This window comes from Peromyscus eremicus, chromosome 9 (assembly GCF_949786415.1).
Source record: "Peromyscus eremicus chromosome 9, PerEre_H2_v1, whole genome shotgun sequence".
Lineage (NCBI taxonomy): Eukaryota > Metazoa > Chordata > Mammalia > Rodentia > Cricetidae > Peromyscus > Peromyscus eremicus.
In genome coordinates this window covers 1,689,378-1,833,556 of record NC_081425.1, presented here as the reverse complement: position 1 = coordinate 1,833,556, position 144,179 = coordinate 1,689,378, and the positions used below count along the sequence as shown (strand labels likewise).

The 144,179-nt window shown below is 42.9% G+C and overlaps 2 protein-coding genes and 1 pseudogene across 4 annotated transcripts in view; 1 reads left to right on the top strand and 2 right to left on the bottom strand.

Moving 5' to 3' along the window:
- Nucleotides 1–9,438, bottom strand: part of Ggact (gamma-glutamylamine cyclotransferase) — a 30,316-nt gene extending 20,878 nt beyond the window's left edge. The window contains exon 1 of one of the 2 annotated variants that reach the window (XM_059273168.1): nucleotides 9,355–9,438. The gene's annotated coding sequence lies outside the window, so the exon portion shown is untranslated. Of the gene's footprint in view, nucleotides 1–9,092; nucleotides 9,328–9,354 lie in introns of those variants that run through there. The other variant, XM_059273167.1, reaches the window with a different exon arrangement.
- A 1,819-nt stretch (nucleotides 9,439–11,257) lies between these two features.
- LOC131919803 (POU domain, class 5, transcription factor 1-like) lies at nucleotides 11,258–16,140 on the top strand (annotated as a pseudogene).
- Nucleotides 16,141–25,750: 9,610 nt separating this feature from the next.
- Nucleotides 25,751–88,604, bottom strand: Tmtc4 (transmembrane O-mannosyltransferase targeting cadherins 4). 2 transcript variants are annotated; one of them, XM_059273161.1, is made up of 18 exons: nucleotides 88,521–88,604; nucleotides 83,232–83,444; nucleotides 78,774–78,889; nucleotides 77,483–77,699; nucleotides 70,741–70,828; nucleotides 58,504–58,604; nucleotides 53,889–53,981; nucleotides 53,282–53,446; nucleotides 51,714–51,916; nucleotides 50,337–50,508; nucleotides 49,801–49,932; nucleotides 41,505–41,584; nucleotides 41,254–41,361; nucleotides 40,962–41,103; nucleotides 35,412–35,526; nucleotides 34,351–34,463; nucleotides 28,092–28,161; nucleotides 25,751–26,950 (listed from the first exon to the last, which is right to left on the bottom strand). In XM_059273161.1, exons 2-18 carry the CDS (start codon nucleotides 83,391–83,393, stop codon nucleotides 26,802–26,804), a joined length of 2,226 nt encoding a protein of 741 aa, XP_059129144.1. In that variant the 5' UTR covers nucleotides 83,394–83,444; nucleotides 88,521–88,604; the 3' UTR covers nucleotides 25,751–26,801. The 2 variants fall into 2 exon arrangements, with proteins under 2 accessions (XP_059129144.1, XP_059129146.1); XM_059273163.1 differs by lacking the exon at nucleotides 49,801–49,932.
- Nucleotides 88,605–144,179: the final 55,575 nt, after the last annotated feature.

Here is a 144,179-nt window from a genome sequence, read left to right as displayed (position 1 = left end):
TCTAAAAGCCAGAAGGGCCTGGTCCGATGTCCTGCAGACTCTAAGAAATGTCAGCTCAAACTACTATATCCAGTAAAACTTTCAATCACTTTAAATGGAAAAAATAAGATATTCTCTGATAAGGCCAAATTTAAACAATATCTATCTACAAATCCATCCCTACAGAAGATGCAAAAAGGAAAACTCCAACCCAAGGAGGTAAACTATACCCATGAAAACACAGGGAATAAACACTCTCAGGCAGAAAAATCAAAAAAAGAGAAGCCTGTGTGTGCATGTGCACATATGTGCACACACACACGCACACACACACACACACACAACCCCCCACCCCCACCAATCAACAATCATTGGTCATTTATATCTCTCAATATCAGTGGTCTCAATTCCCCAATAAAAAGACATACACTAACAGAATGGATGCAAAAACAAAATCCATCCTTCTACTACATCCAAGAAACACACCTCAACATTACAGATAGACATTACCTCAGGATCAAGGGTTGGAAAGAGAAATTCCAAGCAAATGGACCTAAGAAGCAAGCTGGTGTAGCCATTTTTAATATCTAACCAAATCAACTTCAAACCAAAACTAACCAAAATAGATAGGACACTTCACATTCATCAAAGGAAAAGTCCACAATGATGACATTTCAGTTCTTAACATCTATGCCCCAAACACAAGGGCACCCACATTTGTAAAAGAAATGCTAATACAGCTTAAATCACATATTGACCCTCACACACTGATAGTGGGAGACTTCAATACTGGACTCTCACCAATAGACAGATCATCCAAACAAAAACTAAACAGAAAAATACTGGAGCTAAACAGACATTATAAACCAAATGGACCTAACATATATTTACAAAACATCTTACCCAAACACAAAGGAATATACCGTCTTCTCTGCACTTTGTAGAACTTCCTCCAAAACTGGCCACATACTTGGACATAAGGCAAGTCTCAACAGATACAAGAAAATTGAAATAACTCCCTGTATTCTATCAGACCACTACAGAGTAAAGGTAGGTATCAACAACAACAGAAAGCTTACAAACTGACGGAAACTGAACAACTCTCTACTGAATGAAAAATGAGTCAAGACAGATAAGAAAGAAATTAAAGACTTTCTAGAATTCAATAAAAATGAATATACAGCAAACCCAAACTTATGGGACACAAAAGAGTTCTAAGAGGCAAGTTCACAGTACTAAGTGCCTACATAAAAAAAAAAAAAAAAAAAAAAAAACAACCAAAAAACTAGAGAGATCTCATACTAGCAAATTACCTGAAAGCTCTGTAACAAAAAGAAGTCATCACACCCAAGAGGAGTAGGTGGCAAGAAATAATCAAACTCGGGGCTGAAATCAATAAATAGAAACAGAACAATACAAAGAATCAATGAAACAAAGAGTTGGTTCTGTTGTAGAATATTATTTTAAGATGTGCTATATTTGTTTACACTGTGGAACATGTTTAATGATGCAAAGATGTGTTGCATTCTTTTGTGTTGCCTTTGTTTAACTCTGTGAAGCTGTGTTCCTTTGCCTGTCTAAAACACCTGATGGTCTAATAAAGAGCTGAATGGCCAATAGTGAGGCAGGGGAGAGGAATAGGTGGGACTGGCAGGCAGAGAGAATAAATAGAAGGAGAAATCTTGGAGGAAAAGAAGGGGCCAGCTACCCAGCCAATCATGGAGTAAGATGGAAAGAAAAGATATACAGAAATAAAGAAAGGGAAAAGCCCAGAGACAAAAGATAGACGGGATGATTTAAGAAAACCTGGCAAACATTCCTGGGCACAAACTGTATCATTTCAAAATGAAGATGTTGGAGCAATGGAGGAAGGAATGGATGGACCAGGATGAGATATACTGCATCACTTAGTAAATTAAAGCTACAACTGCCAAAGAAAGAGTGAGAGTGAGAGAGAGAAAGAGAGAGAAAGAAAGAAAGAAAGAAAGAAAGAAAGAAAGAAAGAAAGAAAGAAAGAAAGAAAGAAAACCTGGCAAGAAACAAGCCAAGCTAAGGCTGGGCATTCATAAGTAATAATAAGACTCTGTGTGATTTATCTGGGAGCTGGGTGGCGGGCCCCTCAAAAGAGCAAAAATAACCAACTACATGGTTCTTTGAGAAAATGAACAAGATAGATAAACCCTTAACCAAACTAACTAAATGGTGGAAAGAGAATATTAAAATTAACAAAATCACAAACAAAAAGGGGAATATAATAACCATTACTGATGCTTGAAATCTAGAGAATCACAAAGACATGCTTTAAAAACCTGTACTCCACCAAATTGGAAAATCTAAAAGAAATGGATATTTTTCTTGATAGGTGCCACTTACAAAAGTTAAAATCAAATAAACAATTTTAAAAGACCTGTAGCCAGAAGATTTCCTGGTCCCACCTGGTTCCCGTGGTCCCAAAGTCCCACAGATGCTCAGACCCAAATGAACACACAGAAGCTTAATATTAATTAAAACTGCTCTACCATTAGCTCAGGCTTACTACTGACTAGCTCTTACACTTAAACTCAGCCCATTTCTGTTAATCTATATGTCACTACGTTTTCTGTGGCTTTATCTGTATGCCATTACATGCTGCTCCCTGGACAGTGGGCTGGCATCTCCTCACTCTCAGCCTTCCTCTTCCCAGAATTCTGTCTGTTTATTCCACCTATACTTCCTGCCTGGCTACTGGCCAATCAGCTTTTTATCAATCAATCAGAGCAACACATTCACAGCATACAGAACATCCCACAGCATAGACCTATAGCCCCTAATGAAATAGAGGCAGTCACTAAAAGTCTCCCAACCAAAAAGGCCCAGGGCCAAATGGTTTTACTGAAGAATTCTACCAGATTTTCAAAGAAGGGTTAACCAATACTCCTCAAATTATTTCACAAAATGGAAACAGAAGGAACATTGCCCAATTCATTTTATGAGGCTACACTCTCCCTGATACCCAAACCACATAATGACACAACAAAGAAAGAGAATTACAGAAAGTGATAAGACACCAGTACCAAGACAACTCATAGAAAAACATTTGATGCTTACAGTTCCAGGATGAGTCTCTGATCATCAGGGCAGGAAAGTATAGACCACTAACTCTCATTGTTATTTACTATTAAGAAAACTGGTTTATAAAGCCAGGTGTGGTGGTGCATTCCTCCAATCCCAGCACTCAGGAGGCAGGGGCAGGAGGATCTCTGTGAGTGTGAAGCCATCCTGGTCTGCACAGCAAGCTCCAGGACAGCCAAGACTACATAGAAATAATCTTGTCTTAAAAAAAAAAAAAAAAAAAGGCAGGGCGGTGGTGGTGCACACTTTAATCCCAGCCAGCACTCAGGAGGCAGAGCCAGGCAGATTTCTGTGAGTTCGAGACCAGCTTGGTCTACAGAGCAAGATCCAGGACAGGCACCAAAACTACATAGAGAAACCCTGTCTCCCCCATCTCGAAAAAAGAAAAGAAAAGAAATTAAGAAAAGAAAAATGGCTTATTGCCCGTGTCCAGCCTCGCCTAAGATTCAGGTCCTGAGACGAGAAAGGGGCATTGGCACAAGGAAAACTTCTGACCACCAAATGATTGCACTAAATGCCCTGAATAGCTGAGGCCATCTTTATTTATACTTAAGCAGTGGTTTTTTTTGTTTGTTTGTTTGTTTTTTACCAGGGTTCCATGACATTTTGAGTTAGGTCTGAATGAGAGTTGGAGTTCCAGACATTGTCCATTTGTTCAAATCATTACATCTGTTTTTAAAAGTTAATGACCCCTCTGCCATTTCTGATACAAGAACAGAAAATGTGTGTGTAGTTGTCTTGGTTTCTCAAAATGTCACCTTTTCCTACTCTTTGCTATGTGAAAGGTACTAGGGCCAACAGGAATGAAGAAAGTGTGGCTGTTTTTACCTACCTAGAATCTAAAGTCCAGCAGAGGGTCAGCAGTATATAAAAATGGCCAGTTCAAGGCCAAATAATGTGGAATTCAAAAGAGTGTAGGAGTCAGAGGGGTTGGAGGGCACCAGAACAAGGCCCTCTGAATCAATTAAGGAGCATCTGAACTCACAGAGACTGAAGCAGCAAGTACAGGGCCTACAAGGGCCTGCACCAGGTCCTCTGTGTAATGTTTTCATGAGACTCTTGAGTGGGTGAATAAGTGGGTCTCTGATCCTTGTGGCTGCTATTAGGATTCTTTTTCCTCTGTTGGGTTGCTCTGTCCAGCTTCAATGTGACAGTTTTTGCTTTATCTTATCATTTTTATTTTGACATGTTTGGTTGTTATCTCTTAGAAGTCTCTTTTCTAATGAGAGACACAAAAGGAGTGGATCCAGAGGGGAGGGAGGTAGGGAGGAACTGAGAAGAGTAAAGGGAGGAGAAATTGTAATCAGGATATATTGTACCAGAAAAAAAAAAAAGACTATTTTCAATAAAAGGAAAAAAAAATAAAAAAAAAAAGAAACTAAACTAAAAGCACAGAACTCAAAATTAAGCCTGTTTTTTCCTACTTTCCCCAAAGCATTCACATTCTACCAGTGCTTGTATTATCCCAAGTTGAATTCAATTAAAACAGTTGAGAGATAATTCAAAACTCTAATCACAGAAGATTTTCAAGTTTAGTATATATTTGCCCTTTAAATTTACCATTATTTTTATCATCATGGGATTAATCAAACAATAATGCTGAGCAGAAATGTTAAGAAAATTAAAACCTCAAATCCCTATGAAAATGACATTCTTTAAAATAATTGTTCTCTGTTGTTTTTTTCTCTTTAGGAGGCCCACCACCTAGCTCCCAAATAATTCGCACATTATTCTTATTCTTAATTATGAATGCCCAGCCTTAGCTTGGCTTAGTTTCTAGCCAGCTTTGCTTAACTTAAATTGTCCTGTCTATCTTCGGCCTCAGGGTTTTTCCCTTTCTCTTGCTTCTGTAAATCTTACTCTTACTCTGTGGCTTGCTGTGTAGCTGGGTAGATGACCCCTGGAGTCCTCTTCCTTCTCTGGCTACTTCTCTCTCCTCCCAGATTTCTCCTTCTATATATCCTCTCTGCCTGCCAGTCCTGCCTATCCTTTCTCCTGCCTTGCTATTGGCTGTTCAGTTCTTTATTAGACCATCAGGTGTTCTCAACAAGCAAAGTAACACAGCTTCACAGAGTTAAACAAATGCAACATAAACAAAAGCAACACACCTTAAAATAATTTTCTACAATAGTTCTCAAGTCAGACTTGAGAAAAGAGGGTGATATCAAAAGGTAGAATCAGTCTGTGAGTATCATTACTTAAGAGCCATAGATTTCTAGCAAAATCGCCAGTACCCAGCATGGGAAAGCCCCTTTTGAGTCAAGGGAGTCCAAGAGACTTCCAAAACAATACAGGCTGTTTCTGTTGCCCTTGGTGGCCTCCCGGAGGTTGGAGGCAAGTCCCTATTGCTAAAGACACCACTTACTTTGGACATAGGATTCAGAGGATCTGAGCTGGATGTGACCTGAAAGCCTCCTCTCTGAGGACTAGCTTTCAGAGTACCTGAAGGTACTATACAGGGTACTGTGCCAAGGGAGGGAAGCAACCAAAAATCATACCTAGCTGTGACACCTATGAACCATAATACTATGACCAACAGGGCAAGTGATTCCTAAGGGTGCAGTAGTAGCACTCAGATCTTGGCAGTAACCAAGCTATCTAATTGGACTCAAGCAAAAACAACCCCCAAGCTCATGATGTGGTACCAGCCAAGTGATATCAATATATCACCAACATTAAAGAAACCCATGAAACCAGAGAAACAGCTCAGTGGGTAGAGGCACTTGCCACCAGGCATGACAACCTGAGTTCAAGCCCTAGAACCATGTTGTGGAAGGGAGAACTGACTCCCATAAGCTGTCCTGTCTTTCACACACATGTACATAATAAGCAAATTTTTGTTGTTGTTTGTTTTTTGTTTAAGAAAAAAGGAAAGAACTCATGAGCTGCTCCAGATCAAAGTTAGCCAGCCATAGCCTGTGTGTAAGATGAACCTTGCAAGGAATTTTAAACAACAGCACACACACACACACACACACACACACACACACACACACCCCAAAACAACCAACCCAGAAAATTAAACATTATTTGAGCAAATTTATGCACATTTAATACGTATCAGCCATGGCTACTTTAATATGGCAACTTCAGAGCTAGGCATTTGTTTAAAGACTTTAGGCCTGCAAAGCCCAAGTTTGTATTTGACCCTTTACAGGGAAAGGTTGCTAAATCCTTGCCCTAGCCTGAAAGGGTCAAAGAACAGATACCACTTATTTGCACAATATTTTACACAACAAACCCACATAAAAATTTGAACATTTTGAGGTAATCTGCTAAGAGGTGATGATGACATTGTGGTCCCAGAAGAAAATGTTCCTTCTTTGAAGGTACAAACTAATTAAAGGAGAACTGTTATACCATCTAGAATAAACTGTTTTAAATCAATCACTTTTTTTCTTGCAGTGTTGAGGGTAAAACCTAGGTCCTTGCAAACTCGAGGCAGGTGCTCTACCACTGAGCTATATTTCCAGTCTTAAATGTAGAGGCAATGGGAAAGAATGCATATCAGGCTGAACAGAATCATGAGATCTATTTAGTGACTATCTGGAAGTTCATTAGATTATTTCTATGCTTCTACCTTTGGTTAAAAATTTTCCAACTAAGGTGCTTGAGAGATAGCTCAGTGGTTAAGAGCTCTAACTGCTCTTCCAGAGGATCTGGTGTAGCTAGAGTTATTCTGCCTGGCCCACAGTCAGGACAAATCTCTCTCACCTGCCAGTCCCACAGCCGCTCAGACCCAACCAAGTAAACACAGAGACTTATATTGCTTACAAACTGCATGGCCGTACCAGGCTTCTTGCTAACTGTTCTTATATCTTAAATTAATCCATTTTTATAAATCTATACCTTGCCACATGGCTCGTGGCTTACCGGCATCTTCACATGCTGTTTGTCTTGGTGGTGGCTGGCAGTGTCTCTGACTCGGCCTTCCACTTCCCAGAATTCTTCTCTTCCTTGTCCTGCCTATACTTCCTCCTGCCTGACTACTGGCCAATCAGTATTTTATTTACTAACTAATCAGAGCAACACATTTCCCATAAAGAACATCCCACAGCACCTGGGTTCAATTCCCAGCACCAACATGGCAGCTCACAACTGTCTCTAACTCCATGATCTGACACCTACACAGGCGAAATACCAATGTAAATGAAATAAAAGTAAATAAATTTTAAAAATTTCCAACTAAAAAGGAAAAATCAGAACCTTGATAAGAAACAGAACTTATCATCAGAGAGTCTTTCCTTCCTTGGTCCAATCTGGTTCAGCTCTCCCTATGCCCAGGCAATCTCAACACACCTGTTGGCTCCCTTGCTCTTCCTAAACATAGTTTGATATATCCATCCTGTCTTTTGCTCATGGTGTCTAAAACCAGGAATGTCACTGTCCCATTCCTCCATAAAAAGTCACCCTCTGCTCAAAGTTTAGCCCCAACAGACCTTTGCTGTGTCCCCTGCTAAGAGCATTCACTCCAATAGCATATGACATTGTACCTCATCCTTCTCAATTAGTGATATTGACTCATAATGCCATATAAACTCAGAACTAGCCTTTTCTGTGAACTCAGTTGAGGGAGCATAATAATACCTCACAAAGTAACCAGAGCCTACCTACATAGCTCTGGGTTCCAGGGGTTGGGCCTGCAACCTAAGCAAGGCTGTCCTTCCCAGAGAAGTTTCATCAACAATACAGAGAAGCGTTTGACTGAAGGATGGATCTGTTAGTCAAGACCCTGGGTAGTCATGGTTAGCTCAGGCTCTCTGAATAAAATGTCTAATATCTATTGGCTCCAGATGGGGAATGTTCTAGAGAAGACTGCTAAGATCATTTGATGTTGTCCTCCTATTGCTAACCCTTCCTATGGGCCATATCCCTCTTCAAACATGACGGCACCAGTTTGTAGGGTAGAGGGTACAATAAAGTTACACAATGACTCCTTTTCAAACACCGACATAACTGGAGCTCTCACTAGACAAAGAGAAAACAACACAGGGTGTTATTTTTTTTTGATGTAAGGTCTTTCATAGCCCAGGATGGCCTCCTTCAGTCTTGAGTGCTAGGATTACAGGCACCACACCTTGCTTGACCATATCATTTTAAAAATTAACTATTGCAGGGTTTTGGTTCTGTACTACATACTGCCATCCACTATCCAAGATCACCACAGTCATTAATAGGATTCTACCTCACCACCTCATACATAATAAAGTGGTATTTGACCAGTGAGCTACATACCCAATCCCAACTTTGTTTTCCAGATCTAATCTTGGGCTTGTTGTATGCTAAGGTCATGGTTAGTAAAGTTTACTAGTTTAAAAAAAAAAAAAAGTTCAGTACAAAAAGCCACCAATTAACTTTGCACACTAAGCTTTTAAAGACGAATGTTCTCCATTAGGGAAGACTGGTCTGCTTACTCAGGGACTTCTGATTTCTCCTGGGAGTGGGTTCAGAAAAATGAGTGCAAACTTCAGTTAGCACTTCAATTACAGGAACCAGGCCAGGAGAAAGCCTTCAACTAGAGGGAAATAAGCACACGTGTGCACAAGACTTACCTCTCAAATAATTCCAATTGATTCAAAGATAGCTTTTATTTTAACTCATGAGTTCTTACTGGGACCTTCAGCTTACTCTTAAAAAAAAAAATGGCTCCTACTTTAACGTGTTTCCTTATTCCTCCACATGAATAAACCGATCTTGGAGTTAAGAAGCTAAGTTAAAACACACGTACACCTCTGATGGGTTTTGAGTGAGGCTATCCTGTTATAACTGGTTAACAGAATGAAACAGCAATGAAAACAAAGAATAGAATTCAAAGGCAAGGATCTCCAAAGATCCAGATGTGTTATTAACGACTCCAAAAGGATCTAAGATCAGAAACTGATCAACAGAAATCGGTTTTGGATTCTTTTGCAAGTTTTGATTTCCTTACACTTAAGAAACACCTAAAATTAAAAGGCAGAACTTTTGAAAACAGCTTCATTCCACTTAGTATCTTCAACTACCTGCTGGAGCCATCCGTCCCACAAGGAGCGAGCAGCGGCTCCGCGTGGGCCAGCGGCTCGGTCTGCGTCTCCCGCGGTGGCCATCCGGTCCACAGCGTGGGCCGTCCCCGGCGGTTTTCCGGGGTCAAATGTGCGCCCCGCCCCGAGGGTTCCGCCCGCCGGTCCCGCATCTGCAGGGACGCTAGCGGCAGACATCCGCTGGCTGGTGACTGAGTCCCTAAACCGCCCCAGGCTCCCAGTCCCAGCGGGTTCAGCGCCTCACCTGCACGGGTCAAGAGGATCGCGGGGAGCGCGCCGGGCGCGGAGCGGAAATGCCCTGCTGGGCAGGCGCCGCAACCAAACCGCCCCGGGCGGCGCCCCCTGCAGGCCGCATGCGGCTCCTCCCGTTCCTGAGGCGCCCTCGCCTTGATGGCCCGCGGCGCGCACACCTGGCACACTTTTTTTCTAGAACCACGCACTTACCTATCCGAGACCACCTTCCTCTGAACTGAACGAAAGCGCCCTACATCCCCCCTCCCCCAGACAGACAGACAGGCACACACGCACGCGCGGGCGCCTGCACACACACACACACACACACACACACACACACACACACACACACACACGAACGCGCACACACAAAGGGCTGCCCTACACTAGACACAGGAACAACCACTTTTATGGGAGTAGGCTCTACATTACACACGCCTGTGTTGGACCCAAACACACCTGAGACCCCACTACTTAAGAAAGACTCATAAACTCAAAATTGGAGACACACCTCCTTACAAAAACCCTAAGGTGACACTAAACTCAGAGTTGAGGAAGACTCCACAGGACAGATTCATGCATCACCGAGGCCTCACACCTGCTCATACACACTCCTGCTGGATACAGGTAATATAGCCATTCTGCCCACTTACCAACTCCTTTTAAAATAAAACTTGTTTAGGAGCTAGTGGAAGGACTAACTTTCATCTGTATCCTATCCACTAGCACTAAGTGAGAGCCAGAATAGGTGGGTGAGGAATAAAAGCTGAGGGCAACTTTTTTTCCAGAGATTTTCCTCATGGAGGGTGTAGTGCTTTTAGAGTCCAGAGGAAAGCGGTATCAGCAATGGTGAGAGATCTCTCTCCTCCAAGAGACACAAGTTAAGTATAAGACTATTGATTTCCTTTCATCATGTCCTGTCCCTTTGACGTGTGTGTGTGTGTGTGTGTGTGTGTGTGTGTGTGTGTGTGTGTGTAGTACTTGAAATCGTTTTGTGAAGAACCAAAGCAACCCCATTTCAAGCAAGTCCCTCACCCCAGCTTGAAACAGGCCTGAGTTTCAAAATTCTCAGAGCTGCTGACATAGGTCCCAGGACAAAGTCAGGATGTTTGAAGAGCCATCTGGTAGCAACTGATTAACCATAGAATGCCCCAGTGCCGGAGATGGTCAAAGTACAAAGTCAGAATGTTTGAAGGACTATCAGGTAACAACTGATTAACCATAGAATGCCCCAATGCCGGAGGTAGTCTATAAAGTTTGATAAACAACAGGTTAAAACTACAAAGTAAGATAACACAGAAATTCTGGAAAGCCCCTAAAACTTGAGCCAATCAGAATTGTACCCGTACTATCACCCTTAAATGATGCAACCTTGTGGTTTTTGCCTTTAAAAACTGAGCTTGCAGAGGGGCGGGCACCTCTTCTAGCCTCCGATGTGTTGGGGTGCTTAACCGAGGTCCCTGCTTCGCGGCTTGAACAGCTTCAATAAACCTTGCTTTTGCATTTTGGTGAGTTCGTATCTGGTGCTCTCTTTAGGGGTCTTGCGCCCAGGGCACAACATTTGTATTTTTGGTTTTTGTGTACACATAGCCAATGTTGAAGTGGTTGTATTTTAAATAGATGTCCAAGTCTAAAAGAAATCTAACTGATCATATTCATAAACCAATAACTCTTTCTACAGAGGATCATGAGAGGGAAAAAGTGTTGGTTTTGTTTGTTTTGAGACAGGGTTTCTCTGTGTAGCTTTGGAACCTGTCCTGGAAATCACTCTGTAGACAGGCTGGCTTTGAACTCACAGAGATCTGCCTGCCTCTGCCTCCTGAGTGCTGTATTAAAAATGTGCGCCACCACCACCTGACGAAAAGGGGGTCTTCAGGGAGGACCCCAGAAGGGGAGAAAAGGGAATTAATAGGATGGATACACATGACATGAAAGAAGATGGGTATGGGAGGGAGGACTGGAGAAGAGGATCAATAAAAACATAGTATATATGTAAGTCTCATAAGGAAGCCTATTATGTGGTATGGTAATTTACAAAACAAATTTTAAAAAGTTGTTAAAAGTTAAGGGTCTAAGTATGCTTGAAGGCACTGGTTTACTGCAATCTCCTCATTTCACAGTGGAGAAATTAATAAAACCAGTAATGATCACATTGCATTTATTGGCAGCTACAGGGGCACAGAGTAATTAGGCAACTAACCAGGTTCCAGGTAAACATGGTGAGCTGGGACTCATCTGTCTTTAGAGTCACTGAACCTTGAAAATAATGACTCACAGCAGGAAAACTGACCATGAGACCCATGGTCTTGTTCCCAAATTCTTCCAACTTTATCATGTTATTTGCTGAGGAGTAAAAGCTACCATGCAAATACTTTATCAGGATTTTTTTAAAATGTGTATGAGTGTTTTGTTTGTATATCTATACCTCCTCATATGTCTGTGAAAACTATTATTTCCCATTTTACTGCTGAAGCTTGGTAGAAACAAAGAATAACCTCAGCATCTCACAAAGAAACACGTTCACCAAGTTCAAATAGCTCAGCAAGGCAATTCTTTTAGTAAAAATGGTGCACCAAAACCAAAGTAGGGTAGCAAGCACACCAGGGCCAAGATGGCTCCTGTCTTTTATTCCAAACATAGGTGGTGACTGAGTCTCATCCCATTGGCAGGAGGGAAGTCTCACTCTGACACAAATGGCCAATCTGCTTGAAGGGAAAGGTTCAAAAAATGAATCCTTTGATTTAAAAATATCTGCCCCCCAAAAAAACTAACTACATTTGACAGGGGAAAAAAAGGTTCTCACGGCAGTTACTAAGAGATTAAATTACTTACTACACACTATCTTCATAGAGCGGCTATTACAAGGTGGAAATTTAGACCTTTAAAGCTGGAGGTAACCAGAACATAAACTGTAAAATTGGAGGTCTGTGATACCATTGCAAAAGTTTAGTGCTGTGTATGCAACCAAGTGGAGAAATGTCTCCTGATGTCATCACAGAGTTGGTGCGAGCGTAGCAGTGAGGGAATGTTCCAGTGGTATAAACAATAATGGGCAGAATGTTTGGCAGAGCCTTGTGAAGATTCTGACAATTTCAATTCCCAAAGTGTGGTCTAGAAGTAGGTAAACACTATTGCTGGTGAGTATGGCAAACTGCATTTCTAAAGGTATACCTAACAAGCGTTCTCATTCCACCCCATAACCAGACTTTGTCTTCCACCCTCACCAGGTGGAGGTGATGGAACAGGAGGGCAGGAGCCAGGCTGGGTGAACCCTTGGAGCTGGCTAAGTTCCCAAGGATCTCCAGCTGGGCCTGGAATTGGGCCAGCACTTGGGCCAGGCTCAGAGCTGTTGGGGGTATCCCCATGTCTGCTACCATCTGAGCTCTGTGGAGGGATGGCATACTGTGGATCTCAGGTTGGAATGGGCCTAATGCTCCAAGTTGGCCTGGAGACTTTGTAGCCTGAGGGCCATACAGGGTCAGAGTGGAGAGCAACTTGTAGAGGGCCTCTCATGATCCATGTACTGTCCACACCAATGCTATGAACCAAGTCCTGGGGAGTCACAGGACATGAAGGCCCTGAAGAAATAGATCATTTTGCAAAGCAGCTGAAGCAGAAGAGGGTCACCCTGGGGTACACTCAGGCTGACATGGTGCTCACCCTGGGTGTCCTCTTTAGAAAGGTGTTCAGCTAGACAACCATTTGCTGCTTTGGGGACCTGCAGCTCAGCTTCAAGAACACATATATGGAGTTTGCTTTCATTGTGGCAAGGTTAACCACTGGGCAAAGAAACTGCCCTTGCCTTTGACTGCTGACAATGTGCTATGCAGACTGGACATGCAGGACACACAGGAAAAAGACTGTTGAACTTTGCCAAAACAAGTCAGGACAGTCCTTCAAAATTCCTGCTTCACAGAAGAGTCTGCCAGATATTCTGTGAGACCCAGAAGAAAGCAACTAACGAACTTTGCCAATTCAAGGCAGGACAGTCCTTCAAATTTTCTGCTTCACTGAAAAGTTTGCCAGATATTCTGGGCCTGTAGGTTGTCCCTTTTTTTTAGTTGTTGCTGCCTTTTAAGCCACAGTTGTCCAAATCAGCAGCTGCAACTCCACTGCTACCAGCAGCAGGTGGGCTGCAAGAGCCACAGCTGGAGGGAATTCTGTTTGCTCAGGCACTCTTTCAAAACTATGAAAAGAACTTAACTAAATCTCTGTCCCTCTAAAGAACTCAAGATTCAAAATTTAGGGTGGAATTCTGCTCCTCCTAGAGGCTGAATAGCAAGTAGCTCACCTCTTCTCCTTGCTCACCTCCTCCAAAAAGCCCCCATGCTTCTTCTTGCCCCTACTTAAAAAAAAAAAAAAAAACAACCCATCTGGCTCCTCCCTATTACTTCCTGTTAGCTAGTTGTTGACTCAGCCTTCTGACCACAATTGAATTTTATTTAATCAAACATATCTTTGCATCATTAAACAAACGTTCCAAAACATAAAAAAAGGTAACACACCTTAAAATAATATTCTACAACACCTGTAGGCTGAAGATGGATGCCCCAATGTTGCAGAGGAACTTTGGGTGACTGTCCAGGCAGCCAAATGTCTGTTGTTAGATAATATTACAGCCTTCTGGGTCTTTGATGGAGTTGAAGACTAGATAGTTATAGTTGCAGTTTTTCTTAGTTATGATGGAAAGTAAATTGTTGGAACCAGCCAACGAGTTAACCAGGTAGCTGGGTGGAGGTGTGCAGTTTGTAGAGACAACAAAGAAGGCAGAGCAGAGGTGAGAGGACTGCCAGTCAATACCGAACAGTGCCTAAGTTTATTTCAGAGCCAGCTTATATACAAACTTGAAGGGCAGAAGTAGAACAGCCTGTGTATAGCTAGATAGTATGTTCCTTTTAATGAGCTAATCATGACTTTCTCACAGCCCTCAAGGAGAGTCTAACATCTAATCAGGACTTTCTCACAGCCCTGGAGCAAGCAAGCCTGAACTCTATTGACTCAGAATAGACAAATTGCTAAATGGTCTTATTAAATAAAAAACATGGAGCCAGATATTGGGTTGAAAACCTGAGACATCAGAGGAATAGGAAAATGTACAAGCCAACCTCACCTCACTGACACCTCAGCTTCCAAAGAGAGACGCTACTTCATGTATACCCAAACCTAAATGTCTTTCTGTTCTGCTATCTCATTTGCTCTCCCTGTCCAGCTACATCACTTCCTCTTCCTGCCCAGTTCTGTCACTTCCTGTCTGTCTGTACAGACCTCCAAACACTTATGGTTAACTAGTGTTGGAATTTAAGGTGTGTGCCACCACGCCTGCTCTGTTCCCAGTGTTGAACTCACAAAGATCCAGACAGATCTCTGTCTCCCAAATGATAGGATTAAAGGCATGTGCTACCATTGCCTGACTTCTATGTTTAATATAGTGGCTGACTTTTCCCTCTGATCTTCAGATAAACTTTATTGGGTTGCACAAATAAAATATCACTATAATAGACTTCAGATTCCAACTGGGAAACTGTCACTTGTGGGCTCCCACAGTAAATTAGGTGTAAAACTTTGGACTCACTAAGATAGGATAGCTAATGCATTATTTTCTCTGAATATGCTAACTACAAATGGACTGAATATTGTAAATGTAGTTCTTACTTGATAACTGTTTTTGTTGTATATAGTTTTACTTATATTTTTATTTAGACAAAAAGGGGGAAATGTACAATATTATTTTAAGATGTTTTAGGTTTGTTTGTGCTGTGGAACATTTGTTTAATGATGCAAAGATGTGTTGCATTCCTTTATGTTGCATTTGTTTAACTCTGTGAAGCTGTGGGTGTAGTGGTGTGGCAGACCAGCCTCCACACTTATTTACCCCAGGACTCCTGAGGAATGAGAAATAAGAGACTTAGTTAGAAGTAGGGGGGAGAGAAACAGAGAAAACACAGGATAGACTCAGGTGGGCCTGGACCCTTATCCAATAGGCCCAGAACTTTATTCCAAAGATCCAGAACCTGTGTCAATTCTGTTCTGTACAGCGAGTTTTTTCCCTTAATAAATCCTTTGCCCTTTAAACAGACTCTGTAGATTTCTTGTTATATGCGATTCTTTGCCTGTCTAAAACACCCCATAGTCTAATAAAGAGCTGAACAGCCAATAGCAAGACAAGAAAAAGGATAGGTGGAGTTGGCATGCAGAGAGAATAAATAGAAGAAATCTGGGAGGAGCAAGAAGAGAGAAGAAGGAAAGAGAGAAGGAGCAAGAAAACAAGAGGCCAGTCACCCAGCCACACAGCCAGCCATGGAGTAAGAGTAGAAGTAAGATATATAGAAGTAAGAAAAGGAAAAAGCCCAGAGGCAAAAGGTAGATGGGATAATTTAAAGTTAAGAAAAGTTGGCAAGAAACAAGCCAAGCTAGGGCTGGGAATTTATAATTAAGAATAAGCCTTCGTGTATTTATTTGTGAGCTGGGTGGCAAGCTCCTCAAAGAGAAAAGAACAAAAACAACAAACAAAAGGAAGCCAACAAGAACATTCAGAAGATATGCAAAGCAGAGCCCCTGCTGCAGGTGGGCAAGAGAAATTGGATGAGCATTGTGGGGGGAACCTAAAGAACATTTCTGTGATGCCTAAAGCCCACCTTGCAGATTGACATCATCATCATCAAGCTTCTTGGGCTAGAAAAGAATGTGGTCCTATTTGGTTCTGTAAGTGTTCTGTAACCTGCACTAGGAGCACGAACAATCAGGCACTGACTATTCCCAACCAGAGGAGTATGAGGCTGCAGGTTCTACTTTTTGAGGGGTCCTGTATCCTTTTCTCTGCCCGCAAGGCCCCATTTTGGTGTCTCCACTCTTTGACGGCTCTGGGATTAAAGTCTTCATTTACTGAGGAGGGACTGAAAGCACAAAGGGTTGGGGGACACAAAGTGTGGGAGGAGGTGATGGAGGGAAGCTTGGATCATGAGCCCATCACTCATCATTTTGTTCTTAAAGAAGCCTGGAACACAATTTAAAAAAAAGTGATGCCAACACACTCCTCCCTTTGAACCTGGATGGAGCTGCAACAGTGGCAGGTAACACTAGGTCTAAAAGGGGACACAGCATTTGCTTGACCAGCTCCACCTAGCACTCAGCTACCATGGTTAGGGAAATTCTAGCAGCTACATGGAGAGGTCAGGTCTGTTATTCCAGGTCTCAACTCCTGATGAGGTCACAACCATTACCCAGTATCACCTGCCAGACCTGTGAGTGAATAAGATTTCAGGTGATTCTAGGCTCCAGCCTTTTTACCACCCTGGCTCGTGATGACCAGAGTAAGACAGGAACTGCCAGGGACTATCCAGCCCTGTTTACAGAATGTCAGAGTAATGAAGTTTGACTACTGTAATGGGAACTCTTATTGGCTTGATGGGAGTTAGACTTACAATGGAAACACATCTCTGGGCATATCTGTCAGCGGTTTTCTAAATTAGATGAACTGAGGTGGGAAGACATACCTTAAATGTTGGTGGCACCAACCCATGGGATGGGATCCTGTAGTGAACAGAAAAGGGGCTGAACAGTGGCATTCGTTATTCTTTGCGTCCTGACTGCAGACTTGGTGTAACCAGATGCTTCCTCAAGCTCCTGCTGCCATAACACCCACCATGATGAATCTGCATCTTGAACTGTAACCCCAGACAAATAATTCCTCGTGGTGTTTTGTCAGGGGTTTGTTGCAGCAACAGGAAAATCAACCAATACAACCACCGACTTGAGTGCTCCGTCCTGGACAATCTGGTAAGAGATAAAGGAATTATTAACCATCAAAATTAGCAAGTCATTACATTAGTTAAAGCATTGCATTTTGAAGTAACAGGTAACTAAAACAACCTACTTCTAATCAACATGATTTTAATTGTTGCAAGCACAACTGGATTTAGACTGAAATATTTAAGAAAGCTTACTTCTTTTATTTTATTTTATTATTTTTTTTAATTAAGAGATTTTCTATTCGTTTTATATACCAACCACAGATTCCCCTGTCTTCCCTCCTCCCACCCCACAGCCTTCCCCTCCAACCCACCTCCCATTCCCACCTCCTCCAAGGCAAGGAAGGGCTCCCATGAGGAGTCAGCAGAGCCTGGTACATTCAGTTGAGGCAGGTCCAAGCCCCTCCTCCCTGCACCAAGGCTGTGCAAAGTGTCTAACCATAGGCACTAGGTTCCAAAAAGCCGGCTCTTGCACTAGGGACAGGTCCTGATCCCACTGCGTGGGGGCCCCCTAAACAGTTCAAGCTAAACAACTGTCTCACTTATCCAGAGGGCCTACTCCAGTACCATGGGGGCTCCTCAGCTATTGGTCCACAGTTCATGTGTTTCCACTAGTTTGGCTAGTTGTCTCTGTGCTCTTTCCAATCATGGTCTCGATATCTCTTGCTCATATGATCCCTCCTCTCTCTCATAGATTAAACTCCTGGAGCTCTGCCTGGGACCCGGCCGTGGATCTCTGCATCTGCTTCCATCAGTCACTGAATGAGGGGTCTATGATGACAGTTAGGGTGTTCGGCCATCCGATCACCAGAGTAGGTCAGCTCAGGCACCCTCTCGACCATTGCCAGTAGTCTATGGTAAGTCATCCTTGTGGATTCCTGGGAACCTCCCTAGCACTCTGCTTCTCCCTATTCTCATGGTGTCTTCATTTATCATGGTATCTCTTTCCTTGCTCTCCCACTCTGTCCCTGTTCCAGCTTAAACCTCCCACTCCCCTAAGCTCTTATTCCCCATCCCTTGCCCTCCATTACCCCTCCACCCCCCAGTTTGCTCATGTAGATCTCATCCATTTCTCCATTGCTGGGCAATCCATGAGTCCTTCCTAGGGTCCTCCTTACTAGCTAGCCTCCCTGGAGTTGTGAGTTGCAGTTTGGTTATCCTTTGCTTTACATCTAGTATCCACTTATGAGTGAGTACATACCATGTTTATCCTTCTGAGTCTGGGTTACCTCACTCAGGATGATATTTTCTAGTTCCATCCATTTGTATGCAAACCTCATGATGTCATTGTTTTTCTCTGCTGAGTAGTACTCCATTGTACATTGTTTACATACCACACTTTCTTTATCCATTCTTCAGTTGAGGGGCATCTGGGTTGTTTCCAGGTTCTGGCTATTACAAATAATGCTGCTATGAACATAGTTGAGCATGTGTCCTTGTGGTATGATTGAGCATTCCTTGGGTATATGCTCAAGAGTGGTATAGCCGGGTCTTGAGGAAGATTGATTCCCAATTTTCTGAGAAACCACATATTGATTTCCAAAGTGGCTGTACAAGCTTGCACTCCCACCAACAGTGGAGGAGTGTTCCCCTTGCTCCACATCCTCTCCAACATAAGCTGTCTTCAGTGTTTTTGATCCTAGCCACTGACAGGTGTAAGATGGTATCTCAGAGTCGTTTTGATTTGCATTTCCCTGTTGACTAAGAATGTTGAGCAATTCCTTAAATGTCTTTCAGCCAGTTGAGCTTCTTCTGTTGAGAATTCTCTATAGCCCATTTTTTAATTGGACTGTTATGTATTTTGATGTCTAGTTTCTTGAGTTCTTTATATATTCTGAAGGTCAGCCCTCTGTCAGATGTGGCGTTGGTGAAGATCTTTTCCCATTCTGTAGGCTGTTGTTTTGTTTTATTGACCGTGTCCTTTGCCCTACAAAAGCTTCTCAGTTTCAAGAGGTCTCATTTATTAATTGTTGCTCTCAGTGTCTGTGCTACTGGTGTTATATTTAGGAAGTGATCTCCTGTGCCAATGTGTTCAAGACTGCTTCCTACTTTCTCTTCTATCAGGTTCAGAGTAACTGGATTTATGTTGAGATCTTTGATCCACTTGGACTTAAGTTTTGTGCATGGTGACAAATAGGGATGTATTTGCAATCTTCTACATGTTGACTTTCAGTTATGCCAGCATCATTTGTTGAAGATGCAAGAAAGCTTACTTCTAATAAGCAAACAGCTCAAATGGATAAGGAGGCTTTCAGTTTTTAAATATGTAACTTGGATTGTGGTTCCAGGGAAAGAAAAGCTGTGGAGGCACATAAAGCTTGCACTAAGACCAGGAAGTGCACTAAACAGTGAGCTCAAAGCACAAAAATGTGACTTACCTCAGGACAGTATTAAAGTCACTTTAAAAAGTTTTTAAATTATGTGTGTGTGTCTGTGTGCGTGCGCGCACGCCATAGCACACATGTGGAGGGCAGAGGACAACTTGTGGAGGTCAGTTCTCTCCTCCTACCTGAAGGGTTCCCAGGATCAAACTCAGGTTGTCAAACTTGGCAGCAAGTGCCTGTTGTAGAATATTACTTTAACTAAACAAAGTGCGTTATATTTGTTTATGCTGTGGAATATTATTTTGTGTAAAGGTATGTTACATTTTTTATGATACATTTAATTATGTAAAGGTGTGTTACTTTTGCTTATGCTGTATTTGTTTAATTCTGTAAAGATGTGTTGCTGTTTCACCTTGCCTGCCTAAGGTACCTGATTGGTCTAATAAAAAGATGAACGGGCAATAGCTAGGCAGTAGAGGGATAGGCAGGGCTGGTGGGCAGAGAGAATAAATAGGAGAGAATGAGAGGAGGAGAGAATGAGGGAGAAAGAGAGGGACATACCTGGGGCCAGAAGCCAGCAGCCAGCCAGCCATGGAGATAGCAGCAAAGTAAGATATACAGAAAGAAAGAAAGAAAGGTAAAAAGCCCCGGGGGTAAAACATAGATAAAGAGAAGCAGGTTAAGTTATAAGAGCTAGCAAGAAATGAGCCTAAGCTAAGGCTGAGTATTCATAACTAATAATAAGCCTCCGTGTCATGATTTGGGAGCTGGTTAGTGGTCCCAAAGAAAAAGCCTGCTACAAGTGCTTTTACCTGATGAGCCTTCTTATTGGCCCCCAAATGATTATTTTGAAAGATTTGTTCCAATAAAGGCAAGTATGGGTCTTTCCTGCCTCCTGTTCTTACTCCCTCCCCCCTTCTCTCTTCCCTGTGTGTGCCTGTGAAGACCAAAGACTGATGCTGGGTATCTTCCTCCATCATTCTCCACCTTTGAGACAGGGTCTCTCAATGAACTTGGAGCTTGCCTGATTGCTAGATGAGTTGGCTAGCAAGCCTACAAGATCCTTCTGTCTCCACCTCTCCAGCACAGGGATTATAAGTATGGGTGGGTGCTTCTAGCTTTTTAAAAAAATATATGAGTACTGGGGATTGAACTCAGGTCCTCATGCTTGTCTGCAAACACTTTACTGACTGAGCCATCGTTCCCAGGACCACTGTCTTTTTGTTGCTGTAAAACATAGACTTACTATCATTTCACATCTAAAGGCATGGTTCAAATTCTCCTTTCCTTCCCTTTGACAGGGTGCCACTAAATAGCTTAGGCTGGCTTGGAACTAGCTCTGTAGTCCAGCATGACCTCAAACATATCATCCTCCTGCCTCAGTCTCCCAAGTGCTGGTATTACAGCTGTGTGTCTCCACACCCAGCTTTGTATGTACCTTAAAAAGCTACATGTTTTCACATAGTATCACAAAAACTTACCATTTGTAGTTTTTAAATTTAAAATTGTGGCTCAAGATAACATGCTCAGATTCAGGTGGAACCCTATTTTAGAATTCCTGCTAGGTGACTCTATGTCACTCACATGGCCTCACAGTGGAAGAGTCACTCATTGACGATGTCATCAGGGAGTTCAGCTTTTGGGACTCCATGGTCTCCACTGTAGCCCCAAGCGGTTGCACGCAGTTGGAGCTACTTGAGCTCAGTCGGTAGAGCATGAGACTCTTAATTCTTACCTGCCTGCTGCAACTAGCCTCTTCAGCCAAGAGACCTCTCCGAAAGAGACCTACTTTCTGTCTGTCTTTATATAGACTTTCTGTTCTGCCTTCTCATTGGTTGTAAACCCAACCACATGACTGCCTCGTCACTGCCTGTCTGTACAAACTTCCAGACACACATTAGAGCGTGTGTCTCCAATGCTGGCTGTATCCTTGAACACACAGAGATCTACCTAGCTTTGCCTACCAAGGGCTGGAATTAAAGGCATGCACCATGAAAGCCCAGCTCTGCTATGGCTTGCTATTAGCTCTGACCCCCAGGCAACTTTATTTATTAACATACAAATAAAATCACATTTCAGTACAAATAAAATATCACCATACTCCACTGCCCAAGTTCCCTGTCACCTCCCAGTTAATGGCTTTATCCATTGCTGATCTTTCCTTGAATTGATTGATTCATTTGAGACAAAACTCAAAGGACGATTTTCTAATCAACACTCTTCCAACATATATAATGAATAGCTCTGATTGATCCATCAAGAAGACTCATCTGCCCTGGTTGTTTGCTAATCCTGAGATCTTGAGAGGCACCTGGTTTTCAGACAGGTACCTGAGTTGTCCACTCAGGAAAGCCTTAGGAGAGCAGTGACAAATACAGCCCCATGGTATCCAACAGTGTTAAAAATTAATGCAATAATTAGATGCAACAAATAATTTTTAAAAACAGGCTAAATTTCTAGGTTGGCACATATATTCATGTCTCGTTGTACCCATAAGAAATGTTAAAATGTTAGTTCTTACGGTACTAGGTCTCCATCCTAGTGCCCTGTGCATGCTAGGTTGGCACTCTGCCACTGAGGCATAGCCACAGTCCACACAGATACAAAAATTTTGAAGCCACAATTGAAAAGTAAAAATGGGAAATTAATCACTGTGAGTTTGTTAACCTCAAGCAGCCATCTTTTGATATCCATGGGAAACTGATCCAAGGACTACCAGAATTTATGAATGCTAAAGTAAAAGGACTTTGGCCACTTCCTTTCATCTTATACTTCCAAGGTCTAAGAGGTCTCTGGCACATAGTAGGTATGGCAGTTTAAATGAGAATGTTCCCAATAGGCTCAGATGTTTGAATGCTTGTTCCCTTGTGGTGATACTGTGTTCCCCAATATATGGTGAACACTAATAAACTTATCTGGGGTCAGAGAACAGAACAGCCACTAGCTAGAGGCCAGAAAATGGTGGCACTCACACCTTTAATCCTAGCATTCCAGAGGCAAAGATCCATGCGGATCTCTGTGAGTTCAAAGCTACACTGGAAACAGCCAGGCATGGTGACACATGCCTTTAATCCCGGGAAGTGATGGCAGGAAGCAGAAAGGTATTTAAGGCGTGAGGACCAAGAACTAGAGCTGGTTAAGCTTTTAGGCTTTTGAGCAGTAGTTCAGCTGAGATTCATACTGCATGAGGACTCAGAGGCTTCCAGTCTGAGGAAACAGGATCAGCTGAGGAACTGTCGAGGTGAGGAAGCTGTGGCTTGTTCTGCTTCTCTGATCTTCCAGCATTCACCCCAATACCTGGCTCTGGGTTTGTTTTTATTAATAAGATCTTTTAAGATTTGTGCTACATTCCCTGGTTGGTAGCACTGTCTGGGTAGGTTTAGGGGGCATGGCCTTGCTCAAGGAGGCTACTGCTGGCAGGCTAAGGTGTCAGCGCTTTGCACTGTTCCCGGTGTACTTTCTGCTTCATGCTTGCCATTGAAGCTGTGAGCCCTCCGCCTCTGCTCCGCCACCATGGACTTTGTCTGGAACCATAAACACAAACTTTCTTCTGTAAGTTGCCTTGGCTATAGCATTTTATCACAGCAATATAAAAGTGACTAATACAGTAGGCACTTACTTTTTACCGAGTAAATGAGGGAATAGATGTATTTAATGCTAGCTCTGTCCCTTTTTTCAAAAACCCACTCTGCCACTTAGCATTTATCTCAGGGTCCACTGAGCTTCTCATCTTTTTATAAAGCAAATCTTACAGTCCACTTTAAATCTGAGAAGTGGGTAGAATAATGTAAATGAATTGCCTAGGATGCTACATTGGGAGAACCAAGACATATATCTGGGTCTGTCACCTCCAGATCCAAGCAGGTTGAACAGGAATATGGACACAGATGTCTATCTAATGCTTTCATACTGGGCCCGGTCTTCTCTAGGATATTTCAAGTGAGTAACTTGAAATCATATGCAATGAACACGCTAGATAACATCAGACTCAGAGGCAGAGGGCTTTGTAAGGGTTATGGATGTGAGACTGTGCCTAATACGATGAAATTTAAAAGAACAAATCTAAGTCTGCATCAAAGCTGAAACAAGTCGTAATGAGTGAAAGACCAGGCAGAAACTCTGCAGTAACATATGCTGAACTGAGAAACAAGTATACCCAAGGAAGTGAAGGACTGTGATCAGATTTCCTCATGTTTAAATGCTGCCCCCATCTGTCATTAACGATCAAAACATTAAAATAAAAAAGCTATTATTCAGGTGTGGTGGTGCATGTCTGTAATTCCAGCTACTTGGGAAGCTGAGGCAGAGGATCATGAGTTTGAGGCCAGCTGGGCTGTGTAGCAAGACCCTGTCTTAAAATACACTCACATATATAAGTACTACAGGTTAAGTAGAGAAGTCACAGGAAGCCAGCCCTCTACTTCAGTCTTAGGATAATCAAGAAACATACCACAGCTCTCTTAAGACAGGAAGAAAAGGAAAAGAGCCTACATAATGGATTTCCAAAATCTGCAGCCATGAAATGTTTCCTGAAGTACTATTCAACCAAATGACAATTTTCTCTGAAAACAGCTACATAGGGAATCCTGACAGACAAAGCAACAAGAGTTTAGGGGATTTGTTCTATAGGCAGGGGACCAGATGCACACATCTTTATTGGACGTGGGAGTTTATTAGTAGGAAGAAAAAAAAAAAGGCTCCTAAAGGAGCTTTTAGAAGAAAATTCTTTGCTCTCAAACAAATAAACACCAAAAAAAAACCAAGTAGCATTAAAATTTTTTTTAAAAAGCTACATAGCATACATTTTTTTTTCCTGCCAAGCTAGGCCCTATAGAAAGATAAATAATATACTCCCAATCCTAAACGATCTATAAACTATTAGTGTTGTTTTGGTGCCATTTAAACCAATGTTTGAAACACTTTCTTTGCTGATGTATTTCAACTACTACAAAGTCCAACTTCTGTTCTTAAACTCTACACAGCTGTCCCTAGAAGATGAGTACAGACATTCCATCCCTTCTGGTTGCGGTCTACAACATACAGACATCACTGTAACTTTAGGACTCGCATTTGGTCATCAACTTGACTGGCAAACTGCTGAGCACACCCATGAGGGATCTCCTTGATTAGGCTACATGAAGCGGGAAGACCCGCCCTCAAGGTGAGCCAAGTGGTTCTGCAGCAGCACAGGCCCAAGGAAAAACTTTCTGTTTGCTTGTGTTTGCATCTGGCGAGTGAGTCCATCTGCTCTGTGGCTGCCACTGCCGCTGCCTTCCTTCACTGACACTAGAACCCTTTCTTTAGTTTTTTAATGTGAGCTTTAGACCAATGGCTCTCTAGGAATTCTCCTGGCCTTCAGTGTCAGATTGCCACTGCTGAGGACCAGCTTTGTGGAACAAATAGCAACAGTTCTGAGCCTCTCTGTTGTGAAGACAGCCATTCTTGGGCAACATAAAAAGTACTTTGTAAACCAATCTAACAACAATTTTCACACACACACACACACACACACACACCTTCATTCTATTGGGTCTGTTCCTCTAGAGACCCCTTGACTAACAGACCTATCATTTTTACTTTTAAACTTTGAGATAGGATCTCACTAAGTTGCCTAATGTGGTATTAAATTCATTCTGTAACCTAGGCAGGCCTTGCATTTGTGATCCTCCTGAGTAGATGGGATTATAGGTACACATCAGCAGGCCTGGCTCCTGTCTGCACACTGATTCTTCCACTTGCTTTTAATTAAAAATGAAAATTCTATTTTAAAAGTGAGTATAGAGAATAAAATCTATCAATATGGATCTATGCATCCCATTATCTGAACTTCAGTAACTTCATAATATAAATCTATAAAATAGGCCTGTGGTTAATTTTAATTGTAAACTTGACTGAATTTTGAGCCGTCTAGGAACAAAACTTGTGTAGCAGGAAGGTGTTTTCAGAGGTTTAATGGTAGACCCAGTATGGATGTGAGCAGCGGCACCCCACAGGTGCAGCACCTCAGGGTTAGGGTTAGGGTAGCAAATAAAGAAGAAGGAAACAGAGCAGCAACATGACATGCATCACTCTGCTCCCTGACTGTAATGCATCATGACAGCTGCCTCGAGGTCCTGCCATGCCTTTCTTGCCACAGTGGACTGTACCTTGAAACTGTGAGCTAAAATAAGCACTTCCACCCTTACACTGTTAGGTGTCACAGAGGTGGGAAAGGAATGAACAGTGGTCCCTAAAACTATATACAAGTCATGTACTAGAAAAGAACTGACTCCACTGTAAAGAGAGGGAGAACAAAGACATTCACTACTAAGAAGAAACTATGACAGCTTCATGCAAGTTTGTGTGATAGTTTTACTGCAATAGAAATTACAGAGATTGCATAAATTATTAGGTCAACAGTATATAAAGAAAAAACTAAGTAAACAAATTGTTGTAATCTAAGACAAGGAAAAGCAACGCAGTTTTTAAGAACACCACACAATCCAGAATTTTGATTTCTTCTGTAAAAAAAATTTACCTTTTTGCATTTTCTGGATAGACTAATGTCAGCAGGTACACTATGTGAAATGGAAACCCACTTCACAACAAAAAACATGAAAATACAAGGTACACAGACACGTAGCCCTCTGAACACTGGACAGGACAGAAACCAAGATGTCAGGTGCCTGCTTTTGCCTAGGCACAGCAGGGTACTCTACCAACAATGGCAGTACTTTGTAAATATTATCCTGTGTACTAACATCATCCATGTTGGAACACACACACACACACCCAAAAAGCATAGGAGTCAAAACCTTCCTATGAAAGAAAAAAATATATAGATATACCAGATGTTAAAATTTCCCTTCTTCTTCAATTATTTATCCTGTTCAACACAAAGAAGTAAATAATTTCTTACAAACTTCAATTTATACTGTTGCAAAGAGACTTAAAAAACACCCAAATCTTAATTTACTCTTTCTTGTCATTAAATAAACATGCTAATATACAGACACATTTAGTGCTATGTAAGTTGTAGGAGTCAGCCATGTCTAGGTCACTCTACCTCATCATGACAATTATACCCCAAATGCAGGTTTAACATAAGCAAAAGTTGCTCAAGGTAATTTTTTCTCCTTTATCTGTTTAGTTAAAAAAAGGCTTCATTTTTGGAATTTTAGAATTACATTTGGGTAGTCTGAAAAAATACAATTTCAATGAAAAAATCCTATCACATGCAAGAGTGTATTGCTGGTGCTATAATCGTTTTGCAGGTCTTTGTTTTCCATAGAAAAAAATAACAGTAGAATAAACAAAATGTCTGAAAACTTGAAATGGCTAAGCACAAACGCACAATCTGAACCGAGGCCTCATGTACACACGCACAAACTCAAACACGAGGAAGATCAGACATCTTTCTTCTGCATTTGTTCGAGCTTTCTTCTCAGAAGACGGTAATTCTCCTTGGTGCCTGCTGCCACGGGGTCAAGCTGCAAGGAGATCTCATAGTGTTTCTTGGCCGAGTCGAGATGTCCCCAGCGATGATAAAGCACAGCTGAAATAGCAGGAGATGAATTTGGTTGGAAGAGCTTCTGACTAACTTGCAGGATTCCCAAACACATGCACAAAGAACTATTGTGAAGCCTTTACAGAAATCACTGTTTAAAAAATATTGTTTGTACTGTAAGCTTTATTTATTGTAATCGCACACCCTGGGGAGCAGCCCCTGAATCCCTGCCTGTTACTCATGGGTTATTCTTATTGTTAGATGGCATTCACGTGCTTCCAGAAATGTTATTACAAAAAAGGGCCGTGATTGTTTCAATGCTGCTGTGGAACTTCTAGCTAGTCAGCATGGCACTGAGCTTGGGCTATGTCAAAGTCTACTCTGTTATTATTTCATCCTTTATAAAAAACCTGCAATTTATTTTATTTTTTAAATTTACTTATTTTTATTTTATGTGTATGAGTATTTTGCCTGCTTGTATATATGGTACCACATGCACTTGGTGCCTGATACCTATGGAGGCCAGAAGACATCAGATCCTCTGAAACTGGAGTTACAGATGTTTGTGAGCCTCCACATGGATGCTGAGAACCAAATCTGGGTCCTCTGCAAGAGTAGCCAATATACTTAACTGCTGAGCTGTCTCTATATTCCCAACCTTTCATTTACTTATTTTTTGTTTTTCGAGACAGGGTTTCTCTGTGTAGCTTTGGAGCCTGTCCTGGAACTTGCTCTGTAGACCAGGCTGGCCTCGAACTCACAGAGATCCGCCTGCCTCTGCTTCCCTAGTACTGGGATTAAAGGTGCCTGGCTCCAACCTTTTATTTTAAGTGAAGATTTCCATATACCTTTTGGTGAAATAATAGCTGTGTTTCTAGGTTGAAATCAGGGCTCTCACATTAGAATCAGACTGTAAAATGATGTTACCATAAAGCGCATCTTCAGCACCCTAAATCTGATTGGGGTACGGAATGGTTCTCGCGAGATACTAGAGTGTGAATGTGGCCCCACACGCTGGCAAGCACGCTACACTAAGCTGCCTCATCAGCCCATTTAATAAAAATTCATTTTGAGACAGGATCAATTCAGGTTACCTTTCAAAAATTGCTTTTGCAAAAAAGATTTTATAGACATATACACATAAAATAACACAGAATTTCAATACAATTCAAATGGAAAACTTTCTTACCCAGATTACCATGGTAACTCGCAACATTTGGATTTGCTTTAATTGCCTTGAGGAATAAGGCTTCAGACTCCTAAAAATGAATTACATACAGAAGGTATTATGCACGAAGCAAAAACAATCATCTTATCTTCTAGCATTACTGTTTTGTATCACCATATCCTTTCCAGAAACAGCCTTGCTGAGAAGGGGCTAGAAGAGCTACCAAGAAAGGTGACGGGGCAGCAGACCACAGTGGTGACCAGAGAGAGGGGATGACGAAGCCTGTGAGCTTGCAACCTAGTTCAAATGACTTAATTCAGGGAAGGGAGAAAGGGACAGAGAGGAGAGGATCAAGTTGTTTCAAGACACCCATGAAAGCAGCATGCCCAACCCAAACTGATGACCTCAGTGCAGAGACAAAACACTCAAGGTAGGAGTATGAGCCTGTTTAATCTCCCACAGAAACCCAGAATACCCTTGGCATCCCAGATGAAGCTGCATCCTTCATTCAGCAGCAATTAGCATAGATAATGAGGAAAAAATGGCCACCTATGAAGGGAGCTATCCATTACTCTATAGGACTGTAACCAAACACCCCTGGTGAGCATGGCCTGATTTTCGTACTTCTCCTTACTTGCAGTGGGGTCACTATGAAGCAGAGTGGTGGTTTTCTGAGTGAGCCCAGATGGTCTTTCTGCCTGTAGATAGATGCCAAACCTGTCTACTAGCATTAAGTCTAGGCGTGTCTCCCACACACCTGTTTTGAAAGAGCCAACCTCACTATAACTAGCATCAAAAGCTGAGCTTATACTAACAACCCATGCTGTTGGACTCTTCTGAGTGGACTTCCTGCCCCTCTGAAGTGCAGGAACAGCAGCTTCTTTGCCATGGGATAGCCAATGAGAGTCATGGGAAGCAGGCTGGGGGTTCCAGGTGCAAAACTCTGAACCCACAGAGCTCAGAGAAAACCCAGTCATGTAGAAATATCGTTCAAAAGCAAGTGAATGAAGACATCAGTCTGACAATTAGGATGCCAGTGGTGAGTCAGGGTCCACAACCCAGCTCCAGCAGCTGAACTGCCTTTGCAGAGACCCCCGATGTGTCTGACATTTTAGATAAGCTGTAGAACACCCAAACCAAATGGAAGGTATGGTTTGTTGTGGTTTTTAAGCAGCTATGCTTTTTGGGGTGATTTTTAAACACTTTCATCTAACCCTGAAACTACAGGAGATAAGAGAGACAGACAATGAGATGCTACTTTAAGATGCTCTGAACACTCACACGAGAGTTTGCCGGGGTGGACTGCTGCAGGGGTGAATGGCCCACTTTCTAGGGGTTCCTAGAATGTCCCATTTCCTAACTGCTCAAATGTCAAGCCCATGGCTGTCCCTGGTAATGAGTTGGCGAGCCCAGAGGAGACAGTGATACTGATGGGTGTAGGCGCTTGAGGTGCACACATCCTCAAGTGGCGACTCCTACATGGCAAAGTTGAACGCTGCAAGGGAACCAGAAGATGAAGGAGGAAGCTTGAACCATGTTTCCGAGGCTGGAAACACTGCAGCATGTAAACACAGGGGCATTCCAGAAAGGGCAGGTCTGGGGGCAAGTGAGTATAGGTAGGATCTGCTGCCTCAGGGGTGCTGGGGCTGCTTGAGTGTATGCTTCCACAGCCTTGGACTGTACCTCAGCCTGAGGATGAGCACAGGCCTAGAGGTGTTCAAAGCTCATAACGTGCTCATCCATCCCATCAGCTTTTAATGGCCATGTTCAAGAAAGACTTTATAAACTGGTCCATGGAGAGATCTGGATGCTTCTAAACACAGGCAATGTGTTGGTTTGTATTACCAAATAGATTCAACCCTCATTCAACTGGAGATTTTGTTTATTAACACACAGAAAAAGTAATGTACTCTTCTGAAGTACATTATACACTGCATTTAACAAAGGTTTGGAGCTGGGAATGGCTCTAATTTGGGTCTTTAAGAACAAGTGGAGATCTGGGTGGAGAGATCTGGAAGGCAAACATCTCAAGAGCAACAGGTCCTTAAACCTGAGCCAGAGCCCTCCTAAGGGCCATCTTGTATCCTGTATGACTCAGGGAGGGGAAGGGGGGCAGTGTGACGTGAAGATCACCTTCCTTCAGATTCACTCAGGCAAAAGTCAGTACAACTGGTAGCTTGTGGCTCACACCCCTACCACGGGGTAGTCTGCCTTTGAACTAACAGAGTATGACCCCCAGGCTCAGAGCCTGTGCCTGTAATAGTTAAGTAGCTGAGACCGAGTAAAACTTTCACTTTTTAGTACCTATATTTCTAGAAATGACATATTACCTTTTAAACACATTTATCTGTATTTAAAATATATTCAAGGGCTGGAAAGATGGCTCAGCAGTTGAACACACTAGTTGCTTTTGCAGAAAACCCAGGTTAGATTCTAAGCACTCACATGGCCTCTCACAACCATCTGTAACTCTAACCCCTAGGGGATAGGATATCTTCTGGTTTCCATGGGCACTGCACACGTGTGGAGCACAGAGACACAAGCATTGCACACGTGTGGTGCACAGAGACACAAGCATTGCACACGTGTGGTGCACAGAGACACAAACATTGCTCACACGTGGTGCACAGAGACACAAGCAGGTAGAACACTCACACATAAAACAAAAAGGTTACATTTTTTAAATTTTTTTTGTTTTTTTGAGACAGAGTTTCTTTGTAGTTTTGGTGCCTGTCTCGATCTCGCTCTGTAGCCCAGGCTGGCCTCGAACTCACAGAGATCTGTATGGCTCTGCCTCCCGAATGCTGGGATTAAAGGCATGAGCCACTGCCGCCCGGCTAAAAGGTTAAAAATTTAAAATATCTTTTAAAAAGAAGCATCAGCTGGGATGAGGTGCACACCTGTACTTGGGGGACTGCGACAAGAGGAGGGCAGAATGCCAACCTGAGCTACACAACAAAATATAGCCAAGACTCAGTCTGGTAAATAAACAGATATAAATAAATAAACAAAAAACATCAAACAAATCAGGTAGAACCTACATGAGAAAAACCGAAGAATTCTTAACAGTGTGACACACATGACTGCTGTGGGATGGTCTGTATGTCAAATCTATTGCTCTGATTGGTCAATAAATAAAACACTGATTGGCCAGTGGCCAGGCAGGAAGTATAGGCGAAACTAACAGAGAGAATTGAGAGAACAGGAAGGCGGAAGGAGACACTGCCAGCCGCCGCCATGACAAGCAGCATGTGAAGACATTGGTAAGCCATGAGCCACGTGGCAAAGTATAGATTTATAAAAATGGATTAATTTAAGATATAAGAACAGTTAGCAAGAAGCCTGCCATGGCCATACAGTTTGTTAGCAATATAAGTCTCTGTGTTTACTTGGTTGGGTCTGAGCGGCTGTGGGACTGGCGGGTGACAGAGATTTGTCCTGACTGTGGGCCAGGCAGGAAAACTCTAGCTACACATGACCACTCTCTCACTGTGGTGTGCTCTTAAACCCTAGGGCAGAGGAATGAGCAATGCAGAAAAAGAATGGCTGGGAAGTATCACAGTAAGCTCTGAACATCACTTCTGCCCTTCTCCACTAGCCCAGAATTGGAGATTAACATGAATTTCAATAGGTTTAAAATGATTCATAGAGAGTCACTTAGTGATCATTCAACTCATCATTTTGTATGCATGTATTTACCATCCAATAGGTACAAATTCCACCCTCGTGCGTGTTCTCCTATCGCGAGGCCAGAAGTCGAGCAGACTGCTGTCTTCACTTTACACAAGAACAGACTGAGGCACGGACAGGGGAGTGTCTGCTGTCAGGCTCAAGGGCTCCTGCACAAGCACTAGAACCATTCAACACATTAGACACCCTTTCTGCATACCCAAGCTGCTAGCAGGCTGAGGAAACCTGCATCCTGATGCTGATGAGAAACTCATCTGGTCATTTTATGACTACAAGCCTGAGGACCTGAATCTGTATCCCGGGACCCACGCAAAAGCGGGTACTGTGCTGGGGAGGCCGAGACGGGTCCTGGAATTTCTCTGGATTCAGCTCAGACTCTCAAAAAAATAAGGTAGACAGTGACTGCAGAAGATCTTACATCAGCCTCTGACTCCGGCCACATACATATGTGCAAACACACATACATGCACACACACACACACACACACACACACACACACACACACACACACAACAAGTAAGAGAAAACCAGCAAGGTTCATAAGTGACAAATAAGTTGTCTAGGATGCAGACTCCCAATCCCTGGGCTGCAAGATGAGCCTACTCCAACCCTGTGAGTCTCCACTACACCGCACCCCGCTTTTCCTACTGTGTCTGCCCAGGGTTCTGTCAGGAGACAGCCAACATCAAGCAGGACAGGGCATCCTGTAGCCCAAGAACAAAAGATTCTCTTCCTATTGTGACAGAAAAGCTACACAAATGTTTACATTCCAAATCCTTAACTTAAAAGAAAAAAAAAATATCAACTGCTGGCCCATGGCTGGACTTGGCTGGCTGACCCCTGGCTGGAAAACTCCCATTATGCTCCCTGCTGGTAGCTGCCCAAGAGCTCAAAATGAACTCCTTATTTCAGATTTCATCTCGTTTCCTTATCATAGGCTCAGAACTCTGGCCTTGACCATTACCATGAAAAACGTGTAAAGATAAGGTGACTGACAGCTCCATTGTGCTATATGGAGTATTTTCTACTATGGTGGTTGGGGGATGTGAACAGGAAGCCAAATGAACCCTAGGTTCAATTCCTATAATAGAACTCGCACTTTACAGACTGTAGGATGATAGAAAAGAAATCAATACAATGTTACAGAATTGGCGTCCTGAAGAAGGCTGTTGCTGGGCCAATGGAGAACCAAGTCCCCCGACTTGTCCTTGCTGACAACCACACCCTTTCCCCCATGTTGAGGTACAAAAAATTAAAACAGAGCATTTCCAAAGCCACTTTTTAGTACAAAAGCTAGAACTAAAAATGTATAGTGAAACCTAAATTCACCAACACTCAAAAATGATAGAAACATGAGAGACAGTTTACAGAAAATTAAACCAATAATGATGTGTAATGAACACAAGGAAATGACAATAGAGTTATTAATTAATGCATGAGTAGTGTTCTCTAAAGGAAAAAATTAATTGCTACGGTTATGCCTTGAATCATATCCATGGCCTCAGGGTGTTCAAAATAACACATAGCTGCTATAATTTTGAAATAAAATTATTCAGAATAAAATGTTAACATGAAATATTAATAAAATATTAATTAGTATTTTAAGTAGTAACTCAAATATCTATCAGCCCCCAATCCTAAAATATTTCTTCCACCAAAGGTCATGGGATTGTTTCTCAAAGTACCTCCAAGGATTTCTGTGTGGGGTGCCCAGGATGCCAGTTAGAAACAAATATCCCCTGACTTAACCCACTCCAGGCTGATTCTCCTGGGGAGGAATCGGTGTTAACAAGCTCCCTCAACAGTTCTGATGCATAAAATCCAAGTGTGGGGTCAGCAGTCCCATGGACCCACAGTTCCCTGAAGTACACAGGGAGTGAGGCCAGCTAACCACTTGTCACTCTTCAAAACCTGAGTGGAAGAGGTGTGTGTGTGTGTGTGTGTGTGTGTGTGTGTGTGTGTGTGTGTGTGTGCATTCGTGCATGCAAGCACGCAAGTGAGTGTGTATGTGTTTGTGGGGCTGGAGGTCAAGTCCAGAACCTCAGACATCCTAGGCAAGCCCTCTATCACGGAGCTACATCTCAGTGCCAGAGTAACCTTGTGGTTTTCATTGGTCAAAAACCTCTAGGGCCTTGCTGATGACATGTAATTCAGAAGAGGAGAAACCTTGGCAGCAGTGGGAACTAGCTACATAAAATACAAAAGATAGTACCCACAGACAACCCTAGTACTCCTGACCTACTGCAAGGGACAGGGTCAGACTCTTCATGCAGAGGGGGAGGGGGACACCCTGGGAGGGATGATACCAGCCATGTAGCACAGCACAGACCAGCAGCTCATCCTAGTTACGCTCCCTGCCTGGGTTTCTGTTCCCTCTCCACAAGAACAGGCCTGTTTCTGATGAGAAAGAGCACTGGGTTTGACCCCCATGTCCCTCTGTTAGGCAACTTCTTCAGGAAACAATCTGACCAAGAACTCCCCTGGTGTTCCTCTGGCTTAGCTCTTGATTGAACTGGGTATAAGAAACCCTGCCGGCTCCTGTCAGCTGCTGGACTAACTGCAGGATATCAAGTCCTGTGGTTTACGCACCTTGTATTTCTGAGATTTTCCCAGCACATTTGCCAAGGAGAACATAAGAGAGTGATCATTAGGAATTAATTCCAGTGCTTCTCTTCCGACCGCTTCAGCCTGGGCTAAATTACCTGGGAGGAGAAATAAAAACCACATCAATATCGTACTTGTGCCTTCAGGTCTCTAGAGAAGGACTTACATGCATTATACATGATCATGAAGACACTTCTCGAAAAGACCCAACCAGAACATGTGAGGACACACCACAACCTGGTGAGTGGAAGAGCCGTGGTAACTCAGCTCAATTCTGACAGAAGAGGTAAATACCTTTCCATGACATTCTAGAAAGCCACGTTTAAATTTTCTCCCAGATACCAGTTATACAGTGATTTTCATCACATTATGTTCAGATATGTCAGAGGAAACTTCATTTTCTAGAAAGACGGACATTAGTATTATTGTGTGTGTCAGGGTATTGCATGTGCATGTGGTGAGAAGTCAGTATCCTCAAGCTCTCCACCTTACTTTTTGAGACAGGGACAGGGTCTCTCACTGAGCTTGGAGCTTTCTAATTAGGTTAGTCTAGCTCGTTAGTGAACCGCAGGGATCCTCCTGTCTCTACCTCCCCAGTGCTGGGGTTATAGGTATTTGCCATCATGCCTAGGCTTTTCATGTGGGTACATAGGGTAGACCTCAGGTCCTTATGCTTGCACATATTCTACTGATTGAGCATCTTACCTGCCCCTATAAAAAAGACATTTTTGTAACACCGAGTAACACCATATTAATTTTCTTCCTCCCTTCTTCCCTTCTTCCCCTGCTTACAATCTCACTATGTCATCCTGACTGTCCTTAAACTCAGAGATCTGCCTGCCTCTGCCTCCCAAGTGCTGGGATTAAAGGTGTGCACCACCACACCCATCTTATTTATTTTTTAAACTGAAGCAATAGCACTAGTCTCTGTGCCCTGTTAGCCTGTGGAGATGACCCTGGTTTACATGCCCCGAGTGCCCTGTGTGAATGACATTGGCCCACAGAACTGGATGGTGGGACACTCGTCATCTCGTTCTCCTTTGCACCTGTGTTGTCCAGGAGTATGATCATGTTGTTCCATGCCAGGCTGTGCTCCGGCTTCAGTACGGTGGCATTTCTCCATGCATTCAATGCATCCACATGGCGATTTAGATCTGCATACTGAAAACAAAATACCCCCCAAAGTCAATAGTCCAACTCTTCTGTCTTTTTCTCTTTCTACAATATTACTAACAAAGATAGACAAAGTCCCACAAAACAAACAGGAACCACCACCTTACTTGCACTACGGAGCTTCTAGTTTTTCCTATCAACCCATGTACTTGAAAAAACTGCCCCAATGAAGTAGATGCCGTCACAACCCCCTTTTATAGATGTAACAACTGAGGTGACAGGGACACGTGTGACCTGCTTAGCCACACATCTAGAGATGGAAGGTCGGGGATTAGAACCAGGTGGCCTGGGTCCTGATCTAAGAAGCATAACTGTACAACCTGTTATTTGCTGATCACTGTTATGAAATCACATTTCAAGCTACTGAGAAATACTATTTTTCTTCCTTTCCAGAAAGGCGCCTATAGTCCGTATATAAAGTATTATTTACAAGAGTAAATGAGTATTTTATGTAACTAGAAAGTTGTAGTGAGATGGGGAGATGGCTCCATGGGTCAAGTGCTTACTCATCCTCAGCACTCACACAAAATCCAGCCTGTTGGCACACACATGCAACCCCAGAACAGAGCAGGGGACAGAGATTGGTGGACCCCAGGAGGTGACTCGCCAGCTAGTCTAGTTGGAATGGCAAGGCCTGAAACGGTCAGAGACCTACCCTGCCTCAAAAGATGAGGAGGAGAGCCAGAGAGGAAGATACCCAAAATTGAGTTTTGGCCTCCATATGTGGACACACAGGTTCATCTCTCTCCTCTCCTCTCCCGCCTCCACCTTCACTCTTCCTCCCTCCTCCCTCCTTTCCTCTCCCTCCTCTCCCCTTCCACACACCACAGAAGTGGGAGATGGGGGCAGGCTAGAGCACATACGCATGCTCTATGCCTAATTTGCTTGTGAGGAATGGTTTGGAAACCTCTTATGAATATGTAAACTCAAGATAAAAATATGAGCCATTCAGATATATTTTGGAAACTCCTTGGAAAAGACCCACACAGTCATGTAAAATCCCTCAGCAGTTTGGATACTCTTTGCTGTTCAGGAAGGAGAGAATTGACTTTGCACATGTGACCACCTGCATGTGGGGCCCAAGTACATCTCATCTGAATGGACACCTTCCTGGGAACTCTGCACAAAGTTCAAATGAAGAAGTCTATAGCAGCTTAGGTGATTACTTTCCTGCTAACTAAGCACATTTTCCACTGGACAACAGAAATATGTTGACTTGTCCTATGGTCCACACAACAAATAGGCGACATAAGGTTTAACGAATTATGAAAACATTTACAAATACCTTTTCGTTAAAGATGTCAGAATTTCTCAAATTTCCCATGAGGCTTAGAACAGCAGGTTGCAATATTTTATCCTTTAAAACCATTAGGAAATGGTATAAAAATCAAATAAATAGGGCTGCTTAAATACACTAAATGTTAAACTTGGTCTCTGCATTGGATGTGTCTTCAGTTCTCCAGTGTGTAACACACCTGTGAGTCACCTGGACAGTCAGTGGTTTACATTCTAAACTCCTCCCACAACACAAGTCTTCATGTTTCCAACACTTGGGAGAGTGGACCCTTGCCTCGACTAGGGAACACAATAGAGCTGGCCCTAATGGTGCACGTGTGGGAGAGCTGACCCCGAGGATGTAAAAGCAGAACTGGCTCCACCTCTAGCTCCACAACACAGGGCAGTAACAGGATATCCAGGAAGAGTCCTGGTGAGGGCCCAGCGTCAATAGTGTAATAGAAACCAGAGGCTCGAACCAGACCAATGACTGCAGTGAACACTTGCAAGCAAAGACAAAGAGCTTTACTGCGTGACTCACTGTGCCACACTGCAGCTTCCATGGTGAGAATTTTAATTTTTTCCCTTTTTATTTTTTTATTTTTTTCTCTTAAATTTTGTCTTATTTGGGGGGAGGACGTTGGATGTAAAGGGACAGAGAAATGAATGGGATAAAGAAACATGATGCAAAAGGCACACAATAAATAAAAAGAAAAACAAAACTAAAACAGAGAGCCGTGGTGATTTAGTACTCAGCAGGGAGTAGAGGTGTTATTCACCTACCAGTCCTTCATGCATCCCCTTTACCACTGACCCCTTGACACACTTTTGCCAGCCTCAGAAGGACAAGGACAGAGAAGCACGCTTTTCACCCAACTCTCATCCTGCCCTTCTCCTCCTCCCCACCTCCCCTCCACTGTCCCAGGCCTGGAAGCAGTGGTCTTTCCTCCATATCTTAGCTTCTTCTGAGTTCAGTTCTCCTTCTATCCACATGCTTCCCCAAACCTATGGGTTTCTTTTAATTATTAATCTCTGCATCAATATATTTTGTTCTTCCCACAACTGTCTGACCAAGTCCTTCTAAGGCTTAGCATATTTTCTCTTTTCTAAAGCCCATGACTGACAGAGATGACCAACTTCTGCACAGTGAACAGTCCCCAGCACTCCTCCAAGCCACTATGACCACCACCCTCAAGGATCAGCACCATGTCCTAAATAACCCAGCTCTTCCTATTTCCTCTATAATTGCACAGTATCCTCTTCTTATCAGAGTCCACAAATCAAAGCAAGTATCTGTCTCCCATTATAAAAAACATGACTTCTAAAACAGACACCTTGAAGTTATTAAATTCCTCTTACTTGCAGATATATAAATGGGCTGGTTGAGCTGTTAAAGATTAAGCCTTAATGCTTTTAAGCTGTCAAGAGCAAAAGCTGGATAATCAAACCACAATGGAGAGTAAGAACCTTATGCAACAGGCCCTGTGGTAACACCATTTCAGGGCAGCACAAGAGGTAAACAACACTGAGGTATCCATTGTTTCAGGGCTATGATGGATCATCCCAGAGAAAGCATCATGAAGTCCAAGACTAGAGTTCACCATCCAAGCTTGTATTTTATGTTCTGTGTTCTTGGATGCTATTCCTACTGGGGCTCATTTAGCATAAATTCTGTTTTCCAAATTCCAAGGAATAACAGTGACAGGCAGTGAGTAGGGAGGAAATGTAGAGTAGAACTTTAATGTGGAAGTTGCAGGTGGATATACTTGCTTTGCAAGCAATAACCTAAAAGGAGCTACCTCTAGAAGAGAGGAAATACCAAAGACCTCACAAGGACCAAATCTAATGTCATTTAAGTACTAGTTTAACTGACCCAGCAAACAGACAGTAACTCCACCTCCATGCACAGATTTAGGTGAACACATCTGCTCCCTCCAAGCAGCACTTTCTCCCTTTGTCAATTCTGAGGACTTGCCTTGCTTTGTATGTGATTGAGGTTTGGGTCTCTACTCACATTATCATGAGGTTTCTAAAGTGCCCTCCACCCCTGCATATCCCTAGATGAGCTTCAGTACTTCTCAGCAAAGAAGTTTGTATCATTATAAAGCATGCACTTTGAAATGTGAAAGCACACAGGGCCCAGTAGTCATGGAGACAGCTGATGAGGACAAGAGAACATCATGCTCGATCTTTGCTCAAATCTCTTGTTCCCTGGGGTCAGTCATGCTGCTGTCACCCCCTAGGGTGCCCTGGAGGAAGTAACTCCTGTTTTTAAACACTGGAGTAGACTTTAGAGATGGTGTCTTCCTACTGTACTTAACAACTATAACAAGGCTAGTGTTTTTTAAATAAAAATATGCAAGCCACGTCATTCTAAAATTTATGATATAAGCATTATCTGCCCACTTAAAGCGACTTGTCAGTGTCAGGGGCACAGAGGTCCTTGTGCCCACAGGTCACTAGAGAAACCTGGTATGTAAAGCGCAAAGGGGCCTCTTCTCAATGGAGGACATAAAATACATGTTCTCCTCCTACCCAGAAGGCTGCGAGTGGATTTTTGTTAATGACCTGGTGACCTTTTTGCTATCTGTGAAGGCAAACCTCACCCACCTTTTGCTAGAGTCAGACCTCATTCAAATTCCCCAGAATGATTAACCCAGACTCTTCCCTCCCTAGACCATTACCCATGCTTAGGGTAGATGTCACGTGCACTTTATGGCCTGCTGACCTCTATGCTATCAGTCAGAGACCACACTAGATTCTAGGCCTTTCAGCTATGGAACATACCCTCAAGGTCACATACTCTTTGTAAAGGAGTTTCTATGTAGTCATTCCTTAAGCTTTATTGTGCGCCTGGAATTGGACTGATTGTTGCCTGCAAACCTTTTCCCAAATACGCTGACAGTGAACCGGCTGGCATTAGACTCCTGGAAGTCTGATCCAGGTTGACATCTCTTGCCCAGGTTTGCTTCCCTGTATGATGCCTGCAGGGACCCCCTCAGTCTATCATGAGAAAGTCAGTCCTACTGCTCATTGCCATGTGTCTCACCATTTTATTTCCTCTGTTCATTCTACCTGTGCAGTTCACAAAATCCTGGCACATCATTCCAGAAACAAACACATTAAAGGCCAAAGTTATTTATATCATGGTAAAAATGCAACTTCCTATTAAAAAAAACCCAAATGTCCAATGTTTTTTGGGTTGCCCTTCTGCTTTGACATGGTCTTCAAGTCAAAGTTCAGAGTTCAGGGAGGTCTGCTTCCCAGAGACAGGGGGATATTTATTATCTTTGATAGAAAATACAAATGTTATATGGAACTTCTGAATTATCAAATATGAGTTGAGGTGGTTATTTGGATGAGTAAATAATGTGGGGCAACTACTGGTTTTGTTTACCAAGGACGGCATAAAATGAAAATGCTTCAGGGATTTCAAATGAAGATAAACAAACTTTTTTTTTTTAAGAGCCTGTGGATGCTACCTACTTGTGAAGCTGTACACTCTTTTTTAAATGTCCCATCACTGTGCATACAATCCAGTTTGACTCAGATGGACAAAAAGTATTTCCCTTATCAATTTCACCTAGTAAATCTAATGACTCCTGTTTAAAGAATTATGCTATTTGGGTCATTATTTTCTTTGTCAAGAAAATTAAGAGCAATCAGATTGCCTTAAATATTCTGTCAACAACCAGAAATATAGATTAATTCAAACATCTTACTTTTTATTTCCACTAAGTAACTGCAAGGCCCTTTCAGATAAATGCTCTAACCAGAATGTCCCCTTGCAAAAGAAGAGACCTGCTCCCTTGGGGAAAGAGAACAAGGAAGCTCAGAAATCAGTTACAGGCTTGTTTTTAAATATTAAGTTTCTATTCAATTCTTGTTTTAAAAACAAAACAAAACAGAAAAAAAACAATGTTTATCAGGAAGTGAGCCCTTGGAGTATGTTTCCCAGGGCAGAGGGATGTACAGAATTTTCATTTAATCTATTGTCTTTGTGATACTTTAGCAGTACATACAAGGAAATCAGATCACTACTTTGAAATGAGATAAACACATATGGAGGACTTTTATAATGTGGAACGTCCTGGAGGGGTGTAAGAGGGCTGTTTCAGGTGATGGAAACTGGGGCAGCCTGCCCTTACCAGCCGCCCAAGGTTGTAGTAGCAGTCTGGGTATTTCCGCCTGTGTTTAATTGCTGTCCGGTAGCTTTGCTCTGCCGCCTCGAACCGTTTCAGGCTATTCTGAACTATGCCCAAATTCATCCACGCAGCTGCAAAGTCTGGCCTGGAAAAGCATATTTTACAAAAGATAAAAAAGAAAAAGAGAAGATTAGATGACTGCCCAAATCCAGAGATGCACTCTTTGTCCTTGGCAGAAAGCTAAGAAAAACAAAAAAAACAAAAAAAACAAAACAAAACAAAAAAAAACGCTTACTGAATTTGAACAGCCAATGACAGCAGCGCTTCAGCTTCCTGGAGCTCATTCCTTTCTTTTAAGATATTCCCGAGGTTATTCATGGCATGAACGTACTTGGGATTTAGTCTGGAAATGGAGGGAAAAGCCAAACAGACTGTTACTGCTCATCTGTTTTCACCCAACACTTAGAAATCAGCCAAGATCAAACAGTCTTTCAGGGAAGAGTCAGGCATCTCGGAAAGTGAAGATCCACGCACACATGTGTGTACCTGACTGCTTCCCGGTAATATCTGATGGCCGCTGTTTGGTTGCCTTGGTCAGCCAGGTTTTTGCCAATGTTGTAGTGAACCTGAAAACACAGATGACAATTTGGCTATCAGCACACAGACTTCTTTGTTCAGAGCCGGACATATAATGAATCTTCTAACTGAAGACAGAAGGGAAAGGAATTTAAAACAAAACAAAACAAAAAATATCCGCAAGAACTAAAAGGCCCTGTGTGTGTGGGGGGGGTGGTCACAGGCTCATGTAAGAAGCTGTAAGAACAGACCACAAGTCAGGGGGCAGTAAGCAGACACAGCTGTGAATGTGACAGGAAGGAAAATGGCTGTATCACCCCCAGAGAAAACCAGAAAGTCCCAAAACTAAGCTGTCTGCGAAGCCCCATGTCCTCCTCTCTCACAAGCCAGTCATCTACAGACCTGAGACAGAAGTAATAGTTCTATCATTTCCCCAAATCCAGTCCTTTCTGGTCCCACGTATTCTTCAGGGAGCACTGCAAGCATTTTACCCCCTGCATCGTGAGTGGGGTGTTTTTGTTCCCATCCCCAAATTCATACAAAGGCATCCTAACTCCTGACCTGAGGAGTTAGATGGTGGGGACTTTGGAAGGTGAATAAGTCATAAAGTTGGGTCTCCCTCACATTCCTAATCATGTTAGGGTCTCATTGAAAAGATGGCTGTCCCTGAACCAGAAGAGGATCCTTCCCAGGCACCACTACTCACAGGTGCCTTCACTGTGGGCTCCCTAGCCTCCACAGTGTTGAGAAGTAAAAATCTACTATTAAAACCCAGCCCACAGTGTTCTCTTATGGCAGCCTAAACTAAGAAGGTACTAAATAACATCGACCATCCCTCATCCTTCAGGCAGTGACTGATGATGACTGAGTAAGGCACTGTACCAGCAGCTGGGGACAACATGGGGGCAAAAGCCCAAAGTCCTGTCTCACAGCACCCCTGGCTAATCACTACACTACTACCTCGGTGCCCATGTCACTGCTGCCAGGGCTGCGCAGGAAAGGGTAAGTCCTAGTTTCAGAGAGCCCGTGGAAAAGTCCTAGCTACTAGGGAAAGGTTTGCCATGGAGGATGCCCTGGGAAGAAGAGGCAACCCACGCAGAGTGCAGAGATGAAAGGAAGCCGATGTTGGGACAGGAGGCTGAGGGTTGCTGGAGTGCTGAGGGCAGGGATTCACGTTGGCCAGGAGCAGCTAGGCAACAACAGGTTGTTGAGGCACTGCTTGAGAGCAAGGTCAGTGTACTTGGGCTGTCATGGCAAGATGCCACCAATTGGGTGTCACAAAGCGCTGCTGGTCTCAGTTCTAAAGTCTAAGCCTGAAGGAGAGGCTCTTCTAGCCTGGCTTCGGTCTGTGGGTGTTTGTTGGTGATCAGACACCTGCTGCTGTTCACACACCATCCCACTTCCCTGTCTCCATGTCTTTTCTCTACCCTGATGTAAGTCCTGTCTTCCTGCTTCCCTTTGGTATAACAAAATGCTACAGGCTGCCAATTTTTAATACAGAAATGTATTTTGCTCAGTTTAAGAGAGAGACTGTGAAGTCTAAGGGCTGTCCCTGATGATTAACTCAGAACACAGTAGAAGCTATCATATGATAAGACAGTGGGTGTATGTTATGTGTTCTGGCATTTCCTTCGGAGAAGGTCACTTCTGGTTTATTATAACAGTGTGCAGGACAAGTCTCTCTCCTTATGAAGCCACATCCTCATGTCTTCATCAAGCCTCAATTGAGGGCTGGCAGCAAACACCTTTACCTACTAACTCACCTTGTTGGTCTTAAAAAGGTTAATTTATATGATGAGAGTTTTATGTACATTAAGAATGAAAGAGAAGTCAGGCAGTGGTGGCACACACCTTTAATCCCAGCACTCAGGAGGCAGAGGCAGGCAGATCTCTGTGAGTTTGAGGCTAGCCTGGTTTACAAAGTGAGTTCTAGGACATCCAGGGCTATGCAGAGAAACCCAGTCTTGAAAAACCAATAAACAAACAAGAATGAAAGAGAACATGAGATAATCTGTGGTGGTATTGTGTTCCCCAAAATATTGTGCACCCTAATAAACTTACCTGGAGTCAGAGACAGAACAGCCACTAGATACAGAGGCTAGAAAATGGTGGCACTCACAACTTTAATCCTAGCATTCCAGAGGCAGAAATCCCTCTGGATCTCTGTGAGTTCAAGGCCACATTGGAAACAGCCAGGCATGGTGACTCACGCCTTTAATCCCAAGAAGTGAGCCTTTAATCCCAGGGAGTGATGGCAGAAAGCAGAAAGGTATATAAGGCATGCAGACCAGGAACTAGAAGCATGTGGCTGGTTAAGCATTTGGCTGGTTAAGCTTTCAGGCTTTCGAGAAGCACAGTTCAACTGAGATCCATTCTGAATGAGAGGACTCAGAGGCTTCCAGTCTGAGGAAACAGGACCAGCTGAGGAACTGGTGAGGTGAGGTAGCTGTGGCTTGTTCTGCTTCTCTGATCTTCCAGCATTCACCCCAATAACTGGCCTCAGGTTTGATTTTATTAATAAGTACCTTTAAGATTCATGCTACAATAATCATTAATGAGTAAAGAAGGCATTTGCAAAGAAGATTGAAGAAACAGGACTCATGGTTGAAAATCAACGAGAAATTCTTAACCATTTTTGAATGAGGACATCTGGAGGGGGGGGTGATGCAGAGTATTTTCTGTTATGCATGGTCTCAGAATATATTGCAGAGAAATGTCAGGTGTGGTGGTGCATGCCTGCAATGCTAGCACTTGGTAAGCACTGGCAGAAGGATCAGATTAAGGTCATCTTTGGCTACACAGAAAGTTCAAAGCCAGTTAGGGCTACTTGAGACCTCATCTCAAAAACACCATTAAAACAAAAACAAAAAAAAGGGGAGCTGGGACCTAGACTTGAAAAACAGGATGGCCTTGGCCCGAGAACATCATCCGAGGTCTCAACTGACAATCAAAAGCTCTTCCCAGAACCATAAAAACCAGAGGTAATCCCAGGACGGGATGAACACCACCATACATCACCTTATACTGAGGGCCACCAAGATCTGACATGCTCCTGGCCAATACCTTCTCCCCACAGCAGTTCTGAGCTGAGGGAGTTGCCTCCCCTTCTGAGCTGATAAGCTGCTTTGGTGTTAAGCATCTTATTAGAAACCATGAGGCTGCATCTGAACCCCATTTCCTAAGCCCAGTTCTTACCACAGTACACCTGCTTCCCAGGTGCTGGGTGAAGATGGCTGATTGTTTTAGGCCACTTGGATGCCTCACCACACTGTCTACTTTTCTTCTTGACACCAACTGCTGTCTTCTGCGATGTGTCACTGACAGAATATAGTTCCCTCAGTGTTTATACAATGAGCCCAGGACCTTTTAATGTGACTGTGGAGACCTGGCCTTTAAGGTGTAATCAGAAGAAGTAAGGTCACACAGGGAGCCCCAATCCATTCTGACTGGATACAGACAGAGAAGAAGGCTGTGTACAGGAACAGCCACATGAGGACACATGGAGGGAGAGACCTCCACAGAAAGCAGCCCTGCTGGCACCTTCGTCTTGGAGGTCTAGCCTTTAGAACTGATCTCGGTTGTTGCAGGCTCATGGTCTCAGACATTAGGCAGTGGTGACCCAAGCAAATGGATGAATTCAAGCAGGGATGGAGCGCTGCGCTCTGAAAATGAACCCATCCTACACTGTTAGTTTCAACCCAGTATACAGCACTGCCTCAGATATGCTTGGATTTCTGGAAGGGTTCAGGGCAGTGTGCCATTCTATAAGCTCCTGTGTCGAAGTCAGTTCTAAAATAATTACATTTGTATTTACCTAGTTCAATGAAAGAAATCCGAAGCAGAGAAATGTTAGGTTGATGTAATACTCCTGAGCACCACCTTCCTCAACACACACACACACACACACACACACACACACACACACACACACACACACACATTCCTGGACCACAGTACTATCCATTCATAGGTATTTTCATGTTTACATTACAGCTTGGAAGCAGTTCAGTATACACTATTGCCAGAGCAGGCCATAGTATTTGTGGCCTCATCCATTCCATGCACGAAAAAATGGGAAGCTAGAGGGTGCCGCCCAGAGGAATGTCCTCCTGGTCACCAGGACACAGATACAGCTTCGACTCAGACATCAGTATGGCTCCCGCCTCTTCTGCCCACAGCTCCTGCTGCTTTCCTTTGTTCTCTCCATAAACCGCCCTCAAAAAGAGTTCAGCTGCCCTCTGCAGCATGGTCAGGGTTCTGCCAGACACTCAGAATGCCAGGCCAGAATCCCAGGGGAGGGGACAGGCCACTGTGAAAAGCTGGATAGCAGTTATTTAAACAGAACGAGTCAGAAATCTGATTCAGGCCTAGAAGGCAGTCCCAAGTTAAGAAGACATTCTCACTCTATGGATTCAACAGGGAATTCTGTGAAAAGAAAACATCTGTCTGGATTGGGCCAAACACTGCAGAAAACAGATCTGACACCCACGTACTGTGGGTGGTGTTTAAAAATGAGAGATTTTCGTTATCGTGGAATATGAAAGACTGAGAGAGGCCATTTATCCAGCTTTCCCTCCAGCTTTTGTACCTCACACACTGAGACAATGAAGCCAGATTAAAACAGCCACAGCCCACCAAATGACAGATGCATGGGAAAAAAGTAACAGCACCCACAATGAAAGGCACTTTTAATACTGTTGCTTTAGAAACTGGCTATTTCAAATATTCTGCCGACGTTCAGGACTGCTAAACCTAAAATGTTTAAACACAGAAAAATTCAGTAATCATCCTTAAGGAAATACCTTGGGGTAGTATACGGTCCTTTCATTGTTAAAGTAATTTATAACTGTATCATGGGGTTGATATTAAATGCAACATATGTTTAAGCCTTAAAAACTAAAATGACTGCCAATAAATTCAGTGCTTGGAATCTCACGCACGGTACGCTTGATGAACACAATTTCCATTTGGCCCAATTCAATAACTAATATTAGGCACTTACCACATGCAAGGCACTGTGGGTAATTTCAATGCAGGCCAGGGACCAGTACTACCTATACTGATATCTCAAGCTTTCAAAGTTAAAAAAAAAAAGAGAATCTCAGTTTATAAATCTGGGTCTGAACAACAGCCAGGTGCCAACTGCTTACTTAATACTCAGAGGCAGAAAATGAATCCCCTGGAAAAGGATGGAAAGGACACAGCAGTTTCCAAAGGGAGCATTCTTCCCTGAGATCAACACAGCTTTTTGAAAAAAAGACCATTTGACACTTCAGTGTATAAAGGAACATTTAAAACAGAACAGAAACTCTATCTTGCTTACATTAAATGGCACTGAGAAAAGCTCTGGAGAAGAATGATTATCACGGTATACTGGCTTGAAGCTGAGGTCTTTATGCACACCCTAGTTAAAAAGAGAAACAGACATACTCGTGACCATGTGATGCCCATGTGTATACTGTCTGGTTTCCAGTCTATTATGGCTGAATTCACATGCTGATAAGATTTTCAGGCCAAGACAGCAAATATATGCCATGTCCCTTGTTTACTACCGTCACCTGGGCACAGCAAAACACCAAGCTGGATCTCTACCCAGCCACTCAAATTACCAACCTAAATAGTGCCAGCTACCCCTTTCTATGCCTCAGTTTCTCTCATCTGGGAAAATGAAGCAATACCCTCTATCTATGTCCTTAGCAGGAGGATAATGGGATTAATTATAACGCCTTGTGTAGAGACTGGAGTTCCCCACAGTGAGGAACTATATAAACAGAATGGGCAATTACTGCTGTCCATGCAGGGAAGTAAATGTAAAGAGAATCTTACATCTATGAAATTAAACTGCTAATAAGGTTCATTTACAAAAGATAGTGATTGCTCAGCAAAACAAAGATAAAAGCTTGAAGTAAATCACTTTTTCTAAGACTCTTAACTATGAAACATGAGTGGCAAAAACAAACAAATAAACAAACAAACAAACAAACCCCAAAAGGACAAGCAAGGAGTCACAGCTTTCATAGACTTGTCTTCACTTTGGGATCATAGTAAGATGTGACGTGCTCACTAGTTTTCTTTATATAACTTTGTTCGAAATTACTGCTTTCCTTAATATAGAATATAGAATTGAGAACTTGAGAAAACTCCCTTGTGGTTGATATATTGTGTATCCTAATAAACTTATCTGCTGTGGGATGTTCTGTATGGCAAATGTGTTGCTGATTAGTCAATAAATAAAACACTGATTGGCCATTGGCTAGGCAGGAAGTGTAGGCGGGACAAGGAGGAGAATAAAGCTGGGAAGTGGAAGGCTGAGTCAGAGAGACACTGCCAGCCGCCACAATGACAAACAGCATGTGAAGGTGCCGGTAAGCCACGAGCCATGTGGCAAGGTATAGATTAATGGAAATGGATTAATTTAAGCTGTAAGGACAGTTAGCAAGAAGCCTGCCACGGCCATACAGTTTGTAACCAATATAAGTCTCTGTGTTTACTTGGTCGGGTTTGAGCGGCTGTGGGACTGGCAGGTGAGAGAGATTTGTCCTGACTGTGGGCCAGGCAGGAAAACTTTAGCTACACTTATCTGAGGGTCAGAGAACAGAACAGCCACTAGGTAGACATAGAGGCCAGAAAATGGTGCACACGCCTTTAATCCTATCACTTGGGAGGCAGAGTTCCATCTGGATCTCTGTGAGTTCAAGGCCACACTGGAAACAGCCAGGCATGGTGACACACACCTTTAATCCTAGCACTTGAGATCTCATGTCTTTGCTTGGGAAAGACTCACACCTTTAATTCCAGGAAGTGATGGCAGGAAGCAGAAAGGTATATAAGGCATGAAAACCAGGAACTAAGGCCCTTTAAGCTTTGAGGTTTTTAGCAGCAGTTCAGCTGAGATCCATTTCGGATAGACTCAAAGGCTTCCAGTTTGAGGAAATAGGATCGGCTGAAGAGTTGGTGAGGTGAGGTTAGCTGTGGCTTGTTCTGCTTCTCTGATCTTTCAACATTCACCCCAATAGAAGACCGTTCAGCAATTCATCTACACTCCCCCATTCAGGATCCATTCACACACTCCAGGCAATTCCAATCAAATGAGCTAAGGCAGCTATCAGTATGACACAATAATCTGTATACTAACAGGAGACTTCTACCCTAGAGTCTTGGCCCAACTTCAGCCAATGGAACTCTCTTCTTACTGTTCAGTGAAGCCAAATGAACATGAAATCTCAAATGCTAACATTTCCAGAGCACCTACTATGTGCTGACCACTGTGTTATGGTGTCATTATTCACTCCACAAGAAACCTAGCAGGAAGGCGTTATTCCTTACAAAAAAGAACACTGGGAGTTCGCACAGCTGGGTAAGTAAAAAGCTTAGATTTAACCAAAAATACAAGTGACATAAATTCCCTCTAGATCTCTCCAACAAAAACACTGCCAATTTTAAAAGCACATACATCCATGCTTATCTAATCTGGCAAGAGGCCTCACCAAGCAGAGAACTCATGGTGATATGCATGGGGACTAGTGTGCAACCATCTATTTTAAAGTTCCAAGCCTATTCACAGGTATTGCCATCTTCATATTGTAGCTAGAAGGAGGCCAGCTCCTGTAGTGGGTAGCCATTCCAGCTTTGATCTGGAAGTTCCAACCCCCATTGAGGCTTCGGTAACTATCACACTTACAAGGCAGGGCCAAGAGAGGGCCCTGAAGACCTGAGATCCGGATGTGGCGCCCTCTCTTGATTCCCGGACCCTGGACGATAGACGTAGACTGAACAGAGTTCTCTAGAGAACACCGCCGGACTGCGCTACATCTTCCCCAGACCCTGTAGCCTATCCCTTCATTTTTGAGTTACCCCACAAAATAAACCTCCCTTTTAACTACGTGGAGTGGCCTGAATAATTTCACCAATAAGCTCCTATCACCAGAGTGTGGATTCTGAAAGGTTAGGATAGGAGCTGCATGCAGCCCTAGCCTGGGGATGAGACACCCCTCCCACTCCCAGTCTCTTCAAAGTGATGAGACACCAGGAATTGGAGGTTGGGCACAACTTTAAATACTGCTTGGTTTTAATGATTTCTTTTGAATATATTGATTTCTTTTAGCTAAATATAAGCAATCATAACAAGTTCACTAAAAAAAAAAAAACCCAAATATCTGATGATGGTTAACACTATTGACTGCTCCATGGTAAATGTTCTTACTCTGCTGGAGGACTTACATCTTCCAGTGAAGTGTTCTCAGGAGGAATCTAGTGGGCAAGGTACCTTAGCATTGAGGGGACACACAGACAGGGCACTTCGAAAGAGCCGGTCTTCGCTCCGCCACTCGCCACTGCGAATCACACATCTCAGTGCATTGATGAGTAGAATGCCCAGGATAACAGCGGCAACTGGTTTCTGAATAGAGTTGGCAGATGTCATAGTAAGCAACATGTGGTGGTTATGGTAATGGCGGCAGCATTCTGGGTCGGTATATTTTTCTTTTCTTTTTGGTGTATACATATCTGTGGTGCATACATGGGTACACAGGTGTGAGCATCCACCTGTGCCCATGTAGAGGCCACAAGGGGATATCAAGTGTCTTCCTTCATCACTCTTCACCTTACTTCTTCAAGATGGGGTCACTGAACCCGAAGCTGGCTATTTCTGCTAGGCTGCTGGATAGTGAGTTCCCAGGATTTGCCTGGCTTAGAGCTCTCAAGCTTGGGGTTACAGGCATGCAAAACCATGGCAGGCATTTTACATTAGTGCTGTGGTTCAAGCTCCTTACCCACAGAATCATCTCCCCAGCCCCATGGTACCTTTTTCTTAGTGTGTCTGCTTAGGGTTCCAAATCCAAAGGTCAGCAGCATGCAGTACCCAGCGCTGGGGAGGTAGAGGACACGCTCTGCGACCACGAAGCCCACTCGGAAAAACAAGTTGCTTGCAGGAAGAAAGGGAATCACAAGAAATCCCAGACCCAGAGTAAGGATTCTGGAAGATGAAAAGTATTTACATAAACAACTAGTTTTGGACTTTTCAAGAAAAGTTCCTCACAAGACATAAGCAACAATAAAGACTGTTCTTTGTTTCTTGCCATCAGTTTAGAAAAGACATTAGCAAGGAAGAAGACATCAGTAGAGGGATTTAGCTGACAGCACAGAGCAAGGTACTCAGGAGCCAGTACATGGGAGAAACATCCAAATCATACGCTTGTATCAATAAAGTCAGAAAGATTACATTTAATCTATTCCTTGATTAGTGAACACTGGTCCCCAATAAATCCATGTAGTTTTTAATATGACTCCCCTCCACCAACCAGAACAATACAGAAATAGATTAAACTTTGTAAAATTTCAAAGAAATAATTATTTTTTTGTTACTATGTCACAACCAGTAAAGCACAAACACAGTATCTGTGAAACATATCTAACATCTGCAGACCATGTTTATGGACAGACTATGTCTCTCTGTCTCACATGCAAAGGAGCAAATGAAGAAATGAGGTCACATTTGGTGGCTTCTCTGGGACCCCGTGCTTTACAGTATTTTGTTTTAAATTCTATTTCACATGTATAAATGAACCAATTGGGACTAAAGTTTATTGCTCTTTAGAATCGACCTATTTAAGGACACACATAAGTAGAAAACATTCATTTATTTTGAGAAATTACTCATTTAATATCATGTGCACTTAGGCTTTGTGGAAATCACCTTAAACAGTTTTCATTTTCATGGAACATGTTTGTTTTCTCCAATTATTTCCTCAATAACCCTTTGCAAAAGACCTTTTTATCTGTTGAAAAAGTCTAATATCTCTTTGGGGCTACAACTTATTTTGAGCCCGACAACAGAAAGGATCAGCACAGAATTTGCAAGGGCTTCTTTGAAGAAGAACTGTGACATAATGGACCCAACACACGTCAATTACACTCTCTGTTCTGACCATAAATTACACTTTACCTCCTACAGCGAGATCTCCAAGTGCTACTTGGGGGGCGGGGGGCACATAGCCATCAGTCTGCTGCTCCTCCAACTTCCTTTCCTACTAGTGAAGCCAGTCATTATTCCCACCTTGTAGTCATACATTCAGAACAAATGTCCTTAGACATCCTATGCACAGAGCTATTAAAAGTGATGGGCACTGGACTTAGCAAAATGCTTCTGGGTAGAAGTGAAAATTCCACACTGCCTCTTACCTTCTCTTGCAGCTATCTTCAGAGCACAGAGCTTGGAATATGAGGCCAATTAGGCAGAGCCAAAGTGCCGCTAGAGCAATTACCCTATAGTCACCAACTGATTTAATGAGGGGGATGCAGCCCATTGACCAATCAAAACACAGCCACCAGGGACACAGCAGCAGCCAGGCATTCAATGAATAGTAGTAATTATAGTTTATGGCCTGTCAATCAAAAGGAAAACAAACACTTACTTGACGCTGAACTTGAAAGAACACATCTATCCTAACCTCACTTCCGAGGTATTCATAAGCTCCTGTTCCAGGAAGCAGTTGTGTAAAATGAAATACTGGCCATTTGTATTCTGAGTAGAGGACTGTAATCTGTAATTTATTAAATGCATACAGATTTTAATACTTTAAAAATACAGCCAAGCCACTGGGCCAGGCAATGCAGATGTTGTATTTCTGGCCAGGCTATGGCTCATTTACACAGTATTACCTAATGCCTCTGACATGGTTAGGCCCTGGTGTTAACAGTGCACCCAACAATTTAAAAATGGAGCTCAGCCCTGAGTAGTCTCTTGATTTCTCTCTGTAAAGTGCACAGCTAGGAATCTGGCTTGAGATCTTTGGAAAAACAGGCGAAACTAAGTGAATAATCTTGATATTGTCAGACTCCTGTAATACCACTGTGCTATTACATTTTGTCCTGATTCAGGCATGCCAGTTTCCCTGCCGCAACAGAAATGGGGTCAGAAAGCACGTTAGTAAGATGGGCATCATCATAGAAGGGGCTGCTTTTCCTTCTTTTCATGAAAGGAATCATGGTTGGTCCTCTCTTCTCTGTGGGCCTGAATCCACAGATTCCACAAACCCAGAATTTAACCACAGATTGAAAATATTTGGAAGAAAAAATTTTCAGAAAGTTCCAAAGTCCAAAGCCTAAATCTGCTGAGCAGTGAGGGCTTCACTGAATCATGCAAGAACAGAGACCAGGCATTGTGTTAGCTACAGTGTAGAAGCTGGGAACAGTTTTGAGCATAGGGGAGATGGGTATAGGTTATATGTAAACACTCTTACCTTATTAAAGAGACTCCAGCACCACTGGTTTTTGGAATTATGGTGAGCTCTTGAAACTAATTCCCCACGGACACCAGGAGATAACTATATAAAGACCCAACACATATCCTTCCCAACAGCATAATAAAAAGTTGGCTTTATCTTGATAACAGTAAAACAGGATGTATCCATTTATTAGGGACTTGGGAATGTGGTGGTGGGCAGACATGAAGACGGGGAAGGATGAAGGATCTAATGGCAGTGGTACTCAATCTTCCTAACACTGAAACCATTAATACAGTTCCTCATGTTGTGGTGATCCCCAACCATAAAATTATTTTCATTGCTACTTCATAACTGTAATTTTGCTACTGTTATGAATCATAATGTAAATATCTGATTGCAGGATATCTGATATATGACTCTTGTGAAAGGGCTGGTCACCACCACAGGGGTTGAGAACCACTGGTTCTCTACAGATGATGGGGAAAGAAAATAATCAAAAAGAAGTCAAGGCTTAATACTTACCCTGACCAACATGCTGTCTGCAAAGGAGGCTGGATTGTCCACCTCAGTAAATGCCGGTGGACCTGTACCCATGATTTTCCAGCGTACATAGAGCATGCCGGTGCCTCCGAAGGTAAGCAGGGTCATTCGGAAGAGGAAGCCTCCATTCCTGAGTGCGCCAATGTTCTGAAAGGACACCACAAAGTTCCTGTTGTTGAAGACTTTCAACTAAAGCATAGCATGTAATCCCAAGTATTTAGGAGGCTGAGACAGGAGTGTGGACACCTTGGGCCATATAGTCTGCCTGGAGGCTATACAGAGTTCAAGTCCAGCCTAGGCAATTTAGTAAGACTGGTTCAAAATAAAAAGTAGAAAAAGGGCTGGAGACATAGGTTAATCACAGGGCACTTACCTAGAATGATGGAGGCCCTGGGTTTAATCCCCAGTGTTGCAAAATAAACATACCAACCCCAAGTATGATTACTCTACCTAAACCATTTGACACTGCATTAAAAAGCTGCCTACTTTAGAATTCAAACCATAAAAAATACTTGGAAAACAGCATTTTAAAATGGCTGGTACTTGACATTTTCCACGTCTGGGCTCAGGGTGAAAGCATGTAACTCACCTCTAATGACTTGTCCTTATGTAGTACCTTCTGGACAGTTTCCAGAATGTTGAATTTGCCTATCACCAGGATATCAAACACAGCATTCAAGCCCTAAGAATCAAAGTCTCAGTTAGTCCAGAGAGCCTGGCTCCGATGGGCCAGAAATTATAGTCACATTTTCATTATTTAACCCAGACAAGAAATGTGAGGACGACCATGGACAAACTCCCACGTATTTAAGAACAGCTACATGTTTGGATAAACCTAACCCACAGTGTGAACTCCACCAGTGATAACCTAGCGAGTCCCTGGCAGTAATGATCCCATGGCCTACATGTAGGAGCACTGTAAGATTCAGGATAGCTGAAGCTTGGGGGCTCCTGTGAGAAGTTCCTGTCTTTGTTCCCTCCCTCCTTGTCTATAACTGAAAGAGTGGTCAGCTACCTGGGCAATAACTCAGCATAAACAGAGAACATCAACCATCAATCTCACCAACCCAGCCTTGTACATAAACTCCAACTGGCTGACTGAGGCCTGATGAACAGGGCAGACACACATCACTCTCTGAAGGACAGCTCTAACTGTCCACTCATGTTTTCTGTTCCCTGGGCACAGGGCTGGATTCCATCCCCAAGTCTGCCCTGCAGAGAAGAGAATCCAAGGACAGGTCAGGTCATGTGGGTGGCATATGGAGCTCCGGAAGAAGTGAACCACTCCTCTGCAGCTTTAGTTTAAAAGCTGGACTCTCTCTTCTCTGTGTCCCCTTCCTTCTGGCTGTGGCACAGCTGCTAAAGCGACTCTAGATGCTGCACATAAATGATGCTAATGCGTGCACAAGCAAGCCTCCTTAGATACTGTGTAGAACTGCTCACTGTTGTTAGGTGAACAACGAACGACCTGTGTAAAACCACTGGGTGGCTCCCATGGCTCTGCCTACACTAATGGCTCCCGCAACACCATGATGGTCAGGCTGTTTTGACAGCCATTCAGAGTATACTACGCCTTGGATCTAGTCTTTACTCTGTGGATGACTTCAGATGGCAGTATCATCTATTAGAATCTACTGCCCAATCTGCCTACTGGGGTCGGAACATCCAGTGTGTCTGGTGAAAGCCGCCCTTGCGTGACTGGCCTCTTTTTAATATGGGGTTTTGTGGCAAAGAAGATCAGGGATCATCAAAGCCAGTGGAAATTTGTGGTTTTCAGAGCAAGGATGGCCCTGCTGCTGAACCCTCCCCCACAAATGCTGGGAGCCACTAATTATCCAATCTGCAGGCCACTGCCGGGTTAAACATTTCAAAGAATACTGATTTTATTCACTCATGTGACACGCGATCATCATGGGTCACGGAAGACCATCTCTGCTTGACTGTAAACTGTTTTCCAGAAGACAGGAACTCCCTGTCTGCTGCTACTACCTTCTCACATTGTTTACTTCTCCGCCTGGAGCTGTGGGACTGCCACTGAAGGGTAACAGAATCATGTGATCAGGAGGGCTGAGCCAAACACAAGATTGGTACTCACTTCTCTGTCCAAGTTAGAGGCAGCGTCAAAATGCTCAGAGTCTATTTAAATCCAACCTAATCTTCAGCGCTTCTAATGTGTTAATAATTCTGGACTAACCTGCAGACCTAGCTAAATGGGATTCCTACTCAGCAGGTCTGAGGAGGGGGCAGAGACCCTGAACTAGCCAGCTCTGGGATGCTGCCGTTGCTGTGGATACCACTAGTCCTCAAGCACACTTGATATTAGTATCAGGTTTCAGAGCAGCAGGCTCCACTAGGATATCTCTGTCAGAGGAGTGCCTAGCAACCTCCACAGGCATTTTAGGACAACTAAGGGATTCTTATTGGCTTCTACTGGCTACAGGTAGGGATGCTGCTAAATGACTTCCAATGCATAGGACTCCCCTGCCACAAGAATCAGCTGGCTTATTAAAATACCCACAGAGATAAGGTTAAGAAAAACAATTGAAGGCTAGAACTCATGCTGTAGCCCAGGCTGATCTGGAACTTACTATGTAGCCCAGGCTAGCTCCAGACAGGCAATCATCCCAACTCAGTCTCCTGAGAACTGAGATGACAGGTTTGAGTCACTATGGCTAGTTTCTAAAGTAAACATTAAATAAAAAACTAACTCAGGAGACTTAAGCATCTTTAAAAAACTAAACCAAACCAAAACTGCTGGGCGGTGGTGGTGCACACCTTCAATTCCAGCACTCGCAATCTCTGAGTTCAAGGCTAGCTTGGTCTACAGAGCGAGTTCCAGGACAGCCAGGGCTACACAGAGAAACCCTGTCTCAAAAAACCAAAACCAAACCAACCCCTTCCCCCCAAAAAAAACCCAAACCAAAATAAATAAATAAATAAATAAAACCACACAACTTATTTATTTTATGTATATAAGTATTTGCCTATGTGTGTAAATGTACCACACTCATGCTTGGTGCCCACAGAAGTTCTCTTGGAACTAAAGCAAGCAGTTGTGAGGTGCCAGACATAGGTGCTGGGAGCTGAACCTGAATCTTCTGTAAGAAGTGCTTTTAATCACTGAGCTATCTCTAACTCGAGACTTAGGTATCTTTACACAGTAATTCTTCATCACATCCGTGCTTGCTAAACTCTGCCTTATAGACAGAGCTCGATAAAACCACTAATCTTTGCTTTGACTTGTATCAAGCCTCATATTCTGACTGTTCTTTCTCTCCCAATCTATTCCTGTGCGGTCACTCAACTACCACGTTTTACTTTTCATTTCTTGGCTCATATCCTTGGTTTCTAAGCTTTCCTGTAATGATACAAGGCCAAAAAAGGCTATATGGGAGGAGGGAGTGGGCTTTTTAATGTGTCTCTGTTCCTCAGACTTAATCCCAGCTTCTATTCATATGAGATCTAGAAGTGTGTGCCCACCAGCTTAGGGGAGCCCTGTCCTGCCTGCTTTAGTGTTGGCAGTTGAGGCTGGACAGAATAACACATTCAACACTTAGCTCACTAGCATCCATATGAGGTGTCATTTAATGACTGGTTTTCTCTCCCAATAATAGACTCACTGAGAATTTGCTCTATGAACATGGCTTTTCTTGTATTTTACTAAATAGAATGTATCCCACAATTTAAAAACAGTGAAGATGATACATATACTATATATACCCACAGAAACTTCAATTCTCAGAACTGTAAATGTGTAACGAGGCACATCCTGCATGGAAGGAGCCTTCTAAGAAATTTATTTGGGGTGGATGGGCATGTAGTCCATGGTGTGTGTGTGTAGGTTAGAGGACAACTTGTAAAAGTCAGTTCTCTCCTCCCACCATGTGGGTCCCACGGATCAAACTCAGATCATCAGGTTTGGCAGCAGTCACCTTTACCTGCTGAGCCATCCCACTCGCTCTACACACCTCTTTAAATACTAGACTAACTAGGCCAAAGCTTCTTAAACTGTGGGTCATGATCCTACGTGAGGCCATATAATTAACCACAAAAAACCTGGCAACGTCAAAAAGTTTCTGAATACATAATAACCAAAAATCAAATCAAAATCAAAACACATAATGAATCCAATGTGTTTGCGGAGCCCCTACCCAGGGCCCATTGTGCAACTTCACTAAAGCCTGGGTTCTGAACACACAAAACACACTCTCCACTCTGTGCACTCCATCATACCACACAATGCCCAAACTACCATGGCTCAGATTCTGTACTACTTCATGCCATGAATTATAGGCTCTTTACATACCAAGTTCTCTGCTCTTACAGAAACATAATGGTTTAATGATGGAAAATAAACACTTTTAATCTTTTGCTATCATCATTCAAAAGCATTAAAGTATCAAATTAGTGTTTCGTTAGATTGGATTTTGTTAGACCAATATATCTACCTCATGGCATGCAAATATACCCTGCTTAATAGATGGTAATATTGTAATATACCAAAGAATTGCTTTAAAATAAATTTATGATTTGATACTAGTAAATGTTTGATTTGTAAGCTTATCTTACATACCTGTATTATATACCTGGGGTTGTGTAAAAATATCCTTGGTGGAAATGGGCTGTGAATGCACAATGTTAAAGAAGCCGGGACTGAGGATTCAGTTTAGTGGTGTAGTGCTTGCCCAGCCGGCACAAGGTATGAGTTTGTTCGCTGGAACCACAAAAGCAAAACAAGCCCTGAAATGGGCTCAACAGGTCAAGGTGTCTCCAGCGTTGACTCAAGTCTCACTTTTGGGTGAGGAGAAGAGCCAAGGGTGTAGATGCCTACAAGGTTTTCGTGGCTGGCAAAGTTCCTTGTATACAGGATTGCTAAGTATGAGAGTGTCCCAGGAAATGCAAACCATTCTTTTATCTTTTTCTAAGGGACCACTCTACAAGTAGGAACTAAACCCCTTCCCTAAGAACTTCCCACAGATCAATTCCCACCATTCACTAGTCACAGTCAGAAGAACCAGTCAATTCCCCATCTGAAATGCTGGCATTGTGGCAGCCAAGACTGTTAGTACAGAAAGGGCTAAAACCTCAGGCTGTCGATGACATACAGAAGCGGAGGAGGCCACAGGAGAGGAATGGCCCAGTGTCTCTCTCGGAGGGAATGGATGTGTACAAAAGACAGGCTCTGCCTGTGTCTGAACTCTTACCAGCACAGTGATCCCTTGTTCTTTGCACAGCATAGCCATTGCTCCCAGAAAGATACTCAGCAATACCCAGAAGGTGGAAGAATGTGTTCCCTCCTTGTTACCTGCCAGTAACAGACAAACACATAAGTCATGTAATAATATGTTCCGTTTTGTCAGCACCAGGAAGTAAAATTCCAAGCATGCACCTCACAGAGTCACTAACCTGAGTTTGGTCCCATGGTGGGCCAACGTGCATTTCTGCACTCTAACTGGACAACACTCTCTAAATAGGACACATGTCCCATCTTAAGGCATTGAGAAGCATTGTAAGTAAGCTCTGGCCACAAAAATGCCACAACCCAGAGTCTCCATAGAGCAAGTTTCTTCTTCCCTACTTGCTCAGCACTACAGGACCATTCTAACAAGTGGCACTGAGAACTCTGACACTGCAAGCAATCCACCTGACTGCAGAATGACTCCAGTGGTCCCCACTGCTATCACAAAAAGGAGCTCGGACTGCCCACAAACCTCCCAGTCTCCTACGCCAGTGATGAGGACTGGGCTCTGCTCCTCTTTGTACGCAATGGCTCTGATTCCATCACCGAAGGGTGCGTGGCTACTGATGGACAGCTTGTTGTCCTAGCACTCTGGACCAGTAAAGGTCATGGGTCTGTTTGGGCTGCAACCCTTATGGGGGCTTAGCATTCAAGAGCAAGTCCAAAGAACACTCAACATGTAAACTGACGAGAAACCTGGAGGTCAGGGGTGGCGGCCAGTGGCCACCAAGTTGCTTTCTGAGGAGGCAGGTATACACCCATTGCTGTATGTGGTCATCAGAAAATACAATCTAGTGGCCAGAGATGAACAGCTGGAAGGAGACAGGGTCACAGGCAGGTCTCACCCCTGCCCACTCTTTGAAGCCCTAGGTCCTCATCTAAGTGAACAAACACTGCATCTTCTTGGGAGAACCAGTCATTAGCACGTCTGGGTACTACCACAAGGACTGTGCTCTGCCATTCATTACTAACACACAGCATCTAACAAGTTACTTCCATTTACTCCCCTCATCTATAAGATGGGGTAACAAACCTACCTTAGGAAATGAGAGGGAAAACCTATAGTGGAATAATTTGCCACTATGTTATAAATTACATGGAAGCAAAACACACCTCTAGAAATACATATGAAACTGACTGTAGTCATTAGTGAGTGAAGAAAAAATGGAGTAGGGAAGGAAGTCTCACTTTCCACTGTAGAACCAAGTTCTTAGCCGTATGTACATACGAAAACCAGATCAAACACTAAACACTTGAAAAAACTCACTTGATCTAGTGTGGAAACGACAGGGGCAGCTGATAAATGCTGCATGCAAACCACTGCAACTTCCTGAGGATGCAACAAAGAGTGATGCAATAGTCAAGGCGAGTGGCTGGTGAATCATCCTGGCATAAAATGTGTGAAGCATGCAGTGGAGTTTCTAGGGTACACCATGGTTCTCATTAAACTGCTCACTCCAGAAGCCAGCAATACATGCTTGTGTGTTTGTGTATGCATGCGCGCGCACGCACACACATGCGTGTGCAAACACTGGCTGGATATAAATCCTGTGATTTATTAAGGACTGATTGGCAAAGCCCCATGATGGAAGTCTTTCATGTCCTGCCAATAATCACTGGGACCTGGAGTGCACCAGAGGTGATCTCAACCTAATGCCCTCTGTGTGTGGGCTAAGATACCTTTCAAGGTGATGAAGCCCATAGCTAGCTGAACCCCTTGGAAGCTCACAAAAGCGTGAGCAGCACCATTTTCTGCCAGGACTGACACCTGCTGTTGCCTTCAGGCTAAGGGTAACCCTTGTGAGTGTGGCTTTCATTAGTGGCCTTGCTACTGTGACCACCTGGCACCCCTCTAGCTTCCCTGGTCTATATTCAATCCCAGACATAGTAGCCAACTCAACAGATTCCCATTTTGCTTCGCCTGCCCCATTCCCCTGGGCTAGCATGCCTCTGGCAAAATCCTGCCCTTCTTATGAAGCTGTCAAATGTCACTTAAGCTGTGAAGCCACATCCCCACTCTCCCAGGCAGTCTCCCTTCCAAATTCACTTGCTTTACTGCAGTTACAACAGCAAGTGGCCTGCCTGCCTGATTGCCTGTAGATAGGTGTCCCTAACTGACACCCCAGATCAAGTTAGGAGAGCCATGGTCTATAAACTGCATAATCATAACCCACAATCCATCAGGACATTCTTCAGTATATTATAGAGACTGGATTTTCTCTCATTGCCCCACATGAGAATTTCTCAAAATTAGACATTTGGTTGGTTGATGCTTTGCTGTGGGGACAATGCTACATATCACAGAAAATTTAGGTGCACGTCTACTCATTAGAAAACAGAAGCATCTCTAACCAACTGCGTTACAGATATTGCTAAATGACCTTGGTGGGCGGAACCATGACTATTGGGAAACCATTGGCCTAAACCAGTGCTACTCAGGTTGAGGGCCTGTAGCCTGAGCTTAGGTATTGCTAAAAATGCAGAATTACAACCCATCCAGGTCTACTGAGTCAGAAATCCTAAGGATGGCAACTAGCATCCTTAAGCTTTTTTACCATGCTTCCCAGATCTTCTGGACACTATAGACCCCCAACATCACCTTGGCACCCTGCCTAGCTAAGAGCCACTGAGAACTGTAGTGACCAGACAGCAGCAGTACCGACTGACTCTAAGTGGATGAAGGAGAATCCTTTCCAGGATGCTTCCAGCAGGGGGCCACCTGGCCTAGACTTGAGTAACTTCAGCACAGGCGTGAGCATCTCATAACACAGCCCATTTCATTTAAGTTCTGGTCCATTAGGAATATTATTCTTTATGCTGAGCATAAGCTTGCCTTTCTGAATTTTATGGCTTAAGCTCCATGCTGTTCAGGTGGCTGAAGGCCTAGAAGTCTCAATGTTTCTCCAGTAAGAACCATTACACATTTATCTAGTTCTATCAAACAAATGAAGGATGGTTTTACTTACAAAAATGACTCATATACATGTAATACCAAAAGATCACAATTAGAACCACCACCATTACCAAAAGCTACCATACTAAGCAGGATTCCGATTTGAGGCTTTGTATGTACCAGACCCTGCACGTGGTGCTGCAGTCCAACCTCATTCCACTGTAATTATGTCCACTAAACTCTAAGCCTAACTGTTCTATACAGTTATAACTGCCAACACACTTTATTCTGTTCTACCTCAACATGTGACCTGGACTTGATTTTTTTTAATTATTAAAACTTCTTGTAAAGAACTTGCAAATAAAAAACATTATACAGAGATTAGCCAGACCCGAAGTCTACGCTTCTCAATGACCTTATATAGTTAGTATAGCCATCCTGGAACTGTGGAGCTTTGCCTTTCACCACCAATTCTGTTTTATTTATATTTTTATGGATTTGATTTATAAATCATTCTCACTTCATACTTCTCACCAAAACATAATGATTTCCCAAATTCATAATTTTAAAAGCACATCCCTATGGTATTGTGTTCCCCAAAATATTGTGCACCCTAATAAACTTATCTAGGGTCAGAGACAGAACAGCCACTAGATACAAAGGCTAGAAAATAGTGGCACTCACAACTTTAATCCTAGCATTCCAGAGGCAGAAATCCCTCTGGATCTCTGTGAGTTCAAGGCCACATTGGAAACAGCCAGGCATGGTGACACACGCCTTTAATCCTAGGGAGTGGTGGTAGAAAGCAGAAAGGTATATAAGGCGTGAGGACCAGAAACTAGAAGCATTTGGCTGGTTAAGCTTTCAGGCTTCTAGCAGCACAGTTCAGCTGAGAGCCATTCGGATATGAGGACACAGAGGCTTCCAGTCTGAGGAACCAAGACCAGCTGAGAAGTTGGCCAGGTGAGGTTAACTGTGGCTTGTTCTGTCTCTCTGACCATCAGCATTTCACCTAATAACTGGCCCCAGGTTTGATTTTATTAATAAGACTCTAAGATTCATGCTACACATCCCCAAATCATTTTACATATCTTCCTAGAAAAATGGAATTACTTCATGTTTTACTTAAATACAACATGAGGAATTTTCCCCCATTGGGATGTAATAGGAAACAAAGTCCCAGTTCCCCCTTTAAAACATGCAAAGGATGACTCTTGGAGGCACCCTGTTAGCACAAAGCTAAAGTCTATGTGGTTGTGAAATTGAAGGACTCATGACCCATTTATCTAGTCTAGAATTCAAAACAGACATCTTCATGGATGGCTAACATAGACTTAACGGAATGTATAAAAACAAGACAGAAAACATAGCCTGTGGCTTTATCAAGCTTTTTCCCCAGGGTCACTTCACAACTGTACTGTACCCCTCATGCCCTGTGCTGGATTTTTTTTTTTTTGTCAGTTTGGCACAAACCTGACATATCTGGGAACAGGGACTCTTGAGAGAATGCCTCCATCAGATCGGTCTAAAGAAAGTCTGCTGTGTATTGCCTTGATTGATGACCAATGAGGGAGGGTTGGCGCATTATAAACAGTGTCATCATGACTGTCGGACAAAAAAGCAGGCTGAGGAACACAGGGGTAACAAGCCACTGCGCAGCATCTTTCCCTGCTTCTGCGTCAGCTCCTGCCTCCAGTTCCTGCCTCCAGTTCCTGCCCTGGCTTCCTACAAGGAGGGGCTGTGATGTGGAAGTGTAAATTGAAATAAACCCCTTCCTCTCCAGCTTGCTTTTGTCATGCTTTATCCCGGCATCAGAAAGCACTGAAATGTCGCCCAGTCTCACTTTCTTCACCGCATTCTCCTTTTGGTTTCTGACATAACACACCCAGGTTTCTACTACATGGCAATGTCTACAGACCTCATGATCAGAGTCTCAGCTCACAAATGAAATGACCTGCACAGTGCTATGTCTGTATTCCAGTCATACCTCTGAAATCTTGCAAAGTATGAGACGAGTCTGCTGATTTAAATCCAACTTTTTCCCATCTATTCTTTGCTACAGAGTTACCAGTATTTTACCTGGAGCCATACGATCAAGCAAGCACATGTGCAAGGGTGTCTTCCAGAATCTACACTAGAAAGCTTCATCTTTAAAACCCCATTGTCTGGGGCTGGAGAGATGGTTAAGAACACTTGCTGCTCTTCCAGAGGACCCAGGTTTCATTTCCAGCACCCATATGAGACATCTCACAACCACCTGTAACTCCAGTTCTAGAAGATCCCACACCCTCTGGCTTTTGCACACAGGTGCCTGCCTACATGTGGCACATAATACACTCAGACTGTACACAAAATAATAAACAAATAAATCTCTAAAATCTTATCATTTAAGTCAAGGGGGTCTTCTTTACAAACACATAGTATGTCTGTGCATTATAAGCCAAGGTCAACCAACCTACACAACATCAGCAAAATGCTTCTATTTACCCACCAAGGGTGGGTAAAAACTTAAACTGGGAAACTGGCTCTGAGTTCTGGGACAACCCCGTTTAGTGTAGTTTTATCCATGCAATTCCCCTAAATTAAGAATTACTTTTAATCTTGGTTTATCAAAGCAACTACTGCTAATCATGGCCAATAGGCAACATAACTTAGGTGAATTTAGACTTCATGTTTTTGTGGCAGTTTTTAACCAGTCAACCAATGCTAGCAACTCTCATTCCAAGTATGAACATCTCAGTACAGTGACAGAAACACTGGGCCACTTTGCACATAATACTGAGTTAACTGTTCCTTTTAGTTCCATGTTTATTAGTCTTTTATATCTCCACATTTCATATGCAATTGTAAAATACCACCAGAAAGTTAGTAATTTTCTCAGTGTAAACAAATACAGTTAGAACTCAAGTCTTTTCATTTTTAATTTAGCCTTCAAACCTCTTCAGGATGGAAGTATCCCTAACATGTAAGAGGCCATTTAATTTTTAAAAAATATGTAATATAAAAAGCATAAGGAAAATGGATTAATTTTAAACTTAGAAGCAACTGTAAGAGACAGTAAAAATAAACCCTGGAGGAAATGTTGCTTCTAATACATTTGCATTTATGAATATCTTTGGGCAGAAATAAGGTCTCCCTAAGATAGGTAATTCTAACTTGTACACAGCTCTATACAAGTACTTTTGCTGGAGTTCACGGCTCCGATACTGTCCAGACTGCGATTTTAAGCTCAGAAGACTGCAGGAGAGCATGACAAAACCATTTGTGGCCATCCCATCTTTCACCTCGAGGAAGATCACTTTCCAGGACAATTACCCAGCACAACCAACACCGACAGCTTAAGATCCAGAACGCAGGAGATGTGCCTCCATCACGCCCTCCCTGCCTCAGTCCGTGTCTCTATCATCTAAGATGATGCAGTCCCTTAGGTCAATGGAGGCAAATGCTGAAGGAGTGGAGGGAAAAGACACTTGTCAGCACTAATGCACACAAGTGCCAACAGATGTGACCAATTTAATGAAGCATGTGCCTCCAACTTGGCACTCCTTCCAGAGGGAGGCTCTCCTTTCAGCAAAAGCAGCACATTGTACAAGCTAGCCCTCTTCACCACCCTCTGCCTGGCAGCTCCGCCGAGCGAAACTGGCACATCATGGTGTGTGTGGGAACCGCGCCACCACGACAGGTGGTCACAGCTCTGTAGCTGCCAGAGCTACACAATGAGCATCAGACTTGTGTTCCAAGTGCTGGAACCAACAAGCCTGCTTCCATGCATAGAATGAGAGTCGGACTTGCTGTCCTCAGACAGGGAGGAGAAATTCAAGCGAGGGAGGAACCGAGGGAAATGAAGGCAGAGAAGAAAGATACATATAGAACACCACGCTCAACAGTCTACTGGCAATGACCTCAGGCCTAAAAACAGGCTTCCATATTTCCATATGACACAGTTAGGCAGTTAACTATTTTTATGGCAATTTTTTATACTGTAGTAGTCTCGGCTCGCCTCAAACTTGCAATCCCCCTGCCTCTGCCTCCAGAGTATAAGGTGACAGGTATAAGTAACCCCATTGGGTACACTTATTTTTTAAGCATCATGATTTCTAAGTCAAAGAAAAAAACGCATCTTAAATGAAATGAAAGGGAATGAAAACTCTGGATTCCTGGCTGAATTACAACAAGTCAGCAGCAGAGTTAAAAAGGCTTAAGAATTAAAAGCAAATGAGCTCTGAGATCCTGTTGGCATCTGGCTGAGCTGAGACTTAAAGTGTGTGTTAGAGCAATGTAGCAAGACCATCCCTCTCTGGAAGATCCCTCCTCCCAAAGCGAGGGAGACTTTCAGTCCTAGTTTAAGGCAACATTCTAGCAAGCTTACTGTACAGGGCTTACCTGTCTCCAGTCTGAAACAGCGGGCTTTGAAGGAGCTTTTGGTATTAACAAAACATCTCATGAGAATAGCACATTTTTAGTTTGGGCATTAAAAAAAAAATTCCATGTACCTTCAATTCATCTGATTTAACGATTTTTTTAAAGTAAATGTCTGATGCCTTTATAAGGACAGTTTCATTTAAAAAAAAATTCTGTTCCAAAAGAGCTTATATGATGACAGCACAAGAAAGAAAAGAAAAGAAAAAGCAAACCAGGCAGAGCCCTGGAAACGACAGTGAGCAGATTTCCCTCCATTCTCTGAAAATGCCAGGGCGTCAGAGCTTAGCAGAGTTGCCTCCTAATAAACTCAGGCCTAAAGATTGTTTAGACTTTATAATCATACAGACTGCGCCTATAAAGAAAGCTAATGAGGTTACCAAAAAGGAGCTATATAGCCTCTCAGAGAGCCCTCTAACAGGTTAAGTCAATTCAGAGCACTTAATTTCTGTTCCCTTATAAAATAGTATTAACTCAGTTCCCATGTAAAAACCTCTCTCAAATATCAAATTTACATGTAACTAAAACCGGACCTCCTTTTTATTGACTTTATATATTCAAATTCTCAAAGTACAAAGACCAGGTCTTTGAGCTGGTTGCTTTAAACATTAAGCCTCCACATTAAACAGCATGATTATTTTCATTCCAGTAAAAACTGCACTCCTACTACAAAAGAGTTTTAATTCTCTGCTGTACTTACAAACACAGGCAAAACATTATGCTATGGTGTGAAGCCATAAGGACTGCCTGGCCTACGTTCATCTGAATTGACAAGCTAGGGAAAAGAAAACTGATGATTTAAGACACATGGAAACATAGACACTCAAATGCCTCTTAATATGAAAAGCTGTGTTCTGCTGGACCGATGGAAACCTGATAGGGTGTCAAAGGTATTCGTGGTGCAAAGGCCACCCCCATCTATTCCGCAAATGCCATGAAAAGGTATCTTTTCTTGAGCACATGCAGAGAGGTAGGGAAAGGAAGGACCAGTTCAGGAGGAAGAGTGGAGAAGGGGATCACTCAGCAACTTGGGCATTCTAAATAATGCAAGCTGTATTTTAATCAGAACATCCTGGACTGGGGCTAGAGATGTAAGTCAGTGGTAGAACATTTGACTGGCACATGTAAATCCCTAGGTGTGATGTTGATCATGTGAAAAAAAGTATTTTTACATACTTAAATATGATGTGTGTGTATACACATATATGTTGTTAGGGGTTTTTGGTCTTTTGGGGGGCCCTCCACCCAGCTCCCAAATAAATTCACTCACGGAGACTTATTATTAGTTACAAACACCCGGCCTTTGCTTGTCTTAGTTTCTAACCAGCTGTCCTTAACTTAACTTATCCCATCTACCTTTTGCCTCTGGGCTTTTTCTGTTCTCTTACTTCTGTAAACCTTACTCTTACTCCGTGGCTTGCTGTGTAGCTGGGTGGCTGCCCCCGGGTCCTCCTCCTTCTCTGGCTCCTAGATCTCTCACCCCAGTTTCCTGATTCTATATATACTCTCTGCCTGCCAGCCCTGCCTATCCTTTCTCCTGCCTTGTTATGGGCCAGTTTTTTATTAGACCATTAGGTGTTTTACACAGACACAGTAACAGCTTCAGAGTTAAACAAATGCAACATAAGCAACAGTAACACCCCCTAAGATACTATTCCCTAACAGACACACATATAATACACGTGGGACTGTAACCCCCTGGGGTCCTGTGGACTTTGTCTTTTTAGGTTTGTAATCCCAGCACTAGACACAGGGCCAGCCCAAGAAACGCTTTTAAAATGTGACTGATTGGTGAGGGGATGAATGATCTAAATTGACGAGTCCCTGTGGTACTTTGATACCTTTGATACTTGAACAGTATCAGAGACCACAAGCACGTTTCACTAACATCTTTCATGCAGAGGGAACTTTCTGTTCTTCCTCTCTGAAGGTTTATGGACTTTGCATGCAGCCGGGTAGTGTGGCGCACACCTTTAATCCCAGCACTCGGGAGGCAAAGGCAGGCAGATCTCTGTGAGTTCGAGGCCAGCCTGGGCTACAGAGCGAGATCCAGGACAGGTACCAAAGCTACACAGAGAAACCCTGTCTCGAATCCCCGCCCCCCAAAAAAAAGAAGAGATAAGTCTTAGGTAATATATATGCTAAGCTGAACATCAACATGGTGCTTAAGGGTGTTTCCACGGAGGCGGTACTTACTCCAACAGAACATTCTACTCTTGACATGTTTGGAAAAGTCAAGAAAACCACAAATATAGAAAAGTTCTTGGAGACATGGTACCTCTGTCAAGAGACAAGGGAACACTTGGTGGTGCACAGGGGACAGGATGGGAGGTGATGAGGAGACCGGGTGGCTGGTTTATGCCCTGGTCCGGAGGAGCAAGGCAGGCTGCTCATCAGGACACAAAGTCCTTAGGTAACTACAGTGGGGGTCAGGCCTATGACCCTGCTCAAGAGAGAGAAGGGCTTCCCTGCAAGGAAACTAATCAGTGTATGTAAGACCCCCTCAGACGACTTGGAACCTCTGGACATGCCACGGAAATGCAAGGCAGAATTCCATCTTTCCACAGACAGAAAAACCAGGAGCGCTGACAAACAGCAGTGAAATTAATTCACAATGATGAAGACTCTAGAGATGGCGATTTCAACCACCCACTTTAAACTCTGCAGTAACTAAGGTATCTCCAACTCAAGCACGCCAGGGCAAGTGAACAGTTAGGGGGCAGAAAGGATGCAGAGATCCAAGGCTGAGAGTAACTTCCAGGATCAAGGCACTAAGGACTGAAACTACCAACTACCACAGCTTCATACTTCCCAAAGACCACGTAACCACAAAGTGTCAGAGACCAAGCGGAACAACTCTGCAGGCTCCATTTGATCTACTCTTTCCCATCTTAAAATGAGTTCAAGTTAATCAGTAACCAGAATTCCAGGGAGATGAGGTGACTACAGACAAGAGGTAGACAGAGGGCTTCTGTGAAGGCTCCCACATCCACTGCTCTGTCTTCTCACGTATTCCACATGAGCCCATGCCACCACTGCTACTGAGCTACAGACAGGAAACATGTCCAAGTTAACTTTACTGGAGATATTTACGAACTTAAGGCCTAATCATCTCTTTCTCATGCTAAAGTAAATGCAGTATAAATGATAAAATAGCATCACTGGACCAAAAAAGAAAAGTATATGACTAACAGTTTTTCACTGACTTCCCAGGAATCGACGTATGAATAAACTGAAAAACTATCACACACTGAAGTACCTTCACCCTCACCATCGTTTCTAAAGACTCCATGTGTATTCATTTTGCCTTTACAGCACTAGGAATAGAACCTGGGGCCTCTCTATGCCAGGAAAATGATCCACTACCAAGCTAAACTCGCAGTCCCAAAGGCTTCATAAACCAATTACTTTTTGTATGGATGGCCCTTAGAAACAATTTTATAATTATAAAGGAACTCAAAAACAGATATACATATACTATATAAATATTAATGCACAAATTCATGAATTGGAACACAGAATAAAGAATCCAGGAAGGGAATACAAAGTAGCTTTAGTTTTTTTTCACCATCTGAAAGAACACTCCTTTCAAAATCCTAACAAATTTATCAGTTCACTCATTAGAAGGACTGTTTAGTGTTGTGATTTTCCCTATGACTTCGCAAGAGCAATCTTTAAAAGCAGTGGGAGGTTTTATATGATGCAACCTACATGTTAAATCTATTGATATTTAATATTTAATATAAATACTTTCTTCAAAAAGCACTTCTGATGACTCAAATCCATTCTTAATTGCAAGTAGTTGTTTTAATAAGTCTATGTTAAGATTAATAAATTATGACTTAAAGAGACATTTCTGAAAAAAAAAACTACAAGTCTGAAGTTTTAATTTTCTTGGAGAAAAAGTCTGAAGCTGAGAAGCTCCTATGTTTCTGTAGATTGCGACTGAACTGCCAATGTTAGAACATGAAGTGACATTAGCTGTAATAACCATGTCCATGAGGGGGGAGACTCCCTCTGGTTCCTGATTCATAATCTTACAGAAAACATGTCTGGTGCTGCCACCTCTACAGCTGTGCTGTGAGACTGTGGCAGGTACAACCTCCCCGGATCATCAGGAGTGGCCACGAGTGGCAAGACCCTGCCCAAGGAACTGATGGAGGTGTGCCTTTCTGCCGTGTTCACCTTTGGTCTCGGGAAGAGGAGTGGCTCCTTGCTTTTCTCTACACTTGAAGCTATTCCACTCACTTGTCCCCAGACTCCTCCTAGGTATCAACTGATATGAAGTGTTTCTTTGTCTGGGCATGATTTTAAAAAAATGACACAAGGGTGTGGGGTATGGTCACGCCTACCCAAAGTAGACATCATCGGCACGGGACAGAGTCCCCCTTCTCTTATGTTGCAATGGAGCTGCATGTCTGAGAGAATGAGAGACACAACCAGAGCTCAGGTTTAGCCTACATGCCAGGAAGGGGGAGGGACAATGGAGCGAAGACTCTCACAGGCTGTTTCAATCCACCCCTGGAAATTATGATGGGGCAGCGTGGCCATAAACACATATGATGTCTACAGAGTCCCAAGCTAGTGTGCAACTGTGTAATTTTGCTGGAAATAAAACAGCCCCCTCCCTAACACAAGTGCTTCTGTAGTTCTGCTCAGCTTCGCTGCTCACCAGGACACTGGTGTGGGAACTCTCTGTCATTGACTTAGAATACTGCATTGTGAAAAGGGTAGTGAAATAAACACGTGTGTGAAGAGTCTAACCCTGTGACCTACTGCGCCTCAAACAATAACCTTACATGAACAGACTAATCCACTGTCTGTTAAAACACTGTTCCAAAGGACAGAAATATGAAGAAGGAGGCAAATGAAGGCAAACATAATGCTTACTTTCTTTAAATGCTTGACAGTAGCCAAGGAAAGATAACAAAAAGAACAGGGCACACAGGAGGTCTGCGCGGCCAACAACACCAGCGACCTTAAAAGAAGGGGGGAGAAAGATTTACATAAAAAACATTTAAGCATTCCTAAATTTTGGATATACAAAATGTTCCTTAGACACAAAGCAAGCAACTCACTAGACCCACCCCTATGACATCATGTTGGCAGTGCTGTTCAAACCCGATGGTGTTATCTTACAGCTGGTTCGTTCTCTTCACCCTCACTGGTACAGAACTTCACTTCATTGCTTTAAGAGAACCCGGGCTGTTTGAACAGACTGTTCTGGGCACGGCACATGTCTAGCAAAGCAATGTTATTTAACACACTACACCCAAGAACACCAGTGACCCAGGTTTCTCATGTCCCATAGGAGATTTTCAATTGAAAGTGTTACCAGCTCATAGTGCACAGTACTAAAAAAATAAGTCCTGGGACCAGTAAGATGGAACAGTGGCTAAAGGTACTTGCTGCCCAAGCCTGGAGGACCTGAGTTCAATCCTCAAAACCCACAAAAAGGGGGAGAACAAACTTCAGGGAGTCCTCTAGCAAGCATATGGATCATGGATGGCATGCATGTCCTACCCCCCCCATCATAAGGCATGCACATACATCAAGCATGCATGTATGTGCACACACAAATAATAATAATAGTAATAATAATAATAATAAATTAATAAAAATTTAAATCTGATTGTAAACACAAAGGATATAAAAGTAGGAACTATGTTAAAAGTTTAGGCGGCAAAAGATAGGTTAATGCCTCTGAGCCGCCTCTGCCATCTCTTCCCTGACTCAAACTGGTTTAGAGGGTTAACCTGTGAGGTGAAGATGCTTCTGAAGTGACCAATGAGGTAAAACAGATCACAGTTCCCATCCTTTCTCTCTCCTCATTCCCAACATTGACAACTCTACCTTTTTTATCCGTCTTTCCCCTAGTGACAAAGATGCTGTATAAAGTTTGTGTTCATTTCTTCCAGGCTGATTACCCCAATAACTGCTTTCCAAATGTAAGGAAAAACACAGAATTCTGCTCATGAGTACTGCTCTAGTTTGTGGGGTGTCCTTTACTAACTGGCACCCAAATGTCGCATATATCAAATCACTTTAAAGGATGGCAGATTAATCGCTTCTCAAAGGACAGATAAAATTCCATGCCTGTGGAAATTAGTACACATACATATGTTTCATAGGGTGTGTATGGTCAGCAGCTGAACAAGAATGCTTTAAGTTTTCCTTCTACACATGAAAGGCTGAAGTGTACCGTCTACCGTAGTTGTAGTCCCCCATTACATGCACTGGGAAATCCACAGGGTCATGCAGAGATAAGAGGACAGAATGAGTAGATGAGTCCATCCTAGCAAGAGCATGTGTGAGAGGAAACCTAGAGAGGCAAGTGTGATGGTTAGTCCTGGCAACTTGACAGGATCTAAAGTCAGCCAGGAGACAATCTTCTTAACTGAGGTAAACTCCCTCTAATGTGGGCAGCACCATTCCAGGGTCTTTCATTAATAAAGAGGAGGAAGTGAGCTAAGCACTAGCATTCACTTCTCTCTGCTTCCGGATTGGATATGCCCAGCTAGCTCATGCTGTACTGCCACGCCTTCCATACCAGGATGAGCCGCAGTCCACCCTTCCTTCTGAAATTGTCAGGGACTTTGTCACGAAAATGGTATCAACCAGGACAGGAAGCAAGGGGCAAAACAAGCTTCATGAACCTGGAGAGAACATGGTGGATCACTGGCGGGTTAAATGAATACATAATGAGTTATAGACACTCAGAGGTAAGTTCAGTCAATCAAGGGCACGCTGAGTAATGAGAGATGCAGCTAGAGACAAAGCCTGGCACATGGTAAGTGTGGCTCCCTGTTAGGTCCCTTCATGAATCCCAGAGTGCTTCTAGAAATAGGACAAGGTGACAGACAGGAAAAGGACCAAGGACACCTTGGGGGTGGGGCACTGCTTCTGAGGCCCGGTGGCAAATAAGGAAGTGATCAGAGCATCCAGGCTTTGTGGGCCTCCCACTGGGAAAAGGAGAGGAGCTTTTTAGAGCTGTGGCTTTGGACAGAGTGAACCCCAAACCCTCTTAGAATAGAAGCAACCAAAGCCAATGCAGACCAGCAAGCTACGAAGAGGCAGGGAAAGAGAACCAGGACTTCTTGGAGGGGCTGAAGGGGAAGGAACAGTTCGGACAAGAGCCAAGGACGAAGCCAAAAGGACCAGGCTGTTGAAGCCCCTTCTATCAGGGTGGGTAAGGTGCATGCACAGAACTGCCAGGAAATGAACTTTAAACAAGTGAACTCATTTTCTAAAGCAAAGCTTTTCTTTTGGTAAACTGCTGTCTTTCTGGTTGGGAGCTCAGTGTTTAACAGCTGAGCTGTCTCTCCACCCCTATTTTGGAAAACTATTAAAGACAATCTCAAGTCTTTAAGTGATGAAGATTATACTGCCTGACATAAAAAGAAATGAAAAATAAACCTATGGCAAGTGTTTTAAAGAAGCATTTAGCACTTCAATAACATTTGTCAAGAGTAATTAGAGAGAGCTCACAGAATAGAATCTCAAAGGCTATCCAAGAGCAGGTCTATCTAACCATTGGAGACTGGACATAAGGAAGACAGGGCTTGCATTCTCTTCTTCCTTCCTTCCTTCCTTTCCTTTCTCTTTCTCTCTCCCTCCCTTCATCCCCTCTCTCTCTTTTTCTCTCTCTTTTTTTTGATATTTGCAAAATATGTATTTTCAGGCAAACTTCTCTCCAGCAGTTGTATTTTTCTTTCAGATTACCTCAACACTTCTGTCAAGGTTTTCTGGAAAACAACAACACATCCTCCCTCCAACAGATGGCATCTGAGTTTCCTTACTAGGGACAAGAATTAAGAATTCAGGGGATGGGAAGGAGGTGGGCAAGCATACCTCTACTAATCCCTTTCGTGTTTCAGTGTTCAAATCTGGGTATGATGGTTCGTGCCTACAATCCCAGCACTTGAAAGGCGGAGGCAGGAGGACAAGAGTTCAAAGCCAGCCTCATCTAAATAGCTACTAGTGAATTTGAGACCAGTCTGGGATGGAAAGACCGCATCTTGTTCCCTCCCTGGCAAAACATCTGGCTCAGTAGTGGATGGGTAGAAGTCCTGAAGAGGCCTGAGTTTTCCTGGTACCAGAAGCCAGGCACTTGTCCTTTAGCCATGCTTTGAGCACAACGGTACTCATGTCCTCAAGGAGTCCTTGCGGGTATCTCATCCTGATGGGTAAGCCAAAACCAGATCAGGGCCTAAGCAGTATCTGCTCATGCTTCTCCTCCCTCACAGGGAACCAGTACCCTGCCAGAGGCCTCATGTGCCTACTAACAATCCACAATGATTTGGGATGGCTTACCTGGGGGGTAGGGGGTGTTGATTAATTTTGATTTATATCATCTGAGGAACAAATCAATTTGGTTGTAATGATCTCCCTACCAATCAGAGCACAGATGGGGATCGGGCTGAAGGGTGATCATTTCATCCCACTTTGCCTAGGGCCATCTTGGGTCAGAGGTCAGAACCCTGTATGTCAGAAGCACTGGACGGCTTGATGTTAGGTGCTAAGTTGGTTATGGTGGAACACCTCTACAATTCCAGCACTGGCTATGAGACACCCTGTCTCCAAACAACAACAATAACAACAACAAAGATCAAGACAAAACAAAAACCCCAATAATAACATAAAAGAGAAAATAGAAGTGTTTATTTGCAGTGGGCAAAAATATCTTCAGTATTAACACTGGGGGGGGGGACGTTCTTATTAATTACAAAGACATGCATGTCATTAAAACCTGGTAGGGCTCCTGCTGATACTCCATCCTCCTAACACACAGATACAGACACACATTTACTCCAATCTGCCCTGTCCTCCTGCCACAGGGAGCCACATGCAGGGTGGAACTGTCATAGCCACATCACAGCAGAGACCCAGCTGTCTCTCCCATCCTGGTAGGACACCTGTGAGGCATTCCTCTGCCACCTGAAGATAAGCTCCAGGTGTCTTGCTCTTTGCACATGTTTAAAGCGGGCATAAAAAAATGTAGAGTGGGAGATAACAAGGAAAAGCTGATAAGAGGAAATTGGATAATGTGTCAAAATAATGAAAGGCAAACATGCAAAGTATCTGTCTGTGAATGCTAATTTGTAATTATCCCTTATTTTCCAAAATTCAAGTTTAAATGGCTGTCATGGATTGGCTGAGAGATGAAGAGAATTTTCAAATATTCCTTTCTCCCCACAGGTAGCTACCGTATGTGTGTGTGTGTGTGTGTGTGTGTGTGTGTGTGTGTGTATACATGTGTGTTCCTGCACCTGTGTGTGTGTATGTGTGTGTATATGCATGCGTCTCCTGCATGTGTGTGTGTGTGTGTGTGTGTGTATGCATGCATGCTCCTGCACCTGTGTGTGTGTACACGTGCGCACTCCTGCACCTGTGTGTGTACGCATGTGCTCATGCACATGTTTGGTTGTGCATGTAGAAGCCAGAGGTCAACCTTGGGTATCACTCCCCAGTGGCAGGTCACCTTGGTTGAGATAGGGTCTCTCATGGCCCCATAACTAGATAATGAGGCTAGGCTGGCTGGTCCTAAGTACAATCTCTTTCTCCTTCCCCATATCACTACAACCAAATTGATTTGTTCCTCAGATGATATAAATCAAAATCAATCAACACCATCCTCCCCCCAAGTAAGGAGGAGGAGGAGGAGGAGGAGGAAGATAGAGAGACTTCAAGAGCAGTTCCTGGGACTATAGAAGCACACCCCTATGCCAGGAATTCTATGTGGGTGCTGGAGATCAAACTCGGGTTACCACACTGCACAGCAAGCACAGTACTTCTCTAGCTGAGCTTCCTCTCCACTCCCCCCAATTCCTTCCAAAGATATGAAATATGGCCTTTTAAGAATAGCAGATAACTGCATTTATCTACAAAGTGTGTGTGTGTGTGTCTTGTGTATGCACAAACATGTGTAAGCATACCCAGGCCTTGAAACTTTTCATAAATCAATTTTTCAATACTTAAAAATCAGAATTTTGGAAAACCTTTGGTTAATTACTCAATTTTATTTTGGTTTTATGATTATGTCCAATTAGACAAGAAGCAAATAGTCCATCAGGGTTTTTCCATAAGCCTGTGTCAGATGCATGCACGGCATCTGAGAGGACACTGCAGCCAGTTCTGACTTGGTCACGGTTGTGCACAGATAAGATAGAGGTTTAGAGTGGACTCCTGCAGCATCGGCCACAGTCTTTCACAAAAGATACAGAAGACCACAATAAAAACTCCACGGTATTCTCAAAACCAAAGAACAGACATTATGAGAAATCAGATGCCAAAAACAAGAATTCTGCTTAACATTTTAGAACTGACTTTAAGACCCTCAACAGAATAATCAGTTAAACGTAGGCATTTTAATGTCTGTTAGAAGTTAAAGTGCCGGGCGGCGGCAGCGCACGCCTTTAATCCCAGCACTTGGGAGGCAGAGGCAGGCGGATCTTTGTGAGTTCGAGGCCAGCCTGGTCTACAGAGTGAGATCCAGGAAAAGGCGCAAAGCTACACAGAGAAACCCTGTCTCGAAAAACCAAAAAAAAAAAAAAAAAAAAAAAAAAGAAGTTAAAGTCCACTGTGAGAGAAACAGCATATGTAGCATTCTAATCCAGGTGTTTTGTGCTACCAGAATGACTACATCCAATCTCACTTCAGCAACATGCCACTTCACATCTTCCAAGTGCTCAGGTGTGCATATGGGGGTTTGCTGGCAACCTCGAACATGTCCAGTTAAATTTCAGCAGTCTATGTCTAAAGCGTACTCTTCATGTCCTAGGCACAGAGACAAGGCTACAGGGTAGCAGGCTAGGCTCCTGTCACTGCTGTTCATCACCTGGCCAAGGGGAAGATACCCAGGGAGGGAGGAGGAGGAGGAAGGCAGAGAGACTTCAAGAGCAGTTCCTCTGTGCCAGCATGGGAACCTCAGAGTTTCAGTATACCCTACACTCACTTTCTTAGCCTCTTGGGAAACTTACTGCCTGTAAAGTTGTACCAGATCATCTGATGTTATAGTGCTTTTATGCCGATTATATTAAGAAAGTTATTTTGTAAATCATACATTTAGCTACCACAGAAAAACTGTCCCAGGCCAGGCGTGCTAATGCATACTTTTAATCCCAGCACTGGAGGCAGAAGCAGATGGATCTCTGTGATTTAGAGTCCAGTAGGGTATACCTAGGGAGTTCCAAGCCAGCCAAGGCCTACATAGTAAGACCCTATCAACCTCCAAAAATAAATAAAATAAATGAAAACTGCCCCACCCAGTCTCTGCACTGAGGAAGGGTTCTTAACTGCTGGCCTTTAGGCTGCAAAGTCAGGCAACATCAGCACTCATGCCCTTGAAGTTTATTTTATCACACAGGCTAAAGACAGTGCCACCCAAGATCACGGCACACTCTGAGGAGAAAGTCTCTCAGTATGGTAGCTGTTACTTGTCCATAAAGAGATGTCTCTGACCTAGAACTCACTGTTTCAAACATCTCACAGGGAAAGCATTTCCTGAAGACAGTATGATGTGTACTCTGTAACCAAGAGGAACACATGCAGAGCCCATTTCAGAAAACCAGACAGCACACAGATGTCTTACTTCTCATACACATGCAGACTGTCACACGTGGGTGATACTTACACACTCAGTGTGCACTGGATGGACAGCAAACAGCAGTGCCGCCAGCAGGGACGCTCTGGGGGCAAGGTGTACCCTCCGGCCTTTACTGGTGTACTGTAGGCCACCGAACAGTACCGAGAAGACGTCTAGCATGAGGATGGAGATGCCACCATGCAGGAGGATGTTGACCACATGGAAACCCATGGGGTAGAAGCCTCCTGACAGATAGTAGTTGATCCTGCAACAAACAGTGGTTGTTCACAGTGGATGCAGAAGCACACACAACAGAATGGCAGCTGTTGAAAGATCGTAGTGCCTCCTTCATGAAAACAGCACCAAGGTAATAATCCTGTCCAGCTAAGAAGCCTGAAGAAACTGTGAACACAATTAGCCATAGAGGAGAGCAGGAGAAATGGCCATGTCACAGGGGAAGGCACTGAAAATACAGGGAAAGGAAAATCAAAAGGAAAGCTAGACCTTTTTATTTTTATTTTTTTAAGTTTCCCCAAGAGACTATTTTCCAAGGACATGATAAACCACAAACCCCTCCAGGCTACCTCACAGGCGCCTAGATTTAAGCTAGCCACATAACCTACATATCTGCGCAAAAAGGTGCTTTAACAATGTGTACCCCAGCCTTCTTCCGCAGGATATCTTCCTATTGTTAGTGGGAGTCTTTCTTTTGACTACTTCTCAATTGCTGGTGGTTCTAATTGTTTTTAAATGTTTCTCTGCAAGATCTATACACAAGAATTTAAATGTATCCCAGGATCATCTATAAGAACTGTCATGTGACTAGTAACTGGTTAACAGGGACCAGAAGTCATCTTTAAACTTCATTTTCACTTTATATAGTGAGTTGGTAATAGTAGGACGATTCAGAGCTTCTTTTTGTCATGAAAAAAAAAAAAAAAAAACCCACAATTTTATTGGATGCCTGTGTTGCTTTGATACATATCCATTGTTCCCCTGGTGCTTTGCTAACCAAACAGTAAAGGGTAAGCTCTCTGAGAACCAGAGAGACAGATGCTTTGCTGGTCTGAGCATCATCCTTGCAGAGGCCAGGCTAATCTCTGCATAATTCCAGTTTTAGTTTGTGCAGCTGATATGGAGATTCCTCAGGCACATCGTCCCTGTGGCATACCTCCTAAGACCTGAAATAAGCACAGACACCTTACAATACATATGTGCTCCACCTACCAAAGAACTAATGACTGGACCACGCCTCCTCGCCCCCCCCCCCCCACATACACACATACAATGTCACATAGAAACCTCGAATGATGCTTCTGTTTCCACTGTTACACCTTACCTGAAAGTCAGGACAGTAAGTGGCCGGTAGGACTTGTGGCTGGTATTGCTGCTCAGTCTACTGCCCCAGAAGTCATGATGCCACAGGTCCCCCAAGGGTGTGTCTGATTGGAGGTCCTGCAAGAACACAATGGGACATTCTGGACAAGGAGTCATGAGCCCCCCCCCAGTCTTGTACCAAAGCCTTGAAAACTCCCCCAAGCTATCAACTCTGCTCACTTGGTCCTTCCTACTAGCCCTAGGCCCAGTTCCCCCCCCCCCCCCCCATCATCTCTTCTCCAGGATATGGGCAAGCTTCTTCAAAGGGCCACCTTATCTTCATATTTTCTACACATAGTACTTCTAAATGCACATTATCTAGCTAATTACAATCTTTTTAATAGCTTTTTACCTTCCTGGGTCAAAGCTGATGTCCTCTTACGGGTGCCATAGCATGGCCTCCGCACCCATCTGTCTGACTCCATGACTTCCCTCCCCAGAGGCTTTGCACAGGTAAGTCTGCCCTAGGCGGTCATCTTCAACCCTCTGACATCCCAAGTAGATCTCAAGCCATTTCTGTAGATTCCAGGGCATCTCATATCTGTCCCCATAGCACCTGGCACACTAGTTACTAGTTACTCTAGTTACTCTGTCACTAGACTGGAGCTCCACAAGGCCTGGGCTGAAGTACAGAGAAGGTATTTAAACCATGCTGACAGAACAGACCACTCAGCAACATAAGGTCACTACTATCCTTTCGCAGCCAATGAAATAAGGTGAAGTATTAGAAAAACATCCAGTTTAAACAAGTATGGGCAAATACAATTCTTAAAATTTCCACTTTTGGTCATGAGTTAAGCAGACTGTGAAACTAGGGGAAAAAACCTTCCATACAATTTTAAAATATGAAATTACTAAATATTTGTGGTGGTATTATATTTCCCAAAATACTGTGCACCCTAATAAACTTATCTGGGGTCAGAGACAGAACAGCCACAATATTAAACATAGAGGTTAGGCAGTGGTAGCACACGCCTTTAATCCTAGCATTCCAGAGGCAGAAATCCATGTGTTCAAGGATACAGCCAAGCATGGTGACTCATCACGCCTTTAATCCCAAAACGTGAGCCTTTAATCCCAGGAAGTGATGGCAGAAAGCAGAAAGATATATAAGGTGTGAGGACCAGAAACTAGAAGCTTTTGGCATTTGGCTGGTTAAGCTTTTAGGCTTTTGATCTACAGTTCAGCTGAGACCCATTCTGGATGAGGACTCAGAGGCTTCCAGTCTGAGGAAACAGGATCAGCTGAGGAACTGGCAAGGTGAGGTAGCTGGGGCTTGTTCTGCTTCTCTGATCTTCCAGCATTCACTCCAACAACTAGCACCAGGTTTGATTTTATTAATAAGAACATTTAAGATTCCTGCTACAAATATTAAACAAAACTCTATCTTTCTGCTGAGATAATTTAATCTTATATTATACCAAACATGCCTAAATGCATTTTTCTTACATTTAAAATATGAAACTAAATGCTATAAAAATTAAAAGAGGGGGCTAGAGAGATGGCTCAGCAGTTAAAAGCATGGTTAAAAGCATGTTCTGCTCTTTCAGAGGACCTGAGTTCAGTCCACAGCACCCATGTTGGGTGGCTCACGACTCCTTCTTACTCATGCTCTACATCTTCACATGAGCCCTTAACTCCAGCAGGTATATGTACCTAGTAGGAAAAACTGCATCATTACCAGCTTTCTAAGAAATCGTCTTTTGAGCACAAAAGGATGCTCAAACTCAGAAGAAATGGCTAAGTGGCTAAGAATGAATATTGCTCTCCCAGAGGACCTGAGTTTGGTTCTCAGCATCCACCTTAGGCTCACAACCACCTGCAACTCCAGCTCCAGGAGATTCAGTGGCCTCTTCTGCCACCTCAGGAACCTGCATACATGTGGTGTGCGCACACCCCTCCCCCCACACACACTTTAAAATAATTTTTCCCAGACAGAAGAGGTGGTTAAATGACAGATGGCCTCAAAGAATAAATATCCACGTTGCAATATGGACTTTAGTACTTTCTATTGAATGAAGTGCTTGCCGACTCAAAGGGAAAGCTTCAAGAGGAGGAACAGATGCAAAGTCGATCACTTGATTCTCACTGTGACTTTCACTTCTACCAGCTTAAGTGGCCTTAAAAATTTAGATCCTCCATCTAGTGAGCCAGTTGGATGTTTTGCAAAGATTACAGGATCCATCTGCTAACTCAGCGACAGAAGTGGGAGCCCAAGTCCCTGTGTTTGCCACAGAAGTGCCTGTTCAGTTGTGAGGTTGAGAGCAGCGTCTTACCCTCCTTCCGAACAGAAATGAACACCAAAGAAACTCTAAATATTTAATTAGGCACAGCCTACACGAAGCAGAGTGTGCGAGAGAAAGGTCAATTTTCTTTCCTAATGATTTATGGGAACACTAGATTGTATCTGAAATTCCTCTAACAGCCCTGCTTCGGAGATCGTCTTGAGGAATAAAAATGTCAACTCAGCACAAAGAAGCATCTAGCAAACAGAATCCACCCCTCCCCCAGCAACCACCTGTTTACATCACGAAGACATGGCTTCAGGAGTGGAGGTGTGCATTCCATTCAACAGGGAAGCAGATTAGGGGGGCTGGCAAGTTAATGCAAGGGGCTCGAGGTGACCTTACAGAAAATACTGCTCAAACCACGCTGAGCAGAGGCACAAGACGCCTGTCCACTTCCCCTCACACAGGGAAGAACTACAGTAATCATCAGAGCACTCCACACACCAGAGCCCAGGCTTCCACCTTCCCAGCTCAGTGGAATTTTCCAACACAGGTTCTGAATTAACCCTTCACATACCCAAGTAGAGGAGTGAAGAAAGTCACCACAATAAATAACAACTTAAAAAGGTGAATCCTTGTTGGAAAAGTTATTCTGTGGCTAGCAAGCCTTCAATGTGGCACAGTTGTTCAGAGCTACTCACTTCTTAAGGAGTCACCTTTCACAGGTGGCAGGTGAACATTGACAGACACAGACATGGTGGTGTGTACCTTTAACCCTAGCACTCAGGAGGCAGAGGCAGGTGGCTCTCTGAGTTTGCAGCCAGTCTGGCCTACATAGCAAGTTCCAGGCCAGCCAGAGCAATATAATGAGACCCTGAAAAAACAAAACTAAAAAAACCCCTAAAGCATTATGCTACAAACAAAACACCTGCAAGTCAATCATGGCTTTCTACAACTTCTTAACATACAGTCTTGCCATGTGTCTTCTTCGATATTTTCTATGTAAAAAGGCCTCTTCTTCATTTGGTGACAGCTATGATTTAAAATATATATATATATATATATATATATATATATATATACACACACACACACACATACACATACATATATATGCTTTATATAAATGTATATATTTTATAGCCTTTGTTAACTTGTGTCTGTACACACACACACACACACACACACACACACACACACACGAAAAAAGACATACCATGGTGTGTGTGTGTGTGTGTGTGTGTGTGTGTGTGTGTGTGTGGTTAGAGGACAACTTGCAGGACTCTGTTCTCTCCTTTCACAATGTGGGTCCTGGGGATTGAACTCAGGTCATTAGGCTTGGTGGCAGATGCTATCTTAATGGCCTTCATTTCTTACTAGCATGCAACAGTTGTGCTGCAAAAGCTCCTTCAATGACATGCCCCAGAGAGACGGGCAGGTACATTTCTTCAAGTTCTGGCCAAGGGTAAGCAATACAAGCTGTGTGCTGAGTAAGACTATCACAAAGTCTCTACCTCATGCCACTTTGGAGCACCGGTTCGCCTGCCTCCAAGTTTCTCATGCTCATTGTCTTTTGGCCCGTTTGAATCTTTTCCTTCTGACTATTTTCCTAGCCTTACAAAGGTGTAACTGGTGAACAAGATGGACCAGGATTTTGCAAGGTCAGCAAACTTGAGTCTACAAACATGAAATGAGTGGGAACACTGTATCCCTGGGCAGCACACTGCTTTTTTCCAACAGCTGTCAGCACCCGGCCCTCACACAGTGGAGGAGAGTCATAGCCAGCTGCTGCCTAACGTAGATCACACACCTTTCAATAGGTGATTAGACCCATCCGTCACTAGAACAAATTGATGAGTCTCTTCCTTTCCTCTCACAGTTCTGCAAAGTTTCATAAAACCTGAAGTACTCAATCTGCTTTGCTCTGCAACACCCCTGGTCTTGTAATCTTAGCAGAATGGCCCCTCTGATACATGTATGAATGGAGTCTCCTGGGCACAGGCAGGTGCTGCAGATCTGAGGCAATAAATTTAGGGGATAATACATAAAATGAAATGGGAAATCCACAGCTTAAGTGAGACCCAGACCAAGAGTCAACCCAATCTTAACAGAGAATTAACACCAACTTGGATGATTACTGAGACAAAAGCAAACTCGCATGCTTAAGTTTCCTAGAGGATAAAGACACAAACCTTATTGTTAACAATAGCTTCAGAGTCATCAAAGACAAAATCTCCATCATAGCTCCTGGCAAAACACACGAGGGAAACAAATCCTACTACTAACTTAGCCCAGAAAGGGGGAAGGACAGAAGATGGGATGATGTGATCCAAGTCAGCATCCAGCTCTGCCATCTTGAAAACTGCAGGCTGCCAGCCTCCTGCTCCAGCATTATGCTAGGAAATCTGCAAGGGAAATAACATCATGTAAATACCCTTAAGCACACTTCTGCAGTGGACATCTTTACCTTAAGCAAGAGCTAGATCAGTAGGTATGCTGTGATTGTACAGAATATGATTGTTAAGACATATTAAGTTGTGGTTTTCAAACTTCAGTGGGTAGGAAAGTGACCTGGGTCTCAAGCAGATTTCCCAACAGTACCATGACCTATGAAATTTGAAGTTCTTGGGTTTCTGATGTTTCCTTTTAGAAATTCTGACTTAATAGAATCCTGTACTTACTAGCCCCATAAAGTAAGTCATTTTTATTCTCAGAGCCATCTTACAAGGCTTTTTAAAAAGTAACAATCCCCGGGCAGTGGTGGCGCACGCCTTTAATCCCAGCACTCGGGAGGCAGAGCCAGGCGGATCTCTGTGAGTTCGAGGCCAGCCTGGGCTACCAAGTGAGTCCCAGGAAAGGCACAAAGCTACACAGAGAAACCCTGTCTCGAAAAAAAAAAAAAAGTAACAATCAATTTCATCAATTCAGGGAAATCAGTAACTATTCATTGTTGACACACCAAGGGGTGGGGAGTTAGAGGGCACTTATGAAATGTGACTGTGACCCTGATGCTGACAGAGCCTATAGTCTGTGTGTAGAACTCAAGGACATAGTCAGTTAGTTGAAAATCTTAGAGAGGGGACTCATGAGGTGAGGGCGTATGGCAATGATTGATTGAACTGGGGTTCACATAGATATAGAGTAACTGATTTTTTTTGAAAGGTTCCAGAAATTACTAAGTTGTCCCAATTCTGCACAGAGATCTGACTCCGAGTACTGGGAAGAGTCAAGTTAGGAATACATACTTATTTCAGCGAAGCCTTGCTATTTAATAGCTGTGTGACCTTATATGATTCTCTATGTATTTCCTGTGGATCAAGACAAAATGTAAGACCTTTCTAGCTGTGAGAGTTGCTTAACAGCCTGAATCAATTCCAAGACTCAAACAAAACTATCTGCAAAACAGTTACCTGTTCTCATTTCCACCACACCCTCCACAAATGTTTCCTTCTGGCCAGGATGCTCAGTTCCAATCTTGTATAAGTTTGGAGAGTTAGTTAAACTCTCTGAACTACTTCCTCACTATTAAATGGAAATGAGACTGCCTACCTTAGAGTTGTCACTGGATTTTATTTTTAGGAGGGGGTAGGGGTAGGTGTTATTTGGCTTATAGGCCCATCACTAAAGGAAGTTGTAGAAGGAACTCAAAGCAAGAACCTAGTTGTAGAGGCCATAAAGGAATGCTGCTTACTGGATTGCTCAGCCTGCTTTCTTACTCAGCCCAGGCTCATCTGCCTAAGGGTAGCACTGCCCAGTAGTCTGGGCCCACCAATATCAATTATTAATCAAGAAAATACCCCCACAGGCTTGCCTACAGGCCAATGTGATAGAGACATTTTCTGAATTGAGCCTCTGGGGTTTTAATGGACGTTTGGAGAAGGCCAGCTATCATTATACTTTCTGTGAGTTTGAAAGTCTTTGCAAAATCTCCTTTAGTACTGGCTTTTTGGTGTAAACGTTCTGGTCCTCCCTACTAAGAGAACAGCCTTCATTCTGATTTCCAGCCAATGGCAGAAAATTCCAGCCCTCTGGGCTGGGATGCAACTTAGGTCTGTTTGGTTTCAGATCTCCAAGTAAATACTGAGATCAACAAGAAGCCAGCCAAATACGAATCTCAGGCCACATTTTTTTTTTTTAAGTGTTTTGTCTAAATAAAGGTAGAGACTGATGGGCAGCACTGATCCTTCCCAGAGGCAGGGTCCCCTTTACAATTAAGACACAGAAGCCTGCAGCTTTTCCTCTGCTTGTTCCCTGAGCATCACTGCCTGATGTAAGACTTGCTCTTAGCCAGCGTTGGGGAAAGAGCCCACCCTCTCTCTAGCTTTCTTTTCTTTCCACTGAGAAGGTAAACTAGGGTTTAAATCCTAATTGCAGCCAGGTCACCTTGAATACCTTGATTGTTGTTTACATTCTAGCTAAAGAAATTGCTCCTGCTACTTCAAAATTAAAACAAGACTGAGTACTTAGGAAGACACTGTGACTTTAAGAATGGAAGGAATAAATGTGTTATTTAATTTAGAAAATCAATGTTCAGGAAAACAGATGGTTTATACCAATTTTAAAGGTATAACAGACTATGTGGAAGCCACAAAAGGTCATATAACGGTTCTGATGTTCTTGGGGTTGAGCTCTAAACATTTGAATATGAAATTACAGTTTGTTATGAAGTTCAAATGGTCTTATATTACTGATTTAAATCAGTTGATGAAATAATCTGTTCCTAAATTAGCTGTTATGCTTTTCCTGGCTATTCCTATTCATAGCCCAAGCCAATCATCATTCAAGCCCACATATATGTAGGGTAGACTATGGACCTTGACATTTGGGGTGCCCTGGTGGGCCAGTCCCTCACTTTTGGGAAGTCAAGTGAATGGACGAATTAATGTCAAATAATCTTCTCTTCCCCTGGGGGACCAAAAGCATAGGACCTACTGTGCAGGCATTCTGTCCTCTACCTAATTCTCAGTCCTCACTGGCTCTTGCCATTTCATGGAAGCATTTCTGCTCTACGCTCTCAGGGGACTCCCCCTTAATCCAATGCTTTTGCTGCTCTCTGCAGTGAAAATATTCAAATGCTCCCATTTGTTTAATAGACTTGTGTTCACATACATAGCAGAACAGTCCAGAATATGCCTTTTATCAGAAAATGTTACAATCCATTAGAAACCCATGCGAGGTTCTCAGAATCCACAGCAGCAGTCCATAGCAAAGGTTCTGGAGATAGATGAACACGAACTGGTGGCGGCATTTCCCTGAGCTATACTGTTTTCCTAAAGATCAGTTTCTTCAGTAGAATAAGGTACCACTGTGTTCTTTGGGCGGTGGGAAGGACAGAGTGGGGTCATACATGCAGTTAGTCTCCATTTCCACATTGTTTTCATCAGTTCGTAGTTCCTGATCCCATCTTAATGCTTATGGTGCCATCTTAACAACCAGCAGAACCCATCAGGTGACAGGATGTACCCAAAAAAGAGGAACCCTTCTTCAGCCTGTGGCTTCCCTGCCATCTTTGTGTCCTCTACAAACTCTATACCATACAATGACCCTGATCCCAACTGATCCATCCTCCATCAGGAAGTGACCCTTGTTCTACAAAAAGGCTTGGTACAAGGGTAAGTGAAACCATGCCCCCATGAGGAGGCAGAGGAGACCTTTATATCCATGTCACAGTATAGGAAAGGACTTTCTGGTTTTGACTAAGCAACATATCTTACTGGTCTTCTCCAGGTAATGCCCTGCCTGGGAGCTCTGGCTCCTCAGCTACAGCACTCAGTCACTCAGCAGTGACCCATCTACACAGAACCTACCATGAGTAGTCTGCAAAGAGACAGTCACACTGACCAGGTGAGTGTTCTGGTGGCTATTGAACTGTCTGAATTGGTTCCTTAAGAGTGGTTCAATGTGGAACAAACCAGTAGTCTTTATCCCCAATTCACAGACTCCTAATATTAAACATTGTTTTTCAGGACATTAAAACAACTTCATCTGTGAATCAAAAGGTAAAAAAGGCTTCAAACAGTGTCTCCCCAAAGGCTAAATTGCACTGAACTGTGAACCATGAGCCCCTAATAACTTTGGACATAGCAGCCCAGGCTGCAATAAAGCAGTAGTTCACAACCTAGATGATTCACCCTGGAAAACCAGCAGCCATCACCTAACAGAAGATTTTACCAAAGGCATGGAGAGGCTCTTGTCCTCTACATTAAGGACAATGCAACCAGGGCCAGCTGTCCTCCAAGATGGAGCATGACCTTGCCTTTAGAAATTAAACAATGTGATGGTTTCTGACCAGCGTTCTGGCACAATGCAGGGAGAGCTAACACACAGAGTGCCCAAGGCAAAGGGGCCAGCCATCCTCTGTAGTGCTGAGCCAAAGGCAGAGTAAGGTTCATCCTGTTGTGACCCACCTTAATTCAAGAATGCTCAAGTGGCTGCCCGTGGGAGGTTTCACACTCAGAGTTCCTGCCTCAGAAAGTTTCCACTTTGCTAGTTTGTGGTCATTTTCCCACCTAGGCGGGGCCAGCCCGCTTGACTTTGACCCAGTTCCACCTGGGGTTCATAGCTTATTGGCGGTGCAGGTACAGGGGACACTGAGGGGATTGATATAGTCAATTATCACTATAGTTCTTTCTCAAGGAACTCTCCCCATCCATCTGTTCCTGGGGAGAAAGCAAAGTGTGGATGATTCTGTGGCTAGGTCTTTCCTCTAACTCCTTTCTTTTGTGTGCAGTTAAAAAAAAAAAAAAGAAAAAGAAAAAGAAAAAAAGAAAAGAAAGAAAGAAAACACAAACAGCCCACAGCCACAACATCAACAACCCAGACTCCCCGTGGAATTCGCCGGAGGTGAGGCAGTAGCCGCACCACCTGCTCGGTTTCCCCAACTCCTGGCAGCTCGGTGGCTCCAGGCTCCCAGGCCAGTGGTACTGGCTTTGCTCCACAGCGGAGAGCGGAGTAGCTGGCACTCCAGGCGCTGCAAGGTGGCTCGCCGCGTAACCCTGGGCAGGCAGCCAAGCTACCCGGCTGTGTCCAGCCGTCTCCCGTGCCTTGGCCAGCTGGCGACCAGGCACGGGGACCCCGCGGCCAGGTGGCCGCTGCATCGAGTGCACTCCCGGGTCATGAAGCTGTTGTGCTGCTGGGTCAGACAGTGGCAGGCAGGGGGCTGGCGCGGCGACCTCGGCCGTAGCAGGGCAGCGCGGGAGCCTGAGCCCGGGGCGCGCACCCCTTACCGCACGTTCTTTGTCCGGGGTGCGGCTTCTACCAGGGCGCACACAGCCCGGGGCTCGCGTCCGCCGGTGGCAGCTCGGGTCCCATAGCTAACTCCTCTAGTAGAGGTGCAGGGCTCGGGCACCGCCCCCAGGCCCCGGGCCGCCGCGCTGGTCTGGTGGCTCTGCGGAGAGCCTGGGAGCCCGCACCCTCTCCGCGCCCAAATGCGCTAGCCCCGCAGCTGCGCTCGGCCCTCAGCGGGCCACTCGGCGCGTTACCTGCAAGGAGCCCAAGCGGCGGTCGCATCTCCCTCCCGCGTGCTTAAACTCCGGCAGCTCCCCAAGCCCGCCGCCAGGGGAGGGGCCTCCCGGCCCCCTCCCATCCCGCCGCGTCCCGCCCCCCGCCGCGCCGCTCCCCACTCGCGACCGCCCGCGAATGCCTAGTCTCAGTCCCGCCCCCCGCCGTGTGCCCATCGGTTGTCCTTCCCGTCACTCACACGCTCCTCTTCAGCTTATTGGTACGTGTGGGGGTGACGTCGAACTGGGCGCTCACGGCGAAGGAGGCGCAGGGGCGGACCGGCTTCGCTGGGGAGGAGAAAGCGCAGCTGGGATGCGAGGCGGCGAGGCCTGGCTCCTGCTCCCCGGGGATCCCGTGCGTTCTGAACCTTGTGCCTGGCTTGGCCCGCGCGCTCCGCCGAAAGCGTGTGGAATCCCTGCAGAAAACCCCGACTCCACACTTCTTCCTGTCTGGGAGGAGTTATTGAAGATGTGTCTCTACTTTCTCCTTCTTGAAACGGGAAGTGAGTTCTTCCTCCCTAGGCCCTGCAGCCTCAGGACTGCACCACCTCTTTGGAGCAGAGCCCTGCAGCGTGCTTCCACACTCCATTGGATGGCACACCTCCCTTCTGATGGGAAGGCCACCCGCTCACTTCCCATTCTCAGTACTTACCTTTGCTGCCACCTTCAAGGAAGAGAAAACCTTTTGTACTTTCCCCTGCCTAACCACACACCTCAAACTTCCAATGACCACCGATGCCCTCCTTTCCACCCTCCTTAAAGCGTCAGTCTCTGATCTGTCAACCTCTTTGGAGTGGAGTCCGCATCCTCGGCATCAAGTCACCTCCAAGCTTTCCTCTGCTCTGTGTCATGCTGCCTCCTCCTGCCCTTCATCACTGAAGTAGATGCTGTCTCCCCCACCCCCACATGTCTCCAACTCCATTCACTTGGCTCCCATTCAGTGAAACTGCTTTTGCTAGTTATCCCTGCTGTCTTCTGCCCTTACCAAGACCAGAAGACATTTTGCTTCCCAATGCTAGCTCATCCCCAGATTTCTTCTCCCTCCTTAAAATGCCCTCTTCCCCCGCCTACTGCTTCCCCACTCGCCTGTTTTACCCAGTCTGCTTGGCAGGCTTGCCTGCCCAGAATGATCTCTAAGAGTTTTAAAGATCTCATCCTTTGATCTTACTCCACAAATTTCCCTGTATGATTTAATATGCCATCAACACTCTGATCAATATATTTCAGACTTAACACTTCTGCTCCTTGCTATCTCTGAGTTCAAACCCATTTATCTAGTTCTTATTTAGCTTCTCCCCTTGTGTATGCCACCACATCTCAAATGGTAAAGCATCCAACACAGACTTTCTCTGCTTTCCTTCTACTGGTCTGTGATGCCCAGGGTACTGACATCTTGTTAGTGTTTCTGGAAGTCTGCCTCAGTCCTGGCATCTAACAAATCGCCATGGTCCTGATTCCTAAGTGTCTCTACCTTTGTTCACCTCCAGTTGGCTGGTATTAGGAATTTAAGCTGTTGGTGTTTTTTTTTTTTTTTAACTTTTTGTGTAACTTAGCATTTTGTGTGACTTGGAATAATGTGATGCATGTGAGATATAAATTAGCTGCCAGGCAGCTCTAATAGGAGCTAAGCCACAGAAACAAGCTCCAGGCAGGCTACCAGCCAGCTCAATTACAAGCCAAGCCCAGGACAGGCCTTAACATGCTAATGAACTAAACCCGAGATGGTTAGTTGGTATTCTGGTGAACTAGCCCCAAACTGTGAGTCCTGGTAGCACAAAACTACTGCTCAATGAAATAGAAAAGTGGAAGATTGCAAATGATCTCTAGGGTGACACTGCCATGCTCCAGAGACACCACTCCTCTAGCCTCTGTGTGGATAGCCATTGGCAAGAAGACGAGACTGTGTGGCTCTGGCCTCAGGGACCATTGAACTTCTGGCACTGTCTATCACTAGACCCACACAGGCCCTCCTGCAGTGATAGCCTCTGGCCTGTGCTCTCAAGGACCTCCATCAGTGCCATCCTCCTAGCCTGCAAGCTTCCAAAGTGTCCTCACTGGAGAAGATTCCCCAGTGGAACAACTGTTCCCTGCTTGGTGAGATGTTTATTTAACTTTTATATTAGCATGATATTACAAGGAATGTTTGAGTGAATAAACCAAGCATATGAAAGATGAATCTTGTGTGGACATCTTAATCATCGCTGAGCACCTTACAGCCCATAGGCCATGCCCTCCACACTGGTACATGTACAAGTTGAGTAAACCATTATATTTGAAAATACAGAATTTAAAATACTCTAAAACTTTATAAATCATCAATTTTGGGTTTGGGGAACATTTTGGACTAAAACTGATTTGGGTACAGTTTGCAGAGTGGTTAGAATGTCTGGCATTTAAGATGACTTTGGGCTTGGAAATATTTATATTCGAGGTACATTTCAGAGAGTGTGACTAGGGATTTTTAAAGTCAGGTGGGTCTGACTCTTAATGAGATCTCCTTGACCCAAAAGAGAAGAGAAGGAACTCAGATCCTCTACTACAAAAAACAAACAAAAAACCCCAGAAAACTTTATTTCTAATTTTGTGTGTGTAGGTGTGGAGGGTGGTTGGGGGTTGTTTCTCTTCTCCTTTAATTGGGAAAAGGAAAAAATTATTTCTGTGGGTAGGTACAGGTGTCCACAGAGTCCAGAAGAGAGTGTTGAATCCCCTGGGGCTGGAATTTCAGGAATTTGTGACATGGGTGCTGGGAACTCAACCTGTGTCCTCCGCAAAAGCAGAATTGGCTCTTAACCTCTGAGCCACCTCTGCAGCCTCTCGGGTTTCCTTTGTGCTTTCCAGCCTAGCTCTCTAGACAACATTCCATTTAGAGTGCAGAGTGGGTAGCAACACCCACCCTCGAAGTCCACCTCGCAAAGAATAAAATGCAGCAAGAAACCTCCACATCTGTTCTCTAAAAAATTTACAATCCAAAAAGGGAGAGAAAACACACAAACTTGTAGCTCATAAGGCTAAACAATTAACTGGTAAGTACCACAAACAGTGTGAGGGGAGGAGGTTCAGATGACAGAGGGATCATTTTCTAACAGCGTCATAGAATGGAGCAGTCTCGGAGCACTGTGATGAGCCGTGCTCTCAGAGACTTAGTCCAATAAAGCTTTCCCTTTCTTTCATGGTATAGATGTGTCGTCTGTGCCACACAGTCAGTCAGGACGCAGGTTCTTCTACACATGATGTGGCTTCAGTCTTTGTCTTCAGTTTATAGCTTTCTAGTTCCTTCACTCTATTCCATGACAATGGGTCGGCCTGGAAGACATGCATTCTCATTCCACTGTAGAAAACAGCTGTGCTGCAATCGGGCAGGAAGATACAGTTTAGTCCTGTGACCAGAAACACATAATTTCAGAGGTACATGATCTAACTGGAGAGACTGGTGGGGTAGGGCCAACATTCTAGCAAGAAAACTGGCACACTTTTGGAAAGCTCTGGCCGTGTTTGTAGAAAGTGGGACTGCTTAGACACATGTAGAACATAGTCTGGATAGGCTGCAAGCTTCTAAATTGAAGCATCTGAGATGTTATAATAAGGAATTAAGACTTTATAGGCAGTAGGTGGTCCCTGAAGTTTTCCATGGGGAATGACTTGATAAGTCATATTTACAGAGATTAATCACCAGAATCTATATGAGTAAGATGAAATAAGGCCAAGGCTGTGATTTTGTTTTTCCCAATGAACAGACTATTTTGCTGGAAAAGAAAAAAAGAAAAAAAAAATGAAGCATTTGTTTAGAAAGACTTAGTTCCAGACACCAGAGAGGTGCCTAAAAGGCAAGAGGCAGTCTCCTTTTAGCAACCCACTCCTAAGAGTAATTAATCTAGACCTGTGAGAATTAACCCAAACCCTTAGTGAACTTTTCACCTCTTAAAGTCCTTGCCTCCCAACACCACTACCACATGGTAATCAAATTTCAAACTGTGTCAATTAAACCATATTAAAACTGTAACACCCCATTTCCTTCCAATGTATCTTTACTTTTTCTTAAATTAACTGAAGTAGCTTTACTTCTGTTTAGATAAAGAAATTTTGATTAAGATAAATGCGACAGAAAATCTTATTTGTACCAGGGAAGGAACCACATACCTCTGATGTGAATTTTATCTCCACTTCCCTTCTCTTGCCCTATTTTTCATGTTGGCTGTCTGAGAAAAATCATAGGGTAAATAACCATGGTGACCCAAGCTTGTGAATCCTTTTGTTCATGGTCCAGATGAGCAGGATGGTGCTCAGGGCCCAGACCATGTAGAGGTAAATATATTCAGGTGAGGTAGAGGAGTCTAAGAGCCAGTGATTATAATACAATGAAAAGGGCCCACGAAAAGTCAATGATGGGATTTTAAGGCAAGAAGGACAGAGGACCTCTGACAAGTGGGCAGGGAAAGTCCTTGTCAACAGGTAAGATCTTCTCATAGCCTGGTAATTATGGAATTGAATCCTGAGGTGTCACAGCTTGGAATGTGGTGATATTTTATTTGTATGTTAATAAATAAAGTTTGTCTGGAGGTCAGAGGACATAGATAGCCAGCCATAAACAAAAGTCAGGCAGTGGTAGCACACGCCCTTAATCTGATCACATGGCAGGCAGAGTCTCTGTGTGTTCAAAGACACAGCCAAGCGTGGTGACACTTGCCTTTAATCCCAGTACCAACCATAGAGACCTGGAGGTCTGTACAGATAGGCAGTGCCGAGGAAGTGAGGTGGCTGGGCTAAGAGCCAATGAGAAGGCAGAACAGCAAGGCAATAAAGGCGCAGGTTAGGAAGAAGCTGGTTCTCTTGGGAAGCTACAGTGGTGTGGTGAGCTAAGGTCAGCTGGTGGCTCTCACTGTTTCTCTGATCTCTACGGCTTTCACCCCTGTATTTGGCTCTGTGTTTCTTATTTAATAGACTCTTTAGAAGTTCATCTACATTGGAACTTACAGGTACTCCAAGACATTCTGTGTACTAACTCTTTTCCTTCACCTTATTTGAAAAAGAGCGTATTTTTTATGTTGATCTCTCCACACTCTTCAGTGAACTGTAATAGGCACAACCATCTTTTCCCATGAATAAACTGCAATTTAATTTCCATTTGTGACTAATTTTATCTCTCCCTTATTTATTTATTTATTTATTTATTTATTTATTTATTTATTTATTATTTTTTTTGGGGGGGGGTTTCGAGACAGGGTTTCTCTGTGTAGCTTTGCGCCTTTCCTGGAACTCACTTGGTAGCCCAGGCTGGCCTCGAACTCACAGAGATCCGCCTGGCTCTGCCTCCCGAGTGCTGGGATTAAAGGCGTGCGCCACCACCGCCCGGCCTCTCCCATATTTAAAGTAGATGTATTAATGACCTTTATTTTAGAATTTTAAACTTAAATTCTTGTTTGCATATTCAAAAAATAGCTATGCTCTTGTCAGTATGAAGTGAAATTTACTTACATGGAAGACTAGTTATTTGTGTGTAAACCCTCTTATTCTTTTTACAAAAATATACTGAAAGCCAGATATTTGTGAGTCTCTCTGCTGGATGCTTGGATTTCAGAGATGAAAGAGTTCATACCCTCAGGGAAGTAACAGGTTTTTAACTGATTGGAGGATAAAAGACAAGGAATAAAGAAGGAGGGAGCAACCTCGGGGCACAGACAAGTTGTCAGTTTGGTAGAGTTTGAGGATCCCATGAGACATACAGGAGACAAACAAGGAGTGTGGTAGCTCTGGTGCAGAGATCTCAGGAGGGAATTCTGAGCTGCTGTTACAGATCTGAGAGCAGACAAGGAAAGTTGCAGTTATGTATGTGAGAGCTTAACTCTGGGAGGGCCTCTTCGATAGAAGACATTTAATCCAGAACCCCAAGGGAATGTGCTTAGATACTCCCAAGACTATCCCCAGGCTCAGTGATCTGCTAGAAGCACTCACAGAAGTGAGTAGAGCTCTCTTCTCCTAGTTAGAGTTTATTATAGCTGAAGATACAGATAAAGATCCACAGGGGACATGATACATAGAGTAGGGGCTGAGGGAATACCAATCACAAATTTCCAGCTGCCATGATTTTATTTAGTTGTATAGACAACACCTGATTCTCCCAGAAAGAGCATGACAGTAGCCATAAAATATAGTTTCAATTTAGGAAGCTCCCTAAGCCTTAGTGCCCAACGATGATATAAAGGGTTAGTCACACAGACAAGACTGACAGCCTAAGCTACCCACCAGAGGCCAAACTGATAAAAGCTGAGACCTCTACCATCAATTACATTGTTAGCATGATCTAACATGACCCAACAAAGCAAGTACATGCTTATCAGAGAGCATATTCTGAAGGCTTAGAGGTTATCTCCCAGGAACAGAGAAAGAGCCAAACCTCTCTTTGAAGTGTTCAAGGTTAATCTTTTACTGTCTGTTGTGGGACAATTGTTCACATTGCCAATCAGCTGTGCCAATAAAGCCACCTTGAATCAAGAATGGAGTCAGCAATTGGCTGACTGGGATTAGCCATAGAGATGCTGGAAGACTCAAGAAGTCAGAAGAGAGGGACAGGAAGAGAGAGGAGGGGCTGAGGAGGATTTTTGGTGAGTGTGGATTGGGAAAAACGTGGAAAGAAGGGTCAGCACATAGACCCTATGCTGTTTCTTGGATTTATCAGGTTTTTAATCTCTATTTCTGACTCCTGAGTTTTCGTTAATACTAGAACAATTTAGGTAAGTGCTACATCTGGTGTCTAATTCATGGCATTACAACATGCCAAGGTGGTGAACCAGCCACCTCTCTCTGCTGCTGCTGTAGCCAGCTTTATCTCCCTCCCCACAGACCTGAGTGAATCCGGGGTTTTTCCATTGCAGTCTCTCTACAGCAGCCTCCAGCTGCTGCCCGCCCCCCGCCTGCCCAATGCCTCTGAGGTTAGCCACCCACCTCCAGCTCATGCCTTCACTTCCCACCACCGGGTTCTCCCTGGACCCCTTCCCCGGGCCACCAACCAGCTTGACCTCCTTGACACCTGCTCCTCCTGCTGCTGCCACCACACACACGAAAACAGTTTCGGGTGCCTTCAGCCTGACCCATGGGGCATGACCCATGTGACCCCAGCACCCACTGCACTATTCTAGCTGCCTGGGCACTCCCCCCCCCCACACACACAGTGCCATCCCCACCCCACACAGCTCTGCCGTCACTGTAGTTGTTCATGTGGACAAACTAAAAAGTCAGATCTGGTGGGATACCTGGGAACTCTTAAAAGGGGAATTAGGTTTAGAAAAAAATGGAAAAAAACTTTCCCATGTTACTAATCAGAAATATCACAATGAAGGAAGTTAGGACCCTGTTTAATGTTCTTAAGGATGGCTTGCAAATGGGAAAAATAAATGGGATAAATCACATAGCTGGGATTGACATAATACCAATTTTAATTACTATCAGTTTGGTAATTCATATTTTATCCTTAAAAATGGTTTGATAACTGTACCTAATATGAAAATTTGACTGATAAGATACAAACCTTACAAAGACTTACTAGTGCTAAGATGCAAACTTTAGAAAGACTACTGATAAAATACAAGTCTTAGAAAGTCTTACTAGTGAAAATAATGAAAATTTGATATAATACAAGGCTTAGAAAGACCTACTAATGAAAATAAGAAAAGTATTCAGACACAGACAGAATTTAGAACCTATCACATCATTGCATTATGAAATTGAAGAAGAGCAGCCTAAGGTTATTAGAAAACCAATTTTAGTTTATCCAGTTACCATACAAGAATGGCCACCAGATGATAGGCATCCTGAGGCTATGCAGAAGTTGACTGGAATCCTGTAGAAGTTTTAGATTTGAAGAAATTTAAAGAAGCAGTCATTTCATATGGTATGCATTCACCCTATGTGAAGCAGACATTAAATTCATGGGCAATGCGGAACAGAATCATTCCACAAGACTGCAAAGATTTATCTACAGCAATATTGGAAGCTGGCCCTAAGTTACAATGGAGGACATGGTGAAAAGAGGAAGCTAGGATCATAGAACAACAAACTAGGGCTAGAGGTATGGAAATTTCCCAAGACCAGTTTCTCAGTGAAGGTCAGTATGCTGATTTGCAAAGACAGTCTAGATTTGGTGATCACACCTTGGGGCTCTATCGTATAGCAGCTTTGAATGCTTGGTACAGGGTTGAAGAATCAGGAAAGAGACTGAGTCATTTACTAAAGTTATACAAGGCCCAAAAGAAATATGCACTGAATTTTTACAAAGATTGACTTCAGTTGTAATAGAATGATATCAGATCCAGAAATTAGACAAATATTAAATGAATCTTTGGCTTTTGAAAATGCTGATTCAAAACGCAAAAGGGTGATTAGGCCTTTAAAGGCAAGATGGGCACCAGTAGATGAATGGATTAGAAATACAGCTGATATTGGATCTTATGCTTATGATGCTGCTTTGATAGGAGAAGTAATTTCTAGAAATTTCAAGAAAAATAAAAATGTCAGATGTTTTGATTGTGTTAAACAAGTTCATTTGAAAAGGAATCATAGGCAAGATGTTCCTAGCAGCAGTGTTTTTTTTTTTTTCTACAATTAATCCAAACAGAGGGCCCCAGCTTTCTGGAGTTCACAGAAGGTGTAGCAAAGGACGGCATTGGAGTAGTAAATGCAGATCAACAAGGGACAAGCAAAATAACCCTTTGCCATCAGAAACACCCTGAGGGGCCTCCTGCAGGCACCAATGTCAAATTTGGATCAACCATTCTCTGTCAGCATTGGAGAAATTCATCCATAGAACAATTAAAAGACTTAATACTTGCTGTTAAAAACCACACAGCTCTAGATGTGACCAAAGACAAAACAACTTCTATAGATACAACAAAAAGTTCAAGAGAGACCAAAAAGCAAGTATTTTGGCAAACTTCTATAAATGATTGGAGACCAAAGCTAAAATACATATAAATGGCATTAAAATTGAGGTTTTGGTTGACACAGGTGCAGATGTAACAATAATTTCACCAAAATCTTGGTATGCAGATTAACCCAGGTAAATACTCAGCTTCTAGGGATTAGAACTTTACCTCAGATAAAACAAACTGCAAGATGTTTTGAGTGTATAGGGCCAGAAGGACAAATAGGAAAATTAAAATCATATGTGACTATCATAGCAATGAATTTATGGGGATGTGATTTGTTACAGCAATGGAAAACACAAATGAACATCCTCCAGTCTCAGAAACAAAACATAAAATAAAGAATGATTCTCAGAGAAATATTAAAAGGTATTGTCAAGAACAGTCACAGACCTTTCAGGTTGTACATAAACAGAACACAACAGCCCTACCTTTAAAATGGTTAACTGACAAACCTGTGTGGGTGAAACAATGGGTTTTGACATCAGAAAAAAAAAAATGAAGACACTAGAATAACTGACACAGGATCAGTCCCTGGAATTCTCTTATATTTGTCATGAAAAAGAAATCTGGAAAATGGAGAATGGTAACAGATCTGAGAGCCATAAATAAGGTGATCCAGCCAATGGGCTCTTTACAGCCTGGAATTCCCTTGCTTCCTTATTACCTAAAGGAAGGTCCATTATAGTGATTGATCTAAAGATTCCTTTTACAAGACCAGGATAGAGAAAAATTTGCCTTCATTCTAATGAGAAAGGAACAACAGCTGCAGAGAGACACTGGCTGTAGAAAAAGCAGCTGAATTCAGTCAGCCTGTATATTTTAAAGATGTGTTGACTTCAGAATGGAAACCAGGATGTGTTACATTGGGGAAGAGGTTTTGCTTTTGTTTCCACAGGAGAAAAGCTATGGATACCACTAAGATTGATAAAGATTAGATTTGAACAGGAGAGACTTCTTGATTAGGAGAGGCAATAGTTCATCAAACTGCATGGTCATTCATTCTAAACTAACTTATAAGACCAACAAATGCCTTTCATTTGATCAGGTATGAAAAAATTTTAATTATTATTAAAAAATAATATTTTTGTGTTGCCAAAAAACACTTTTTCTTAACAAAGATATAACTTGCCAGAAAAAAAAGTGTAGCTAGGGTTTTTCTTCTCTGAATCGGCTCTGTGTTTCTTATTTAATAAGACGGTTGGTTACATCTACAAAAAAGGAATTCCCCAAAGTTAGGATTGAAGTAGGGTTTTCTTTTTGTTTTTCCAAGAAAATAAAAGCATCCATCTAAGGAATTTAAAAACCACTCAATAAATGAGACATCTGAAGAAGAAAGATGAGTCATCATGAGAAAATGTTCCAAGAGAAAGAATAAATTGGCCTAATGGTTTAGCCCACCTGCAATAAGGTAGAATTTTATAAATCTAGAAATGCTTGCTTTCGCTGTTCTCTACAAACATAAAAGGCAAATGGTCTTTTTGTGGTACCAATTCAATTAAAAATCAAAGTTATCTTTGGAGTTGGAGCATGGCTCTCTTCTTCTTTAAACCCAAGCATGCTTGTTAAAGGAAAATCCAAAATCTCTGTCTTATGCCAGAAGAGCCATCTGGTTTGGGACAGAAGAAAACAAAAATTATGGGACTATTCTATTGTTATTAATCTCATCATCCTTTGGTTTCCATTTGATCCTTTAAAACTTTTCTTAAGGTATAAATATGATCTCAAAATTATAAGATTGCACACAATACACACACACACACACACACACAGTGAATATAATTTTTACCTGATAATTGTTCTTATTGTATATAGTTTTACTCTGTTAGAACTAAAACTTTTCCTTTTTATTTGGACAAAAAGGGGGGAATGTTACAGGATATTTGGTTGCACTGTGACAATCCAAGTCTATGTTAATAAGGTTGAATTTGAATCGGGGCCAGGGCCAGCCACTAGCTGACCAGAATTATCCACAGAGAAGTCCAGAATTTGGAGAGAGAAGACACACAGGCAGGAGGAGGGAGGGACTTTGATTTTTTGTTTTCTCTTTCATCTGGGAAGCATGGAGAAAAGGTCAGCTGGTCACTCCTCTGCAGCCTCTTTGATCTATCCTGATTTTCACCCTGATATTTGACTCCCAAGTTTTTACTGGTACTAGAACAACTTAGATGAACGCTTCACTTCCTTCATCTTACTGCAAATGCTCCTTTGATATATCAACTAGTATATTTTAAACTTGCCTTTATTTATGATTTTCTTTGTTCTATAAAACTATATAACTTCATGATACTGCTTACATGTTAGGACATGGATTTTGGAGTAACCTGTGTCTGTGAATTCTGGGCTGTGAAGCTGTTCTTTGTTGTCAACTTGACTACATCTGGAATTAACTAAAACCCAAAAATGAAGGCACACACTTGTGAGGGATTTTTGATTAATTTAAAGTGGGAAAATACACTTCTAATCCAGACTTTTGAGATGGGAAGACACACCTTTAATTCAGATCTTTTGATTAGAAGTATATCTTCTAATACCAATTAAGGAATGGACTTTCTAGTGAGGTGAGAGCAAGCAGGCAAAGACCAAAAACTACCCTTTTTTGTGTCCATATCTATCTATATCTATATCTCTATCTATCTATCTATCTATCTATCTATCTATCTATCTATCTATCTATCTAGATTCATTCTATAAGCTCTGTTACTCTAGAGAACCCTGTAGTGGTATTATGTTCCCCAAAATATTGTGCACCCTAATAAACTTATCTGGGGTCAGAGAACAGAACAGCCACTAGATATAGAGGCCAGAAAATGGTGATGCACACGCCTTTAATCCTATCACTTGGGAGGCAGAGATCCATCTGGATTTCTGTGAGTTTAAAGCCACACTGGAAACAGCCAGGCATGGTGACTCACGCCTTTAATCCCAGGAAGTGAGGGCAGGAAGCAGAAAGGTATACAAGGTGTGAAAACCAGGTTGGTTAAGCTTTTAGGCTTTTGAGCAGCACAGTTCAGCTGAGATTCATTCTGGATGAGGATTCAGAGGCTTCCATTCTGAGGAAACAGGATCAGCTGAGGAATTGGCAAGGTGAGTTAGTTGTGGCTGGTTCTGTCTCTCTAATCATTCAGCATTCACCCCAATACCTGGCTCTGGGTTTGTTTTTGTTAATAAGACCTATTAAGATTCCTGCTACAGAACCCTGCTAACACATGGGCCACACTCAGATTTGTCTCCAGAGTAAACTACTTCTTATTCCTTTTAAGGTGAGAGCTATTTCATTGTGCATTTGTTTATGTTCTCCATGTACGTTAACAATGAATGTTCATCTTTGCCAACTGTGCAGCATGTGTCAGGCACATGAATTGTACTTGTATGAGTTATTTTATATGAATCTCATACCCTGCTGGGAGAATTCCTTTCCTTGGGAGAGGTAAATAACGTCTACCTCTCCTTGTAAGGTCCCAGTGGCAAACCAAAGTACAGCCCCACCACAGTTCACCCCGGGGAACCAGTGAGTTTATTCGTTCACCTATAGAGCATTGGTTAGGGGCTCCCCTAAGAAGGCGTGGGTGACCCTAAAGCAACCACACGAGAAAGTCTTCACCCTGTGTAGATGATGACTTACCCATGCCTCTAAAGATGGAGCTCTCTTCAATTAACCCTCCCTAGCCTTATACTGTAGCACCTTTCCATTACTCCAGGGCACACACAATTAATGTAAAATTGCATACAAATGGCTAGAAGGAGCAGCTGGAACTCCAGCAGGGATCCACTGACATTCCTCACACCCTCTTCCTGTGAAGGAACATCAACAGCTCCCATCATGATCGTTTCTTTTGCAAAGAGGCACACCAAACTGATTAAGATGGTGGCTGCTTTGTTCAGAGGCCCATGCTCTATGACACTGCAGTTTGTTATAAATATCAGTTATGCAGACAGGAAAGCAGAATATTAGACATGTGCAGTAGTTTGTTTAAATTCATGTAGAATTCAGAAGCCCATGCTGAGACTTGGAATGGACAACATGAAACTAGAATATCCTAAGAGTTGTCAGTGAGATTTTCTATTCCTCAAGAAATCATAAGTCAAACCACCAAGCAAGAGATGGGAGGGGATTTTGTATTAGACAGACACTGACAACAAAGCAGATATCTTGAAAGCAGCCTTGAGTCCCCCATCAAGCACAGGCTGTACAAGCCCCTGACAGCGAGGAATGCTTGAGGAAAGACTTTCCTCCTTTCAGAGGGACATTGATGTAGACCACCTCATGAGCATGTGCAGACCTTGAAGATCAGGTTGCTGGTAAAGTTGATTCTCAAAAGAATAAAAATGTGACTCTCATACATATATAGACTGAAACAGTCTAAAGGCTTAATTCCAATTTCTAGTGAGGAAATTGAACAATGGTGATACAAATTTGAATGAAAAAGGAAAGAAATTATTTCTACCAGAAAAGACATTTTTATGTTTATTGGTTTGGAACAAAACTGATTAATGTCCTACAAAGCAAAAACTTGAAACCTTTAGGCTTGTCTTTTTATTAGACAGGAATTCTTTGTATCTCCACTGGACAAGGTCTATAGTTGTACATACCATACATGACCTCAAGTACCAAGGAGTAAAAAAAAAAAGTGATGTTTTTCTAAAACCTAATACTTGAGTGGACCTGTTAAATTGCTTTTATGCATTTTTTTTATAATTTTTAAATTAATTAATTAATTAGTTTTTTCCAGCTCCATCACAGTTTCCCCTCCCTCCCTCCTTTCTTTCCAGTCCCTCCTCCAACCTCTCCTCCCCCATCTACTCCTCCTCCTATACTTTGGAAAAGGGCAGGCCTCCCATGTATATCCACCAGCCATGGCATATCAAGCTACAGAACACTAGGCACCTCCTCTTCTACTAAGGATGGACAAAACAACCTAGTAGGAGGGAAGGGTCCCAAATGCAGGTAACAGAGTCAGAGGCAGCCCCTGCTCCTACTGTTAGAAGTCCCACAAGAAGACCAAACTACACACCTGTAACATAGGTGCAGAGGGCCTGGATCAGTCCCATGCAAGGTCTCTGGTTTCTGTGGGCCCCTATGAGCCCAGGTTACTTGATTCTGTGGGTTTTCTTGTAGTAGTCCTTGACCCCTCTGGTTCCCAGAATCCGCCCCCCCCCCATCCACAGGATTCCCAAAGTCTGCCGAATGTTTGGCTGTGGCTCTCTGCTTCTACTTTCATCAGTTGCTGAGTAAAGCCTCTTTGATGACAATTGGGCTAGAAATGTTTAACATCCTTAGTTACCAGGGAAATGAAAATCAAAACAACACTAAGATTCCATTTTATACCTGTCAGAATGGCTGAGATCAAAATCATAAGTGACAGCTTATGCTGGTGAGGATGTGGAGCAAGGGCAACACTCTTCCATTGCTGGTGGGAGTGCAAACTTGTACAGCCACTTTGGAAATCAATATGGCTGTTTTTCAGAAAATTGGGAATTGACCTACCTCAAGACCCAAGTCCTGGGCATATGCCCAAAGGACGCTCTACCATATCACAAGGACACTTGCCCAACTATGTTCATAGCATCTTTATTTGTAATAGCCAGAACTTGGAAACAAACTAGATGTTCATCAACCAAAGAATGGATAAAGAAAATGTATATTTATACTATGGAGCATTACTGAGCTGTTAATAACAATGACATCATGAAATTTGCCAGCAAATGGATGGAGCTAGAAAAGATAATCCGGAGTGAGGTAACCCAGAGCCAGAAAGACAGCCATGGTGTGTACTCACTTATAAGTGGATATTAGCCATAAAATAAAGGAAACCCTAAAGAAGCTAAATAACAAAGAGTGCTCAAACGGGAAGCACATGAATCTCACTGTGAAGGGGAAATAGAATAGACATCACAGGTAGATGGGGGAGTGACCTGTAGATGGAGGGACCTCCATCACAGGGTAGATGGAGAGGTGGGAATGGGAATAGGGATCAGGTTCAGGGAGGATGGAGGGAGAGAGTACTGGGAGAGACAACTGGAATCTGGGGGCATCTCTGGGACATGCTAGAAACCTAGTACAATGGAAACTCCCAGCAATCTATGAGGGTGAACCTTGCTAAGACTCCTGCAATGGGGGATACAGAGCTTGAACCAGCCATCTCCTGTAATCAGGTAAAACTTCCAGTGGAAGGATTAGGACCGCAACTCAGCCACATAGACTTTGATCTACAATTTGACCCACCTATAAGATGTGCTGGAGTAAAATTATGGGGCTGGTCCAGTTTGAGACCCAATGAATGGTCCCACTTGAGACCCATACCATGACAGAGAGCCCATCCCTGTTCCCAGCTATTGCTTTTGTCTTTGTTATTTTTCATACCCCTTCCTCACCATTCAGGACCTTTATTTTTGCAGTTCTAGGTTGGGGTCATTCTCATCCAAACCACCACAGTACTCGTCCTTGTGTGTCTTTCTATTTCTTTTTTTCCTACTTTCTCCCATTGCATCTTCCCTGTCAGTGATGAAATGCCTAGTTTATGTTTTCTGATCAACAGCTGTTCTATTTCCGAAAAGCAAGTTATCTTACTGCAGAAGTGTGTACCCTGAGTCCACATGTAAGTGTTAGAGACTATGGCAATGAATTAATCAATTCATCAACACACTGATCCATCAATGAGCTAGCCAACAAGAAAAAAAATAAAAGCTCTCTGTCATGATATTGTTTCACACTATTAAAAAAAATTCCCTCCACTTGGTCTCAGCTCCTGATAGACAGAGCATCAATTGTCAATCTAGTCTGTGAATTTAGATATACTTCCCATGAGGTAAGTGGAATGGAACTATCCTGGGGGTTGGGAAGCTTGGTTTTCAACCCTTTATTACTCTCCTTGTACTTGTTTGTTGGGCAGCAGTAACAAGCACCACTGAGTGTTAAAAGAGTAACTAATTTTCTCTGGGTTCTGGAGTCTGAGAGTCCAGGCTGAAGATGTTGGAAGGGTCATTCACCCTCTGAAGTCTCCAAGAGGATTCCTCCTCACCTCCTCCAGCTTCTGGTAGCCTTTGGTATTCTTTGGCTAATGGAAGTTACCACTCTAAGAGCTTGCTCTGTGTCTGTGTCCAGATTTGCCTCTCCTTAAGAGATACCAGTTGTTGGGAGAGCAGGCCCTGCACCTCGCCTGGGCAGCACAGGAGAGCTGGCCCTGGTGGTATGGATGTGGGTTAGCTGGCCCTGCAAACCTGTGTGTGAGAGCTGGTCCCACCCCTCATCTGCCGTAAGGTGGGGTGGGTGAGGGAGAGATGTCCCACCCAATCCTTGCCACCTGCTGCAGGCCGGAGAGCTGGCTTAGACTGGAAGTGGGAGGGCTAGTCCTGCTCCTCACCAGCTGCATGATGTGGGAGAGCAGGAACTGCGCCTCACTTGGGCAGCACAGTAGAGCTGATCCTGTTGACAGGGGTGCAGGTGAGCCAGCCCTGAGGGTGTGAGAGCAGGAGAGCTAATCTCACCCACTCCTGTTTGCCATGTGGTGGCATGCGTGAGAGAAAGGTGCCCTCCTACCTCCCTGCCTCCTGCAACCTGCAGCAATCGGTAGAGCTGGCCCCGCCCCTCACCAAGTGCAGCAATCAGGAGAACATGCCCTGCACCTCACTTGGGCAAAACAGTGGAGCTGGCCCCGGTGGTGTGGGTGCAGGTAAGCTGGCCCTGAGGTCATGAGAGCAGGAGAACTGGCCCCGATTCTTGCTGCCTGCTGCATTGGGTGAGTTAGCCTGGGCAGTGCTGAAGAACTAGCCCTGGTGGTGACAATGACAGAAGGCTGGTGGCTGACCAACCCAGCTACCACCCAGGCCCTGAACCAGGGCTATGAGTTAGTCCACTCCAACATCCACCTCATCTGTGAACTGCTGGAGCAAGTGAAGGGGCCAGACCTGCAGATCCAAAGCTTCAGGATATCCACGACAGAGGGCAATGGCAGGCTATCTGGGAGAGGTCCCAGTGAGGGCCCAGTATCAATGGTGTAGCAGAAGCCAGAGGCCTCAAACCAGACCAATGCCTCATTGCAATGAACACTTGCAAGTGATGATGTATGGACTAAAGGGTATATATACCATGTAACTCTCTGTGTCACATCACTGCTTTTTTTTTGTTTTTTTTTGTTTGTTTGTTTGCTTACTTCTTTGTTTTTTCTTTTAAATTTTATTTTATTTTAGGGGGACAATTGCAAGGACTGAGGGCAGACATGAAGGGATGGGGAGATGAATGGGATCGGGATGCATGTTGTGAAATCCACAAAGAATCAATAAGGTGTTTAAAACAACAACAACAACAACAAAAAGATACCAGTGTACTGGTTGTGATTTAACCAAAATGACTTCATCTCAACTTGCTTACATGTAAGAAGACTCGATCTCCAAATAATGTTATAATCATAGATATTAACAGTGAGAGGTCTTCAGTGTGTTTCTGAGGGAAGGCACATTCCACTCCCCTCCCCTCCCCGCCATCTCTTTTCCCCTTCCCCACTCTCTTCCTCGCCCTTTCCAGTGTTTTCAAAATGTAAAGCTTTCCCCCTGATTAAAGTTTCTTCCTTGTCTACTTGTTCTCCAATTTGTCCCTATTTTCTCTGCTCATCCAAACCTTCTATCACTCATCCACCCCAATCCACACCAGCCTCCTCTGAAACCCTGTGTCTCTCTCCATGATGACACTGGACTCCACTGAGGTGGAGCAGGATCCAAGAGGTGTACAAGGAAGGAAATGAGCCTGTAAGGCCAGACTTCAGGGTGACGAAGTTCTCAGCAATTGTTTTCTTTTCCCATTCTCTAAGTGTCCTTAAGGCTTGGCTGCATCACCCACAGGCAAACACCAAGTGGTGGAGGTGGGGATGGGGGCCGAGAGGATAAGGGCATCCTGGCTGAGTAGGTCTCCAGACAGTTATAGCAGGCAATTAACCCAATTAAGCTCAGATCTTTTAATTACTTTCTTAATACCTGCCAGAACGTTGTCATATTTGGTTCAAGTGCAGCAATATATTTCTAAATAAGTAGAAAAAGATTACAGTTCTTAACTTTGGCAATAAACCTTTCAATAAATCCATCAACTGCACCTTCCAATGGGGTTTCTCACAAGATAGTACATCATATGGAATACCTGAAGAATTTTAATGAAGCCAGTCATGAGGGATGCTGAGGAATCTGTTCTCAAGCTGAGCCGGCTTCTCATATCCAAGAGAGACCTCTGAAGTCTACTCTCTTCCTTCACTTACTCTAGTGTGGGCTTTGATTGGATCTTAATTGTCCCAACTGTATCATCCCAGATGTGGAGGACCCACTCTCCAGTAACCCTCTCCCACCCTGCTGTTTACTCCTAAGAGAGCCTCAGTGATGTTCCAGCAATAATTCCTGGCTTCCTAGGTGGGGAAGTGAAGTCACCTTCTGCAGACTGCGAGCTTCCTGAAGCTGCTCTGGAAAAATGCCACAGACTGGAGCTCAGAGACAGAAATGCACTTCCTCATGTGCTAGAGGCCCTAACATCAAGGTACCAGGCAGCTTGGTTTCCGGCTTATAGCTAGTAGCCTTTCCATGCTGTCTTCATGTGCTCTTTTTCTTTGTGCTCCTGCCATCCCACTTTATATCCCAATTTCCTTCCCACACAGAGGGCTAAAGACAACGGGTTAGGAACTACTCCAGTAGCCTCATTTTAAAACAATCATGTCTGTAAAGGCCCTATCTCAAGTCTTACTTTGAAGCACCGGGAGTTAAAGCTTCAATGCATGAATGTTGGGAGTATAAGGCACAACCCCTAACAGCTGCATTGCTGGGATTGGCTGGTTTTAGAGGGAGTTTATTACTCACTTCTAACATGGCTCCTTCTTATGATATTGGCCCTACCTTTGGAGACTATATTAAAATCTCTGTAGGATTTTCAAGCATTTCCCATGGGTAAAGTTTCCTATCCCCTAGAAATACGAAGATTTGAGGGGGATGGGGAGATGGCTCACTTAGTAAGGTGCCTGTTGTGCAAGCATGAGGATATGAGTTTGGGTCTCCAGTACTTACACTCAAATCTGGACATGGTGACATATGCCTGTAGTCCCATTTACAACAAAAAACTTATTTTTATAATTTTTAACTATTGTGTGTGTGTCTCTGTGTAAGTTTGTGCATGTGAGTACAGATAGATGCCCATGGAGTTAAAGATATCAGATCCTCCTGAAACTGGAGTTACAGGTGGTGTATGAGATGTCCAGTGTGAGTGCTAGGAACCAAACTCAGGTCCTCTGAAAGAGCAGTGCACATTCTTAACTACTGAGCCATCTCCCTAGCCCCCAAATCAATAAACATGACAGATACATCATTTCTTTTTCTTTTATGACCAGGTTAGAGGAAGGCACTTCAGGGCATGAGATTATTGTGGCAGATTTTTTTCCTTTTCATCTTGAGCTGAACTACATTTCCCATACTACTTTGCAGTTAGTGTGGCCATTTGCGGGGTCCTGGTCAGCTCCCAGGCTGCAGCTTGAGCCCACTTGTCCTATTTCCCCCCTATTGGTACGAATTCACAGGATTATATTTCTAGTTATTTCGTTTCTGCCTCATGTAGTTGCTTTCTAGGAACTTGATTGGCATTTCCCTAGAAATGCAGATGCTGGAATTCCATCTGTTATGAAGAGGCCTGAGTGCTGTTCATCCAGCCTCCTGAACCTCCAATGTTGCTCACTCTTTGTGATCCAGATTGTTGTGCCCTCTGCTTTGCTGGCCCCTCTATATTCTTCAACATTCACCTTCCATGGTTGAGACTAGAAATGCCCTTGGCCTTTACAAAGTGTCTTGTCCTGTCATCTGGCCCCATCTTTGTGATTCCATGTCTTTGTGTGTGAGTATGTGTTGGTTAGCAAAAGCTTGTTGAAGATTCTGAGATGGGCTGTGAAAGATGTTCAAGATTTGAGTAATTGGTGAAAAGGTCACATAACTTTTCATGAGGGAAAATGGACATTTACGTGTGCCAGATGGGGCCCTGATGACAGAAGGAAACAATTCTACCAAGTCTGGAGTGGTGAGCCAATGGACTTGTTGGGGTTACTCACAGGACCATGGGGGACTCTGACAGCATGGGTGATGACATCACAACACTGGGGGTTCCTACACAACTTGCAGGCAGATCTACCAAAGCCTCTCCTCTCCCCCAGCAATTGTTTATTGCTTATATGACAGTGGGAAGGGGCTTAGTCAGGCTTGTAAACTCTCAAGTCTGAGTTTGAAGAGTCTTGTGAGCTGAGGGAATATTTTAGTGCATGGGAAACTGCTCTATAATTGAAGGGCTGTGCTTTTCTCAGCACCAGCCTTTCAGGTCAGGAAGGGAGTGCGTCATCAGGCCCTGTCATGTTCTCCTAAAGCTTCCAGGACCCTTTTCCTTTGCGCTTCTATCCCATCCCTATCCAGCTATCCTCTGCATAGACTTCAGTGCTTTGCGTCTGGTAGCTCTAGAGCTTTGAGTGGTCCAGGATCCCTTGGGACCCTAGAGTCAGTCTACCTTCTCATACAGACACCACAGACTGCTGAAGTTTACAGTTTACTTTCCCTGCCCCACACCCACTCCAGCCTTAGCCAATGTCTAGCTGGTGGGTGTAGCCGGGAGTTTCTGTCCTTCCTGGTCCCCCATTCAGCCCCAAATAAACACACAAAGGCTTATATTAGTTACAAGCTGCTTGGCCTATGGCTCGGGCTTATCATTAACTAGCTCTTACAGCTTAATTCCACCCATTTCTATTCATCTTTGTTTTGCCCAGTGGCTTTGTGGTGTTACCTGTGTTCCATTACATCTTGCTCCTCCCGGCAGGACTCAGTGTCTCTCCTGACTGTGCCTGCCTTCTCCCTGTGTCTTTGCTTGGATTTCCTGCCTGGCTTGATTTCGCCTTGCCGTAGACCAAAGCCACTTCTTCACTAACCAGTGGTAGCAGCACATGTTCACAGAGTACAGAAAGACCATCCCACAGCAGGTGGGCAGTCTGCAGGATCAGCTCTGCATTTCCTGGGTCAGGACAAACTTCAGGGCTTCTCTGCCCTCTTGGGTCACTGTCCCTGCTGTCTCTTCTTGTATGGGACACTGCAGTCCGTATTGACTTTTCCTTTGTGTTCAGTTTCCTCAGTGAATTTGTCTACTTACACATCTTCATCTCAGGGCCTCTGAGGACTCACTTGAGCTGGCAGGAGTGTGCTTGGTGCTGTGTTTTGAATATGAAATGTCCCCCACAGCTCATATATTTGAGTATATAGTGACACTTTTAGAAGGCAGGGCCTAGCTGGAGGAAATGGGTTACTATAGGGAGGGTGAGCCTTGAGGTCAATAGCCCTGTCCTGTTTTCAGCCACTACCTCCTGCTTTGCTGAAATGTCACATACTCCATACCTTCCATGCAATCATGGACAACGCCACCCTCAAACTGTGAGCCCATATAAACTTCTCCAATCTGTAGCTTCTTGTATATTTGGTCACAGAAAAGAGAAAGGTAACTGATACAAAGGAGGATCCTAAAGAGTTCATTTTAACTGTAGCAGAGAAAGGTAAATCTGTTATGTCATAGTCAGCTTTGAGTACCAGCAGGCAAGGTGGTTGTGGAAAAATCTGAAGGGATGGTCTTTGCAGCTTCTGAGCTGAATATTAGCCTGTGTGTGAGGAGATTAATGCATAAATTAAAGAGGGAGGAAGATGGAGGTACTTAGCTAGAATGCTATTTCAATAATCTTGAATAAATCTTTTAGAAAATGTCAGCAGAAGAGAGGGGCATGGGGACATGTGTGAGTAGATTTGTGAGGCTGTGCTGGTTCATGGGACACTGTTATTCACACTGAGTGTAGAGAGAAGAACATACTGTTACTGATCCCAGGTCTCCGAGTTAACTGTTTGCAAAAGATGGAAGTCTAGAGAGAAGGCTGGTTTAGAAGGAAGGGAGCATTTGATTTCTGGTTGCGATCTGCTGCACCAAGGCACCTATTCTGCTCTGAATATACATTTCCTCCCCCTGCATTCTTCTCAATTTATCTTTCAGGAGCAGACCAGCTTCCCAAGTCATCATGTCATATGATTCTTAGATCATTATGGCTTAATTGCTATTTGATCATGTTCAGCCTCAGCCTTTGAACATCAAGGGAGAATTTACAGGGAGAAAAAAAGAGATTTCCTCAGCACAGTGACACTGAGGCCCCCAAAGCTGCACACTGAGTCCCTTTGTACACAGGTTCTTAGTGGCACGGCATTGCATTTAGATAACACCTGCCGCCAGCGAAGCCTGGAGCCCTGAGGATCTTGCTGCTGAAGGATATACAGCACTTGATGGGAGGGCTGAGCTCACTGCTGTTTCAGACATCAACTGTGCCCTCCTTTACTATTCTGACATGCACTAATCATTCCACAGAAGCCTGGCAGAGTTTCAGGCCTAGGAATTCTGAACAATGGAGACACAATATAACCCATGTATCACAGACCATTTTCTTGCAGACAAGGTGCTCAGCTTTACTTGTCCGTGTTATCTGAGGTTGTATTTTGTCTGAGATAATAAACCTTTGTGCTCAGAACAGAGACATATTCAAAGGCGTTCACTTAATTTAAAAACAAGTTAAATGTACTGTTGTGGAAGCAGAGATTGCTGTGGTTCTCGGGGTGTTTGGGGTTTATTGCTTTCTGAAGATATATGTGTCTTGTGTCAGATGACATGAGCTACCATATCAGCCGCAACCTGTGGGCAGCCTATAGGTGTATTAGCTATTGATCACTCTGACAGAACTTCTGAAAGAAACAACTTGAGGGAGGAAAGATGGTTTTATACATCAGCTCAGGGTCACTTGGCAGAGTAGCATGGTGGTTGAAATGTGTGGGAGGACCTGTTTATATAACTGCAGGAAGGGAACAGTGATACTATGCCCTCATGGACCTATCTCCAGTGACCTATTTTCTCCAACTAGGCTCCACCCCTAAAGTTCCTACAATCTCCTCCTGTAGCCTCACTGGCTGAGAAACAAGTACTGAACGCATGATTGTTGAGGGGAGGCATTTCATATTCAAACATCCCATAAGAAACAAATCTTGTACTTGTTAACAAGGAACAATACACTAAGGGAATGATGCCTTAGTTTAATCATTCATTTTAAAATTATCATTATTATGGTAATGATAATGATGGTGATAGTGTGTGTGTGTGTGTGTGTGTGTGTGTGTGTGTGTGTGTGTGTATACCATAACATGCATAAAGGGGTCAGAAGACAACATTTTGGAGTCTGTTCTCTCCTTATACAATGGGCTCTGGAGATAGCACTTAGATTGTCAGGCTTGCATAGTTTGGTGGTTTGAAAGAAAATGGCCCCCAAAGGGTGTGGCACTATTAGGAGGTGTGGCCTTGTTGGAGGAAGTGTGCCACTGTGGGGACGGGCTTTAAAGTCTCTTTTGTTCCAGCTTCTGTCAGTGTGACAGTCAGTCAACTTTCTGTTGCTTCTGAGTCAACTCTCTGTTCCAGCACCACATCTGCCTGCAGGCCTCCATGTTCCCTGCCATAATGATAATTGACTGAACTTCTGAAACTGTAACTGATCCATCACCTCAATTAAATGTTTTCTTTAGAAGAGTTGCCATGGTCGTGGTGTCTCTTCACAGCAATGAGCACCCTAACTAAGACACACACTTTAACCTGCTGAGCCATCTCATCAGCTCTACTCATTCATCTGAGCATTTGATGTCTGCTGAGCACCCAACACTGTGGCTACTAAAAACAGCCTGGAAATATGTAGCCTCTGCCACAGAGTGACTCATGGGCCAGTTGGGGTTACAGAAGTCAGGGGCAGATCATTTGGTGCTGTGTACTGGAGGACAAAGAGGTCTTGGCAGACTGTGGAGGAAGGAAAAATGGTTGGAAAGCAGAAAGCCCAGTCAATTCTCCCCAGTCCAACTGCATGTTTAGATGGATAGCATGCTTTACATTTAGAGAAGATTATGCAAAAAAGTACATGTAGCACTACCACGCAACCCTGTGCTTCCTAAGAAAACTGAAAAGTAATTCATATGAAAACCTGCACAGGCATGTCCATAGCAATGTGATTTACAATAGCCAAAAGATGGGAACAACCCAAATGTCCATTAGCTGATGAATGGGGAAACCAAATGGGGTATATCCATGAGGAATGTTATTACCCTAACAGTACAGCACAAAGAGCTATGCTGTAATAGGGATGGACCTTGAAAATATTACATAAAGTGAAAATAGTCATATTCTCTTGATTCTATTTATATTAATTTCCAAGAATAAACATGTACACAGAGAGAACATATACTGGTGATGTCTAAATGTTGGGGGAAGAGGAAATAAGGAGTAACTGTTAATGGGTACAGGGTTTCTTTCAGAAATGATGAAAATGTTCCAGACATGCATTGCACACTGGAAATATGAGTATAAATATTGGGTTCCTGTCCTCAAGGATCCTACACTAATGAATCCAAATAATTAAAGTCTGAATGCACAGGGTTGTACAGAAAGCAGCAGCAACCAGCCAGGAAGCCAGCAAACTGACTACAGAAAAACAGTCCAGAGCCCACTCTGCAACAACCGGTCCCAGGGGATATATCGCTGTCTGCACAGCCAGCCAAGGAAGCTGCCTACTGTCTAAAATGGCTGGCTGGTACTAACTCTCACACTATGAACTCCAGTCATGAAGTAGCCTGCTGTGAGCCCAAAGAAACCCTTCTTAAGTTGTTTTGTCAGGTGCTTTGTTACAGTAACTAAAAAAGGAACTGCTACAGCACCCTATCTATGTCGTGATGCAGCCATCTAGAAACTGACAGTGTGAAGGACAAACTTCCTGCCATCCTGGCACTACCAGCAATGGGATCAAAATAAAATATAAATAAAGAGATGTGATGCTCATGCACCTGAGCTGTGAGCTGTGATTGGTGGACACTTACATGGACTTAGCAAAAATGATAGTCAGCTACTTCACACTGTGTCTATACGCTGTGTCCACAGCAGACTACATGTCCAAAAATATTTAAGACATGAAGGTCGGGATAGAAGGGCAAACAGGGAAGGCGAAGCAGCTGCCTGGTTACTTAGCTCTCCACATGGTGGTGTCAACACAACCTGCCGTTTTACGTGTGAGAACGGATTTCTTTACCTTCCCTGTCTCATTTTTTATTATAGATTTCTGTGGTTGGTTTTTAAATCAGAATTTTATGTGTGTAAATCGGGTAAGAAGTTAGACTCCCTTTGGGAAATGCATGGAGTTGAAATGATGAGGAGGCCAGGAAGCATTAAATCTTTATTACATAAATTCTTAGTGCTGTTTATGTTTCTAGTCTTATAGAAAAGAGAGCTAGGACATATTTCTTTACAAGCCGAAATGTTTCAGAACAAGCAAGATTGGGAGAACACATTGTTAACATCTGTGAGTTATAAAATGTGATCTGATTAGGAGTATCTACTGGATCGGCAGCAGCAGGGATGAATTGGTCCTGGTTCATGGCTGAAACAGGTGAAGGGCAGCCTCACACTCACTGCTCCTGCTGTTTTGCCATCAGATCTAGCAGAGTGTTTGGTGGCTGCACTTAGGGGAGAGAAGAAGCGGAGGGATGGTTCTGATAGTTCTTGATGCCGAATCTTGAGGGTGAGGCAGGTGGAAGCCAGTCTACCTGGCTGGGACTTGAGTTGTAGCTTGTCAGTTCTTAGAGGACTATGTGATTGCTATAAAACTGTAGCAAGACCCTGGGGATGGAGCTGGCAGAAGCCAGCTTTTCAGATGAATGCCCAGGTATTAAGAAGCCCTGAACTTCTGACAGGATGATGGATCTCAATAAGAATCCAGGTGAGAGGATAATTCCACGGCTTAGTCCAGTGTAAAAGGACGTAACTCTGGGACTGGGAGGAAGCACAGTCAGTAAAACACTTGCTGTGCAAACACAAGGACCAGGGTTTGCATGCATAGCATCCAGGTAAGAAGTTGGGCACTGCCCCACGTGCCTTAATTCCAGCACGAGGGAGTCAAGATGGGAGGATCCCCAGAGCTTGCTCACCAGCCAGTCTAGCCAACTGCTGAACTCCAGGTTCAGTGAGAGACTGTCTCAAAATCTACATTGGATGAGCAATTGGGGAAGACACTTGACATTGACTTCTGGCTCCCACATGTCTATGTACATGTGCACACACACATACATGCAAGTGCACACATAAACACATGAGCATGCATGCATGAGTACATAGCACACACACATACACACACACTCATGCATGTATGCACACATGTGTACACACACACACACACACACACACACACACACACACTTCTCTTATGGATCTACTTTGCAACTAGGAAAACTTGGAGAGAAGGGTAGACAGAAATGCCCCTTTAAGATGTCTGCATCCTAATTCTTGGAGCTTGTGAAGATGTTTTATGTCTTGGTGAAAGAGTTTGTACATGGGACCAAGAGTCTTTTTGTTTTGTTTTTTTGAGGCAGTGTTTCTCTATGTAGCTCTGGCTGTCCTGAAACTAGCTGTTTTGACCAGAACAAATGAAAAAGGGTGGAAAGGACTCCAAGTGGGGACTGCTGGTTTGAAGACTGAGTGAGAAGGGACAAGAATGCATACAGCCCCAGGTAGCCTAGATTCCACAAAATGGCTACCACTGCTAGGAAGAGTGGAATTATGAACTGGGACACAGTTTCTCCTCCAGAGCCTTCACACAAGGGCCCAGGTAGGCCAACGACTTGATTTTATCCTTCTACTACCCAGAGCAGAGAAATTAGTCAACCACTCAGAGTTCTGACCTACAGACCTGGGAGCAGTTAACTTGATGTCACTAGTTAGGGCAGCAGCAGGAAACAGACATAGGAGACATATGGGTGAGGCAGGGTGATGGATCTGGGGCCTGAAATTTGCTGAATTCCAAGTCTTAATGGCAGAGGCTGAGAGGAGGAGACACCAGGATGCAGAACTGAATCTATGAGCAGGGAAACCAACGAATCTAGTGCCAGAGGCAGAGACACCATAATAAAACAGGAGATAGTATCTCATCTTTTCAAGGTTTCCTCTGACTTGCTGCCTTGAACCTAGTAGATGACTGGATCATAATGTCTTCCCAGTATAGAAGTGGCATTGTTATTGATGGCAATTCTCTTGGTCATTTCTTTTCAGGTTTGCTTGTTTTGTGTCTAATTCCCATGCAACATCCTTCCAGGGAACCAATTTGTGAGAAAAAAAATATCATACCAAGATGGAAAGGGTTCATCCAACCACGTCCACTTTCCTTGGTAGAGCACTTAACAAAAAAGAGATGACCCGTGTGAAAATGACACTGTGAAGTCTCCAAAAATATCTTTCCTAAGGGAAGAGCTGTTGAGGTCTATATTGTTTTCAACCTGAAAGACAATTATGATAGAAAACAACCGAGATAAAGCCTAAAGCCAACTTCCACTTACTTTTGGGAAGCCAGTTTAAACCTGTGTAATTCAAAGGATCTGTTTGTTTTGGTAGTGGCTGCTGAATGGGTTCAAGCCTGCTAAGGATGGCTGGTGGGTGCAATGTTGCCCATGCCTTTCTAGTAAACATGGCTCTAAAAATAGCCTGCTGTTACTGTCTCAGCTACTTTACCAGGAACCAGTATCCTGTCCTCTGTCTCAGACTGATTATATTTCTCACACAACTCTAGTGTCTTTTCTTCACTTATATCTGCACAGAACAAGGTTGTCACCTTCTAAGAGGATTGTGGAAGGGTCCCAGGAAGAGTTGTTTTTGATGGGTCCTCCAGATTCTTGGGTTTTACTGAGGGACCATCCCTGCCTTGGCAAGTATGAGCTATCCTCAAGATGTGGAATAAACTGGGCGTTGGTGGCGCACGCCTTTAATCCCAGCACTCGGGAGGCAGAGCCAGGAGGATCTCTGTGAGTTCGAGGCCAGCCTGGGCTACCAAGTGAGTTCCAGGAAAGGCGCAAAGCTACACAGAGAAACCCTGTCTCAAAAAAACAAAAAACAAAAAACAAACAAACAAACAAAAGGTGTGGAATATTCTGTTGAAGGCTTCCTCGGTGTTGTTCAATCTGCTTTGTCAGAGGATCATTCAGAGTAAGGGAAGAACATGTGTTTGTGACAGCTGACATTTCTGTGCACTGGGTGGTCACTTTCTTGATATAATCAATGCTATGACAAAGTCTTATTTGCCTAAAGATGCCACCTTTGACACTCTTCAGTTTTACCTGAAACTTCTATCTTTCACATTTTATTATACAATTTTGGGTTTTTGTGTGTGTAGATTTATATGGGGCCACATAAGTGTGTGTATGTGCCAGTGGAGGTCAAAGGACAGCCTTGAGTGTCATTCTTCAGGCACTGTCCACATTAGTCTTCTGAGACAAGAGCTTTTCATGGATCTAGAACTCACTTAGTCAGATAGGCTGCCTGACCAGCAAGGCCTGGAGACCCACCTGCTTTACATACCCAGAACTGGGATTACAATGTTCACTACCGTGCCAACTTATTTTTATGTGGGTTCTGGGGCCCAACACAAGCCCTCATGCTTTCAAGGCAAGCGTTTTACCATCTGAGCTGTTTCCCTATCCCCTACATCTTATTTTATTTATTCCTGTGCTCATTTGTGTATGTGTGAGTGTTCTGTATTTGTATTTGGACCCTATCTCTTTCCTAATATGCTCCAGGAGGACACCTACATTCCAACCACTTAAACAAAAGCCAAAGGCCTTATAATGGAAGAATAAAAGGATTTATTTTTAAATTGGGAATTTTAGGCTGATGAAATTCATGAAAGCCAAGAACAAACTGAACTCTGAGCTTTCCGTGTATAAAGAAAAACATTCAGACAAAATAACACAAGAGACAGGATGGGTTATACACTCACAAGGAACAAGAAGAAAACGGCAAGTCGTAGCAAAAGGGCAAGAGTCTTGTTCAAAAAACTCTTGCCTGGGATTACTGTGCCCCAATCCCTTAAGCACCTTTGCTTGCTGGGGCCATGGGCATGGGTGTGGGTGCAGGAAAGGTATCTTCAGTGGAAGGGACACAGCAGATATGACAGCCAGGGCTGAGTAGGGAAGCCTAGAGGAACCTCCAGGTCACATGGGAAGTGTATCAACTGTCAGGCTATGTTTTCCTTTCCTCCTATTTTGATGCACTCCTTAATTCTAGAGTTGCTTAAGTGTATATTTAAGTTTATAGGCAAAATATTTGAGGACTAAGAAATTATAGTGTGAGCAGAAACTGGGGTCAGTAACAGTTCTGTTGTATATACATGCATGTGTGTGTCTGTGTGTGTATGTGTATAAATGTATTGAGCTTTTATGGCCTGTTATATGAGTATTTGGACACTATGCACATCTTCTACTTTGACGATATCTACAAAGCTGCAATTGTTTCATCTTAATTATGCAATAAAGCTCTCTATATTATTTTTACATATAACATTATTCTTTTAGACTTTCATACACATATACAATGTATTTTGATCATATCCAGCTCCCCAACCCCTCTTGGATCCCCTCCATGCCCTTCTTCCAACTTCTAGTTCTCTCTTTTTGAAAATAATTCACTGAGTCCAGTCCATTTTTAAAAATAATCCACTGAGTCCATACTCCTTGTACATCCATGGGTATAAGGACATCCACAAGAGCATGGCCACAGTCCTTCAAAATGATTAATCTTCTTTCTGAGCAGCCATCAACTACCAAAAGCTTGCATGCCTACTGGCACATGAATTAGCTTGATCTTACACAAGTCTTGTTCAGGAAACCATGGCTGCTATGAGTTTATAAGTACACTGGCCATGTTGGATCCAAAAGAGACTGTTTCACAGAGTTATCTCCCATTCTCTAGCTCTTGCAATCAACCCCCTCATCCATGATGTGCCCTGAGCATTGGAGAAAATGTGTAATGCAGATGTCCATTTTAGGGCTGAGCACCCCACAGCCACTTATCTTCTGCTTTTAGCCACTTATGAGTCACTGTATGAACCACTGTCCACTGGGAGGAAAAAAAAAAGCTTCTCTGATGAGATCTAAGGCTGTACTACTTTATGAGTATAAAGATAAGTATTTAGAAGGCGCTTTGATGCTTTGTCTAAAATAACGCTAGTGGTTTCTCCCTAGGGCCTATCACCTCCCTAAGCACAAGGTCTTGACCAGCTTTATGGTACTAGGTATGAGTTCCCTCTGGTAGAGTAGCCTCAAATTTAATCAGAAAGCAGTTGGTTACTCCCATCACAATCATGCTGCTACTACATCAATGAGCACATCTTGCCAGGCTGGTTACTATTGCAGTTCAGAGTTCACAGCTGGGAAAACCCTATGTATTATTGCTTGCCTCTTTATTTTTGGACTGACTAAAGACTGCATTTCAAAAGACTTGTATTAAGACTGTTATCTTCAAAATTTGCTCTAAAATATCTTTTTTTCCACAAACTTACCTCTCATACCAGTGCGCATTTTAAAAGTTGGTATTTAAAAAAAATCATCATTTCAGGATTTAGAGTAATTACAAAATATAAAATTTCTGACTAGTGTGATGATTAATCATCACTGCCAATTTGGATGAATTAAGAATCAAGTGGAAACCCAACTCTAGGTGTGTCTATGAGTATGTTTCCAGAGAGATTTAGCCAAGGAGGGAAGAGCTATCCTGAGGTGAGTGATATCAACCTGTTGCTGAGGTCTGGCTGAGCACCAGCATTCATCTTCCTGTGCTGCTGTGTCTTCCCTGCCATGACGATTGTACCCTCAAAGTGTGAGCCTACATAGCCTATCCCTCCTTAAGTTCTTATCAGGCATTTGGTTATAGCAATAGGAGAAGTAACTAATACAAATAATAAATACAATAGGCTTTGCTCTCTAGTTTTAGGTGCTGAGTGGGGAGAGTTCCTTTAAGAGAGATTTAGCCAAACTCAGAATCCTTGTGTTCCTGAGTTCAAATGTCATGTGTTTGAGTAGAGGTTATCTATAATGTAGTAAAAAACAAAAATAATAAAGGCTTGTTTTCTTCACAAGAAGTTTGTAGGTGCATGACTTGTTACATCATCTGTCCACTGTCCAAGAAGGCTCTCTTGAAGGATGCTCACTATTTTCTGTACCCCCAACTTAACCTCTATAGATGTACATGAAGACCTCTTGCCCACCATTGTCAACCTTTACAAACATTTCCACTTTGATGAGCAAAAGATTTACGTGTTGTATTTATATGTGTTTCCTTGGCCAGCACTGAAAATACAGTGTTTCAGATTTGATTACTGTTCGTCTCATGTCCTCTGTGAATTGCTTGGTTGTAAATTTTGCCCAGTTTTCTAAAGTAGTTAAAGTATAAGTGGCAGAATGTGAAGAACCTCTGAAAGATAAATAATCGTAGACATCCATAATGCATGAAGGGAATACTGAGGCTATAAATAATGTGACATTAAATCACAGCATGTGCATAGAAAAAAATAAACACAGTAGAAGTGTGCAAACCATGAATTCTTACATCACATGGAAAAACAGTCATCGGACTCCAAGAAGCCTCCTGCCTTCCTAGTCTCTTCCACCCTCCCTGAACCATCTCAAGCAAAATTTCCAATTAGAATTCTGTAACTACTAATTAGTCGCTCATTTTGAACTTCATATTGTAAATGAGTGTACTTTGCTGGTGCTGGTTTCCTTTCTCATCACTTTGACACAATGCCAGAGGAAGGCAACTTAAGAAAGGAGGGTCTTATTTCAGCTCACAGTTTAAAGGTACAGTCCATCATCATGTTGTGGCAACAGGAGCTGGAGATAGCTGGTGTAGAAGTAACCGTCTTATTAAATAAGAAACACAGAGCTAGTGTAAAGATAAAAGCCCAAGAGGTCACAGCTAAGAGCCTTACCCTTCCTGCTTCCATGATCCTCTTCAGCCAAGAGGGACCTACTTCCTGTGTGTTTATCTTTATACAGACTTTCTGTTCTGCCTTCTCATTGGTTGTAAACCCAACCACATGACTGCTTGTCACTGCCTGTCTGTACAGACCTCCAGGTCTTCTATGGTTGGTATTGAGATTAACAGCATGTGTCTCCAATGCTGGCTGTATCCTTGACCACACAGAGATCTACCTAGCTCTGCCTACCAAGTTCTGGGATTAAAGGCGTGCGCCACGAACGCCCAGCTCTGCTATGGCTTGCTATTAGCTCTGACCCCCAGGCAACTTTATTTATTAACATACAAATAAAATCACATTTCAGTATAAATAAAGTATCACCATATTTCCCCTTTTCTATTTTAATAAAAAGAAAAAAGGAAAAAGGTTATAACTAACATAAGAAAAACTATATACAAAAGTACAATAACTATATATAATACATACAAGTAATAAATACATAAACAATGTCTAGTCCATTTGTATTTGACAAATTCAGAGAAAATAATTCCATTACCTATCCTATTTTGGTAAGTCTAAAATATACCTAATTCACTTTCTATCCTAACTAATCTTCAATTATAATTAACTAATCTTCAACTATAACTAATCTTCAACTATAACTAATTAATATTCAACTATAACTAATTAAACTTCAACTCCCTCAGAGACCCAAGAAGGAAATAATATTACCTAAAAAAATAAAAACAGGAAGTGCATGCAAGCAACTTCCAAAAAATTTGTGAGTTGACAGAAATAGTCAGCTGCCTGGACAGTCACCTGAGGTTTCTCCGCAGTGTTGGGGCATCATCTTCAGCCTATAGGCTTAGCGTATCTGACAGACTCATTTGTAAAGTAGGATGTACACAAGGTCAACAGTTCAACTTCACATTGAGTGAGAGCAGTCCATGTACCAGAAACACCTGAATTCCACTAGTGTTATGTCATGATTCAGGATTTTAAATTCTGGAAATTGTTGATGGTTTTTGAATTCAGCTGTCCATTCTTCTTGGCTGTGTATATATGGCTTCATCTCAGCATCCCGTTCTTCTCCACATCCCTCTATTAAATGCCAGTCTACTATTGAGAGGCGTGAGCTTAGTTACTCTTCAAGAATAACTGTTTCAACTGCTGTTCCATTGCACATCAGAAGCCATTGGCCCACTGCCTGTTCAGCTGACTTCAAAGAAAAGAGCACTATACCTTTTTTGGATTGTGAAGGCCACTTCAGGGATGGTGCCATATTGTCCTGGCTTCAGAAGATGCCTTTTGATAAAGCCATGACAACACTTGTTTTAGCAAGAATCGGTAGTCCTTTGTTTTGTGTCCTGTCTGTCCTGTTTGTCAGCAGTTGACTTGAGGATACTTTGTTGTCCAGTGGCTAACTTTTGCCACAGTGAAAGTTAACTCCATAAGCAGTTTCTTCAATGCCCATATTCTCTCTGAAGTAGATTGGTACTGCCAGGAGCCGACATGTCTCATAGTCATAACAAAAAGAAAAATTTTCTAAGTTATTAAACATTTTAAATGCCATATTCTATAGATCTCTGAAGGGTTTGAAGATGACCTGTCTATCTAAAATATATCTGCTCAATCTTAAAAACATACCTAATATGACTACAAGTTCTATTGTAATGTCTACTAACTTTCATTTCTTTTTATCCTAATAGTTGGTAATAATAACATTCAAGGATCAGAAAATTGCATTATTTGTTAAATGAACAGTATAAGTACAATTAGAAATATACATATAGCATTTTCTAACAATATCAATTTCAATATATATAATTTATTATATAATATAAAACAATCCAATCCAATGTAAAGTATTTAAAACTAGTAATTGTCTTTTTCTTTCTTTCTTTCTTTCTTTCTTTCTTTCTTTCTTTCTTTCTTTCTTTCTTTCTTTCTTTCTTTAAAAAAAACAAGAAGCTTAAATCTAATCTCCTTTGCTTAGCCCTTTTCCTTACCCTTGACAACAACTTGTAACCAACCCCCGTAAACAATGAAAATTATCCCAGACCCAAAACCCATTAAAGGACCAAAAAAACTACCCGCCCCACACCACCTCTTTGGGAATGTGGGTGTCATATTCTTAAAATTGCTTCCTGTTGGGTATGGGCGAAGGTATCTTTATCCTGAAAAGAAAAATTTTTGGTTAATTGTCAAATTCTAGGAGAGGTAACTATATCCTTCATTATCCAGTCTGTGTATAATGCCAAAGTTCAGGATTTATCTCAAGTCCTTATTCAAGTCGTCTTTGAGACTGGATCATCTCAGCTAGCCCTCTCAAAATTTCTCTGAGCACTTTGTAGTTCAAAGCTGATCTGTAGATGATGTTTGTCAGCTTAGTGATATTATTATTGTCCACGTGGAATTGTTGTTGTGGGGCCCCATCTTCTTCCTGGAGACTTCAGTTGATGTTAGGCCTGGCCGTGATTTCCTGCAGAAAACTGATAAGAGACTAGAACACAAAGACATATATGCAGCTAATTGAAGCCTTTTTTCTAGAATTAGTTAGTACTCTATATGACCATTCATATCTTAACAAAGTTTAAAATATATATATATGTATATATATATTAATCTTTTAAATTTGATATAAAATTCATACTTTAAGAAAAGTTTAAAAAATCAGAATAGAATCAAAGAGTTGAGATTAGTAATAGAATAGTCCCTTAATTAAGTTGGTTTTTCTCCTGTCCCATAGCAGAAGATGGCTCTTTTATTCTGGCATGATACAGGGTGCTGTGGGATGTTCTGTATGGCAAATGTGTTGCTAATTAGTCAATAAATAAAACACTGATTGGCCATTGGCTAGGCAGGAAGTGTAGGCGGGACAAGGAGGAGAATAAAGCTGGGAAGTGGAAGGCTGAGTCAGAGAGACACTGCCAGCCGCCACGATGACAAACAGCATGTGAAGATGCCGGTAAGCCATGAGCCATGTGGCAAGGTATAGATTAATAGAAATGGATTAATTTAAGCTGTAAGAACAGTTAACAAGAAGCCTGCCACGGCCATACAGTTTGTAACCAATATAAGTCTCTGTGTTTACTTGGTTGGGTCTGAGGCTGTGGGACTGGCAGGTGAGAGAGATTTGTCCTGACTGTGGGCCAGGCAGGAAAATTCTAGCTACAACAGGGAGCTTGAGTTTTCCTTTTAACAACATGCTTGAGTTTAAAGAAGGAGAGAGCCATTCTCCAACTCCAAAGTCAGATTTAAATTTTAATTGAATTGGGACTATTAGAAGGCCAATAGTGTTAAATTTCTTTAGAGAAGAGCAGAAGCATTTAGGAAGACTTATAAAATTTTTTAGATGATATAACCATACGCCATTTCACTGTGTTTCCTGGGATAGATGATTTGTCCCTTTTCTTCAGTTGTCTCATTTGTCCAGTGTTCTTCAGATTCCTTAACCTTTGTTCTCCTAAAAGACAAAAACAAAAACCTTTCCCCAAGACTAATTTTGGGGATGTTCCTTTTAGGCAAGTTATTATCTGATTAAATGAAAAGACATGTGTTACTGGTATAAGTTAGTTTAAATTGGATGTTCATGCTGGTTGATGAACTATCACCTCCTCTAATTAAGAGGCGGGAAACCGGACCTGCCGCCAAGCCAAGCCAAGTGGTTTTTAATGGATTCTTGTCACGTTGGGCACCAATTGTAGAAGTAACCGTCTTATTAAATAAGAAACACAGAGCCAGTGTAAAGATAAAAGCCCAAGAGGTCAGAGCTAAGAGCCTTATCCTTCCTGCTTCAGTGATCCTCTTCAGCCAAGAGAGGCCTACTTCCTGTGTGTTTGTCTTTATATAGACTTTCTGTTCTGCCTTCTCATTGGTTGTAAACCCAACCACATGACCGCTCATCACTGCCTGTCTGTACAGACCTCCAGGTCTTCTATGGTTGGTATTGAGATTAACAGCATGTGTCTCCAATGCTGGCTGTATCCTTGACCACACAGAGATCTACCTAGCTCTGCCTACCAAGTGCTGGGATTAAAGGCGTGCACCACAAACACCCAGCTCTGCTATGGCTTGCTATTAGCTCTGACCCCCAGGCAACTTTATTAACATACAAATAAAATCACATTTCAGTACAAATAAAATATCTCCATAAGCTGGTCACATGGCATCTACAGTCAGGAAGCAGAGATACACAACTGCTGTTGTTAGCTCACTTTCTTTTTATTCAGTCCAGACATGCCTGGAGGTTTGTTTTCACAGTGATTCTAAATCCCATCAAATTGACCAGATTAACTATCATAGTTACCAACTTGTTGTAGTGGGGTGAGGATTCAAACCTCCCCACTCAACAAATTACATGAAATGGGCTTTCTATTTATAAAGAGGCAGCAAGGAACAGCAGAAACTGTGAATGTGTGAGTTGGCTCCTAAGGGCCAGGGAACTACCCAGGTGGGTAAAGTCTTATCTGTCCACGTACCACTTGCCCCACATCTAAAGAACATAGAAAGGCTGCTCACTTGGGCTTTATACTGATAAGCTGAAGGATTGAAGGACATTCTATTTCTAGAACAGAGCCCTGGCTGTTATGAACAGCTATCCAGGATGTTACACCACCAGCATGTTCTGTCATTATTCATGAGACCTACTAGTATGAAAAGGGAAGAATTAGGTTGTTCTAACGTCTTTGGAACACTGTCTTGCAAATACAAATGGGTCACATGATCTGGTTTCTTTTGCCCAGCACTAGTTGTTGACATTCAATTGTATCAAGATTTTAAAGTAAGCTTGATAACTATACTTTTAGATGTATTCAGTAGAACCTAAATATGAAGATATGATAAACCCTATCATCTTTTACAAGTATATACACAATTTCTAAATGTTGAGGAATTTTATATTTTGTTTTTCTCGTTGACTTGAATTTCTATTCTATTTTTACCATAGAATTTTATCCTGTAAACACAATAACAATTTATGCTTTTATTGCCTCTTTTATATTGCTTTTGATAAGATTATGAGCATTGATTGAAATCTTTCTTTGTTTCCTATGGGTACTATTCTCTTACTGACAGCAAAGTATGTTCTATATTTACTTATCACTTAAGTTAGATCATAATTGACCAATGTGACAATATAGTGAAGATTTTTATAACTATTAAATTTAAAAATACAGTTTATCAGAATTACTTTTAATAGTTCTGGTCAGTGAAACCCTGGCTTCTCAAAGTTTCCCATGTCTTAGTGTATACGTTCTGTGGATGTGTTAGGTTATACAGCCAAGGACAATTAAGGCTTTGGAATCTGAAGTTTAAACACAATGAAGTTGCTAATCAATTGACCTTGAGATAAAGCTCAAATGAATCAATATCATCATTGCAATGTTGATAATGGGAGAGACAAAGCCAGAAAGACGATTTTATAAAGATCACGGTTAATGACACTGGTTTGAAGATGAAGGGACTGGACTAGGACACAAGGAATATGTGCAGGTCTTGGAAGTAGGAAGGCAAAGAAACATCCCACTCCTGAGGTATATCTGAAGTCTTCTTTTTACTCATTTTAAAATTTAAGTCAGAATCTCAGTCTGTAGCTCAGGCACAGCCTTGAACTTGCAATTTTCTTACCTCCCAGCATGATTGTAGGTATGTGGCATCATGTCCAGCTTGTCCACTAGTTTTGATTGGTTCTTTCTGTCCATTCTTCTGATGTACCACATTATTTCCAGAATTCTTTAAAGAGACACAGTTTAAAAATGAATCTCTTCTATGCACGACAATGACGTTCTAATACACGACAAACTTTGAAGACATGGTGCTAAACTGAAATAAAACATGCAGGAAATAAACGGCATGTAACTTCACTTAGATGATCTTTCTAGAATATGAAAATTTGTAGAGATAGGAAGTAGATCAAAAATTCCCGGAAATTCAGGGGGAAAGATATGGGGAGTTGTTTAATGTGCACTGAGTTTGAGAGAATCAAAATGTTCTGGAGATGTGTGTTGCTGTTGGCTACATAATATAAATGTTCTTTTTGTTTGTTTGTTTTTGAGACAAGGTTTCACTGTGTAGCCACCACTGCCCAGCTAATATGAATGTTCTTAACACCACAGAAAGGTATGCTTGAAAATAGTTAGGATCTCTCTCTCTCTCTCTCTCTCTCTCTCTCTCTCTCTCTCTCTCACACACACACACACACACACACACACACACACACACACACACACACTGTGATGGGGTCAGGTGGGAGGGTGCCTGTGTATACATGTGTATGGAGAGATTGACACTGGGTATCTCCCTCAGTTGCTCTTCACCTTGGGTCTTGAGTCAGTGTCTCTCATTGAACTTGGAGCTCCCTGGCTGGACTGGCTGTCCAGCCAGTTAAAGGACCATCTATCTCTGTCTTTCCAATGCTGGAGTTGCAGATGTGTGCTGTCACACCCAGCTTTTAAACAGGTGCTGGCGATTTCAGCTCAAGTCCTCATGCCTGCACAGCACACACTTTATAGACTGAGCTCTCTCTCCCTATAGGTCTCTCTAGACCAATACATATACAAATTATCCTGTCAAAAGGGCTAAAATGGTATATTTTGTTCTATATATCTTTTTTGTTTGTTTGTTTTTTTCGAGACAGGGTTTCTCTGTGTCATTTTGGTGCTTGTCCTGGATCTCGCTCTGTAGACCAGGCTGGCCTCAAACTTGGAGATCCTCTTGGCTCTGCCTCCTGAGTGCTGGGATTAAAGGTGTGGGCCACCACCACCTGCTTATTTTGTTCTATATATCTTAACACAATTAAAAAGTAATACTGCAATATACTAGAAAATATTGAAATATATGCCTAAATTTTGAATTATGTGTTACCTGAATTCTGTCTCAATATAGTTGAAAAAGACCAGATTATAGCCAAGCACAGCCAAGTGATGGAGAATGACAGGCTAGACTGGGGAGCTAAGTGGGGTCTCCTCGTGCCCCTTTGCCCAACCTACTGATGAGGCTTTGTCACCAGATGACTGGAACCACGAACAGACATTGCTTTAGTCAGCCCCTCTTTCCTGAGTCCTGCCAGGGCTTAATTTTGAGATTAAGAACTGGAATATCCAGGATGGCATCCCTGGCTGACCAGCCACTACCCAGCCAACCCAGCTGCATGTATGTTCTCAGCCTCTCCATAAGCTTCCCATCTGGTCAGGTAGCACCTGCTTTATTTTGCTTCCACTGCCTGCATTCCTTTTAGACTAAAAATATGTACAGAACATAAATAAAGAGCCCAGCTTTGGGGCCTCTGAGAGAACTTGTTATTTACTGTTAGATAGTGTGTGCTTTGCACACCTCCCCCACTGTCCCCACCTCTCCCCCCCGCCCCCCGGGGCTGAGGGGTAGTGTTTGCTTTGGCAGCCTGATTAAGAGGTAGCTCTTCATGATCATAAAAATGAGTTGAAATCATCTCCTGTGATCCAGCCTGCGGCTACCAGCTGCAATCTACCCTTTTACATTATGTATGATTCTCAGTTGCTCAGATTGGAGGAAGACAACACACAATTCCGTTTGTGATTTCCAGTGTTGTGATAAGGTTTTGCCAACTGCTACTCATGTTAGTAGAGAACTGCTTACACATTTATGTCTTAGTCCACACTTCACGAAGATGGAACAATGATCCACTTACTTAGGACTGATGAAGAAAATTTGCAGTGGCCTTGAAAGCTGTGCGCTGTGGCACTGGAGTGGTGACTTGGCAACACAGCTCGTGGTTACTAAGAGGGAGAGAGTGTACAGAGGTGGCTCTGTGCATACACGTGTCAGGCTATTTTGCACTCTCACTCTTCTCTCCCTCTCTTTCCCTCCCTCCCTTCTTTCCTCCTCTTCTTGCCCACGTCTTCTGCTAGAAGCCTATGTAAGGACATGGAAGAAGGAAGCTTTTCTCTTTCCCTGCTTGCTCTCACTTGTAACCAAGTCCGTTCCATCACTGGCATTAGAGCCGACTTTTTTGGGATTCTGGCTTATACTTAAGACCAGCTGAGACATCCAGCCTGTGGACAGAACAATTACTGGATTCTTGTAATTTCCATTCCTAACCAGCCATTTTTGGATTAGCTGGACCACAGCCTGTAAGTTATTCTAATAAATCCCATTTATATAAAATCTTTCTTTGTTTCCTATTACTATCATGCTCTTACTGACAGCAAAGTATGTTCAATATTTGCTTATAACTTAAGTTAGACCATAACTGGCCAATGTGACAACATTCATCAATTGCTTTTCTCTGTGTCCTGTAGAATGTCTGGCAATTTCTTCTGTGAAGCAGGAATCTGAAGGACCATCTTGCCTTGTTTTGCAATGTTCAGTGGTCACCTTCCTATGGGTCCTGCATGTCCAGTTTATACAACATACTATCAAGCAGTTCAGGCAAGATCAAATGGCTAGCCTTTTCCATATTGTAAACAAACTCCATAATGAGTTACTTTGATGCCTATCATCTTCTTTAAAGTAATTGGTGCTGCCAGGAGCAGATGTGTCTCATTGTCCAGAAAAGTCAAAGTTCTTAAAACATATTAAATGCCATATTCTGTAGATCTTTGAAATGTTTGAAGATTACCTACCTAAATAAATATATGTTTTTGTATACCTAGAAAATTTAACTAACATAACTATAAGTTTGATTATCATAGATGACTAATTATTAATCTGTATTTCCTAATTATACATTATAATTTTAAATGAGTTGCATAAGCATAATACCTTAAACAAAAGTAGAAATATACATACAGTATAACAAAATTGACCTTAAATGTGTATCAATAAACCAAATCCATGTCAATGTAAAGTATTTTGATATTAACAGCTGTTTTTTGCATCAAAGTAGATTCAATAATCTATCTTTTTCTAAATCATTTTTATATCATATCCCCCTTTTTTCTTTAGAAAGAGATTGCATTTATAATCAACCCCCTTTAAATAAAAACAAACATAAACAATATTTTGGGAATTTGGGCATAGCTTTTCATACTACTCTGTGTTGACTGGGGGCACTGGCAATCTTATGGGGATCCTAAGAAAATTTAGAATTATGATCAAGTCTTGACTGTAGTAGTCTGTTGCCTTGGAGCTGTTCTGGATGTTGGATCATCTGGGCCATCGCTCCCATTGGAGACCTCTCGGGTCTTCCTTGATGGAACCATATTAACCTGGAAGGAATTCACAGCTTCTCATCTTCTGTGGAAACAAAAGCAGATCCTCTTTTCCAAAGCAACATATCCTTAGACCCAAATTTTGAAGTTAAGATTCTTTTAAAGTATATATGTTGGTTTAACTTAGCAGCCCCCACAATCAAATGTCTCTCTGTAGTTAAAAATCCCAAAGACAACATAATAATATACAGTACCCAGCCTCTCTGTGTATTCTCCATCTTTATGTGGCTTTATTATTCTATTTCTTTTTTAAGAACTTCTTTATTCTTTTTCTTTTCTCTCCCAAGCCTATGTATATTTTTAAACACACTGTAACCCACTTAGAGTTTTCCCATCTGAATCTGTTTTATTGTGTATCTGTAATCATTTTCTGACCGTTGCTTTAAACTGCAGCATGGCTAGGACCAAAACAGTGGCTCCATTCTGCTCTGCCTTCCAGCATGGTGGAGGCACGTTCACTGCCAGCTCTGGGAGCCATACTCAGCACCCCAACTCTGGGAAGCAGTAGGTTCATACTGCCACCAGGCAGTTTGCAGCACGATGCCCATAACCCCATCCAAGTGCTCAGCAGCAGGACCTCTCAAAAGAGCTGTCAGTGTCATCCGTATGAACCAGAAAGCCATCTCTTAAAGGAACTGTGCATCTGCTAGCTGCCAGCAAACAGAGCCTATCTGAAAAATTGTGACTACAAGGGAAATTCTTTCTTCTGTGACATTTCCAGCTATAGATTGAAATTGCTTTTTGGAGTTGGATGTGGAGGGCAGGTTGGCAAACCTCTGTGAATGTCCTGGCTGCTACCCTGGTGGGACTTGGGTAAAAATAAGTAACCATGACCATGCTTCCTCGTTCCCCTCTGGAAGGCCATCATGTCTGCATGTTCCTTGTCCTCACAGCCGTGGGTGATTCTAGCACAATGTGTGCTCTATCTTAGCCTGATTCCAGTTTCCATTTTCTCTCCCCACTTTTCCCTGGCTCATCATTCATTGCTTGTACCTCCTTGAAGCTCCACTCCTGTACCTACCCACTCTTCCATAGGGTTGGGAAAGTTGAAGGAGAAAAGAGTTTTAAGAACTTCTGGAGCATGCAGAACATGTGTGGATTCAGCCAGTGCCTCCTCCTCCACAGGCTGAAAGCTTGGAACTTCTCCAAAACAGTGGACAGAGGCAGGGCAAAGGTCAAGAAAACATCCTTTCTCATTTTTCATAGCAGAGTTCTCAGACAACATCCTGCCCTTCACCTCCCAGCTGGGTATCCATCTCCAAGCTGTCTTTGTGGGTGGTCTCAAAAACCTTTCACTGTGGTAGGGGGCAACAAGGTCTGCCACCCATTGCTACTGTAGGTTGCCATGGCATTCAGGTTATTCCTTGGATTGGGTGCCAGCTGGCTACAAAGGCAAGCACAGCCGTACAAGGTGAAAATACATGTGTTCCTCTGCCTTAGAGACTTAGGGAACCCCAAAGGCTAACTGGCTTTTTCATTTAGCAGTATGACATGGCCTGAAGTGAAAGATGAGAATCTATAGAATCCTATCACCCAAGAGGATGATTGCCAAGACAACAGTGCTAGTGATGACCCTCCTCAGAGTAGTGTCCATGTGCTGGTCAGTGCTGGGGCAAATGGCAAGTCTCTAAAGCTAGGAGTGTATGAGACATGTATTACACAGAGAACTAAAAGCTATTGGTAAACTGTGACAGCTGCTGGCTCTTTTCCAGTCATAAAGGATGCCCTGAAGCAGCAAATGAAGTAGTAATAGAGGGAGTTGATTGGCATACAGAGAAAAGAAAGCTTTCCATTGCCTGGACACTGCACACTTTAGTCAACTCTCACACTGCAGACTGGATGGCATCAGTCTATTCCACTTGTAGTGAAGCAGAATTGCTAGACTCAATCAATCTATCTACTATCTATCTGTCTATCTATCTACTATCTATCTGTCTATCTATCTATCTATCTATCTATCTATCTATCATATCTATCTATCATATCATATCTCTCTCTCTATCATATCATATCTATCTATCTATCTATCTATCTATCTATCTATCTATCTATCTATCATCTATCTAAAAGGGATTTATTGAAATGGCTTATAGGCTGTTATCCAGCTAGTCCAACAATGGCTGTCTCCTGATGGAACAATCTAACAATCAGATAGTTGTTTTGTATACAAGGCTGGATGTCTCGACTGATTTTCAGTATACTTTGGAGAGTCACAGTCCTTATGATCTAATGGCTTCCCAAAGACCACCTTTCTAAACACTTACACTGGGGACCAAACCTTCAATGTATGAACTTTTTTGTAGGATGGGGACACTGAAGATTCAAACCCTAACAAGCAAAATCTACAGATTTTCTCTCTATCCCTCTGATGGTTCTAAGGATGAGATGGTGGTCCCTGAACTACCAGGTAGACCCTTAAGCCATCTGCCTCCTTGGTGTACTGATTTCACAATGTCTCACTCACTATTAAAAACAGAATTGTGTGTGTGTGTGCGTGTGTGTGTGTGTGTGTCTGTGTGTGTGTGTGTGTGTATGTGTGCAAGGAGACCTTGGAACAGTGCAGCAGAAGGACCTATGCGAGGAACATTGTGAACCCTCAATCACCATGCTCAATGGGACTGATCGAATACAAACACACACCACAGACATTTGTGTTTGTGCAATGCCTCTACTGTCCACATGCTATCTCAATTTATCATTGTGTACCTTTTAATTTCCTGTACCTTTGAACAGCATGATCCAGGAGCCATTCTTCCAAGAGTGAAAGGATTTATCTAAACTTGAAAGGAACACATTGCAAAAACCACTAGCCATGAAAAATTGTGGAGAGATAGAGAATTTCCCGGACATAGGAGCATTAACTATTGTGCTATACTCAAAAGGGCAAAGGAAGAGTTTAATCACAACAGGGTATTTACCTGCTATACCTGGTGGAGACCAGAATGCAGCACTTCACAATCAATTTGCAATCACCCAGAAAATAATATGGTGATGCAGAACCGTCAGGCTTGCTACGTGTGGAATAGCACCTTATCAGAGCAGCTGATTTTATTTTCTGTGATGGAACAAGGGATTAGATGACCAACTGTGTGTATAAAGTGTATCCAGGCTGTGGGAGACTCTCTATGTCAGTTTGGGGAGATGTATTCTGAGCTTTGCTGCTGCTAGATACTGGATAAGTTAATGATCTGCCAGGCCAGAGGAAACTACATTCCACCAGGATCTCAGCAAAGGCGACACCTACACAAAAATTTTGCACCATATGACAGTCATCACTGGGTAGCAAGGCAGGCCCATTAGCACTTCTTACCTAAAGATACGTTCCCAGAGTCTCCTCACTGATGTATTGGTTTGTCTTGGCAGAAATGAGGCGAGGCTTGCTTTTGCGGAACCAGAGACAGACACACTCTGTGTATAGTTTCATTACAATAAAATGCCTGAGGCCATTAATGTACAAGAGAAAAGGTTTCATTAGTCATTGATTTAGTGATTCAAGTTCAAGATCTGGTGGCCTAAATGCTTTTGTCCTTTCACAACGACAGTGCATCTTAATATAAGCAAATCACTCATATCATGAACTAAGCGGTGATGGGGGTGGGGCAGATGGAAAATAATGAATGGCATTTCCCCTGACATAAGTCTCATTTAGATCTTGTGGAAATAGCACTACATTTTGTCTTCAGATCTTTGCGGCGTCATTTGGGAATTTGATGGCTAATTGTTGGTACCATCTAGGTTATGTTAGAAGGCAGTTTGAAACAATGCAGAATATTAGTTCCTGGACAGAGCTGACATGTAGGGAAGTGATCCTGAATGGTACATAGACATTTACTCTTATTTCATCATAAGCATATGAAAGAAGGCAATCCTAGCTTTGAGAACAGGCTTCTTTTCTACACAGGCATGCTAGGCTCTCACTGTACACACATATGCTGTGTTAATAAATCACATACTTGATTAGGAGGGTGCATTACTGAGCTTACAGAGGCTGAGACATCCAAGAGTCAATGGGTGGTCACTGGAGTAGATGGCAGGGTTGTGATGTTCAATTTTTTTTTTGTTGCTTTGACAAATATACAAGAAGTAATTTAAAAGGGGAAAACATTATCACCTCAATTTTCCCAATGTGGAAGAAGGATGTTCATGTTAGATATATGTGTAATCCAGGGTGCAACAGGAGACAGGAGCCCCTATTAGAGCAGTGAACCATGAGGTTTTTAAAAAAATGGGGGCAATTTGTACCTGGGAATGGAAAATTTAAAATCCTCATTTTGGGCTAGAAATTGATATCCTGAATAGCTAGAAAAAAGGAAAAAAGAAACAAAAATGACAAATTGTGATCCAGAATATGCCTTTTATATCTCTTTTGATATAAAAGCTTTTGAATGTGTTGTAATTGAATTGGAGGAGTTACTGTGAACAGATGCTAACCAAAGCTCTATGCGTACCCTACAGTGAGAAAAATGACAGACGTCACTCCTGTTGCCCAAAATTCATTTAAATTTTAATCTGCGTGAATTGTTGCATTATTGTTGTGATATAATGGAAGTTTATAGACAGATCAAAATGGAAAACAGTGGGTTCTGAAAAGGCTTCAGGGTGTGTGTGATAAGCAGTAGCCACTCCTGTCGCGATCGACTTTTCAACAGGGATGTGCTTTTCAATGCACCCTTTAATACAAAACTGTTATTGCTTACATGTCTCATCATTACTTACATCCCAATCACCCTCTAGTGATGAATTCAGAACCGAAGCGTTTTTCATTAGACCATTTGCCATGGCAACTAGAGTTTGGGGAAGGCCTTCTGCTGGCAGCACGCTGGGCCTGGTGGGGCTTATTCTTCTTTGGCTATGAATTCCCGTAGGATATTCATCTTCTGGTGTCTACGTGGTGACACATAGGACCAGAAAACTATGAGTTCTTATTTGGGAAAAAGATAGTTTGTCTCTAATCATTAGAAGTGTAATTAGATGCTGACAGACAGCTAAGACATTGGAAGAGCAGGGGCATAAAAAGAGGCATAGAAAGCTGTCTTACGGGCTCTCCGGGAGCTGAGTGTTACTGTTGACATGTGGAGATCACTGTATCTTTTGGCCTTTTGAAAAGGGTTCTGCGTTTTCAAACAGGAATGACTGAATCTGTTAGAAAACCTGATTTTGGTAACAATGATGACAGCTGCAGACAAAGCAAAGAAGGGATTCATGAGTCCAGTGCAGTTTAACTCATCTTACATGTGTTTCAGAGAACACAGACAGGTACTGAAGAACAAGTGCCTGTGAAGTCCTCCAGGTTCCAAGGGCAGATGTGATTTACTCATTACTAGACTCACTCTGTATAGTTGCTTTTCTGCAGCTGTGATGAAATACTCTGACAAAAAGCAAGTTAGGGGGAAAATGTTTATTTTAGATTACAAGTTCCGGAAGAGATATAGTTCTTCATGGTGGGGAAGACACACTTCAGTACAGGAAGTAGATCCAGGCTATAAAGCCTTAAAGTCAACCCACCTTAGTGATGTACTTCCTCCTATAAGGCTCTGAATCCTGAAGGCTCCATAGCTTCCCAAAGCACACCCCAATTGGGGATCAAGTCTTTAAATACATGAGCCTGTATGAGACATTTCTCATTCAAATCACAACACACTCTGCAGTTATTCAAAAAAAGAGTGTCTGCCAAGAGCTTCCAGAGAACATTTACACAAAGTCCTGTAATTTTGTAGTAGATGGTCTATCACTTAATGTAAAACTTACCTTAATTTTTTTTTCAAGACAACTTCTCACTCTGTAGCTCTGGCTGTCTTGAAACTCACTATGTAGAGCAGGCTGGCCTTGAACTCACAGAGCCTGCCTTTTCCTCCTGAGTGCTGAAATTAAAGGTGTACTCCATCATGCCTGGCTAAAATTTACCTTAATCTTGAGGAGGCTTTTAGTGTAAGGGAGAAGAGAAGACCATTGCAAATGAAGGGATAAAGAAAAAGGAACACACACATCTGCTCTCATATGTGTTCACACACACACACACACACACACACACACACACACACATGCAAAACATAAATGTAAACACGGCAAAAATATTCATTTGTTAAAAATATTCCAGAAATGAAGATGTGAAGATAGTAAGTGAACATCAAAAGGAGTAATCTGATAAAAGAAGATGAAATCTTCGAATAATCGTTCTTTATATTAATGATGAAAAATATAAGCAAATACAAAGCTTAAACATCACAAATACATAAAAGATAAAAGTCTTCTACATTCCCACCACCCATGAAATAGTGCTATGTTGAGTTCTGCAATGCCTTCCTCTCCCTCAATAGCCCTAGTCTGCCATTAGCTCCCCATAAATGTCTCCCACTGAATGCTGGGAACTCCACGTATAAACCTTAGGCAGTCAATCACAACTGCTGAGTTCATGAGTGCATGGTCATGTCATGCCCACATGGCCCTCCTCCAAATCATCCATCTCTTACATTCTTTCTGTTCTTTTGTTATTTGTTGTTGTTCTCTTTCAGTACTTCATGTAGCCTCCTGAACTAAGCTAAGATGACTCCTGACACACACATGGCTTCCCCACCTTTCCCTTCTGTCTAGGTCAATAGATGAATTCACAGTACAGGTTTGTACATCCTGTGAAACTAATGCTTGTTTTCCTTTTGAATGCTTTCCATTGGATTTGTGCTAGGAAATGTCATGAGAAAAATGGCTTTGTCATGCTGTTCTGTGACTATTACCAGCAGTGAAGAAATCTTACTTTGTTCTTAGAGTCCAATTCAACATTGTTTTCTTTTGACTTTGATTGTATTAAAAAATGTACATTCTACATGTAACAGAGGATTCTTCTAAACAGCCCTCAGAAATCCCCATAAAAATCTCAGTTGCTTTCGATTTGGTTACACAGGCTTTGTAATTGAGTTAGTGAGAGATGTGTTGATTTAGTATGTCTAGAATAAAACAGGCACTTGTGATGGCAGGGGAGAGGTAATGTACAATACAATTTGTATCAATTATTGTTGTGACATGTGATGGGATGTTCACTGTTACCCATATTCTGTTTATCATATTTCATGTAAGATCCATTTTAGACTTTAATCCCTTCAACACAAAGGCTGTGCAAAATGTGCCCACACAATTTCTATTATATAAGTAAACAAAACATCTCTGCACTTTTATGTTTTTAAAAATGAATGCAGCTAAAGTATTAAAATACATAGAGAAGCAATCTTCAGTTATATTATACATCATGGGATGTTGTAGGATATTTGTACACTGTGAATGTGTCTTGCTGTGATTGGTGTAATAAAAGCTGAACAGTCAATAGCTAGGCAGAAGGTATAGGTGGGATTTCTAGGGAGAGAAAGGAAGAGGAGGAGAAATCTAGGCATGCAGGAGAAGCCAGGAGACATGGAAAGGGAACACAGGAGGTGTGAGATGGGAGAGAGTTAACACCACGTGATAGAACGTAGATTAGTATAAATGAGTTAATTTAAGTTATAAGAGTTGGTTAGGAACAAGTCTAAGCTATAGGCCAAGCTTCCATAATTAATAAGAAATTTCCATGTCATTATTTGGGAGCTGGCTGGTGAGACAGAAAAAGACTCTTTACACTGGAAAACCCTGAAAGATTTTTTTCTTTTAAACCTATGTCAACTTTGATTACACAGTAACTCATTAAATGGACAGTGACTAAGGGGCAGCTGCAGAGGCAAGTGACTGCTGCTTATCACTTCTCTTAATCTTTGCTTTGAAATTTGAAATTCTCATTTCTGTCTCTCAGATTGTTTTGTGTGAAGCAATGACCCCCACAAAAGCAAACAGGAAGTGGAGAGCTGAAAGTTTTACAGCTACTTTGGTTTTTAGAGAACTTTTTGCATTCTCTTTGCTCAACTCTCTCCTGTCAGATGGTGAGCCTTTGCATGGTTTTTCTTCTGTGATGTCTGTCACTCCTCCAGACAGACAGACGGATGCTCTACGGAGCTTATACAGCCAAGTCCATAAGCCAGCTAATTCCTCTCTGCTTGAGTTCACATAACTAGCCCCTCTGCACCTTCTCCATTAGACTCCAATGAGCACAACTACCTACTGTGTGTTCCCCAAACCGAATGTGTGTCTTTCCTGATCCTGCTACCTAGCGCTCCCAGACCAGGAAAAACAGTGTCTCCCAGATTCCTAAGGCAGAAACTTAACTTTTACTCCTCTGTCACTTTCTAGTTTGTCAATCAGCTGTAATCACAATTATTTTAATGTCTTCCGTTTACTTGGTGGCTTTGCTGCTTTAGGGTTTCATTCTTTAGTAATCCTTGCTCCTTCTCTCACTAGCTTGGTTTCTTCATGTCTTGCTTCCTCTGGAGTCTCCCTGTTGGGCCTCTTACTGGATGCATCTTAGCTTATGTAAGGTGATGGTGCACGACAACCGTGTTCTACTGGGAAGGTCTGTCATTTGCTTTTGGGAACATCTCTGGGGAATGCTGCCTTTCTCGTAACCCCTGTCCATGGCACTGAACAATCATTGCTGGTGATTCATTGTTCATCACTGACAACTGTGTGCCAGACTCTTACAGGATCCAGTGTTGCTAAAGTTTTCTTGCCTGGCCCACAGTCAGGACAAATCTCTATCACCCGCCAGTCCCACAGCCGCTCAGACCCGACCAAGTAAACACAGAGACTTATATTGCTTACAAACTGTATGGCCATGCCAGGCTTCTTGCTAACTGTTCTTACAGCTTAAATTAATCCATTTCTATAAATCTATACCTTGCCACGTGGCTCATGGCTTACCAGCACCTTCACATGCTGTTTGTCATCATGGCAGCTGGCAGTGTCTCTCTGACTCAGCCTTCCACTTCCCAGCTTTATTCTCCTCCTTGTCCCGCCTATACTTCCTGCCTGGCCACTGGCCAATCAGTGATTTATTTATTGACCAATCAGCAACACACTTGACATACAGACCATCCCACAGCAATCCAGCAAGACCTCGTTTCAGCCCGAGATTGAGAAGATGGGAAAAGAGGAGCTACCGTCCTCTGAATATGACCCGAAGGTGGCTCAGGCCTTCTGTCTGGGTCCTTGGCCAAGAGTCTAAAGTCTCTTGGTATGTTTTGGATTCTGATTTTTTCCCTCTAAAATATATCCTATCTGCATCAATTTTAGGAATTTACCGAGATTTGTGGGTTATTTTTAAAGTTTCTTTTAAAAGTAGGTCATCTGCCATATTCTTGATCTAAGTCTCTGAGGGAGCCTTTAAGAGTCTGGCCAGGCCTTCTTCCCAGCCCGTCCATCCTGTCAAGCGCTCTTCATGGGAGGGTTAGGGAGATTGTGTCTTTTGCTTCCACAGACTCCATCAAAGGTTTCCCAATGCTCTTGGAACTAAGTCCCCGATTCTTATTATACTCGATGGAAACCCAGGGGACTGTGGCCTCAGCAGACCTCATCTCATGCCACTTTCTCTCCACTCTCTCCTCCTTACTCCAGTTTCTTCATTTTTGAAACAGGTCACAATTTCTGCTCCACAGCAACAGTGTTCAGCTCCCTGCTCTTTTCCTTCCTCTTTCACTATTCTCCTGTCTCCTTCTCCTTCTTCACCGAATTCTTGGGCCCTTTACATCAAGTAGGATCTTTTATTTGTCTATGTCTGTTTAACTACTGCATTTATTTATCCAATGAGCTGGTTTCCACTGCAGGCTGTAACATGTTTTCCTGGAACAAGGCAAGGTTACCTACATTTACTGAATGGTCTCAATCATATACAAACTTTCTCATTTGTGGTTGGCTGATTGGCCGATTGTATGGCCATCTACAAATGTCCTGGCTGTTCTGTCCAACATGGTATCCAAAAACCACACACGGACACTGAACACCTGGAACATTCCCAGTGCAATGAACTGGTTTTCCAATTTTATTTAATCTAACTAAGACATATATAATTGGGTAGAAGGTACCATACTTAAAAGCATCTAATAGCTATTTTCATGTTTCTAAATCAGTGTGGTATTGAGAGATGACTTGTGGGTTTCTTGTACTTTTATTTTCTGAGCAAAGACAATGATTACTTTTTGTTTTAAGTTATTTTTAGGATGTTTACAGAGTGAGAGTGGACTTTTTTTTTTTTTTTTTGACCAGGCTAGCCTCAAACTCACAGAGATTCACCTGCCTCTGCCTCCCGAGTATTGGGATTAAAGGCGTGCGCCACCACACCGGGCTAAGAGTGGACATTCTTACTGGCCTTTATAAAACTGAGTTTACTATGTTGATAACTTCTCTCAGGTTCCACCCCCTGTTAGTGGGGCAGGTGCCTCCTCCTGGCCTTTGTTTGCAGCATCACCTTATGGGAGCTGGTGTTTGGAACTGGTCACATGCATTCACTCTGACTCCTGTTACTGCCAGGAGTGAGCTGGTGTTCGGAACTGCTCAAATGCACTCACTCTGACTCCTGTTACTGCCAGGAGCTGTAGATTCTCTTTTGTGTTTGCCCCAGAAGTTATGTGTTCTCTGCCAGCAGCAACAATATTGTGGACTGCTAACTTGTTATCTTCTGATAGGATAAAATCACCATGGTTTTTGATATACAGATAAAACTAAACTCTGAAGTATTTTGGCTCAGGATAGATCTCAAGTTCGTTTGTTTTCTGAATGTTATCTTCTCTTCCTGAAACCACTAAAGAATGTTCTGCACCCATTGGTGTTCTGAACAGATCCTTTCCTGTCTGTTAAGAGAGGACGGGAGATTGAAAAAACTTGAGTCAAAAGTACCAGAGTGTGCTGCCATTGCAGCTAATGATTGGGAGATACTGTATTCAAATGATTTTCAGCTCACACATAGACATGCTTTATACCTTTCCTGCCACTATGATCAAATACCCAACAGGAAGCAACTTGAGGTGGGGTGTGTTATTTTGACTAACAGTTGTGGGGAGTACTGTTGTGCTTTGTGGTTGGAGAGGTAGATGCTTCACAGTGGTGGGAGCATATGGTGTTTTGTTTACAGCCTGGTTAATCAGGAAGCCGAGAGAGATTGGGGTTCAAGTGGGACTAAACTGCAAACCTCAATACTTACCCTTCAGTAACTCACTTCCTTCAGCTAAAGGTTCCACAACCTCTCAAACAGCACCACCAGCTGGGGACCAAGTGCTCAAACACATGAGCCTGTGAGAGAAATTTTCATGGCATGCAACTGGCATGCATCTCAATGGAGAACTCCCGGGGTACTTTTTCCTTCTTATATTTACCAAGGCAAATATGTTCTTGGGATCAACGTCTTCATTAATGTGTCCTGTTACTTGGAAAAAATCACAGTGATTAAGATGTTTCCCCAGGAAACAAAGAGATTTCCCTGCTTAATTTTCCATTATGCCTGAAAGAAATATTTTCTCCAAACACAAGATTTTCAATTCAAATGGCTTGAGCAAATATTTGCTGAGGCCTTCACGGATCTGATCTCTCTGTAAGAGATCTAAGGAAAGACGGCTCTTTTGAAACAGTATAGTCAGCAGAAATGTTGCTAAGATAAGGCCTGTGAAGGTCGAGGATCTTGCCACTGTGGATATTAGCTTTGACGTTTTTCTCTTTGGGATTCTGGAATCAATTTAGCTGAGGCTGTTACATTTGTCAAACCAGTCAGAGTTCTTACAGTTGTTTTATTGCGATATATGGCAGATTGCATTTTCCCAAAACAGCTTTAGTAATATTCTGAGTTCATGTGTTCTGGTCTGGCCTAGCCGTTCCATGGAGGATTGGAGCCTCCTTCTCTTTCTTTTGGTGCTGGGCAGGACTTTGTGACTAACTCAGCAAACAGAATGTAGTGCAAATGATGTACAGGCCAGGAACAGAATGATATGAGAGAGGTACTTGCCTTTAGTGTCCATATTAGTAGCTGCTAAACTCTTATTGATAGAAAGAATTGCCCCTTTTTTTGGAGGGAGTAGGAGGGGGCTCTATCTTATGTAGCCCAGGCTGGCCTTAGAATTGTGTAGTCTAGGATGACTTTGAATTTCTAATCTTCCTGTTTCCACCTCCTGAGTGCCAGGATTAGAGATGAACACCATCTTGGGAGAGGTATTTTTATATTTAGTATTTTTGAAAATGAAGTTATGTAAAAAAAAATCAAGGATGAATAAGAATATCAAAGTTCTAAATAAGAGCAGGATTTGCTGTTGCATGACTCATAGGCTCAGGTCATAAAATGTCAGGCTGAGACTTGTACATCTGTCTCTGTCTCTCCCTCCTCCACTTGCAACCAGCCATCCTCTGTGAGGAAGCCTAGACCACTGGAGAGGAGGGTAGTGATGCGTTGCTGCTGCTGCTGGTCTCATTTGAGGTCTTTCCCAGCATCAGCAGCAAGAACGTGAGTGAATAACTCTCCAAGAGATTGCTTCTCTAGCCTTTGAATTTGTCTCCTCTGCACCCAAGTTAAATGCATGCCAACTCTGTAAAAACATTTATTTATGTACTTATTTATTTTAAAATGGGTTCTAAGGGTTGAACTCAGGTCCTCATTCTCACAAGGCAAATATTTTTCTATCTCCTTATCCAATTATCCAGCTCTTATGCTGATTCTAAGTGGAACTATTGTTACTAGTCTGCTGTATGTAAACTTGTTATGGCTTGGGTGTCCTCTCAAAGTCATGTTGAAGTCCTAAATCCACATTCTCTCAGACCATGACCATATTTCACAGATGTCTTTAATTTGAATGTGGTCATGCTGGACTGCCATGTGCCTATGAACCAGTGAGTAGTATGTTAATGAGAAGATGATTGCATGGAGACTGAAATGCCCTGGGGAGATGTGGAGACTTGCAGCGAGAAGGTAGTCACATGCTTTGAGTAGCTTCTCCAAGGGCAGAAACCCCAGAGACTGGAAGACATCAGATGCTGAACTTCCATAGAAAGCTTTCTCCTGGAACTTTCAGAGGGAGAGTGGCCCTGGTCAGGCTTGCTGCTCCCAGAAAAGCAAGACAAGAGGTTCTGTGGTTTTAAGTTACCTTCTGTTCAGTATCTTGTTGCGGTTTTAGGAAACCAAAGCTTTCAAGAGGAGGATTGCCTCAGGTTGCCTTAGGGATAGCTGGTCTGTTGTGCCTCTCAAAGGCAAGATTGTTTTCTTTTTATGTGTGGTAACAGGTTCGACTTTGCCTGGCACTCTAGCTGTGTTCAGGATGAATACCTGAAGCTTCGAAGGTTCTGCTTGCTGCTTGACCATTTCACATCAGAAAACCTGCTCTTCTGTTCTCTTTTTTTCTTACCTGGATTTCTCTGCTAGTATCTGCAGTAGAGTAAGTTCTCAGGAAAGTACTCATCCAGGTCCTATGTAGGCTCTCCACTAGAAGGGTGTGAGGGTGTGAAGAGAGGGGGTTTGTAGGCCTGCCTCTGAAAGGAAAGTGAGGGAGGAGGGAGGGAGGGAGAGAGAGAGAAAGAGAGAGAGAGAGAGAGAGAGGGAGAGAGAGAGAGAGAGAGAGACAGAGACAGAGACAGAGACAGAGAGACAGACAGAGAGACAGAGAGACAGACAGAGAGACAGACAGAGAGAGGAGCTTGATGACTGATTTATTTCGGCGCACAGTTTGAAGATGGCCAGTCCATCTATCGTGGTGGGGAAGTCACAGCAGCAGGAGCAGGAGGCAGCTGGTCCCATTGCATGCAGTCAGAAGGCAGGGAACAGTGAATGCTGGTGCCCAGTTCTCTTTCTCCTTTACATTCCGCCCAAGACCTCAGCCCATGGGGTGCTGCTGCTTAGCCTCAAGATGGAGCTTCCTATCAGGAAACATACCTATTGAGAATTAAGATTAACCACTACAACTAGCATTCTCGAAGTTCCCTTCTGTGACATATATAGTGGACTTGTGTTATATGTAGAGGGTCATCTCTGGTAGATATTTAAGAGTTTTCTGAAGACACTGTATCCATTATACTCCTACCAGGGATATACATTGTGTAGCTCCATTGACCTTGTTAGTTTTATACAATGTTACCACTAGCCCTTCCGTGGTGATAAACAAAGCAATTTTCTTCCATGTGGCCATTTGATTATCCTATCATGAAGAGGCTCTCAACTCTTCTCTCATGCCTGTCTTTTTCAGTCAGTCTTTTAAGTTTAGAATGCTTTATGCCCCACTTAGGAAATTTTTTCTGTCCTCAAGGCAACAAATTCATTCTTCTGTGTTATCCCTCACAAATACATTATTTTACTTTTATTAGCTGGCTCCACTCTGGAAGACTTTTCAGGATGGTGTAAGGTAGGAGGACACATCCACTCTTTTTCCATGTATGTCCAATTTAGCTCCACTCCTTACGATACTATTCTATTGCTCTACAGTGGTGCTTTTTCATGGTATTATGCTAGAACATTGAAACTTTTTAGTAGCTATATTTCACTAGTTTTTTTTTTGTCCTAAAAATAAGCAAATAGGGCAAAATTGATATGTCTCTCACCTTACTAAGCTAGGGTGATAGTCTCACAGTGAAACTTTCAGAGGAAATGGATATATAGAGAAGGGAATGGACTTGAATTTTCATTTAAGATTTATTTTATTTTTTTCATTATGTGTATAAGTGCGTGACTGTGTATGGACATGTCCATATGTGAGTGCAGGTGCCCACAGAGTCCAAAAGAGGGTGTCAAATTCCCTGGAGCTAAAACTACTCCAGAAATGGGTTCTGGAAACTGAATTCAGGTCTCCTGCAAAAGAAGTACAGGGTCTTAATCACTGA

Bases quoted from the DNA above. Each gene is read 5' to 3' on its own strand.
- Tmtc4 (XM_059273161.1), bottom strand. From the start codon at position 83,393: ATGGCAGAGCTGGATGCTGACTTGGATCACATCATCCCATCTTCTGTC. The intron at 77,700-78,773 runs GTAAGGTGTAAC...TGTTTGTTGCAG, and splicing joins CTTACTGTCCTGACTTTCAG to GATCAACTACTATCTGTCAG. The intron at 28,162-34,350 runs GTGCGTAAACCA...ATTCATTTTTAG, and splicing joins GAAAATCTCAGAAATACAAG to GAGTCTGAAGCCTTATTCCT.